The 121,476-nt window shown below is 42.6% G+C and overlaps 1 protein-coding gene across 1 annotated transcript; it reads left to right on the forward strand.

The window, feature by feature from the left end:
* Positions 1 to 21,271: 21,271 nt before the first annotated feature.
* On the forward strand, positions 21,272 to 97,166 carry LOC114211454 (purine nucleoside phosphorylase-like). The gene is made up of 6 exons (XM_088017518.1): positions 21,272 to 21,304; positions 26,621 to 26,780; positions 32,771 to 32,963; positions 33,067 to 33,187; positions 33,368 to 33,679; positions 96,209 to 97,166. The coding sequence occupies exons 1-6, from the start codon at positions 21,272 to 21,274 to the stop codon at positions 97,091 to 97,093; spliced, it is 1,704 nt and encodes a 567-aa protein (XP_087873644.1). The 3' UTR covers positions 97,094 to 97,166.
* The last annotated feature ends 24,310 nt before the right edge of the window (positions 97,167 to 121,476 follow it).

Consider the following 121,476-nt stretch of genomic DNA (forward strand, 5'->3'; position numbering starts at 1 on the left):
GCTCTGGGCATGTGTGGCAGAGACACTTGATACAGCCTTGTTGACTCGGGAGGCCATGGGCCTCGGGAGCTCTGTCGCGGGAGCAGGGGTGGGGTGGTGGCTGGATGCAGGAACAGGGAGCAAGGAGAGGGAGCTGCATGGGAGAGAAGGCAGTTCTGGGTGACCAGAGGGAGAAAGTCTGGAGGTGGTGGAGCTGGGGTGTGCAAACAGAGGCTAGTAGTGAAAAGGGGAATTTAAGAACGGAACAGAGGCTGGATCAAGAGGGCTTCAGTTAGGGAGTTTGGGTTTTATCCTGTGCACTGTTGAGTTTGATCCAACACTGAGAGAGGTGGTCAGATTTGTAAGTTAGGACCCATCAGACTCATTCATCATTCATTCATTCATCCATCACTCTACTGGTCTCCTCATTCATCATTCATTCATTCATTCTATCACTCTACTTGTCCCCTTCATTCATCGTTCATTCACTCATTCCATCACTCGACTGGTCTCCCTCATTCATCATTCATTCATTCATTGACTCGTTCAACATATATTGAGCACCTACGATATGCCAGCAAGGATGCTAGGCATGGAGGGGAGGGTGAGATTAGAGCTTGGGGCTTCATTCACAGGCAGTGGCAGAATTTAGGAGAGAAGCCAGTGGCCCGGAGTAAATGATGGAAGTGGGGATGGAGCAGTTTCAGGGGTAGGGACCTCAGGGCTCCCTGGCAGCTAAGATGAGCAGTGTGGGAGGGAGAGCAGGTGGGTTAATCGTGAGCATCGGCAAGATTTCACCACCTGACGGGCACGCTTCTGACTCCTGTAAATGTATTAACTTCTTTAATTCTCACAATAACCGTAAGGGTGAGGCTCTATTATTGTCCTCAGTTCCTGAGTAAGGAAACTGCAGCACAGAGAGGGGATGACTTGCCCAAAGTCACGTAACTGGCAAGGGGCAAGGCCAGGATCTAAGTACAGGCAGGACTTGGATTTCCTGGTGTGGAAACAGCCTGAGTAGGAAGGCAGGGGTAGTGGTGGACAGGTCAGGTAGAAAGGAGCAGAATCACATATGTGTTTCATCAAGTTGGACAGCTTTAGAGAAGTTAGAGGCGAAGGGAGGTATTGTAGAAGCTTCGGGACTGGGAACGAAGCCGTGGAGGCCACTCCCCCAAGCCTCAATTTCCAGCAGTTTCAGGAGAGCACACTTAGCCTCTGAAAACAGAAATGTCCCGCCTGCTCAGAGGGCCCAGAATTTCTCTGGACCCAGGGCTACTTAGAGCAGAAGCACCCTTTTCTTTGTTGGGTTGGAACAGTCCTGAGAAATGTTTGTTTGGGGCTGATTACTGTTGCATCCTTTCCTTCCTTGTCTTCATGTTGTGATCAACTCCACGGTGGTTCGCAACCTGGGAGCCCCCCAGGGTGACATTCTAAATTGGCCCCCATTTGCAGAGGGCAAGGAGAGAGACAGAGCACTCCAGGTTGGTGGGTGGCAGTTCTAATCAACAAGGAACTCGCATACAGTGCTTGTCTTGTAGGTACCTACAAGAGATGATCTTTGCACCCATCCGCCAGAGTCTGAAAAGTTTATGTAGAGGCTTTAAATGGGTCCAGTCACGTATTCAGTCCAGATGTTCCCAACGACACTTACTCTCTCAAGGCTGCATCCTTGAGATGGCTTCTAGTGTGGGAACGGTGGACAGGAGGGACGTTCCCAGGCCGGTAGGAAAGGTTGAGGAACCTCCAGTTGCCCAGGGCCAGCTCTGGGGTCAGCGGGCAGTCACATCCTCTTGATGACCTCCTCAAACTCTCCAGAAAACCTTCTTTAATGTGGCCTTCTACCAACATTCCAGGGTCTTTGGGTCAAGATGACAAGGCAATTGTATGCGTGTTCTTGAAATGTGATATGCATGCATATATTCAGGACTAGTTACATAATCGGGGGGGGAAAACCCAGTGCAAAATTAAAATGAGGTGTGCCTTGCTCAAGAGTTATTAAGAATTTCAAGATAGCAACAGCAGAGCATTAGACCAAACATGGGACCCTTCTGAGCCTAGAGCCCTGTGTGACCACACGTTTTCCACACCCCTGGAGCTGGCCCTGCATGGACCACTCACCCAATTGCATTATAAATTTCTTTAGGCTGAGGATTGTGTTTTCTGTCCAAAAAGGACTTTAGAGTACCAAAAAAACTCATCAGATTTGGGTAAAAGAATATAGGAAAAAGGAATCCTTACGTTACTATGCCAACCCCTGCAGTGGGTGTGGTTTATAGATGAGTAAACAAGGGCTCAGTGATTTGTCTAGGGTTAATTACTGTAATGATGGACCCCGTCTAGATGGGCATGTACATATTTCTGCTCCAAATCCCATACATTTTGCACTAGACCCCCCAGTAGAGGGTTGATTCATATGAAGGGGACCAAAGCCAGCTTCCCTGAAACTAAATGGTTTCAAGACCTCATCAGACCATTAAGACTCCTGAAAGGCTCAGAAGGGTGGGGTACTTGGGGCCTGATTTCATTCTTGCTGAAGTCCCACCTGATCTTAACTGGGCAGCTACCAGGGCTCACAGAAAGCAGAAAAACTGAAGTTAGAGATGCACCAGGGAGCTGTGCGGGCCCGTGGCTCGGGGAGAGGGTGAGTTGACAAGCATTAACTGGATAGTGCGTGCCTGACCCTGTGCTGTGGTGGGCTGGGGATAGAGAGATGTCAGGGACAGAGCAAGAGGCAAGAATAAGGTAAGGATCTCCTTGCACGTTTTATTTGTTAGTCCAGCAAGTTGCAAGTTTCATTTTTAAATCACGCTTCTGAAATGTCCTCTGCATAAAAACAGCCCTTAGTATACTGGCTTTGTGTGGACTTTTACTTAGTGAAGCTGTGGTTCCTGATGTTTTTGCTCCTTTCGAATGGTAAAAATACTTTGAAATCTCCCACATCAAAGTAGTTTTTCTTTGAGTTATCTGTTCATCAAAAAACCGTGTAATGACAAAAAGCCATACTTGAAAATGTGTTTTATTCTTCACAACATTGATAACATTTGACAAATAATTGCACCTCAGGTATGTGTGAGATACATTATCAGTGGAGTCCAGGGCCTGAGCTAGATGCACACAAGGATTTACTCACCAAACATCCCCACCCCCACACATGCACGTGCATAAATGCACACACACACTCACACGCGCGCACGCGCACGCACGCACAGGTGAGAAGCGCACTGAGCGGGTGGAAAAGACCCAGAACACGGAGCCTTGGCTTGAGCTGCGGTTCGCAGATGTCATCAGACGAGGAGTCTGTTCCAAGGGGTGTATGTTTGGAGAGTCTCAAGTGGCTGTTTGCAAACGCAGTCTGGCTTGGTCCCTCCTGGGGCCTTCTGGGCAAACGGCGGAGAGATGAGCTGTCTGATTTGCGGGGAGGAAGCTAGGTGCAGCTACCTGGAGAGAGACCCAAACAAAGGGCTCCAGAATGAGGGAGAGGCCAGAGGGCAAATCTCCTGGCAGCTCCTGGGTGGAACCTGTGATTACACCTTTTTTATTCTAACCACTGGGTGGAAACAGCGGCTTTGTCTAGTGCTGTTTCTCTTCCCAAGCAGGCTTTCTTGTGATGAGCGTGGCAATTAGAGTTGAGCCGGGCATAAATAGGTACCCAGATGCCCCGTGGTCCTGGGAGTCAGCATCCACAGGATGAGTCGGAGGGAGGGTGGCTCTGGCCCCCAGGACCCCAGCAGGGGGCCTCCCCGTCGGCCCCTCTCCCCAGGGTGCAGCCTTACCGGCCGGGAGTTTGACTATTTATAGCCAGGCTCTGATATCTCAGATGATTACCTTTCAGATCTCAAGTGCGAGGTCTGCTTTATGGAAATAGCACGTACAAACTAATTGCAGTTTCGTGGTACATCTATTTTTTTTTTCTCATTTTCTCTTCTCTTGGCACCTCTCCCCCCTCCCCCCCACCCCACCCACAGTCCCAGCACCACCACTACACCATCTTTTGCAAAGACCAGAAGCAGCACAGTGTTACTGGGAAGCCCAGCAGCTCTGCGGAAGTACCACCTTCGCCATTAACCCCTGGGAAAGGTGGTTCTCTTGAGGGTGCCTGAAGGCAACAGACTAGAGTTAATTCCTGAAAGCTTACTGGTGCTTTCTTAGCTTCTGGCTCAACAGCCATCATAATCCCAACAGAGCATGGTACCTTAGCATCTCCACCTCCAACGGCACGTGCAAGATCAACTAGTCCAACCTTCTCACCTGGGTGTCTCCCGTAAGAAAGTCCGTATGTCCATCTTTTGCTTGACCACTTCTGAAAGATGAGCTTGCCCCTTTCCAAAGCTACCTCTCCATATTAAGATGACTATCATTATTAGAAAGTTCTCATTTTGAACTATAATTTTTTTCTTTTTTCTCTTGGGAAAAAGGTGAGAACAAGTTTTATCCCTTTTCCAGATAATATCCCGTTCCCTCCTCAAAGCCAGTGAAGCTACTGTCAAGTCTAACCTGTCTCCCAGCCTCTGCCATCCCCCCTCATCCCTAGCTCGGGCCACCTCATCCTCACCTCTGGACTCAGTTCTGCTCTGGGGTACGAGGACTAATCTTGGCCTGGAGCAGGAGGGATTTAAGTCACTCTAGCCCAACTGTGTGGCATTAAAAATCAGTTTTCTCTTAATGCTAATCTGGATAATGTGGTTCTTTTGCTGTGTCTTTTGTTTCTGAGTAAATGAGCTTTGACTTATTTTTGTGCTATTAACAGCTGTTATTTTGCGAGTGTTCGCCATGTGCCGGATACTGTGCTAAGCATGGTATCCTTTAATTCTACCAGCAGCGCTCCAAGGTTGAGATTCTTGCCCCCGGTGTACAGATGAGGAAACTGAAGCCTAGGGAAGTACGGTGACTTTCTCAAGGTCACGGATGTCATCAGGGAGAGCTGAGATGCCACGGGAGCAAGCTTCACTTTCCTGCCGAGGGCTAGCTTCTCTGAGGCAATGACGGCTATCTTCTCTGAGGCAATGCCGGCTATCTTAGCCTTTCTTGGTGTCCTCAGTTTCGGTGCCCGTTGAAGCCCTGTGTCCCTCTTGGCACCTCTAGGTAGAGGGCGCATCCCTGTGGGTCTCCAGTGCTCAGACTGGAGGCCTACCTGAATCCCAGCCCAGGTGTGGTCCAGGTAGCCTGGCCATCTGCTGAGAGACTTCCCTGACGCCCCCTGCCTGTCTGCTTGCTTAGTTCTAGACAAGTTGCATGCTTGGACATTTTCTTACCATTTTCTCTCCCCAGCCTCATTGTGGTATTTGGTATTTGCAAATTTTCTCTTTTCACAGTTTGAATAGTGAGGCTTGGTGAGAAAGTTCTCTCCTGCCCCCCTCCCCCTTTTTTAAAACTCTTGGTGGTCCCAAAAAGTAACCTTAAGGAATCTTACTTGGCCTGTGGGAGGGACCCTGGAATCATATTGAGAAAGCCTCATCTCATCTCATACCTTAGGAGACGGCTCTAGGTGCATCTAGTCCCACACCTTTTTGGCAGCTGGGAAAGACGTGTGTTACTTGGACTCCTATTCCAAAGGGGAAGGAGGTAGAGATATATTCTAGAGAGGAAACATCTCTTGAGAGTTCCCTGAAGGAGATCACATTTTCAAATTCCTTCAGCACCCAGAGATCTGATCTGTCAGGTCTGGAGACTGTGGTTCACAGATGAGGAGCTTGCCAAAGTCGGTGGTTCTCCCCAGTTGAAGGTTTTGTTCAGGAAGCCACAGCCCAGAGGCGGGAGCATTCTCTTACAAGGACACAACGAATATTCAACTCTTCATGAAGGAAAAGGGAAGAGCCACATAGCACCTCACTCAGTAATTGCCTTGCTGACCCCAATCTGAGCTTGTTCTTATTCTTCATTTTGATTCTACTGTGTAGAAAAAAATGAAGATTTCTTTCTAAGATCAACTGTTTTAAGGGACAAATAAAAAGTGACAACCCAAATATACTAAAGAAAGAGCATCAAAAACCCGAACAAAAACCCCTCAAACCAGCTTCTGGGCTCATCCTGTATATCCAGGCCATAGTGAATGGCCAGTTAATTGTCCCTATTAATGTTGCCTTCTTGAGCCTCTTAGTATCCCCAGACCCTGGGATTTTGCTGGAGCAGATAACATAGCTTCCTGAGTAAAGGTTATAAAGGGGAAAAACCATAGATCTCTAGAACAGATCAGGTGGGTTTGGAGCACAGGGAGTGGGGATGGTCAGAAATCTTCCCTGACGTCTGATGAGTTTCCTTTGGTTGTATACTTGGGTTCACATAGGAGGTCCATCTCAACAACCAGCCTGAGGACTCCTAGAGATTGCAGACTGCAGTCAGGTGGATTGCATGGATAGCCTTTTGGATACCCCTGAAATTGACCTCTTGTATAGGAGCTGTAAAGAGGAATGGAAATGTGTGTCTTAAATGGGCCAACTAAGGCACCATTATGGAAGGTGCTATTCACATCATCATATTTTGGTTAGTAAATCTGGGTTGTCACTTTTTCTTAGTTCCCTGAAGTGTGTGGGCTTAGAAATAAATTCTTCCGGCACAGTGAATCAAAACAAAGTTTGGAACAGGCCCAGACTAGAGTCAGGTCAACTACGGAGTAGGTTGCAAGGTAGTCAATCCAGAGTAATTGGCAAGGGGCAGCCAGCCACTGTCTCTGGCCTTAGCTCAGCCTATTACAGAAGGGAGAACCGTCGGTTGGCAGGGAGGTGCAGAACCTTCTGATCTTCCCTGAGATATGCCGATCTACAGGGAAGAACCTCTGGACCAAGAGGCCCAGGTTGGCCATGGCCTCCCTGTGAACACATCACCCCTGGAATCCAGTGGTTTGGCATCTGCAGAAGGTTCCTCATACTCTGGGGTTTTTTTTTTCCTTCCTTTTTTCATGACCCACTTTACTTTCCAGTATAAATGTTGAGTACATCAATCTCAACTTTAGATAAGAACACATTTATTTATTTAAACTTGGTTAAAGATATAAAACCAGAAGAACTAAAACCCAGGCCATTGTGTCATACTATATTTGGAGATATAGACAGACATATCAAGTTTACAATTAGGAAGCAGATCCAAATTGAAAAAGCTGTCAAGCTCAGTGATTTCATCAGTGACCACACATGGGCTACTCTCTTTTAAGAAAAGAGGCCAGGCTTTTTTCAGGGACTCTAGGGAGCGTAGAACCAGGCTGGGCTGGTCAGTGGTAGAGTTCTGGCCTCCTGGCCTGGGATTGGTTCAAAGTGTGGGCTGGTGACCCACACCAGGCCAATTAGTGATCTTCCTTAGGATATTTTGAAAGAAGTTGGGAGGGAGATTTTTTTCCTTTTTTCTCACATTGCGAAGATGGAATTCAGAGCTGCTTGTGGCTATGTTTCCTTTGAAAAGAAAAATTCTGTAATGAAGACTACAGAGGGAAATGGGCCGAGTTGGACGATTGGGGGCGGGGGGGAGCAACGCCAGAGCAGCAGTGAAAATCAGACAGAGCCCTGGTGGCATCCGAGACCTTGAGTCCTACTGTCCTGAGGTCAGTTCCACTCTTGCCAAAACTAGTTTGATGATCAAGCTAATGAATTCCCTTTTAGTCCTGAGTCTCTCTCTTCTAACTGATCTTTTTTTTTTTTAAGATTTTTTTATTTTTAATTTCTACCCCAACGTGGGGCTCAAACTCATGACCCCGAGATCAAGAGTCACATGCTCAACTGACTGAACCAGACAGGCGCCCCTCTTCTAATTGACCTTGAAATCTTGGCATCCCCAAGGTTCATTCCTGAACCATTTTCTCATCTTTATCTATACTCATCCCTTGGTGATCTCATCAGGTCCCATGGCTTTAAATACCATTTATGCCGGCAGTGTCCTTTGTAGCTTTAGCCCTGACCTCTACACCCATATGTCTGGCTGCCTATTCAACAATGCCTCATGTTTGCCTGGTAGTCATCTTGACCGGACATACCCAACACAACCCCCTCCCCTTCCCGCATCCCTCCCCCAGGCTCCCCATCTCCTTAATGGTGCTACCAATTGCTTTTTTCAATGGTTTAAGTCTGAAAACTAAGCATCACCCTTGACCCCTCCCTATCTTGCACCTCTAACATCTAATCTACCACCAAATCCCACTGGTCCTACTTCTAAAATAAATTTCCTGCCTGTCTACTTCTTTCCAGCTCTTCTTTTCCCACAGCCTGGTCTATGACCAAAGCCTCCTAACTGGTTTCCTTGGTTTTACTCTTGACCACTTACAACATATTCTCCATCTCCACACAGCACACAGAGCACTCTTTTTAGAATTTAAATAACTTCGTTGTGTGCTTAATTTCCTTCAGTTACTTCCACAATAATTAATAAAATCCAAACTCCTTATCATGGTCCACAAGATTTATGATCTGGCCCTGTTCATCTCTCCAACTCATCTTCTTAATTAAGTCTTCTTTTCTTGAAACTGTCAGATTTGTTCTCTGCCTCAGGGCCCTTGCATTTGCTCATCTCTGCACAGACTGTTTGCACGACTGGTTCCTTTTCATCATCTGAATGCCTCAGAGAAGCCTTCTCTATCCCCCAAATAGGAGTTATCTCTGAGTCCTCTGTAACGTTGTAGACACTATGTTATTTAAGTTTCTTATCACAATCTGGTATTCTCTCCTAACTCATTCTTTGTACTTTGTCTCTCTACTGTAGAACATAAGCATCATAAAACCTGGGATCTTGTCATTTCACTACTACAACCTCAGCACTTAAAACGGTTCCTAGTAAATGGAAGAACGAGATAGATGTTTGTTGAGTGAATGAATAAAAGCTATTTTGGTGGGTTTCTTTCCCTTACAAGGAAAGGAGATTCTGAGAGATACAAAATATTTCCTCATAATTTCACACAAAAATCAATGATATGTTTGATAGTTATGCTAGTAGGTTATAAAGCTGTCATCAAACGCTATAACACGAGCAGCAACAATGATACTATTCATTGAGCATTTACTATATAGCAGACATGGAATTTTACATTAGTCTAATTTAATGCTCACAGAAGCCCTGTAAGACAGGTCTCCTAATCCTTTTTTTTTTTTCTCCCCCTCGTGTTGGAAATTGAGACCCAGAGAGATTATATGACTGGTCCAAGATTACATGTGCAGTAGTTGGTGGGTCTCGAACTTGAACTTGGGAGTTCTGATTCCAATGTCAATATTTACTTATGACATCATGCTACCTCTCTAAAGTAAATATAACAAAAAAGCATGGACGATCAATATTTAACAAAGTCAACTCCTTACTTTTCACCAGGTATGAGGTTTTTAGATATCTTGCTAGATAGAAAGTTCACTGCTGAAAAGGATAGGATAAAATATGGAACAAAAAACACTTCATGGGGGAACTAAGAAAATTAGTTTAACAAGCAGCCTGAATAATCAAAGAATGTCGTAAGTCCAAAGTTCATCATTTGTCTCACGTTTTAATGTAATGTAGCTTTAGAAGAGAGAAAATGGTATCTACCCAGCATCTCATAGTGACGCTGGGATGTTGTGAAAGCTATTTTAAAAGGATTTTGAGTAAGAAAAATGGTATCATGCACACACGAGGTTTAACTGTTTCGATGTTGCCTAAGACCTTAGTCCTAGGGACAAATGTCTGCTCATCCAAGGAGCTTGCCTTTTTTTTTGGTAAAGATACTATATACCAAGAGTTTCGCTTGTTTTTCTTTGGAAATGAGAAAGATGAAGGAGGAGGAGGGGACAGGGAACAGGGAAAAACAGAGGGAGAGGAAGGAAGAAAGAAAGAAGGAGAGGAAGGGAGAGGAATAGAAGAGGGAGAGAGGAAAAAAAGAGGGGCTATCAACCTTGTCTGCCATGTGGTGGACTCTGGGCTTGTCACTGCAGGTCCCTCTGTCCTCTTAGTGTTTATAGATACTCCCTCTGGTCGCTGAATCCTGGGCTCCCGCTCTGGGACTCCTCAGGCTTTCTTCGCATCTTCTGGTTGCTGTTTCCCTGGGTGCAGCCCCTCTGATCCCCCATCTGCCTCGGAGGTCTGGGAGAATGATTGTAAGCAGCGCACAGAATACACCGGCTAATTTCCTTCCCACCCAGGGAGACCCATCATCGGGCTGCTGCTCCGTCCTGATTTGGAATGTCAGTGTTGTGTCCTTGGCTCTCTTTCCCCTCAAGGTGTCCATTAGCTTATAATGGTCACACTTCATCACCGTCTCATTTATCCATAGCCTGCCTCCTCAGGACCACTCTCTCCTCTGATATATTTGATGAAACTCTTATTCTCCTGAACTCTTCTCCAAACTATAACTCAGCCAGGATTTTTGCCAGCCTTAGCTTCTCCCAGCAGTCTTAACTGATGCAGCCAATTTTTTTTTTTTTTTGCCCTATTCCCTCTCATCTTCTCCATTTCTAGGACAGATGTTTCCTTCTTTTCTTATTAATTATCACAAATACCCAAATAAAACCTAAAGATAGTCTAACTTATTTTCTCTTCTCAATCAATAGGAATTAAAGCACCACTATCTGTTCCTTCCTGTTACTAAGAAAATCCCTGGGTAGAAAAATAAAAATAAAAACACTGAAATTACCCATTTATTTAATTACAAGGCACTTGCTTTCATAAGCCACATTTTCACTGCTGAGAAGATTCTGATTTGGCAACAAAAGGCAAAAGCTATTTCTAGTGTGAGCGGCAAGGAGTCAACGACAGCAGCGTGATAGTGTGAAGAAAGCATGTGGGGCGGCTTTAATGGCTTTCTACCTTTGAGGGAGGGGCAACCGGGAGGTGGGGAACACAGGCAGGGGAAGGCACAGATGTAGAGAGATGGATAGAGTAAAGGCAGGGAGATCAAGGGACGGGACAGAATGTTAGAAAGGGATAGAGCAACACAAAGAAACTTATAGACAGAGGCAGGGGCAGAATGGAGGGCCAAGAAAGAGACACAGGAAGTAAATGAGACACAGTGGCGAAGGGTAGAAAAAAATCAGAGACCTAGAGAGAAAGAGAGAAAGGGAGAGAGAGAGAGAGAGATGAAGGTGACCGGGCAAGGTCATTAGAAGTTGGCCACATTTTCCTGGGGACACCGGCTGTAATTCAGGTCACTGTCACGGGACGGTGATGTCAATTTCAGGGTTTATCTGTTGCCATTTATAATTAAGAGTCTCAGTAATACGTACACAGGATTCAAGTAGGACTTGATATTTTGCTATTGAAATGAGTTTTCATTAAAATAGGGATGTGTATTGGGCCAGCATTTTCTTGTAGAGATAAATACGAGTATTATAAGTGGAAGCAAAACTTAAAGAAATTGAATGATCTAGGCGCAATCGAGATGTGAGAGCCGGTTTCACTTTAGTTTTGGTTTTTCCCCCATTTTACTCTGGTTTCTGCACAGATACTTGGGCCCAATGTTGGCTTTTTCAGACACCAAGGAGCAGATCTAGGACTTGGCTTGGAAGCTGCTACTTTGAGCTGTCTACTTTGGACACTAGCTGCTCAAGGCGGCGGGCCTCAGAACTTCACACAAAACTCGATTGCTTTAGTCTGAAAATCTTTAATCATGCTGTTATAATATAAGCATTATCCACACCAAGGTTCGTGGACTCGATCTAATAAAGTTGCCAGAATGCAATGTCCTCGCTGTCTTATGGCTCACTGGAAGGAAAGTCTCATAGAATTCATTTAGCTCTAGAATGGCAGATGGATTTGATCTCCAGAGCAAACTGTGGTTTAGCTGCCACAGAAGCTCTGCCGAGAAGGGGTGTGTTGGGAATGAGCAAGCACATGCTCAGAGGGAAAGGAACGCTGAGCCTGACTAGCTCTGTGTGCCACAAAGACAGGAGGACGGAATGATGGCAACGTGCATGCCGTGAACTAACTGGGGCCCCAAGGCCTGGCAGGAACCAGCTTCCTAACCCTTTACTTAGGTATCACCTTGAGAAATGTGAGCCTATACTCTTCTTCTGGAGGCCCAGAAGGAGAGGAAACAGAAGAACTTGCAGAACTAGCTCAAAGTCACCAGGCACGCCATCTCCTGGTTTCCAAGGAGTTCTTGCGTCATGGTTCTGATTTCGTGCCAGTTTCTCTTGAGTGGCAGTTACAGAGAGGAAAGGAGGAGGGACAATAAGGTTTCATTCATTTCCATTAACATTAATATGGTGTCTACCATACGCCCGGCACTTGGGATACAGTGATTAATATGACATTATACAGTTCTCGTGGAACTCACATCCTAGAGAGGGTGGGCAGGAGATCAGTCAAATTAAGAATTATTTTATGTGGTATGAGTCATGCAATAGTGAATGCCAGTCTCCTACATGAAACCTTTCTGTGACCTATTGCTTCCTGCCTAAAGGTCAAATTTCTTACTCTAGCACACAGATATCCCTGTTAACGTAGATTCTACTTACCTCTCAACGTTCTCTGACTTGAAGTCTGTGCTTTATCGGCACGGAGCTATTTTTTGATTTCTCAAGCAAATCGTATTCCAGTTGCCTCTAGACTCTCACTGTGCTATTTACCCCGTCTAGAAAACTCTTGCGTCCTCTCCCACCCCACCGAATGCCTGCCTGCTCTGCTCACAAACTCTTAGGTAGCCTTCCTCCAGAAAAATCTCTGATCTCATTTGTCTTGGTTATGTACTCTTTTATACATTCTCATATCACATGCCACCTTGCTCCTCTGAGCTCGTACCATCCTATTACCGTAATTGGCTTGTTACTTGTCTGTTTCTGCCTGTAGCCTCTTTGCCCTCTGAGGACAGAGACCAGGGATACTTGTTCATCTTTGTAGCCCCAGCAAGTAGCACAAGGCATGGCACAAATTAGGCTCGGAAGGGATCTGTGTTAGATGAAGAAATAAACAGAAATTGTCTACAGGTGGGTGGTTCACCATGTCTTCAATTTACCGTGGTCGGATATTGGACCCAGACAGGGGTCATGCGAGATTTGTTTGAATCTCAGAGGAAAGAGATGACCGCTTCTTCATCTCAGTAGCTTCTAAATTTCCCTAAGGATATCATTCTAGGTCATTCCCTGATATTTGTTTTCAGTTTCTAGCCTAGGAGGTGTTAGCTAATATTCATAAAATTTTACACCTCCCATGGATATTTGAAAGTAAAACTTGGTTTGGGAAGGTAAAAAGTCTTCAAAGACTGGATAAATGAAGAGCACTAATAATTAATATGTGCACAGAGCTTTGGGATATTCAAAAGCTTCCAAATTATTTTCATTTGCTTCCTACAATAACCAGAGCCCCAGAAAGCTTAGTGACCCACCCAAGGTACAAAGACAGAAAGAACAGAGCCGGGAATCAAAGATGGGTAGATCTTTTAAATCCAAATCCTATGCCATTTCTTCCAAAACACCACGACTCCCTCTAGATGATGGAGGAATTCTAGGCACTGAACAGAAGTATGGGAGAGCTGTTTGGGGATTGGAGGGTCTGCCCGGTACCATCCAAATCACACCATGGAAGTGACCACGATGAAGCCATTCCCGGGGAGAAAACATGACACTGACCCCTCTTGAAAACCCGTCAGCAAAATCTGGTATGAGTTTGGCGCTGAGCAGGTCGCATGGGTGCTGGGACTCCTATCTTAGGTGAGTGTAAGACATGCACAGGTACATGGTGGCCAGAGAGAGAGCAATTCACATCCCGGGGTGCCATGCTAACTGGAAGGGAGTGGTTTCATTCAGGAGTTTCATTGGATGCCCATTGATGGTGGGTATGAACTCATGTCCTCGTAGCATGGGGTCCCTTCAGAATATGAACGATTAATGCAGTTATTTCGGTGCCAAAGATAAGATAAGGCTAAGATAGTCAGCGGGGTCTGAAGTGGTGGGGAGAGATGGATAAAGAGCGAATCCCAAGGTAGAAGCCCCACACCAGGTATTTTTTGAATCTAAGAGACCAGGTCCAGCGAATTAAGGGGAATTATAAAGGACGCATGCAAGGACCAAATGAAGTTGTACAGGCAGGACTCAGTTGTGCTAGGATTCTTTGGGGGAGTTTAAACTTCCTAACCCCAAATGAATGGGATATTCTGGGAGTGGAGCCTCAGAGGGCTGACTGGGAAGCCAGCTGAGGGAAGCTGATACAGAAGAAAGGTAGCCCTCTCTACCGATGAAAGCATCCCATCTGTACATTTTGTGGTCTTTGCTGGTGCTCTCCGGCCCCTAGATCTAGCCTAAGACCCTCTACGTCCCACTTTCATCCATTTGCAAGCCAAGAAGGCTCTCTCCCCCTTCCTTCAGCTCCCGGGGACTGGCATCACGCAGGAACTTGCAATTCTCTCTGTCACTCAGCCTTTTCCCACCTCGGGGAGAAAACTGCCATTGATTACAGACCTACCAAATTAAAGCTTCGGGAGACTTAAGTGAGCAATTATTATCAGCTACAAAATGCTGGAAATTGTTTATTAGGCATCATCTCGTTGTTTACTCTGACAGCTTCCTGTTGAGCTTTCTCTCAACTACTCTGTGAAGCAGGAGGACGGTTCCAAAGCAGACTGATTGGTTTCCTGAGTTTGCAGAGTTCCGAGCTGAGACAGAGTTCTTCCTCCTCGGGATGCAGGAGTCAATTCCCTTGCCTCCAGGCGGACTTTAATTACATCAGTGTGAATTAAGAAAGGAAGAGACTGAGAAGAATAGAAGATAGGTATCCCCTAGGGCGCCTGGGTGGCTCAGTTGGTTAAGCGACTGCCTTCGGCTCAGGTCATGATCCTGGAGTCCCGGGATCGAGTCCCGCATCGGGCTCCCTCCTCGGCAGGGAGTCTGCTTCTCCCTCTGACCCTCTTCCCTCTCGTGCTCTCTATCTCTCATTCTCTCTCTCTCAAATAAATAAATAAAATCTTAAAAAAAAAAAAGAAGATGGGCGCCTGGGTGGCTCAGTTGGTTAAGCGACTGCCTTCAGCTCAGGTCATGATCCTGGAGTCCCGGGATCGAGTCCCGCATCGGGCTCCCTCCTCGGCAGGGAGTCTGCTTCTCCCTCTGACCCTCTTCCCTCTCGTGCTCTCTATCTCTCATTCTCTCGCTCTCAAATAAATAAATAAAAATCTTTTAAAAAAAAAAAGAAGATAGGTATCCCCTAATTTAAAATTGCCCCACGGATGGGACTTCCTAAATACCCCTGTGTCATGGTGCGGACGTTTGGAGGTCAAGTCTGTCCCCACAGTCGTGACTCTACACAGACCAGACTGCATCCATAGCGTGACCTTTTCTGTGGTTCCTGCAGCCACACTTGTGTCACTGGATTCCTGCTTATTTTTCTTTTCTTTTTTTTTTTACCTTTTTTTTAATTTTTAATTTTTTATTGTTATGTTAATCACCATATATTACATAATTTGTTTTGGTGTACTGTTCCATGATTCATTGTTTGTTCACCTGCTTATTTTTCAAGCCTGGTTCTCCAGGTTGGATTCTGTGAGTCTCTGTTCACTTTCCAATGAAGAAAAGATGGCCTAGTTGTTTTCTATCGCTTCTTGAGCAGTATGGCAGGTGCACATTCGCCCTCAGTGTCCTGACTGCTTGTGAAATGCCACAAGAGCCTCTGGAAGTAGAGGTCCCCTAATTCAGCTCAGGTGGGCCACGGAATTGTCTCCAGAGGCCACACTAAGCTGACTCTTGGAGGATATTATTGCAAGGGGAGAGGTGTTCTGTGGAGAAGCAGCAACAACACAGAGGCCAAGAAAATGAGAGAGAATACGGGATGGTCAAGCAATTCAAAAGGTTTTTGGTACTCCTTGCATAGGCTCCATGTAGCTAGAAATAAGGCTGGAAAAATGGGCGGGAAGTGTGGACTTTGTTCTAAAGATGATGGAGAGCCGATGGGAGAGACCAAGCAGGATGTGCTAAATGAGGCTTAGGCTGTCGCTGACAGGAGTGTGGAGGGGGCGACAGAAGGAGTGGAAGCAGGAGGTAGGCAGGTACCTCAGAGCAAGCAATCCTGGCAGGAAATGAGTCTAACTGTAGGAAGATAGCCCTTCTCAAGCAAAGTGGGATTCAGGCAAGGTAAGGGCCTGGGAGGACCTGGCTCTGACTGAAGTCGACAGAGAAGCCAGCTGGGGGTAAATTGGAATGGTGATAGAAATTAGCATAGGTGCCCTGCGGAGAAATTTGGGGGCCTGTGAAAGTGAATTGTGTGAAAGTCTGGACTGCACAAAATGCCCCCAAAATAACCTCCTGCCCTCTCACTGATTCCGTGTTCACGTGGATATAAATCCTTTAGCTTAATGTTCAAGATTTCCCCATTGCCACCCTCATGTCCATCTCAATTTTGGCTCCTCCCCACGCTCACTTCCCAACCCCCTCCCCGCCCCCACGCAGACTCATCCTCCTTTTTACCTTCAACAAGCAACCTGCGATTTATCCCTGCAATCTACCACCCCAGATCCCCTCCGTTCTGCTGTTCCTATAGCTACCCACCGCAGAAGCCCAGGGAAGCCACGGGCCTTCCAGGCAGCCTTCCCCTATGGCTCCTGCCTCCTCCTGTCCCCCTTGCTGGATTTTCTGTCATGCCTATAGTCAGATCCACAAAATAAACACTTTACTAAATATGCTGCCTTATTGTTTCTTATCCAAGAAAACAATAAAATTGTAGCTCGAGGGCAAGGCCTTTGTGTTAAACGTCTTTTGCTCCGCCTATAAAATTTAGCACAGGAGAGAAAACAAATGGTAGAGACCAAAACAAAACACAGCAAAAAAATATATCATTATATTTATAATGCAATTATTAGGACTCTACCCAGGGTGCCAGAACTGAAGGCAAATTGGAACAATCAGGTATCATCAAAACAGTCATATGAGGAGAAGTTGGACCTGGAGACGTTTGGCAAAATTTTAAGAGAAACATGTGAGACGTGGTATTTAGAGAGCTGTCAGGTTTGTTCTGTCTTATGAAGGGGGGGCAACCAGGGCAAGGGGTAAAAATTAGAGAGAGAGGCTCTTCAGCTCAACATAAGGAGGTGCTTTCTCAAGGTCAGAGCTGTCAAAGACAGAGCTGGATGTCCCAAGAGGTCCTGAGCTCCTCTCCCCTGGAGACATCCAAGTGGCAGCTCGGGACCAATACTGAGCCATGTCAGTGTGGGATGGGGGTTAAGGGCATGGGCTTTGTTTCCTAAACTATGCCATGATGACGACAGTGTTTTTCCTCACAAAATTGTCAGGATTAAATGAGGTAACATATGGAAAGTGTTTAGCCAAGTCCATTAATGTTAGCTCTTATTATTTTGAAATAATTAATATAATAAGGAAATTTGCAAATCAGAGAGGCATCAAATTAGACATCTTTGAAGTTTCTCCCAAGCCCAGATGTCTATGACTGTAAGATAATGAGTATTAGCTAGTGAAGCTGGATTTATAGAAATGGTGTATCTTCAGCAGAGGGCTGGTGTCACGTGACTTCCACTTCCTGAGTAAATTACCAGTCTCCTTTTGGGCCCAGAGTCGTAGTAAAACAAGAATCACTGGAAATACACCGGATCTAAGAAGAGGCGATTTGTAGCTAGTTGCAGAGAGTCGTGGAAATCTGGATACAGGCAAGCAATCAGAAATCAGTTTACCAAATCAAACACCTAATATCAAGAAAAGACAGGGAGTCAGCATCCAGACTGGTAAAACACAGAGTTATCTAGAAATAACAAGTTCACGGGAGGCCAGATGTAAAAACCAGGCAGATGAATCCGGTGGAGTCAGCAATGATCTTTCTGATAAAAACTTCACTATGGCAGAAGTTGCTTCGCCCAGGGCCCAGTGACAGTCCTGGGGCAACAGAGCTGTAGATACCCCTCTTTGAATCTAGGAAGGGCACTCCCATAAGGATGGGACGACCCTAAAGGAGGGGGACTCAGGAGACTCTAAAAAGGCCATCATCTGCCAATGCTATTCGTACATATGGAGCTGCCGATCCAGTATGTGAGCCCCTCACCTGCCCTTTTCCATCCCCGGCCACTAGCACCACTCTTTCAGGGGCAGCCCATCCACTGTTTCTGTCCTGGTCTCAGCCCTACTCTCTCCCCACCTCACCCATGCTTTCATCCGTACTAGCTTTGGTGATGCCCTGACTCCGCCTGGGAGCTGACCTTGACTCGGTCTCCTATTTTTGTTGCCCCGCTTCCATAGCAGCCCTGACATCTTGGAGGAGCATGACGCAAGGGCACTGCCCAAATTATAACTACCAGTCGGGGGGGGGGAGTTGGAGAGCTCTGTGCCCGTCGTGTGACTAGGGAAGAGTGGCCCCCACTGGGAAGTCAGGAGAGAACATGGAGGAGAGCCCCCTTCCCACCATTCTCCTGGCATCCCCTAGCTCCTCAAGCAGCTTCTCTGCCGGGCTCCTATTTCGGCCAGCAGAAGAGCTGGGACAAGGCACAGGCTGGACCTTCCTCTCTCCCGGCTGCAAACAGCTGTTTGGAGGGGTACACAAGAACACACGGGAACCTGTACTAGCTCAGTGAAATGGGAGCCCTGTTAATAGCCCAAGGTTTATTTCCCACGTCTCTCACTTTTTTTTTTTTTTTTTATGTGAAATCCTTCTGTTGTCAACGGTGGTGAGGGTTAGCCCATTTGACTGAAGCGGTAATTTGACAAGATGTCTCTTCACTGTCATTCAAATGGTGGAATAGAGCTCTTAGCATATGCACGCTTGCTCTCTCTGCCACCTCCATCTCCTCTTTGTGAAACTTTGCCTTCCCCTTGGAGATACGCCTCCTTAAAGATCAAGAAGAAAAAAACCCCAAATCATCCTGAGGGTCAAGAGGGCACGTGTTTCAATCTGCAATGAGTCCACGAGCTCTGAAGATTCAAGATGAGCTTCGATGCCAGGCTCTTCAGGGACAGGGAGGGGCATGAAATCAAGACAGAGAGCAGCTTGGGTTCCTCTGGCAGAAGCTCCTGCCTAGCTCCATAAATCAACCCCAGTGAGTTAATTCCTCATCGAGAATGATGAATGAAAGGCTCCAAGACCTGGCACCGGGCTGGGCTTGGGGAGGGACCAAGACCGCAAAAATGTCGGCTTCACTTGTCTCAAGGTTGGGGGCACGGAGTCAGAACTACTGAAGACTCCTGCATGCGTTTCTGGCCCTGACCAGTCCAGACACTCTGGGAAATGGGAGACCATCTGCATTTTGTACTGAGACAGCAGAATGATGAAGAGTACAGATTTAAAAACCAGGGACACCTGGAATTATAGCCTGTCACCTCGGGCAAGGCATATGAGTCCTCCATCTAGAAAATGGGGATCATCCTGGAGTTCTCAGTAAACAGTAGCTCTTACGATGAGTATACCAGGCATCTTCCCACTGCACCTCGGGTCCCTACAGGGGCAACTGGAATTGGAGGTTTATGAGCAACCTGTACCGACCAGCCAAGGAAATAGAAGACGGAAATGGGATGTGTCTAGTGACACTTACTTGGAATTGTAATCCCTCCTGGGTCTCTTCCCCCTTCCTGCTTGGCTCAGTCCTGTTGAGCTCCATACTCCTGAGCCATTGTAAGCACACAACTCCACATGTGTGGGAGCTTGAGAACCTGTGCCCCTATCTGCCTCTGAGAGATCCTTGCGTTCATTGCTGGAATTGACTGCAATTTTTTTCTGTATACATTCCCAGCAAACATTTGAGTTCAGCTGACTGCCAGGCATCACTCCGGGCAGAGGTATACAAAGATAAATGAGACAAGACCCCTGCCATTGGAAGGACCTACCCAGAATATAGGAGGGAAACAGACAAGTAAAGGAAGAGCAAGGAAGCCATGTGAGGTGTGCCATGATGGAGGTCAGCAGAGTGAGCTTACCACGGGAGAAAGGAGAGGGCCACCAACGGTCGGCCACAGAGGCTGCCCTCAAGAAGCCTGAGCATCATGCCTGGCTGAAGCCCCCACCGTCGTTATGAAACCCTCACCCTCCAAATAATTCTCGTTTCCCATTCCACTGCCCTACAGTACTGCCTCACTCAGCATTTAAATATATTTTATACCTTTTAGGCTTATTTTTTTTTCTCCTGAACCAGAATTAAATGAGGATTAAACCAAACAAGATGATGTTTGCAAAGTACCTGGCACATGGTCGGTGTGCAGCAAATGCTGGTTTCCTTTTACGCCTTCCATCCTGGAGGGAATGTATCTCACGGATTTGGTCGTACCCGGTGAAAGTATCATTTTGGGTGATTGGTTGAATATTAGTTTGGGGTAATCTTTGGTAATTTGGTAAATGGTTGACTATTAGTAATTTCATATGGTTCGAGGTAACAGTTTTTCCGGTGACCCAAAGCTCCTTGGTGGATTAATTGATTTAACTTAGAAACAAACGTGTCTTGCTGGCAATGCCTGAGGGAAGATGGGCACCTTGTTCTGTATATCCAGCACGTTTTGAACACCCAACTACATGCTAGGCGCACACAAGGACATAGGGGTGTAGAGATAGAAGGTCCTTGTTCTCAAGGAGCTGACAATCCAAGGAAGAGACAGGCAAGAAAAGTTATCATTCAATATGAGGGTTAATGGAGCCAAAATCCCACGAGTGTGCTATGGAAATGCAAGAAGGGCAATGAGGAGCTCAGTCTGAGGAGGGTCAGAAGAACCTCACAGAAGGGGTGACTTTGGACCTAAGCTCAAAAGGCTGCAGAGGCATGTTTTACAAAGCTGGGCATTCCAGGCCAAGGGAACCCCAAAGATAAGTGAGAGCAACACACAGCAGGTAAAAGAGGCCAAGGTACCGCTGTCTCCAAAACAAAATATGAAATCAGAAAAGCAAGTACCCTCTTAAAGATCTTTACAAAGAAACCAGTGCTTCTAACTGGGGAGATCCTGGTGATCCTGCTGGCTAGGAAGATGAACAGGATTTTCTCCGGGGGTCCCTGTTCTGGCTGCTGAGCTGGGCCCTCGGCGCACGCCCTCTGTCCAGCAGTGGCTCAGGCGACCAGCTCCCCAGGAGTCTCGGGTTCCACGCTGCGCCTCTGACCATGGTCCAGCCTGTCAGGAACTGGAATTTCTCAGCCTTCTCCAGGGCTGGCTCCACCCCCGTCCACCCTGCCATTAACTGCAAGCAGTATAAGCTCTGCTGCACCAGGAAAGAACTTGTTTCTTTGTCCTTCTTTTCATGGCCACATTGCAAGCCCATGCTGGCGGCACGTTATTGATGCTTCCAAGGGTGGGGGCAGCCGGGGGCCGACCTCGTTGTCCCGGACATGTGTGCTGGATAAACTGCTCCATACCGTACTGGCTTCTGTCCTCCCCACATCTCCCCTCCTGCCTCCAAGGTGGCTGGGCCCTCATTCTGAATGTCTTGGGGCCAGAGGTTGCAGAACCTCTAGGGGATGACTGGAAAGGCACTGAGTCGGGGTTGGGGGGTAAGTTTGGGGGGAGGGGGTTGTGTAGAAAGTGGGAGGGGCCATGTCCCAGGCAGAGAGGTCCAGAACCTGGATGAGGAGCAGAGTCCCAAGGGGAAGACCTGAGAAGGGAGGAAGGAAGGCAGGTCTCTTTGTAAGCTGCTGACTCTTGGAATGTTTTATAAAGAATAGAATAAATACATATATAAAAAATAGCATCTGCATTTCCCTAATTACACTTATTTTGTCAAAGAATTTTCTGGAAGAGCTTAGGCAGTCCTGATGCTGCTCCCCTTCCCCACCCCCCATCCCAGATTAATGTTTCAGCAGGGTGTCTGTGTTCTCAGTAAATATACCGGGATCAATTGTTTGCTATAGCCCCTGCTCAAATCCGCTTTAGCCAGTAATATTTTAAAGTTGATTGGATCTTAAAATTGTAAGAGGTCCCTGGTGTCATGACTTTGCTGGCATTATCAGCTCAGCCATTGTCTTACCAAGCAACCTCTTACCCAAGCATAGTGCTCCCCCACCCCCATCCCCGTGCCCGGTGACTGCAGGGGGCTGTACCAGGGGCCCACTGGGGGAAGCTCACCTAAGAAGCAAGTGATGGTGAGGAATGAGGATGCCTCCCCTAGCCCACCCTGATGACCTTGGGAGTGTGGGAATGTCTCCTTGCAGCACGAAGGGAGGCTCTGGGCTTTTTTCCCCCCACTCTCTCCCGTCTTTTTCTTTCTTTCTTTCTTTTTTTTATATGCCCGTTGACAGTGTCATCTCTCAACTTGATAAACTTGTCAGAGGGAGCTCCGGGAAAGTGTGACATGGAGGTTGGAGTGATTGCTGAGTACGCAGGGAGAAGGGGTTGGGGAGTTGTGCGAGGCACTGGGACATTAGCCTGGGGCCAGGCAGCTGTTCTGGGGTGTTCCGGCTCAAGGCAGTGCACACTGGCCCCATGGTGCATCTTAGCAGACCAAGCCCCCGAAAGAGGGCAAGGAACCAGAACGTGACAGGAACTAAGGGAGATGAGGATGGACAGTGCAAGGAGTGTGCAGGGCTGCATGCGTGGGCACCTGTGTAGGACACTGTGTGTAATACATGTGGGGCATACGTGAGACAGGTCATGTGACATTGTATGGGGCTGGCTGGGCGCGAAGGTGGGATAGAGGGTGAAGGGCAAAGGGCATTAGGGTTCTCTTGATAAAGCAAACTGGAAACTATGACTTGGATGTTTTTTCTGAACCCTTCTACCATTTACTCCCAAAAGATCTTTTCAGAGACCCACCTATAGATCATAATCATCTCTCATCATGGAAGTTTACACTCAAAATGTTTCTTTGGGCACAGAGGGTAAGGAAGCTAGTGATTTCTGTCGCTCTGAGCATGGCACAATGCTTTGTGTCACTCACTGGCATTCTATTGCTATTAAATCAAACAAACGTTGAATCAGTGAATTAAAGAAACTAAGAACCTCACTTGTGGGGTTTAGAGAAAAATCCCCATTATACGAGTAATGGGGGGGAGAGGGTAGAAAGATCCGAATCTGAATTCCAGCTCTGTCCAAATTGCCTCTCCTTTCCAATCCTTAATGTCCTCGTCTGTATAATGGGAGCTCTGAAAATCCATTACATAGGACACCATCCAATATTCTAACTTTTAGATAAAAATCCAAACGTCATCACGGAGATTAATGCAACAGTACAAATGAAAGACATTTGTAAATTGCAAAGCACTGAGCAAATTCGGGAAGATTGTCCGATCTCCTCCATTGGGAGAGACCCCCCCCCTTGTTGTGGGCTCCTCCAGCACCCTGTACTTACCCTCTGGTTGCACTTAACAACCACCCCACCTCCATTTTTCTCTCTGGAGGGAAGGATCTGGCAATCTGCCAAAGGAACAGGTGTCTTCTTCTTCCTGCAGTATTTAATAGTATAATACACTTCTGCCCCAGTGCCTCTCAGTGATTAGAACACAGCTCAGGTGCTGCCTTGAAGAGTTGAGGCCAAGAAAGTCACCTCGCCTGGGAAGTGCAATAATTGCTCTATGGTGCCCTGCCTAGAGTGTGATATTTATATTATAAGATAGGATTTAGGTCTAAAACTAAGGAAAGTTGTCAGAGGTCAGGATTATTGATACAAGTGTGAATGACAACACTGACAGCTAATGTGAAGCCAGTTGTGTCCAGGTTTCTAAACCAAGAGGGAGGTAAAACTAATAAATTAGGTGAGGGGCGCCTGGGGGGCTCAGTCATTGGGTGTCTGCCTTCGGCTCAGATCACGATCCTGGGGTCCTGGAATCAAGCCCCGCATTGGGCTCCCTGCTCAGCAGGAAGCCTGCTTCTCCCTCTCCCACTCGCCCTGCTTGTGTTCCCTCTCTCGCTGTGTCTCTCTCTGTGCAATACATAAATATAAAAAAATCTTAAAAATAAAGAAATAAATTAGGTCATAAAAGGAAGGAATCATCAGCTCAGCTCACTGACTCACCTTTTTGGCCTTCACATAAAGAGAATTGCATTTTGGAAGCACAGTGTAACTAAATACCAAACACACAGGAATGAAATTGCTATTGTAATTAAAACATACAAATATTGAATCCTTATGTTGTAGACCTGAAATGAATATAATGTTATATATCAATTATACCTCAATTTTAAAAAAGAGAAAAAAAACTCATCGATGAACTCTACTTAATCAAATAATAGGGTAAAAAATGAATCCCCTATTATGCAGAGATTACCCATGTTCAAGTAATTATAACACCACAGCGTTTGGGTGGTCAGGAAATAGCAGCTGGAATGCAGAGGTTTGGGTTGTTCCCAGTTCTGCATCCACCTCTGGGTTGATGGTGACCTCTGGGCCTCAGTTTCCTCAACTGCAAAATGAGGGGGTTGGACCAGAGGGCTTCTAAGGTCCCATCCAGGTTTGACATTCTGAGGTCCAATATTGGGTCTAATTACATAGGTCTTTGTGGATGCAGAAGGCCCTTCAGGATCCTGCATGCCTGTGGTCGCCATTTTGAACATCAATGGCCTTTGTCTGGGAGAGTGTCCGCTGATGGAGAGGCCTGATTAATAGAACAGGAGCTAACAGGGATCCCTGTTGCCACTTTCTTCTTTTCTGAAGCACCTCTCTCCTTGGGGAGCGAAATAAGACCTCTCAGTTTTGATTTTTCTTTTTCTTTTCTGCCCCCTCCCCCCCTTTTTTTTCCTTCTGGTTTTATCCATACCTCCAGTAGAGATTTTGGTTCATTTACTTTCACTGCAGGCTTCAATCCTCCCCACGCTCAAAACAATATCCTCTACCCTGATGCATAAAAAATAATTTTTTTTTTTTTTAAGAAAGCTTCAGATTGGCTCTGCCTCCTTAAGCTTTTGGAAACTTTTACTGTAAGGGTCTGCAAAACGTCAATTTGGGGCCTGCACTCTTTGGTTGTGTCTCTTTGCCTCAGAGGAATCTTCTGGGTTTTTTACCCCCCATTTCAAAGCCCTTGGGTCCACACAAATGCTCTCAGAGAGAGAGAGAGAGCTTTTTTTCCCCCCTTAGCAAAAATTCAGGTTTGTCACCAGGAAAGAAGAGGTTTTTCTGTGGAAATCTTCCTCATGCTGGTTATAAAGCCGCTCACATCTCAGTGTGAACTCTGCTAACTCGCCAGCCCGTTGTCTTTGTGAGTGAGAAGTGAAATCCACACAAAGGTATAAAGAGCTGATCCATATAAAGATTGCTCTCTGGATTTCCATTGGGCAGCAGCTTTCTGATGACTGCATCTTTGCTGTAGACAGCTGTGCAATTGAGGCAACAGCAGGACTCCAGATGTGCTGGGACTTGCTAGGCAACAGACTTAGAAGTTTGGCCAAATCAGCCCCAGATAATCACCAGAGAAGGGGGGGGAAAGGCAGGGCTGGTCCAGAATTTCTGTGTAATTCAGGGGCTGGGGCATTAACCCAGTTGACAGGGAGGGAACAAGATGGAATGGTTTCCTTCCCATAGAATGCAGGAGGTCTTTTCTTTGCCTGTAAGAAACTTGTAGGAGAATAGAGCTGTGGGGGTCTATGCAGACAGGGCATGAACAGTGGTTAGAAGCCTGGGCTCATGAGTCCAGCGGACCTCCATCTGAATCTGGGTCCTGCCTCTGATTAGCTATGTGACCCTGGGGCTACTTGATATGATTGATGCTTACAAAGCAACTAGAACATGCTTGACACATTTCATCATAGCAGCCCCTTTGTTTACAAGGGGACATTTAACAACCACAAGACGCCTCAACTACATGAAGATGGAACAGCTTGGGGGTGGTAAAGAACGCAAAAATCCAATCCTCCTAACTTTCTCTTTAGTGTTCTTTCCCCTATCCCGGTGACCCCAAATTTACTGAGTTTAACAATCACCTGGTTGAGTAACTCTTGAATGCAGTCTAGAATCTGAATATTAATTAAATGTCCCAGGTGAGTCTTAAGGCAGGAAAAAAATAAATTCGAGAAAGACCCTCCGTGTACCATGGTACCTAAAATGGAATTTCTCAGAGAAAGGCTCGTATTCCTTATTTGTCTCTTCTATATACACAGAAAAAATGAACTATTGATCTTGAGAAGTAAAAGGACCCCGGAAAGAGTAATGTAAACAGTTCTTGGTGATGTCTCTGCATAAACAAAGTAACAAACATTTCACAGAATCTCAGGAGAGGAAATCGGTGTGCCTTTTATGTGAAATTAACGGCAACTCTTGAGAAGGCTCATTGTGGTTCTCTCTTGGGCACATTTTAGTTGAGATCAGTCTGCTTTGGAGTGACCTGGCTTTTCCTTGGACTTTGCTAGAAATCAGGGAGCTATTTGGGTCTTGTACAATTCAGGTACCGAAAGGGAAACACAGGAAAAAGGGCCCCTCAGGTGGGAACGGCAGAGGGAGCAGATGGCAAAAAAGTGTTCTTGGGGTCTCTTGAACATTAACACCCTGGAAACTTTGTTTTAACTTGGGTTTTTATGGTTACTTTGGGCAACCACAAAGGATAGCAGAACTGTGGCCGCAGCTATGCTGGGAGAGGAGAAGCACGTGTCCTAAAGCATTTTAGGTACAAAGGCAGGTGGCTTCAGATCGACTGCAGGTTATGAAATGGAAAAGCCCATTGTCGTTTTGGTCTTTGCAGGGAGCCAGGAGTAAATAATACTTCTCATATAGCTTTAGCCCCGTGCTATCTTAATTGCAATCTCTGGTGAGATTTGGAGTTATGCGTTTTTAACAAGCAAACCATAAAATAAGGTTTAATCTCCCCAGAGCCCTGGAGTTAATTTATCTGTCCACAGGCTAAGATCTTTTTAAAGGTTAAGAATGCTCGGGTTTTCTTTCTCAGTCTCTGGATTGGCTGGAACGCCTGCAGGTGTCCCCTACAGCTGGAGGCTGGAATCTGACTTTCAACAGCGCTAAAGACCCAGCCCTCAGGAAGCCGTGCAATAAGATTCGGGTGTTGGGTCCTAGTATTCACAAACTGGCCCTCATCCTCATAGAGAGGAGTTAGTATTCATCAGGACTGCGTCTGTGGCAGAAAGTACATTTGACTTAGCCTCAGAAGACCAGGGATTGAATCTTTGCTCTGTAATTAGGGGCTGCGGGATTGGGGGGAAATTACTTAACCTCTGAGCATCAGTTTCCTCATCTGTAAAATGGGTATGATAATATCTACCCTGAAGTCTTCATAGGTGTTCTGTGAATGTTAAATGGCATGTAGATGCCTTTAAAAAAAGAGTTAAGTGCTAAATAGATGTTAAGCTAAATTTCTTAACGAGCTTTTCATCCAGGTGGGATTTGTTGCTTTTGTCAAAAAAAAAAAAAAAAAAAAAGAATTTTCCCATGAAGCCATGCTATGGAAGGAGGCTCCCAGGTATTCAGAGCACATCTCAAACCCAATCCTGGCTCCCAGCAGGCCAGCACAGATTTATTGCCAAAATATAGAAAGCACAGATTATCACATAGCTCTTGGACCTAACTGCCTAACCACAGAATTACTATACATATATAATCTCTGCGGCTCAGCTCAGCAGGCCCACTTGCCTTGGTCAGAACACCTTTCCTGTCCTTGTCAACCTTAGGGGGATGCAATGACCAATCCAGATCCCCCAGCTAGGGAGTCTCCTCTCATCCATCTCAAAGCTGTGCCCCAGGGGAGTAAGAAGGGAGGCTGTCTACGCTCCGGATAGAGGTGGAGAAGGAAGAGCTCTGGAGAATGGGTTGCTGGTGGCCCATTATTTGCAGATTCCCCTGGGGCCCCCCATCACTCGACTTCCTAGCCCCACTGACTGGCATCTCCACCTTCAGGTCCTGTTGCAACCTGCCCACCTGTCCCTCCTCCCAACACCCTATGCCCTCCCCACCGTCACACTTGCTATCCCATTGTAACGAGTCACCTTCTTGCATCACCTCTCATTTTTATATCCTCCCAAATCCTTTCACTGCTACCTATGACATCTCAATCACAAGGCCACATCTTTTAGGAAGACTTTTTGGATTGATCATATGCTTCTCTTGCTCTTATCACCCTTTTCCTACAAATTCCCTTGGTGGCATTGGTATATTTGGTTGGGTTATTATATACCCACCTGATGAAAGTCAGCATGGCTGGGGACAGGGATGTGATGGTGCTTGACCCAGGGGCCTTGGGAAAAGCCATTCTGGCACCTGTGCCCTGCCCTGTTGGAGCTTTGCTGAGATGATCCACAGGGCAGCTCTGGACAAGCCAGAGGCCAGGTACAGAGGTAGGAAAGCTTGTGCCACAGCTCTGGATTTCTCCGAAGCCACACACTGAAGGCTTTAAGTGTTCTTCACTTTTTTTTGACGGCAAAGCCATGGGGTGGGAATAAAGGCTTAGGGTGTATGTGCCAAAAAGGAGGAGAACTGTTCCTTCAAAAAGTCATTCTAACCTCACCACTCCAACCCTTATAAGTCCTCCCTCCTCCCCAGGACCCAAAAGAGAAAGGCCACGTTCCTCTGCCTGCGACACAAGGCCCCACACAACTTCTGCTGCCTCTCTGCAGTGCCCACCCCCCACCCCCAACACCACCTTCCCAGTTAAAGTACCCCAAACACACTGGTCCACCAGCACTGGCCTCTGAGGAGTGTGTTGCCTTTCTGTCTGGAACATTCCTTTTGCCATCATTCTACCTGCCCAGATGTAAGGCAAGCAGCTGAAGTCGTACGTCCCCGAGGCTTTTACCAGATCTCCCCAAGCTGGAATCAAGTCGGCCTTCCTGACGCCCCCCGAGCCCGTCCTTTGTTCACTTCCTGCTGGGTGGGGAGCTCCAGCTTCCTTCCTACCGTCCCGCCTGAGGCCTGCCATCCGGGTGTGGCCATGCCCGCGTGTGGGTTGAGTTAAAGTTACTGAGTGAAGCCACAGGACATCAGGAAAATCCCCGCTACCTTCCCAGCTCCACTGCAACCCCCTACCGTTCCTGCCCCTCTCCGTCCCCTCCCGTAGGGGCGCCTGAATTGCACAGGCAGGGCGGACTCTGCGACCACACGGGTGGCCGGCTGGGCGGGAAGCTGAGGCAGAGGACGGGCGGCGGCTGGGGAGGGCCAGTGATCCTTCTCTAGCTCCCTCCGGGTCCTCTTGCCTTTGCCTCTGTCTGTGGCTTTGGGAGACACCTTGAGACAGCTGGAGAAACAGCAATAACCCAATTAAAGCGTCTGACACTCTGGGCTGGTAGCATCTTGGCGGGAAGGAGGTGGACGCACAGGGGCTGTTTCTGGTTCCATCTGTGATATGTGTTTTACTGGCTGTCGATACCTACAGGGAAAACACTAGCAGTAAGATTCGCAGGTAAGAAACAATGGCCTCGGCTTCCTCCCCTGGGTGTTTTCATGAGAAATTGGTTTCTGGGGTGGGGGGGGGGGAGGGGGTTGGGACAAGCCTCCTTCTTTTCCTTTCCTCACCTCCAGGGCCTTCAGAGGAGCTTGAAAAAAGAAGACTTGGAGGGCGTGGGAGGGAGAGTAAACCAGAGGAGGCAGCAGGGTTTGAAAAGTCCAAAATGTCCTCCTGGCCCAACGAGCTGCCCATCGCGAGCAACTGATTCCTGATTCTGTCTGTCTGCTGCTACCCAGGCTCTACTTTCTCGCTCTCCTCTCTGCTTTCCTTCTGCGGCCGGTGGTCCTGGTTCTATCTCTGGGAGTCTGGGTCCAAACAGAGCACAGGAATTGCGCCCCCAGCTATCAGAACGGAAGCACTCATAATCCAACCACTACGCCTTTCATTGAGGATATCAGAGCTCCTTGCAAAGCAATGACTGATGGCTGAGTGATGTGCCAGGAGTCGCTGTCCCCATCGTCCTGAGCGAAGGGGCTCCCGGCCCCCTCCCGGTCCAATCTCCGTCTCGCTCCCTCACCTCCCGGCCCTGCCACCCGCTCCAACCCTCCCCAGACACACCCTGGTTGCCGCCACCAGCCCCTCGTGCTGCCTGAAGCCCAGGCTCCAGCCGGCTCCCCTACATCCAGGCCGGCTGGATGGTGTGAGAGCTGGAAAAAGTTAAACGCTCTTCCCTTCATTATCAGAAAGAGTTTTATTCTGACTGAAGTGAACAATATGAAGAGACACTACAGAGCTTTGGCGGAGGATGAAAAGTTTCTTCTAGCCACAGAGCTGCACTTCAAAGTGTCCTGTGAAAAGGTTCCACTTTAATTAGGGGGAGGAAATTGCCATGTAACTTAATTAATATCAAAAACATTTTTTTCTTAAATACAAGAAAGAAAGATGGCTCCGCAGAGAGGGAGAAAGGAACTGACAGCGAATCTGGACAGGCCTGTTCATGGACCGCATAACGAATAACTTTGTTTTTAATTACTCCACAGACGCCCTAGGATCAGTTAAGAACTCTGAAGCCCCAGCGGGTTCTCTCCCACTCTGCAGGTTCTCCCCCTTCATCTCCCACGCCCTGGCCTGTGTGCAAAATGAGTGAGGACCCGAACTAGTTATGTGGAGAATTCAGAAGAGAAACGCAGAAATCCTGTTTTCTTTCGATTATCCAAAAAGGATGTGCAGAGTGGTTTTGGTAGAGCTGGGTCATCTCGCTCCTTCATCTGCTACCTAGAGCCGCTGTGGGCATCCCCCCTGCTCCAGGGCTCCCTGTCCCTGTCATCACGCCCCACCTTCCTTCCAACCAACTGCTCCGGGAAGACTCCTGGGCCTTTGCCTGGGTTCTCCTCTCTTTTCACAAATGACGCATCTAATCCAGTCTACCTCCTAATTACCTCTCTATCTGTCCTCTTCTCTATGGCTACCATAGGCAGGACCCCCTCCCGTGTCGCCCAAATGATTTACAAGGGATTACAGTGTTTTCTCTTTTGCCCACTGGAGGCCATCCTCCAGCCAGCAACCAGAGTGATCTTCTGTAAGACATAACATCTTGCCATCTCTCTGCTCAAAACCCTTTGTTGGCTTCCCGTGCTCCTCAATGAAGGTTCCTTAACACGGACCCCCAAGGCCCTGTGTGATTTTGCCCTTGTTCTTCACCCTAGCCAGAGCCTCAGTGTCTTAGACATGGTGTTCCTTCTGTTAGAACATTCTTCCCCACCCCCTCCACCTACTGGATGTTGGCCTGATACATTCCTATACATCTTTTGAGTCCTGACTTAAACGTTATTTACTCTGGGAAGAATTTTGAGGGACCCACCCCCCACATCTAGATTAAATCCCCATGTTGCATACTTACATAGACTACTACACTTCTTTGTAATACACATCAAAATTGTAATCAATTAATTGTTTGGGCAAACAGTGACTTGAGATTTATCTTTCCCCTGCACTATAGGCTGGGTAGAGCTACACACCAAGCCAGCCTTGTCACAGCTGTTTGCTGGGTAGACATTGTTCTCTTCTCCATCAGGTATTCAATTTCATAACAAACTAATAAAGTACATTATTTTATTAAGTCCATTTTATAGAAGTAGAATCTGAAGCCCAGAGGTTAGTTAGATATTACCTAAAGTCACACGGGTAGTAACTAGATGATAGGTAGTCTGGCTCCTGAGTCCTGCTCTTCATCACTGTGCTATGCTCGCATAGGAGGAGCACGATATTCATTTGGGGAACGCAGGAAGGGAGGGAAGGAGAGGGGGAAGGAGGAAGGAAGGAGGGGGAAAATTGGCCTAGGAAACGTTGGAGAAGTGACCAGATGGTACCAGGCATAACCCTATGCACCCAGCCCTCAGCCCATGGAGGTACTCACTTCTATCCAGCACAATATGTCTTTAACATTCCCAGGAAAGTCCAGCCTCCTGATTTTTCCTAGAAATGCCTCGTTATAGATAGAGCATAATCTGAGGATGTGTCCTGACAAAGTTAAGATATGGTTAGTCCCAGCAATTTCTCTCTCCCCATTCTTTGCCCCCATCCCAACTTCTGGCCCACCCCACTCCCTTCAACGTGAGGAGATACACTCCACGTATGCGGCGCGTGGGCCACACTTACGAAACCATGCACCAGGGCATTCTGGGTCACATGGTAAACTCCCACAGCCCTGCGGGATAGTTTCGTTTTTGGACAAAAACATAGAGATAACTCAATACCTGCCAGACACCAAGCAAATTCCCAACTCAAGGAAGTTTACAGTTTTAACATTAGATCTCACGATTTCCTTTCAATGGGGCCATTTCTTCATGAAAGTGGGTTTTCTGTGGTTGCTGTGATAAGAGGCAAGTTGTACACAAAAATCTGACGTGGAACAGAAAGCGAAGATGGCAGTGCCCGAGGTTTGAGAAGTTGTGCAGTGCCCAACAGGTGCCACATCCCGTTAGTAGGTAATTAGCATTATTTAAGTATGAAATACAAGTGTTTTTCCTTTAAGTTTATACTTTTTCAAATAGCTATGAAAGTGTTAAGACATAACACTTTTAAAGCTGTTTGACGCTAAATACCTTGAAGATGGAACCCCTGTTCTTTTAGCCCACGGGCACCATGAAAAAACACTGGGACTAAGATGCTGGGATACAAGCAAGTATGGGGATCTCTGGGGGTCCAGGGAATTCAAGTGGATATTGACCTACAAATATGGCGGAGGGAGAATAGACCACGCCCCTTAAATAGGAGCACTTCCGGTAGGGCACAGTTGTCCTGTGGGGTGATGTCATCTTGACACTAGGGTGGAGCTCTCCTATAGGGAAGAAGGCAGATCTGCAGCCGAGCCCCACCTGGCTCCCAGCACCTAGGCTTCTCCATTGGCAGACAGAGCCCATCGCAGCCCGCCCCGAGGCTTGAAGGACAGGTTTATAATTGACAGTATCTCCGCTGCCCTCGGAGAGCACTGCCTCCAGCCAGAGGTCTCTCCACAACAGCAAAGAAAAGCCTCTTAACTTCCTACGCTTCACGCAAGGCCGTCTGTTATCAGCCGCAGATGGGAGCCTCGGTCGCCTCCCACTCCGGAGTGCTCGGTGGAAGCAGGCTTGGCAGGTGGACAAAACGGACAAGATGACAAGCGCTGTTAAACAGTAACACGCAGGTTGTTACACGCATGCTTAGGACCTTCCTTCTCTGGGGCTCCCCGGGCCGCGTACGTGGCCAGCAGTGACAACGGAGCCCCCGCGCGCGCCTCCCCGATTCCCGCGGGGACCCTGCGGCCGGCCTGTCCTCCCGAGGCCTCTGCCCGACGGGGGCAACCGGCTGGAGGCACTGCGAGGCCCCCCCAGACAGGGAGAGAAGGATCCACGGGAAGGCAGGTCTCATTTCCTCTCAGCTGCGTGTGTCCGCTCTCTCATTCCCGTATGGGTGACAACCGGAGCCAGACACTAGCCACCTTTCTCCTCCCGTTTTCTCAGGAGCCCTGACACCCTACCCCGGAGGTTCCCAGCCTCGTCAAGTCTCTCCGTGGTCTTCCATGGTGCCCCGCGCACCTCCCAGGATCAAAGGAGGGCGAGCTGGAGTCAGGTGCAGGTGCAGGTGCAGGTGCCCGGCCCAAGGGCGCACAGCCCTGCGGGCAGTCGATGACTTCAGGTTTCTTCTTCATACAGAAGGTGGCGTCCCCGTAGCCTCCTCTAGCACCATTCCCCCCTTCTGTGGTCCAGGAGGGCTCAGAGAAAGCTGTTCAGACCCCCCTTTTCTCCTCGTCCCATCTTGAAGGCCCTGGGTCTCGCAGAGGGAGCCAAACCCTGGCCAGCCTCTCAGGCTGCACCGCCTGGGAGCTTCAAGCCTGGATCTGCTTCTCGCCTGGGAGGTGCCGACCTGGAGCGAAGGCGGGACCTGGAGGGAGGGGGTGGCAGCTGCAGGCGGCTTCCCGGTGAGGGGGCTCCAGGGTCCTGCATTGAGGAGGTGTGCGGCTTGGCAGGCCCTCCCCCGCCCAGAACGGACCTACTACCTGGAGAATGCCTCTACCTCATTTCATCAGAGCCCGAGATGTCTGTCTCCAGCTGCCGTATCGTCATCCCCCCAGCTGTAGGACTTACTATAATTTCATACAGTTTTGTAGACAGATATTGAAAAGGCATCTGGAAGAATTGATAGCATATCAAGGCAAAGATTTCATAAAAGTCATTTTTTTAAATGTCCAGCCATAGGTACCAGCGTGCACTCCGCACAGACACCCATTCAAGGTCCCCAAAGGCCTTTTTTCCTGATCTTAGAGCGCCCCCTTTGGAAATGATGCTCCTACTGCAACCGGCCAGGCAGGCTTCTTTCCACACAGTTGAGCTCTGGGATGCCAACCGGGAGAAGGCAGGGATGAGAGAGGACCAGGGACAGGAGCAGGCCTCCAGGGAGCACCGTGTGTGCACCCCCTCATGCCGCACACTCCACAGGTGTGATCCCATTAAACGCTCACACACAAAATAGGTGTGACTGATGAAGACATAGAGAGTCCAAAAGACACACAAGGAGTGACTGCCGGCCTATAGTGGATGCTTCCTCTCAGATAACCAAACCCATGCTCTTTCGTTCCATAAAACCCTGAGTAGCATCTTCCCTGCTCATAGCTCTCCTCAAAGGCTTCTTCAAATTCTCCACTGAAGTCGCAATGAGAAGAAACAACTGTGTTGAAGGATCCGGACACAAGAAGTTTCAGGGAGCTTTGGCAGCAAGTGGAGAGCACACTTGAAGGAACAGTAGTCAAGGGCAGGTTTTATAAATGTTCCTCTTCCCTATGTTTTCATCTCCTTTTGCTTCCTCCCTGTTCTCAGTGATTGTGAATAGGTGGCAGCTGCCGAGGCAAGAAAAGAGCCCTAGACATAGAATCAGAAACCGGCTCTGGCGTAACGGGGCTTGGGCACAGTGGGGTTTGGTCAGTAAGGAGAGAAACTGCTAGGCTTCAGGTTCTGATTGGCCTCCAGAAGGAAGTGGCAAGCTGTAGGAGCATCATCTCGTGATCATAGGAAGAGCAACAGGGAGCTAGACCAAAGTGCGGGGAGAAACCCCAAATCCCGGGATGAGGAGCCAAGTCAGGAGCCAGGGTGTGGCCCAGCATTGGAGATAGGGATACAAGAAGAGACAAAAAGGGGGGAAAGTTCTTCAGAAGGATCCTTGAATGAGAGTCAAGGGCAAATGGCAGGGATGGGGGTGGGGAGTTAGCGGGATCTTACCTGGAGATATCTTAAAGACATGTCTGTTTGAGTGGGTCAGGGGACGCAGAGACCCAGAGGAAGGGTATGCCGGACGTGAACTGACCCTGAACCCAGAGCTTTCTTTTGGAGTCTCTTTTGAAGGAATCTGGAATGAAAACAGAGTAAGTCGTGCACTGAGGAATCTCTTTGGCAAAAATGTGCTTCTTCATGGGATGGCACTTGAGTAGAAGCCGAGCTCCTCTATGACTTCTTGGCAAGGGGCGAATGTCAGGGTTAGTGAGCCTGAGATCACCTTACTCATCCCTCTGCCTCAGTGTCCCCATAGCCTTCCAATCCTTTCAACCACACCAGAATTGATTCTGCTTTGAATACTTAAGAGGGCTTAAAAGAGCTCCCCGTGCATATCCTCCCCAAATAGCCCCCTGGAAAGTCAGGAGAAGAGGGAGAAAGACGAGCTCTGATTCCATAATTCCATGGTGAGCAGAGACAGAAGATTATGCTGAGGTGGTCTACAGGGGGTGAGCCTGGAGACCCACCTCTGCTCCTGTGAGTGGCAAACCCCTCTTTCTACCTGGTGACTGTCTTCATGAGCAAACATGTCGGTGGGAGTAGGGCAGAGAAGGCAGGTCTGTTTTCATAGAGGCAAAGAGTAGGGGTACTTTTTCAGAAGGCTCTTGCTGGTGAGCCAGACACGGTAGGAGTCAGTAGCCTTTCCCACCCTGCTGGACCCCACAAGCTAAGATGGCCTGAGCACTGTTCTAATAAGGCTGATGTCACTATTTGAGCCCCATGTGGGAAAATCAACTCTTCAAGGAAGAAAACATCATTCCAAATCTCTAGACACTCAGAACCTTACCTGTCAAATACAAGACAATACTATTTAAAGGATATTGTTGAAAACATTGGCTATCACCCAGGTGTGTTAAATGAAACTTCACAGGTGAAGTTCCTTTCAGAATTTAGGACGAGAACATGTCTTAAGCCCCTAAGAAGTGAGGATAGTAGGAAGGTGCACGTCCTCATTTTAGATGATGAGAGCTATGGTGATATACCTTGTTTCTTTTTTTGCCTTAGCCACCGGGAAGCTCCAATCAGATTTGGAGTTAATTGTTAGTTAATCCTGTGGATTAATAGGCATCCCAACTCCCTTCCTCAATCTGGGTTTCCTCTTTTGATTTCTAGCTCATTTTCTGATCATAGATATCCTTTGTTTAAGCTGTTCAAACCATCTTTGGAAAGAGGTAGACGTTTCTATGAGACTACTTAATGCACACTGATGGCCTCAGCTGGATCAGCCACGCAAGGGGTACATTTTTTTGGCAGGAACCCACATTACATCAACGCTGCGTTCTGAGATAAAGGACGGTCTTCTGCGTTCCTTCCCTGCCTCTTCCCCTGCCACCACCCTCACAAGGACAGTGTCGAGGGCATTCTTTAATCTCCTCTCTTTTAATTGGTGAGAGAAAGTGGTGCCACTCATCAGTGCTCTAAGTTGGAGGGATTTAATTAGATCTAATGACCAGATAAATGGAGAATTCTGAGTAAGGACCTTTGGGGACTGAGTGGTGTGAAGAGGATTATGTTGTTATATTTCCCTGCATCCGTCGCCGTGGCTGAGGCCACGATGGAAAGAGAAGCAGGACACTAACAAGAGTCAGATGCAGATGCTGTTGCAGGAGGGGGGGCAGAAGAGAGGGTAGAGGGTCATGGGCTTTGGCCCAGAAGGCAGGCAGAGCAAAGGGTGACGTGGGATTGAGCACTCACAAGGATGTTTGGTTCTACCACCCAAGTAATTCTCACTCTTAAGTGATCCTGCCTACAATTTGACCTGTTTCCCAGGCATTCTGTCTCCCTGCGACCCTGGCGTCTTTCTCGCCTTTGAGGGAAGCCAGAAACCTGGCCCTAGGATAGGTAGAGCCGTTCAACTTGTCAGGCTTCCCATGAACTGGTGCTAAAACGACCTGTCCCCTTTTGACAAGTTGGCTTTATCTAGTGTGAGCAGGATCATTGTGAATATCCTTGTGCTGTCACTTAGGGCCTGGAGTGTCAGAGATTTCTCCCCTCAAAGATCATCTGTCAGAGTTAGTGGGGTATTCTAGTCCCAAGAGCCCTGAGGGAGAAATTCTGGGGGCTGAGGGGGCAGGCGTTGGTGGAGGGTGGTGCGGGGAGATAGGGAAGGAAGTCAGTCTGCAAATACTCCAGGTCTGACTCACTCCCAAATGGGGGTGGAGGAATTCTTCCCTGGAGAAGGGTCCTTTGGAGCCAGGAGGCTTGAGAGGGGGGCACATAACTTTTACTGAGCATCCACTATATGGCCAGGATTTGACCAGATACATCTATAATAGCTCTTCATTCTTATAATATCAGAGTCTGGCGCATAATAGGTCCTCAATAGGCATAAAGAAAACAGATGAGTAATTGAATTATCCTGAGAGGTATCACAGTCCTTATTAGACAGAAGAGAAAACCAAAGTCCAGGGAAATGAACAATTCACTGAAGTTCACACACCAGCGGAGCTAGAGTTTAAACCTAGGTCTTTCTGGTGCCCAAGATCACTCTCTTTCCAATTGGGCATGAGTGCAAGACAGCCCTCTGTAGGTCCCCTCCAAATGAGAGCCTGCTCAAACTAGACGTGTGCAGTTGGATCTTGTTGGACCTCAGTCTGCTCACATAGAAAATGACCTCACTAGAACATTGTTCCCTTGTTCCCCGCCCCCCCGCCAAGCAACCCCCATCCTCCCCCCCATCCCCCGCCGGAGATCTCATAAAGTTGATTCGTATGAAGATGCAGCCACCTCTCCTCTAAATCTAAAGCCCTGCACTTGGTGATAAACAGCATTAATGTGATGTTAACTCTATTTATATGACTGTCCCAGGAGATGGATTTACATATACGCTAAATGTATTTCCCCAGTACCTAAGAGTAATGCTTTATTTTACTGCTTCTGGATACCTGGTAGCAACTCAGGCCATTAAAGAAGCATCCCCCGGGGCACCTGGGTGGCTCAGTGGTTAAGCGTCTGCCTTCGGCTCAGGTCATGATCCCAGGGTCCTAGGATCGAGCCCCACATCGGGCTCCCTGCTCGGCGGGAAGCCTGTTTCTCCCTCTCCCACTCCCTCTGCTTGTGTTCCTGCTCTCGCTCGCTCTCTCTCTGTCAAATAAATAAATAAAATCTTTAAAAAAAAAAAAAGAAGAAGAAGAAGAAGAAGAAGAAGAAGCATCCCCTGTCCCCATACACACCTAGAAACACAGTAGCAGCAGGAGATAGATGGGCAGGACCCTGGCAGGAAGATCCAACTTTACAGGTATAAATGGCAAACAACCTTTTGTTCCAACTCTCTGTAAGGTTCTTAGAGATGCTAAGAGGGACCTGTCAGGGTCATATTTTCCCTTTACCTCTCAGAGTTATTCAGATGAAAGTAGAGTTTAGAGCCTAAATTACTTGAATCATTGTCTAAATCCTCTGTTTTAGCTTGGCCACAAGAAGATCTTTGGTAGGTTTGAATCTGAAAGTGTGCTAGTCAGTGAGCCCCATGCTTTAGCCCAAGTGGATCCTGAAGTACATCAATCACCCTTCCCTGGCTTATGTTCTAGGACCTGGGCTGAGGGCTTCAGATAAATTATCCCATTGAGTTCTCATAACAACACTGTGAGTTTTCACTATTATTATGCCCATTTTACAGATGAGAAAATTGAGACTTGGGATATTAATAGCTCATCCACAGCTACTCAATTGGCTAATAATTAGCAGAAGAGTGTAAACCTAAGTCTATCTGAATCTTAACTTTGCAAGACCACAGACTTCAGTGAGATGTGTGTTTTTGAGGATACTGGACGGCTAGGGTGAGGGAAATCAGTTTGTTCTCTATAGTTAAGAGTCTGTGTTATGGTTTGCCTCTCTCTCTCTCTTCCCCCACCCTTTGCTCATTTGTTTTGTTTCTTAAATTCCACCCAACTAACACATTAGCTCTTTGAAGTTCTACTTAGAAATCACCACAGTGCCAGGCACATGGCCATGGTCAGTAGATACTTATAATTTGGCTCACTAATTTCTTTGAGATCTAATGGAAAGTATTGGCTATGTGTTTAACCCTAGGAAGAATTATACCTGCCAATTTTTGAAAATATTTCTTCTCCACAATCCCATAGGGAGGAATTTGGCCCCTGAAATGGTGGCTGGTGATTTCAGAGTTCCAGGACAACCCATTTCCTTGGAGCGTCCTCATCTATTATTACACTGTTAGTAATTCTGTATCATGGAAATATATACATTGCATTGATTCCTGTTCATACTTTCCATTCTCATATTTTCCATCTCTGTCATTATGATGATGAATAATAGTGCTTTCATTTACATCAACTCATTCAATTCTCTCCCCAGTCCATTTAGGGCTGGAAGTATCAGTGGAATTGATAATTCAGCGAAAAAAGAAAGTAGAGCTCCAAGACTTTGACCTGACTCAAGACCACACATCAGAACATAGATCCAGGTGTTCTTATTCAAAGGCCTTTGCTCCCTCCATCACTTTAAGTTCATTCTGATCTGGATGCCCCTTCTCTGGCCTTGCACTGTTTCCATCCACCCGTACATGTAATGGCAGTGTAATCATTCATTTACAAGTTGGTCTCCCCCATTAGACTGTCAGCTTACTGAATGTATAGACCAGGTGTTATTCAATTTTGTGTTTCCAGTGAATGGCATAGGATGTGTTGGTTGGATGACAAAATGAATGACTGAGAGAGGACTGTGACTTGTCCTGCCTGCCTCTTCCAGAACTTAGCCCCAGACACTACACAACTGGGTACTCTCCATGCTACATTGTACGTGACTGTAAAGAAATCTGCAACATTCCTTTCTCTTAAATCTCCTTACTGATCCCCCTCACCCTAGCAGTCCGGTATCCTCAAAAACACACATCTCACTGAAGTCTGTGGTCTTGCATAGTTAAGATTCAGACAGACTTAGATTCACACTCTTCTGCTAATTATTAGCCAGTTGAGTAGCTGTGGATGAGCTATTAATATCCCAAGTCTCAATTTTCTCATCTGTAAAATTGGCATAATAATAGTGAGAAAATTCACAGTATTGTTATGAGAACTCAATGGGATTGCTGGAGGGGAGGAAACAGGTGATGGATATTAAGGAGGGCACTTGTGATGAGCACTGGGTGTTGTATGTAAATGATGAATCACTAAATTCTACTCCTGAAACTAATATTACACTATATGTTAACCAACTGAAATATAACTAAAAACTTGAAACAATAAACAGATAAATATTTCATTCAGAAAAAAAGAAGAAAAAAAAAGAATAAGATATATTCAATAATAAGCTACCAAACTGCAACTAACTCCAGGCACAGTGGGAAAAGGAAAATTTTGCTGTATAAGCTCTGGCTGTGAGACATGCTTTCATGGGTGAGGGGAGAGCTGTACGGTGCCTAAAGAAAGGTGAAGATCTGGAAAAGCAGAAAGGAGAGTAACAGAAGATGAGAAGAAGAATGAAGGGGGAAGAAGAGATGGGGAGAGAAACTGGAGAAAAATCATGAAAGGGTGGGAAGGATGGAAGGAAGGAAGGAGGGAGGGAGGGAAAGAAGGGAGGGAGGAAGGAAGGAAAGGAAGGGGAGGAGTGAAGGAGAGGAAAGCCCCAACAGGAGAATCAGCACATTGGCAGAGAGGCCGGCATGGATGTGAAGGTCATGGCTAGACAGCCACTGAAGCCGACTCTGTGAGGTGGAAGACTCTGGGTGAAGCCAAATTACATTCTGAGCTAAGGAGTCTGGATGTGCTGCTTCTGCAGGTGGACTCTTTTTTTTTTATTTTTTATTGTTATGTGAATCACCATACATTACATCATTAGTTTTTGATGTAGTGTTCCATGATTCATTGTTTGTGCATAACACCCAGTGCTCCATGCAGAATGTGCCCTCTTTAATACCCATCACCAGGCTAACCCATCCCACAACCCTCCTCCCCTCTAGAACCCTCACTTTGTTTTTCAGAGTCCATCATCTCTCATGGTTCGTCTCCCCCTCTGACTTACTCCCCTTCATTCTTCCCCTCCTGCTATCTTCTTCTTTTTCTTTTTTCTTAACATATGTTGCATTATTTGTTTCAGAGGTACAGATCTGTGATTCAACAGTCTTGCACAATTCACAGCGCTCACCATAGCACATACCCTTCCCAATGTCTATCACCCAGCCACCCCATCCCTCCCACCCCCCACCACTCCAGCAACACTTAATTTGTTTCCTGAGATTAAGAATTCCTCATATCAGTGAGGTCATATGATACATGTCTTTCTCTGATTGACTTATTTCACTCAGCATAACACCCTCCAGTTCCATCTGCGACGTTGCAAATGGCAAGATCTCATTCCTTTTGATGGCTGCATAATATTCCATTGTGTATAGATACCACATCTTCTTTATACATTCATCTGTCGATGGACATCTTGGCTCTTTCCACAGTCTGGCTATTGTGGACATTGCTGCTATAAACATTGGGGTGCATGTACCCCTTCGGATCCCTACATTTGTATCTTTGTGGTAAATACCCAGTAGTGCAATTGCTGGATCGTATGGTAGCTCTATTTTCAACTGTTTGAGGAACCTCCATACTGTTTTCCAGAGGGGTTGCACCAGCTTGCATTCCCACCAACAGTGTAGGAGGGTTCCCCTTTCTCCACTTCCCTGCCAACATCTGTCGTTTCCTGACTTCTTAATTTTAGCCATTCTGACTGGTCTGACGTGGTATCTCATCGAGGTTTTGATTTGGATTTCGCTGAGGCCGAGCAATGTTGAGCACTTTTTCATGTGTCTGTTGGCCATTTGGATGTCTTCTTTGGAAAAATGTCTGTTCATGTCTTCTGCCCATTTCTTGATTGGATTATTTGTTCTTTGGGTGTTGAGTTGGATAAGTTCTTTATAGATTTTGGATACCAGCCCTTTATCTGATATGTCATTTGCAAATATTTTCTCCCATTCTCTTGGTTGTCTTTTGGTTTTGTGGACTGTTTCTTTTGCTGTGCAAAAGCTTTTTATCTTGATGAAATCCCAATAGTTCATTTTTGCCCTGGCTTCCCTTGCCTTTGGCGATGTTTCTAGGAAGAAGCTGCTGTGGCTGAGGTCGAAGAGGCTGCTGCCTGTGTTCTCCTTTAGGATTTTGATGGACTCCTGTCTCACGTTTAGGTCTTTCAACGATTTGGAGTCTATTTTTGTGTGGGGTGTAAGGAAATGGTCCAGTTTCATTCTTCTGCATGTGGCTGTCCAATTTTCCCAACACCATTTGTTGAAGAGACTGTCTTTTTGCCATTGGACATTCTTTCCTGCTTTGTCGAAGATGAGTTGACCATAGAGTTGAGGGTCCATTTCTGGGCTCTCGATTCTGTTCCATTGATCTATGTGTCTGTTTTTGTGCCAGTACCATACTGTCTTGATGATGACAGCTTTGTAATAGAACTGGAAGTCCGGAATTGTGATGCCGCCAGCTTTGCTTTTCTTTTTCAACATTCCTCTGGCTATTCGGGGTCTTTTCTGGTTCCAAACAAATTTTAGGACGATTTGTTCCATTTCTTTGAAAAAAGTGGGTGGTATTTTGATGGGGATTGCATTGAATGTGTAGATTACTCTAGGTAGCATTGACATCTTCAGAGTTTGTTCTTCCAATCCATGAGCATGGCACGTTTTTCCATTTCTTTGTGTCTTCTTCAATTTCTTTCATGAGTATTTTATAGTTTTCTGAGTACAGATCCTTTGCCTCTTTGGTTAAATTTATTCCTAGGTATCTTATGGTTTTGGGTGCAATTGTAAATGGGATCAACTCCTTGATTCGTCTCTCTTCTGTCTTGTTGTTGGTGTATAGGAATGCCACGGATTTCTGTGCATTGATTCTATCTCCTGCTACTTTACTGAATTCTTGTATGAGTTCTAGCAGTTTTGGGGTGGAGTCTTTTGGGTTTTCCACATACAGTATCATATCATCTGCACACAGTGAGAGTTTGACTTCCTCTTTGCCGATTTGGATGCCTTTGATTTCTTTTTGTTGTCTGATTGCTGTGGCTAGGACTTCTAATACTACGTTGAATAGCAGTGGTGAGAGTGGACATCCCTGCCGCGTTCCTGACCTTAGGGGAAAAACTCTCAGCTTTTCCCCATTGAGAATGATATTCGCTGTAGGTTTTTCATAGATGGCTTTTATGCTATTGAGGTATGTACCCTCTATCCCTATACTCTGAAGAGTTTTGATCAAGAAAGGATGCTGTACTTTGTCAAATGCTTTTTCTGCATCTATTGAGAGGATCATATGATTCTTGTTCTTTCTTTTGTTAATGTATTGCATCACGTTGATTGATTTGCGGATGTTGAACCAGCCTTGCAGCCCAGGGATAAATCCCACTTGGTCGTGGTGAATAATCCGTTTAATGTACTGTTGGATCCTATTGGCTAATATTTTGGTGAGAATTTTTGCATCCATGTTCATCAAGGATATTGGTCTGTAATTCTTTTTGATGGGGTCTTTGTCTGGTTTTGGGATCAAGGTAATGGTGGCCTCGTAAAATGAGTTTGGAAGTTTTCCTTCCATTTCTATTTTTTGGAACAGTTTCAGGAGAATAGGTATTAATTCTTCTTTAAATGTCTGATAGAATTCCCCTGGGAAGCCATCTGGCCCTGGGCTTTTGTTTCTTGGGAGATTTTTGATGACTGCTTCAATTTCCTTAGTGGTTATAGGTCTGTTCAGGTTTTCTATTTCTTCCTGGTTCCGTTTTGGTAGTTGATACATCTCTAGGAATGCACCCATTTCTTCCAGGTTATCTAATTTGCTGGCATGCAGTTGCTCATAATATGCTCTTATAATTGTTTGTATTTCTTTGGTGTTGGTTGTGATCTCTCCTCTGTCATTCATGATTTTGTTGATTTGGGTCATTTCGCTTTTCTTTTTGATAAGTCTGGCCAGGGGTTTATCAATCTTGTTAATTCTTTCAAAGAACCAGCTCCTAGTTTTGTTGATCTGTTCTACTGTTCTTTTGGTTTCTAGTTCATTGATTTCTGCTCTGATCTTTATTGTTTCTCTTCTCCTGCTGGGTTTAGGCTTTATTTGCTGTTCTTTCTCTAGCTCCTTTAGGTGTAGGGTTAGGTTGTGTATTTGAGACCTTTCTTGTTTCTTGAGAAAGGCTTGTATTGCTATATACTTTCCTCTCAGGACTGCCTTTGCTGTATCCCAAAGATTTTGGACAGTTGTGTTTTCATTTTCATTGTTTTCCATGAACTTTTTTAATTCTTCTTTAATTTCCTGGTTGACCCATTCATTCTTTAGTAGGATGCTCTTTAGCTTCCATGTATTTGAGTTCTTTCCAACTTTCCTCTTGTGATTGAGTTCTAGTTTCAAAGCATTGTGGTCTGAAAATATGCAGGGAATGATCCTAATCTTTTGGTATCGGTTGAGACCTGATTTGTGACCTAGGATGGGATCAGTTCTGGAGAATGTTCCATGGGCACTGGAGAAGAATGTGTAGTCCGTTGCTTTGGGATGGAATGTTCTGAATATGTCTGTGAAGTCCATTTGGTCCAGGGTGTCATTTAAAGTCTTTATTTCCTTGTTGATCTTTTGCTTAGATGATCTGTGCATTTCAGTTAGGGGGGTGTTAAAGTCCCCCCACTATTATTGTATTGTTGTCAATGTGTTTCTTCGCTTTTGTTATTAATTGCCTTATATAATTGGCTGCTCCCCTGTTAGGGGCATAGATATTTACAATTGTTAGATCTTCCTGTTGGATAGGCCCTTTAAGTAGGATATAGTGTCCTTCCTCAACTCTTATTACAGTCTTTGCTTTAAAATCTAATTTGTCTGATATAAGGATTGCCACCCCAGCTTTCTTTTGGTGTCCATTAGCATGGTAAATAGTTTTCTACCCCCTCACTTTCAATGTGAGGGTGTCAATGAGTCTCTTGCAGACAGCATATGGATGGGTCTTGTTTTTGAATCCAATCTGATAGCCTGTGTCTTTTGATTGGGGCATTGAGCCCATTTACATTCAGGGTAACTATAGAAAGGTATGAATTTAGTGTCATTGTATTGCCTGTAAGGTAACTGTGACTGTATATCGTCTGTGTTCCTTTCTGATCTATGCTGTTTTTAGGCTCTCTCTTTGCTTAGAGGACCCCTTTCAATATTTCTTGGAGGGCTGGTTTCGTGTTTGCAAATTCCTTTAGTTTTTGTTTGTCCTGGAAGCTTTTTATCTCTCCTTCTATTTTCCATGACAGCCTAGCTGGATATAGTATTCTTGGCTGCATATTTTTCTCGTTTAGTGCTCTGAAGATATCTTGCCAGTCCTTTCTGGCCTGCCAGGTCTCTGTGGATAGGTCTGTTGCCAATCTAATGTTTCTACCATTGTAGGTTACAGATGTCTTCTCCCGAGCTGCTTTCAGGATTTTCTCTTTGTCTCTGAGACTCATAAGTTTTACTATTAGATGTCGGGGTGTTGACCTATTATTATTGATTTTGAGAGGGGTTCTCTGTGCCTCCTGGATTTTGATGCCTGTTTCCTTCCTCACATTAGGGAAGTTCTCTGCTGTTATTTGCTCCAATATACCTTCTGCCCCTCTCTCTCTTTCTTCTTCTTCTGGGATCCCAATTATTCTAATGTTGTTTCGTCTTATTGTATCGCTTATCTCTCAAATTCTGCCCTCGTGATCCTGTAGTTGTTTCTCTCTCTTTTTCTCAGCCTCTTTATTTTCCATCATTTGGTCTTCTATGTCACTGATTCTCTCTTCTGCCTCATTTATCCTAGCAGTTAGTGCCCCCATTTTTGATTGCACCTCATCAATAGCCTTTTTGATTTCGACTTGGTTAGATTTTAGTTCTTTTATTTCTCCAGAAAGGGTTTCTCTAATCACTTCCATGCTTTTCTCAAGCCCAGCTAGTATCTTTAATGTCATGATTCTGAACTCTAGGTCTGACATCATACTAATGTCCGTATTTTTTTTAATTTTTTATTGTTATGTTAATCACCATATATTACATAATTTGTTTTGGTGTAGTGTTCCATGATTCATTGTTTGTGCATAACACCCAGTGCTCCATGCAGAATGTGCCCTCTTTAATACCCATCACCAGGCTAACCCATCCCCCTACCCTCCTCCCCTCTAGAAACCTCAGTTTGTTTTTCAGAGTCCATCATCTCTCCTGGTTCGTCTCACCCTCTGACTTACTCCCCTTCATTCTTCCTCTCCTGCTATCTTCTTCTTTTTCTTTTTTTTTCTAAAAATATGTTGCGTTATTTGTTTCAGAAGTACAGATCTGTGATTCAACAGTCTTACACAATTCACAGCGCTCACCGTAGCACATATCTTCCCCAATGTCTATCACCAAGTCACCCCATCCCTCCCACCCCCGACCACTCCAGCAACCCTCAGTTTGTTCCTGAGATTAAGAATTCCTCATATCAGTGAGGTCATATGATACATGTGTTTCTCTGATTGACTTATTTCACTCAGCATAACACCCTCCAGTTCCATCCACGTCGTTGCAAATGGCAAGATCTCATTCCTTTTGATGGCTGCATAATATTCCATTGTGTATATATACCACAGCTTCTTTATCTATTCATCTGTCGATGGACATCTTGGCTCTTTCCACAGTTTGGCTATTGTGGCTAATGTCCGTATTGAGTAGGTCCCTGGCAGTAGGTACTACCTCTTGTTCTTTTTGCTGAGGTGATTTTTTTCGTCTTGTCATTTTGTCCAGAGGAGAATAGATGAATGAGAGAACAAAATGCTAACAGGGTAACAACGTCCCCAGCAAATACACTCTATACAAATCAGAAAAGACCTGAAACCAGTGGAAAAGAAAGGGAAAGAAAGAAAAAAGAAAGAGAAAAAAAAAGATAAAAACAAAAACAGAACAATACAAAAAAAGCAGAATATGATCAAATATGATCAGGCTAGTGCATAGATCAGTGCCACACACTAGATTTTGGGCGTATTTTGGTCTGTTAGAAAAAAGTGCCTCCTAAAATTTTAAAGGAAGAAAGACATATGTACAAAATAAGGGTTGATACAATGAAAGAATGGAAGATGTCTGTAAAGATGAAAATTATAAAAGATTGTATAAAAGGAATTGATAAGATAAGAAGTTGTTTGAAAAAAGAAAGAAGATTAAAAAAAAAAAGAAAAAAGGGAGAGAATGTGATCAGGCAGGAGAGACCAGAACAAAGCCATACGCTAGTGATTTAGGATATATTTTGATATGTTAGAAGAAACTGTATCTCAAAATTTTAAAGAGAGAACAATTTATATATATATGCCAAAAATAAGGGTAACTACTATGAAGGGATAAAATATGACTCTAAAAATGAAAAATAAAAAAAATTTTTTTAAAAAAGGGATTGATAAGATGTTGTTTGAAAAAGGGAAAAAGAAAAATTAAAAAAAAACAGTTAAAAAAATTAACTTTGATGAACTAATGAATCATGGTAAAAAAAAAGCCATGAATTCTATATGCAGTATTCCCCTAGCACTGGAGTTCTCCCGTTCTCCTTGATCGGTAAACTTGGTCTTGGCTTGCTGGCTGTTCGTGCCGATCTTCTGGGGGAGGGGCCTGTTGCCGTGGTTCCCAAATGTCTTTGCCGGAGGCGGAATTGCCCCGCCCTTGTCGGTCCGGGCTAAGCAAGCTGCTCGGGTTTGATCTCAGGAGATTTTGTTCCCTGCAAGCTCTCAGCACAGCTTTGGAGGACCAGGGTGATAATGGTGGCCTCCCAATCTCCACCCGGAGGAGCCGAGAACTCAGGGCCCCGCTCCTCAGTGCGCCCCCAGAGAAAAGCAGTCACTCCCGTGTCCCCGGTCTCCGGCCGCACTCCGTGCTCACCCGGCCTGTGACCGAGCGTTTCTATGTCTGGCACCCGACCCCGTGTGGAGTCTCCAAACCCAGCAGATCCCTGTAGTGCGCTCCCTTGCCGCTCCTCCCGGGGGAGGAAGGGGTGTCTCCCCGGATCTGCTGCTTGTTGGGTCCCTGCTGGAGGAGCAGTGGCCCGACTGGGCCGTGGATCACAGTTTATGGCCACCCCGAGCTGAGAGCCCGCGCCTCGGCTCCGTCTCTGCAGCCGGCTTCCCCGCTCCGATCCCTGGGAGCTCTGTCGCCCTCAGGCACCCCCGGTCTTTCTGTGACCCCGAGGGTCCTGAGACCACACTGTCCCGTGAGGGTTCCACCCCCCGCTTAGCCACTGCAGCGACGTCCCTCCGCCGAGCCGGCTTCTAAAAGGTCCGATTTTGTGCTCCGCAGCTCTAGCACTTGCCAGAAGCGGCCGACGGAGGCCCCCTCCCCCGCCGTCTATCCTCCCGAATATCGCCTCGGATTCACTTCTCCGCACGTCCTACCTTCCAGAAAGTGGTCGCTTCTCTGTTCAGAGAGTTGTTGCTACTCTCCTCTTCGATCTCCTATTGAGTTCGTAGGTGTTCAGAATGGTTTGATCCCTATTCAGCTGAATTCCTGAGACCAGACGAAATCCAGGTCTCCTACTGCTCCGCCATCTTGCTCCGCCCTGCAGGTGGACTCTTTAGTTGGGTCATGACAGGGATTGTCATGATGGAAGAAGTTCTGCTTGGCCGTAGTTTGAAGGGCAGCTTGGGGAGAAGCAAGGAGGTGAAGTAGAAAGCCCGAATCAGAGAGTCTGCGATCTGTTCTGGGTTCACGAGGGCCCGCATGGACTAGAGCAAAGCAGAGTGGGCGGAGCTAAGAGAAAGAGATAGGACTTGGGATGTTAGAAAGAAGAAAGAGGAATGAAGAAGAAGGAAAAAAACAAAAATCAAAGAATCCTGCCAGGCTTCTACTTGGCTGGGAAACTGGAAGGAAAAGTGCCTCTGGTGGTGGGGCAGGAAGGGTGGGAATTAAGTATTTGGAAAGAGGAGGCATATGATGGCTTTGAGTGAAAATGTCTTGAGTTGGAGGCGCTGGGCCAGACACTCCGATGGGAAAATCATCTGAGTAGTTGGACAAAGGGGGCAGGGGCGGTCATGGCCGGATGTGCACATAGAAGAGATGAACTAGAGGTTGACGGTCAACAAGCTCTTGCTGGAAGCAGTTAGAGGGACAAAGGGAGAAGAGCTAAAGGAAGGTCCTCAGAGGACCTTCATATTTAGGAAGGCAGGATAAAAATGAAGCATTGAAGAAAGATTAAAAAGCCATCCCAGGGCATGGGAGCAGAACCCCTAAAAATCTGGCATACAAAGATCCGAGTAGGAGAGAGTGTCAAAAATGAGAGACTTGTCAACAGTGGCTCAGTGCAGAGATCAGGAATCACGTGGCAGAGGGACTAAAATCCCTGTTTGTCTTGCAAAAAGACAGTTCCATAGAATTAGGGAGCACATACAGGCTCATATGAAAACCAAGATTGGGGTGTCAGGCAGCTAAGACATCTGCAAAGGCCACAAGCTTGAAGGGTTTACCAGGAAAAAGGAAGAGTGGAATTTAGAGGGGTCATGGGTTCTACCATAGGGCTTTGGGAGACAGGGAGACTAAGAGATGGAAGAACCAGAGCTATCTTGTGGAAGCCCAAAGGCCGGGGGAGACAGAGGTCTAGAGTTCACACGAAGCAGCTATCTTTAAGAGCAAAGAAACATTTTCCTTTGAGGAAAAAAAGGGGAAAGAAAGAAAAAAAGAAAGAAAGAAAGAAAGAAAGAAAGAAAGAAAGAAAGAAAGAAAGAAAGAAAGAAAGAAAGAAAGAAAGGAAGGAAGGAAGGAAGGAAGGAAGGAAGGAAGGAAAGCAAAGGAAGGAAGGAAGGAAGGGAGGGAGGGAGGGAGGAAGGAGTGTGTCAGAGGTGCAGCTTTTCTGTGGTGAAAAGCAAGGGCAGGTGATGTTGGCAGAGATGACTTTAATCCCCCCGCACCCCGATCTGCAGTAGCCATGTAGCACGAGTGAGAAAGAAATCTTTGAGGGTTCAAGTTCCTGAGCTTTTCCGATTGTTCCTGCACCATAACCCAGCCCATCCTGATTGAGTGCAGGGAGAAAGCTGCCTCCTGAGATCAGGACGGCAGGAAGGAATTGGGATTTGAAGGAAAGAAATGGCAGGAAATTACAACTGTGGTAGTATCCAAGGGATTCAAAAAGATTCTTTTTCCCAGCATGTTTTTTCAAGGTTTTGAACTTACAGAAAGGTTCAGAGACTAGTATAATGACCACCCCTAGACCCTTCAGCAATCTCTCACCTTTTACCACATTGGCTTTATCTCTCTGAGTGGAATGTATATGGACACACACACACACCCTTCCTCCCTCCCTCCCTTCCTCCCTTCCTTCCTTTTTCTTTCTTTCTTTCTTTCTTTCTTTCTTTCTTTCTTTCTTTCTTTCTTTCTTTCTTTCTTTCCTTCCTTCCTTCCTTCCTTCCTTCCTTCCTCGCTCCCTCCCTTCCTCCCTTCCTTCCTTTTTCTTTCTTTCTTTCTTTCTCTTTCTTTCTTTCTTTCTTTCTTTCTTTCTTTCTTTCTTTCTTTCTTTCTTCTTTCTTTCTTTCTTTCTTTCTTTCTTTCTTTCTTTCTTTCTTTCTTTCTTTCTTTCTTTCTTTTCTTTCCTTCTTTCCTTCCTTCCTTCCTTCCTTCCTTCCTTCCTTCCTTCCTTCTTGTTTTTCTTTAAAAAAAGAAAAACATTTCGGGGCGCCTGGGTGGCTCAGTTGGTTGGGCGACTGCCTTCGGCTCAGGTCATGATCCTGGAGTCCCAGGATCGAGTCCCGCATCGGGCTCTCTGCTCGGCGGGGAGTCTGCTTCTCTCTCTGACCCTCCCCCATCTCATGTGCTCTCTCTCTCTCATTCTCACTCTCTCAAATAAATAAATAAATCTTTAAAAAAAAAAAAGAAAAACATTTGAAAGTAAGTTGCAGAGATCACACCAGCTCACTGAGCATTTCAGCATGCATCTTCTGGGAACAAGGACATTCTCCTGTAGAACTACAGGAAGTTAATACAGCACTCTTACCCAGCATGCATCTGTAGTCACCATTTTCTGATTGTTCTTAAACGTTCTTCATTGCCGTCCCCTCCCCTCCAGCTCCCCCATTTATGGTCCCCTCAAGGATCACACACGGTTTTTGGTACATATAAAGAGAGAAAAGCAGTAAGGTGGGCTAGGCAGAATTTGGACAGACTGACCCTTTAATGAGCCCGAGTTTTGCTGTGGGGAAATAGGAGTGATAGCGTGTGAGAAGATCTGCTTGCTTGGGGAACATAGACCTTTGTCTGAGATGATCTGTGAACGTGTCATGATAGTGGTGATGGTGATGATGAATATCAAGGTGACTAGTGCAGGGTATCAAAGGAAAATAACAGGTTTTAGAAACTAAAGGACCAAGAAAGAAAAGAAAAATTAGAAATATGATTTGGTGATGTAAAATTAATATTAGGCTCATTATACTCCACCAAAAATTGTTTAATTACCATGCATTACATAATAAATCATTAAATCTATGTGAAATTAATTTGTTGTAAGTTCTCTACACATATATGCTCAATTTACAAGTAGCATGGCCAGCTCCTCCCAACTTTAATTAATTAGAGTGAGCATTGGTGATGGAATATTTATTTATGGACCAGGGGCAATTAGAGGAATGGGCTATGCTCACTGCAGGGAATGCTAGAAGGGATTTAAGATATGAGAGACTGAGAAAGCTACACTCTCAGAGCTGGTGTTACCTTTGTGGTTATTTATTTCAATGGATCTCTTCATTTCACGGGGATCTCTGCCAGCTGTATCGGGAAGCTGCGTGCTCGTCTCAGTATTTCCAGCTGACTGGCAGAAATGCTAGATTTCCTCACGATAAGGCTACATGGGCTAGATAACATATCAGAGCTTTTACTTTTTGTTTTATTTTAGGCTGGAATTAACTCTTTACAGTAATGTTGCTCACTTTCTGCTCACCAGATGGTCAATAGAGTATATCTTTGATGGATAAAAATAAAAATAAAAAACAGCAAGGGTAACAAATTAATTTTCTTGAACCCATGGGTTTATTTGGTGGAATAGATTTTTAGAACAGGGGGAAAGGGCAGGGTACTGAGGGAACTAACAGCAGAAGTCCTTTCAGTGAAAAGGAGGAAAAACACTGTTTTTGCCCCAAACCCTCATTTTATAGATGACAAGGTTGCCCAAGTGACATACCCAGGCTTGTGCAGTTACTTAACAGAAGCAATTAACAGCAATCCTTCTAGCATATCAAAGGTTAGTTGAGGAATAAATTTGGTGAGCTAAAAGTGGGAGATCCCTGGTGATAGCAAGTCTCGAGCAGGGAAGGTTTTCCGAGGCTGTTGCTTGCAAGCCAAGGGAGGGCCACGGTGTCCTGATTTCAAGCAGCGGATGGACTGGAATGTTATATAGTGGGTACAACCCATAGACCTCAGTGACTGAGTGGATATCAGCTTGGGGGGCATGAGAAAGGTGGGGAAAGACAGGCAACATCCAAAACGACTTTCAGATTCTAAATAGCAGCTTTTGAACGGTGCCCTTTGTTCAGGGAGGGGGAGCAAGAGGGGAAGAGCATTGAAGGCAAATACTAGAATATGACCTCACAAGGCGGAGGAAGGCGGAGTCTGAGATTCGCATCTGGTCCTACAGGGTGCTCAGGCCTTTTCTGAAGCCAGGGCAGGGAGCATTCCGAGCCCATCAGCTAGCGGCGCACCTGCGGTGAGAGACCCCTGCACAAGGCAGACACCAGGGGTCAGTGCAGACCCAGCTTCTCCATGAGGGCGGCCAGGTCCCTTTCCTTTAGCATCTGTTCCTTACCAAGAGAATTTAAGAGAACTCTAAAAGGCAGATTCATTTACGATAGCAGCATTTACAAGCAGTTGTAATTATGGTGTATGGAAAACAACTATTCCCTCCTAAAATTGCTCTTTTAATTTTCTCTCATTTGTCCCATAGTGAATGTTAAGTAGGCCTCACCGCCTCACAACACTGCCTTGGCTGTGTGCGCCGAACCTCCTGAACTTCAGACTGCGAAGCATGCACCACACTCTAACCTGTGCACGCACACTCACGCTCACATTGCCCAGACCAGCTCTGGGACCAGCACTGGGAGAGGTGTGGGCAGACATTTTGCACCGGGGAAATTTTCATCTACCTCTTCATTCACATGTCAGTGCTTACACAGAAGGTCTTCCTTAACCTTAAAGGAGAGGGCCTTACCTTAGGTGTTACCAGTCCCAGCTTGGGACATGGGAAAGCTTAATTAAATAAGTTCTGGGTTAAATAAACAAGTGATTAAGTCAGAAGAGGACTGCCTAGACTCTAGGCAGGGACAAGGAAGAAGGCAAGGATAAAAGCCCCAATGAAGACATGTGGCATGAAGGAAAATCACAAGAAGGGCCTGACTGGATCTGAGGTTCTTCTGGGCAGGTGGTAGGACAGGCTGCTGAGCAGCCTGCATGAGACTGAATTGGGGGGTGCCCTGGACGTAACACAAAGTTAGGCTTGATGAGACCAACGATAGAGAATCATCGCAGATTCTTCTTGTAATTGTGCAAATGGCTGATTTCTCTCTCAGGCCATAGCTGAACATACTGCTCTCCTAAAAAAAGGCCACAGAACTGGGTGCTTTCCCATAATGTTGGTTTGCAAATAGCTCCATTTCCATATTTCCAGCCTCTATCAAGGAAAGCAGAGAGGCAGGTAGGCGTCAGGAGTGGGATTTATCTGCTTTCTGAGGACTTCTGTGACAGTATGTCAGGTTTGCCGAAATGCATCCCATTTCAAAAATGTCTGGGATCTTGGTGAGGATGTAAGGAGGCAGTGCGTAGTTGGGATCCTAATACAACTTTTCAGCGGGATTCTGGGGGAGCTGGGCGGGGATGAGAAACAAAACAAATCCTCACAATCAGGAGCAATGACATTTAATAAAGTGATTATGCAGTGACATTAAATAAGTTCTGGGGCCATCTTGGAGTGATTAATGTGGGTGGATGGAGGCCAAGATCTATTAGGGGAGGGATATGGAGGGCTGTTCTTTTGATTAAAAAGTGTGTGTTTAAGGGGGGCTGAAATTTCAGGGAAGCGTTGTCATTAACTGGTTGTCTCTGGCCCTGAAGTGGTCTTGCCTACCAAATAGCTCCCTCTTCTTACAGGGGCAAAGTAAAGGAGTAGTGAATGAGGGACAGAGGGAAGGTGCTGATGCCGAGTGGCCCCTCTTGGAATTGCTTTGTTGTTTGCAGACCCTTTGGATTCTCCTCTATCCACTGACATTCCCTCATCTTGGCTCAAATGCTAAAGAAGCTTCTGGATTTGTTCATTTTCCCTTTTACTGCCAGTTGATGGGGTAGTCCTGGGAATCACTGTAGCTTCGTACTTAAGTCCCTTCTGTGTAACCCCAGGCTAGTGAGAGTGGAGAAAAGTTGCCTGACTTTTCATCCTCCATTTAGTCTAAAAGCTTCATAAAAAATCAAGGTGGTAAAGGAAGATGGATGCAAGTTTTGTTAAGCATAGACTCCAGGACCTTGTTGAGAGTGGTGACCCTTAGAAGCAGTACTTATGTCCACAGAATTAGTGGGAAACTTACAATCTTCCATACTGATGATTCCCAGAATTTTGGATTTCATAGACCAGTAAATTTTGTCTTAAAAGGAAGACCAATTTTTTACATTGTCAAATAATGCAATAACTAAATTACCATCCATCACTAACAAAATTACATAAAGTATAAAAAGTAGGAAGAACATGATCAAAGTGACTAAAAGATATTAAACATAATGCAATTTGCTTTATGAAAAACTTACTCTTTATCATAATTTTTCTCATTTTGTAGCTTATTTTTTCTTTAAAATTTTTTATTGTTACGTTAATCACCATGCATTACATCATTAGTTTCTGATGTAGTGTTCCATGATTCATTGTTTGTGCATAACACCCAGTGCTCCACGCAGAACGTGCCCTCTTTAATACCCATCACCAGGCTAACCCATCCCCCCACCCCCCTCCCCTCTAGAACCCTCAGTTTGTTTTTCAGAGTCCATCGTCTCTCATGGTTCATCTCCCCCTCTGATTTACTCCCCTTCATTCTTCCCCTCCTGCTATCTTCTTCTTTTTTTTCTTAACATATATTGAATTATTTGTTTCAGAGGTACGGATCTGTGATTCAACAGTCTTGCACAATTCACAGCGCTCACCAGAGCACATACCCTCCCCAATATCTATCACCCAGCCACCCCATCCCTCCCACCCCCCTACCACTCCAGCAACATTCAGTTTGTTTCCTGAGATTAAGAATTCCTCATATCAGTGAGGTCATATGATACATGTCTTTCTCTGATTGACTTATTTCGCTCAGCATAACACCCTCCAGTTCCATCCACGTCGTAGCAAATGGCAAGATCTCATTCCTTTTGATGGCTGCATAATATTCCATTGTGTATATATACCACATCTTCTTTATCCATTCATCTGTCGATGGACATCTTGGCTCTTTCCACAGTTTGGCTGTTGTGGACATTGCTGCTATAAACACTGGGGTTCACACACCCCTTCAGATCCCTACATTTGTGTCTTTGGGGTAAATACCCAGTAGTGCAATTGCTGGATCGTATGGTTTGTAGCTTATTTTTTAACCAACCAAATACCCACGTAACTGGGAGCTTAGCTTCAATGCCATCTCTGGTACGCCCCCCCGCCAACGCTGACTTGGTATGGAGGGTAACAGCAGCTAACACTCAACAAGCAGCCCCTAAATATCAGTAAGACTGAAGGAATAACACAGTGGTTTATTTTATGCGGATTTGTGCATGTCTTAATTCATCTTCACAACATCCTTAGCGGTGAATACTATCCTTACCCCCATTTTACAGAGAAGAAACTGAGGTACAGAGACATCAGGTGATGTGCCCAGGGCCTTTACAGCAGGGGCTAGTGGAGCTGAAATTTGAAGCCAGGCAGTCTGGGCAAGGCTGAGGGACCCCTGTGTGTTATCTGGCTGAAATGGAAACAGGCTGTGTGGGTACAACCAGCCAATCCATTTGAACCCTACATTGGAAGTAGGAGGAGGAGTGTGTGTGAGTGCGTGTGTGTGTGTGTGTGTATGTGTGTGTAGAGGGTGTAGGATGCGGGCACATGTACATGCCCTTCTTTAGGTGATCAAAAGAAAAAACTTATGGGGCACCTGGGTGGCTCAGTCAGGTAAGCGTCTGCCTTCAGCTCAGGTCATGATCTCAGAGTCCTGGGATCAGTCCCTGCTCAGTAGGGAGTCCGCTTCTCCCTCACCCTCTGCCCCTAACCCCTGGCTCATGCTCTTTCTCTCAAATAAATAAATAAAATCTTAAAAAAAAAAAAAAGAAAAGTAGAAACTTACATATTCATAGCGATGGAAACATTATTTCATTTGATTCTTCAAGAACCCTTATGAGCATGATAGGGTCTATTTTATTATGTCCATTTTGAGATGGAAAAACCTGTAGGAAAATAGGACATTATTATAAATAACAATTCCAATAGCTAATATTTATTAGCACTCATATATATATCAATTTATTTAATCCTAGCAATGACCTTAGTAGTTTCATAGTATTATTACACTATTTAATGAATTACTGCTGTTGTACAGATTAAATTGGGACTCAAGAGAGGTGAGGTGGGGTTGCCCAACACCACAGAGTTAGTCAGTGGTGTAGGATTCCAATCAGAGGTGGGTATGAGGCCTGAGTCTTCCAGGGATGTCGGAAGAAAAAGAACACACAATTAAAAACACAAAGTGAGGTACGAGGGGAATACATTTCGAATGAGAAAATAAATCATAACACATTTAACACGTTAAAAATATATCAATGCCACGTTTAAAAAGCTTATATATGCCAAACATTACAAAGTTTAGAAAAATGACATTTTTACTAATTAACTGCCTGACACATCTCTCCCTTTCCTCATTTTTTCTTTCTTTCTTTCTTTCTTTCTTTCTTTCTTTCTTTCTTTCTTTTCTTTCTTTCTTTCTTTCTTTTCTTTCTTTCTTTTCTTTCTTTCTTTCTTTCTTTCTTTCTTTCTTTCTTTCTTTCTTTCTTTTCTTTCTTTCTTTCTTCTTCCTTCCTTCCTTCCTTCCTTCCTTCCTTCCTTCCTTCCTTTCTTTCTTTCTTTTCTTTCTTTCTTTCTTTCTTTCTTTCTTTTTCTTTCTTTCTTTCTTTATTCTTTCTTTCTTTCTTTTTCTTTCTTTCTTTCTTTCTTCTTTCTTTCTTTCTTTCTTTTTCTTTCTTTCTTTCTTTCTTTCTTTCTTTCTTTCTTTCTCTCTCTCTCTCTTTCTTTCTTTCTTTCTTTCTTTCTTTTTCTTTCTTTTCTTTCTTTTCTTTCTTTCCTTACTCTTTGCTGTGTATATGTGTGTGGCAGGGGGAGGTTAATTGTACCAGAGAGGGTTTATGCAAAGAACAACACATGTATGGGTTTGTTACAGGAATTTGACCTGACACCATTGTGGGAACTGATGAAACATTCCATAAGGTGCATCCTTCCATCTTCCGCTGGGGGTTATGGGCCCCTGGGGAGGGTAGATTTGGGGGGAAAAGGTACAGAACAAATACAGACCACGTTGAGCGGAAAACCCAGGAGGATGGACAGAAAACCAGGTCCGTTCTTGTTGAGTCTGACATAGCAGTGTGGGGATGCGGCAGAACGGAGGCCCTTCGTTTTGGAGTGAATCACACATACCAGCCCCAGGTATTCTGGAAGCTGATGGAAGGTCCAGGGAAGGAATAGCTGCAGTCAGCCTGCTGCCTGAGACCAGCGGGGTGACTCAGCAGGTCAGCAAACAATATGTATGCACCATGGATGGCCGCCACTTCCCTTCCACCTCCCGAGTCTTCCCGAAGCCTCTCCCTGTGGCCCATCAGGAGCAGAAATGCATAGGAGTCAACATCCTGAGAAGTGTATTTCAGCCTAGACAAGTTGACACATAACAAAGTGGCCTCATGTTTTCTGCTGATGTTGGTTAGATGTTCAATAAATGTCAAATGTGTCTAGTTGCTTGACCGTGTTAAGTCCTTTGTATCGACACTGATTATCTGTTTACGTGTTACATTGATTTTTGAGAGAAGGGCCTCCCCAGGTGTCTGACTGTATTTGTTACTTTGTTTTTCTATTTCCTCTTGCTGTATATTTCCAAATATTCCCAATGAAATATATGAAATACCCACTTAATCAGTGTTTGTTATTTTAGTGGTTGGTTAGTCTTGGATTGCCTCTATGTATAAAATTGGGGTAGAGAGAGCCCTCGGTCTTAACTCATTATTGAATATGTATATTTATAAATATAGAAAAATATGTAAATTTATAAAATATATATGCCTTTTATGTATATCTTTAAACAATATAAATACATATGTAATATATATACTTTTTTTTTTTTTTTTACTAAAACATATGCCCATGTGAATACACTGCCAGGGCCCCTCCCAGGCCTGGGAAAGCACCCATGCGAATGAAGGGCCTTGGCTTCAGTTTTCTCCTCTGATTCTAGCCCAGGTTTACCTCCAAAGCCCAACCTCTTGACCACCGTACTGCCTCTTCAGTGAGAGATTCAGAACCAGAATTCAGGTATGACTCACAAGTTTTTTTTTTTGTTGTTGTTTGGTTTTTGGGTTTTTTTGCTCTGTCTAAAGAATAACCATATATCCCAGGCCTCCGCTGTGATCCAAGTAGTACATCAGCATATCGTAGGAAGTTCACTCATATTTGTCCAAGAATGTGTCCTGCTTTTTGCTCGAGAAAAATATGAAACCTCCCAATCCCAGCATTAAAGGAGAAGCAGATAAACATTTGAAGGAAAGCTGAGACTGTGATTCTTGCTTTAAGTAGGAAATTGGACAGGACAGCCCCATATTACCTTCCAAAGAATCATTCTGCGGCCTTTTACCATCCCCAGCAGCAAGAATTTGGCCAGCATGAAATTTGTCCATCTATTTTCACTCACTTATAAATTCTGCAGAAATCAGTTTCCTTCAACAAGTTACCTATCATATACCTGGTTTAATAGTGAATAAAACAAACACGGTTAATGATAAATGCAAGTGTGCTTCTTATACTTTTCCATTGGATTAGGACATAGAGACAGAGCCCTCTGGGTATAGCTGCTGGGTAAGGATTGCACTCCTTCCATCAGTGCTGATGGTCAAGATAGAACATAGTAATAACAATAGTATCTCCCATTTTTAAAGTTATCACACACCTTGTTCTCTTGCTACAGGAATTGGTTTGCACACAGTATATCACTGAAGCCCCCCAGTAACCCTGGAGGGAGGTACTTAACCACTATGCTATCGTGGAGGCAATGCCCTCTTAATAAGCAGAAACACTATTCTGGGGTGGGTGAAATCTACCTAGGAAATGAGAGGTTAATGGATGGAGATGAACCTAAACTGTCTGCGAACAACTTGAACACAACCCAGAATCTGCTCACAAATATTTCCATTCCCCCATAGGCTTTCTCTTCACCTCTGTGTCAAGGAGGGGGAGAAGGGTTTTTAATAAGCAATGTCATTTAATGCTGAGGACAATCAAACAAAACTTCCCATGAACTTTTTACCACCATTGCTTGCAATTTTTAATCAGGAGAAACACCCCTCTATTCCTTCCCCAGTGAATCCTGGCCTCCATCCACCCACGTTAATTACTTCAAAATGGCCTGAGAACTTATTTAATGTCACTGCTTAATCACTGTATTAAATGTCACTGCTCCTGAATGTGAAGATTTGTTTGTATCTCATCTCTGACATCTTCCTCTAAGAATCCCAACTCTTTCTCAAAAGAACATGAGTTCCCCCCATGCACCCCCATTTGTCACTCCTTGCTGGAAAGCCAAATGGTAAAATCAGAACAACCATTCTTTCTGACCTATCTCTCCTTTGGTCTTATTGCCTGAAATCCTATCATAGAAAGTTATTGCTATAGACCAAGCATGACGCTCTCTAAATCCCTCTTTTCTATGGGCAGTAGCATTTTATCCTGTACATTTTCATTTTTAATGATTGTTCTCTGTTCTGCGAAAGGGGTATGAAAGTTCTGGAAACTTCAAATGAGAAGTTACTGATAAAGAACTAAGAAACAGAGAAAAAGAGATTCTGTCTCCAAAAGAAATGTTGCCCAAATAGTTTTTGGTCCATTGTCTAAAATGTGGTCACATGATGTGGTCACATGACTGGCATAAGAAATGTCTTGCCCAGCCTCAGTGGAGAAAGTCAGGAGTGTGAAGGGATGATGAGTTGCATAATTGGTACAAGGAAGAATCTGCTCTGGTGGTAGATGATGGTTTTCATTGTAGCTGATACCATCTTGGAGAGAAAAAGAAAACTAAACTCTATAGATTGTTTCTTATATATCATGAAGATAAATTCTCCAAAACAAATGCTTTTATTACAGGGATAGAAAATTGATTTCTAACATAACATAATAAAATAAAACAAAATATTTTAAAAAGGAAAAAAAGAAATTAAAAAAAAAGAAAATTGATTTCTGTGTGCATGTCCATGCCAAATAATTGGGCTTGCTACAGCACTGCGTTGAGGATGCTGAGACCCAGATGCATCTGGGAAGAGATCTGTGATGAGTTAACAAAGTCTATTGTGGAGAGAAGAAAGCAATGTCATGACTTCCTAGTACCTGCTAACTCTGCATTGGCATATCACTTAATCCACCCAATGCTTCCATAAGGATGGGAGAAATGCAGGTAGTAGACACTTACCAACGGCCCACCCTTTATTTCATTCAACTCTTGAAACTCTTTCCTCACAGGAAATTTGAAACTGATGTTGGCTGCACATATTTATTTATTTTGTTATTTATTTTTAAATTTATTTATGGTTTATTGCAGCATTATTAACAATAGCCAAGATATGGAAGCAACCCAAGTATCCATCAATAGATGAGTGGATAAAGATGGTGTGTGCGTGTGTGTGTGTGTGTGTGTGTGTGTGTGTGTGTGTGTGTGTGTTTGTATGTGTGTATGAATATTACTTAGTCATAAAAAAGAATGAGATCTTGCTATTTGTGACATGGATGGACCTAGAGGGTATTATGCTAAGTGAAATAAGTCAGAGGGAGAAAGACAAATATCATATGATTTCACTCATGTGGAATTTAAGAAATAAAACAAATGAACAAACAAAGGGAAAAAAAGAGACCAAAAAAACAGACTCTGCAATGCAGAGAACGAACAGATGGTTACCAGAAGGGAGGTGGGGTGGGGGGCGGGGGGAGGGGTTGGGTGAAACAGGCAAAAGGGTTTAAGAGCACACTTATCTTTTTTTTTAAACATATGTTGCATTATTTGTTTCAGAGGTACAGATCTGTGATTCAACAGTCTTGCACAATTCACAGCGCTCACCATCGCACATACACTCCCCAATGTCTTTCACCCAGACACCCCATCCCTCCCACACCCCCACCACTCCAGCAACCCTCAGTTTGTTTCCTGAGATTAAGAATTCCTCATATCAGTGAGGTCATATGATACATGTCTTTCTCTGACTGACTTATTTCACTCAGCATAATACTCTCCAGTTCTATCCACGTCATTGCAAATGGCAAGATTTCATTCCTTTTGATGGCCTGCATGATATTTCCATTGTGTATATATACCACATCTTCTTTATCCATTTCATCTGTTAATGGGACATCTTGAAGAGCACACTTATCTTGATGAGCATTGAGTAATGTATAGAATTCTTGAATTACTATACCATATACCTGAAACTAATATAATACTGTATGTTAATTATGCTTCAATTAAAAAAAATAGAAACCATTCCAAAATTCTGCTAATACCTTAAACAGAAAAAATAGATAAAGATTTCAAAACGTTTTATTTTTCTGTTGACATCCATTATATTAATAAGGGAGCTTTCTTTATGGGGAAAATTTCTTGAGAATTATGCTTAAGGACTTAATATGTGAAGAAATCACATTTTACACTCTAAGTATGGTACTCATCATGAAGCGGAAATCTTTTACTATAGAATATAAGCAGGGACTTTTTATTTTTTTTAACTAAGGACTTTACTTTTTTTCCTCATTTGGCCCACAGCCCTAATAGAGCATTATGACTTATTTCATCCCTACTTCACAGGGAACATGCTGCCCAGAGCCAGTCAGTACAGGGCTGAGACTAGTACCCAGTCTGTCTTACGCAACAATTTGGGCTCCTAACCCCTCTGTTCTATTGTCTCCTTCTGTGACCTTTGGAAAAGAAGTAGCATCTCATCCATTGGCTAGGAAGCATGGGGGAACACAAGAGGGTGGATATGAGAAGTCAAGAAGGGGCTGGCTGTCTCTAACACATAGGATGTGATGGAGCCTAGACAGGGACTTACCACACTTTCCATCCCCAACCACCTAAACTCATTCCTGGGTAGGGGGATGGAGGGCTGGAAACCAGGGAAGTGCTCTACGGAAGGATGCCTTATAACATTTTAAACTTGGGATTCAGGTAGGTAGTATTTTTCATTTCAATGAAGGTTGGGGTTTGAATCAAGAAATTAGTTCAATGGACAGCCAGCGTGGTTTAATTTCTTTCTAGAATTAGATGATGGATGGACGGATGCATGGATGGATAGATAGATGATGGATGGTTGGGTAGATAGAAGATGATGAATAGATAGATAGATAGATAGATAGATGATAGATAGAGATAAGCAAGAAATGCCTGCAAAGCTAGTATTACAGAACAGCATTTGGTTTTCTGGGCCATGGTCTAAGATACTGAATGTATCTCTCTTGGCAGAGAAAAGGGCATGCATCCAGTATATGCAGGCTACCTGGGTGCTTATTGATTTATCAAGCAGACTTTACACTAAAAATAGAGGCAGAGAAAGAAAATGCCCAGAAATGAAATCAGAGCAGTACCTATAACAAGAGAAGAAAAAAATAATAGTGAAAGGGATACCTGGTACTTCATAATGGAAATAATGGGAAGAAAAGCTGAAAATAACCCTGAAAAAAAAAATGTGTAGCCTTAGTACGTCCCAACCACAGCCCCTGGGTGGTAAACAAAGGTAGGCATCATATTTCTACAAGATCTTTCTCAGCAACATGACAAACATGCTATTCATTCTCCCACTCTAAGAAAACCCTCTTTGAATCCCTCCACCTCCACCTCCAATCCCATTTCTCGACTCTTCTCTATAGCAAAACCCCTTACAAGAGTCACCCATTGTCCTCACTTTTGGCTCTGATGCCACTCCGTCAGACTCTTACTTTTATCAGCTCGGGAAAACATCAATGACCTCCATGTTGCAAAACCTAATAGCCCATTCGCTGCTTACGTGAACTAACAGCAGAGCAGATGTCCAGCCATATACATAGCCATAGCCATTCTGGTTGTTAAAACATTAAAATAGTTCCACACTATTGATAAATAGCCACATTTTTGGTCCCTCTGAGAGCTCCTGCCAACCCTCACTACTGCTCCCTAGAACTCAGTCCTGACCCTCTCAGAATCCAGGACAGGGTAAATCCTAGGCAGTACAGGGGGCTCCAGGTCCCCGCTCCAGCACTAAGACCAGATACTATTATCATTGATCAATAGTGTATGGGCCAGCGATGCCCTCGAGTGGCCTTATTTCTTTGCATTGCTCTCCCCCTGCCTCACCAGCCCCGAGGGCAGTGGTCCGTGCACTGTAGGCAGCCCCAAGGATCTCTGAGTGACAATGTTCAAGAAGCTTCTTGGTAGCCACCAGGCTTCTGGAATGCCAGCCAGCCCATTATGGCTCTCATGAGCCAACTCTAGATCCTGGCTCTGCTATGCCCGGACGTTTGTAGAAAGTGTCCCTGCTGCCACTGTACTCCAATGAGAAAGATTCTGGCACAGCACTGCTGGTGCTCATCCTGGTGTCTTCACATGGAAACTTCGGACTGTAGCCTCCATAGGACGTTGCCTCAGAGAGGGTCTGGGAGAGGCAAGGAGAACAGGTGAGCAAGAAGGACTGGATAGAGCCCTAGGGGGAGACAGTGAGAGGTCAAGGATACCCAGAGTATGAGTCACTGTTGCATTTCTCTTCTGTTTAACTGGACAGGCTCCTTAAAACCCACCAAACACTCACCTGTCACAAGAATTAGCAGCAATAATTTTATTAATAGAAATGAGAGCAATCACTTAAAATATTTGCTCTGTATCTGGTACATATCAACTCATTTTAAGTACTTAATCATCATTATTATCCTCATTTTTTTTCTAGATAAGATAACGGGCACAGAGAGGTTATTTACAATGTAAATGGCAGAACTGAGATTCAAACTCAGTCAGCCTGGCCCGTGGCCAACGTTCTTAACTGCTAAAGTATTCTGCCTCTTGTTTGGCCCAAAGGATGGGATTCCACCCAATTACATGTGACATTCCAAAATGATGTCCTTGATTTAGTTGATAATAAAGACTTTTAATTCACAGAATCTCAGTAATGTAAAAGCTAAAACATTTGGGAGGGTAGAACATTTTTAATATAATTGCTTTCCAATAGAAGCTGAGAGAATTTGGCACTATGATCTATATTATTGATGTTACTTTGACAGTCTAAGTCACCAACGGCTAGTAATTTAGTGGGGAAGTTTTTGTGTGTTTGATGTAATCCTCTTTATCAAAGCATAGCTCACACACAGCATCATTTATTTAGCTAGTGACATTCTCCTCGCATAAAAGACCACGCTAACAATTTGCAAAAATTAACAAATGATTTGGAACTTATTACAATTTACTACTACGTCACACAATGGGATTAAATTTAACTTAGTTTTTTCAAAAGGTAAAGGAGGATTTCTTTTAGGTTATGATGTGTGTACTTTCACATTAATTTATTTCCATCATGCTGATAGTTAAATATTTTGAATGTCACCTTACCTTTCACTAGCGTTTGATACTCCCTCCTCCTTAAAACACGTTTTGAATTAACTTTCATACAAACACTCTTGCTTTCCTCCTAGTTCACCACAGAAACTTCACATTTTCCTTTGCTGGCTATTCCTCATCTCCCTGATCTCCAAACCTTAATGTGTCCATCCTAGACTCCAGTCCCGGGATCTCTTGTCTTCCTTGTCCACGTTTTCTCTCTTGGTCGTCTTATCCAGTACCAGTTATAGGTAGTGCTTATGGCTTTCAATACTGTCTGTAGACTAGACACTTGCAAACATGGGCCTCCAGTCTTACCTCTTTTCTAGACACCAGGCTACTATCTCCCATGGTTACTAGACAGCTCCACGTGAGCATCCAAAAGGCATCTGAAATCCACTCTGTCTAAAACTCAGCTCTTGATCTCCAAATGCCCATTGTCCCTCCTGCCTTGATAGGTGGCAGCTATATCCATCTAGTTGTTCCTGCCCCAAACCTCAGAGTCATTTTTGATCCCTTTCTTTTACATCCCACATCCCGTCTGCCAGCAGTTCTTTTAGGGTCTATTTTCAAGTTAGGTCCAGAACCTGACCGCCTTTCACCACCTGCTCCTAGGTTGCCCTGGGCAACACTGTCATCATTTTTACCTTGACTGTTGGCACTATCTCCTTAATGGTCTCCTGGTTCTACCCTCACTCTCCTACGCTCTATTATTGCTGTTTAGATGGTGATTCCTTTAAAATGTAAGGCATCTCATGTAGCTCTGCAATTCAGAATCCTCCAGCGACTTCCGTCTTCTTCAGAGTACAAGGCTAAGCCATCATAGTGACCCACAGTCCCCTTCATGATCTGACAGTATGTGTCTTCTCTGACTGGTCTTCTTCCTTTACTTGGCTTCAACCATGCTGGAAGCCTTTCAACTCCTTGCGCATGACAGACGCGCTCCCGTCTCAGGATCTTCACACCAGCTGTTCTATCTGCCCAGAAAGCTCTTCCCCTAGATACACCCTCATAGTCTTTCCCTTGCTGCCTTCATATCTTGTTTTCAGATGTCTGTTTTAGCTTCTAATCGCTGCTGTAACAAATGAGCATAAACACAGTGGCTTAAAACAAAGCATATTGCCTTACAGTTCTGGAGGTCAGACATTGTAAAATCAAGGTATTTGTAGGGCTGCATTTCTTGGGAGGCCATTTCTTTGCCTTTTCCAGATTCTAGTGGCATCTGCATTTCTTGGCTCTCAGCCCCTTCGAAGCCACCTGCATAGCATCTTCAAATCTCTCTTTCTCTGCTCTCTGCTTCCGTTGTCACATTGGCTGTTCTGACTCTGATCCTCCTCCCAACCCCTTGTAAAGACCGTTGGGATTACAGTGGGCTCACCCACACAAACCAGGATAATCTCCTCATCTCCAGATCTTTAACGTAATCACCTCTGCAAAGATCCCATCTTCACCGCTTCTGGGGATATGGATATGGACATCTTTGGGAACCACACCTCAACCTACCAAAGTGACTTTCTTAAGTAGGCCTTCTCCAACTAAAATACTCAGGCTCACAAATCTCATTTCTCCACCAGAAAGCCCTTGCTTCCTTTTCTGCTTAATTTTTCTTCATGGTGTTTACCAGCACCTGACACACTATATATCTAAAATTTGTTTGTCTAGCCCATTAGCATGGGGGTAGGGGGTTTTGTCTCCTCTATTCACTGCTACATCACCATACCTAGAAGCATACCTAGGACAAAATAGACACTCAATAAATGTGTATTGAGTTAAGAATAAGAGACATTTCATAAATAACAACATATGGTAGAATGAGAGTCACAGCTAGGATCTGTTACTAAAATGTATATGTGGAAGATATTACTAGTGTTAATTTTTCTTAATGGAGACCAGTCTTTTTAAAATTCCCTGAGCACGGGCACCTGGGTGGCTCAGTTGGTTAAGCGTCTGCCTTTGGCTCAGGTCATGACCTCGGGGTCCTTGGATTGAGCCCCACCTGGGGTTCCCTGCTCAGCGGGGAGTCTGCTTCTTTCTCTCCCTCTGCCTGCCACCCCCCCACCCCGCTTGTACGCTCTCTCTGTCAAATAAATAAATAAAATCTTTAAAAAATAATAAAAAATAAAATTCCCTGAGAGTTCAGTCATTCAAAAAAAGCTTAATTTAGCTTATTTTGTAAGACTGACTTGACCTGGGTCATTTCTTGCTTAGGCCTGTTTCCCAAGGTTGATATGAAGTAACCACTGACCAATTTAAGAAAATTCTAATATAACTAATCACTGGGAAGAACAAACAGTGTTTTCTTACTATATCAGCTGCTTTAGACAAATATACCCCTGAGCCTCATTCCATGCTTTGGTGTTAGTGCTCCCAGTGTGCAAGTTGTCTGTTTGGTGTGTGCACAATAAAATTTGACTCATTACTACTTTGGTGATTCATTAGGTTTACTTCTATTATTTATGGACTTTGGACACGTGTGTTTGCCAATATCTATCCATACTAGCTATATGGAAAGGGGCACTTTTAGCTTCTTTGCCGTGAGTTGGAGCCCCATGACTAATTCTGGTCATTGAAATGTGACCATAAGTGATGTATGTCATTCATATCTAGTCTGAGGCAATGAAAACCCACTTACTCTTCTCCAGTCCCCGTTCCCCAGCTGAGGCACCTAGGGAGCAGATTGTTTCAGATGGTATAACTATAGATAGCAGAACCTCTAAATCTAACAATTTAAGTTTCTTAGTGACTATGCAAAACAGAGCCTCCCCTTTATCCCCACCAACTAGAGTAGAACAAACAATGTGATCAAGAAATCAACTTTTGTTCTATTAGGACACTGAAACTTTGTTATTAGAACATAACCCGGTCCATTCTGATTAATACAGAACTTCTTCCCGAAGTTGAGTGTCCTTGTAAAAAAAAAAAAAAAAAAAAAAAAAAACCCAAATCTGTGGCATTGATTTCATAGTTAGATGGTTGGTAAGGGAAGCGATTCCCCAGGCTAGAAAGGCTGCGATCCATGTTTCACAGTGACTGAAAATTTAGTAAAGCTGTCACTCATGTAACTCGAGAAATAGATCATGGTTTGGATGAAGCCACGCTCTAGGGGAAACCATGTTAGAATGTTTGTTTGGTGTCGTGTGTGGCTAGGTATTATAAAAAAAGACATAGGCCCAGGAGAGAACTGCCCAATTTGAAAGCAGAAATGAAAGGAAATTGAGAGATTTAGGAATTGGGGCTCTGCAAGGTTAAGAAAACCCAACAGCTTCTAGACTTCAAATAGTAAAATATAAGAGTCAGAAAGCAATTTTAAGGTAGATGCCAATAAAATCTTCCAACAGATTATATTACCTAAGGGCAAGGATCAGATTAAAGGTATATTGCTCAGTAAATCTTTTCCAACTGTATAAAATTACTTGTGTCGAATAATAAGGGTAAAACTTTCCCACAGAAGTGGGAAAGAGAAAGAGAGTGGTAAGAGTGATAATGCATAGAAACATATCTGGTAGGAGAAATTTGTCCCAAAAAGAACTGCGGGATCTTACTCTTCTCTCTCCTTGAAGACTTTGGCCCTAAAGCCACCAGGTAGGCAGAGGGAGGTGAACCCGCACATTTGGGGCAGGGGTTGGAGCAACCACAGTGGCCAAGAGGAGGGCACTGGATTCTGGGCTGGACAAGGAGAGAATCCATCTGCACAGGACAGCTGCCTGGGTCTGAGCCTGAGTGGGGTGAGGAGGGTGTCTGCTTGAAGGGGCACTCACTGGTCAAATCTAGGACAATTTGATCATCAAACTAAATAAAGATGGTAATGGATTATTACAATCCATTAGATTAAATGGGAAACATGGGTATTCTAAATACACATTAATTAATGAATATGCTGAGAATTTGATGACAAATGGGAAAGATACATAGTTCCAAAGTATATTCCCACAACAGTTATTAGTTACAAATGGAAAAAGAATAACTTTACATTGGAGAAGCATGGCAGACATCATCTCATCCAAGTGATCAAAGTGAAAAAATGAAACTCTGTGTCACCCAATGGCAGGCAATGAAAACACAGCATCATCTCTGTGATATTCCTAACAAAATGTACAGCTTGAACCTGATAATAGGGAAACATGAAACAAATGCAAATCAAGGGACATAGTACAAAGTAATTGGTCTATAATCTTCAAAAGTATCACAGTAGCAGAAGTCAAAGAAAGACTGAGCAACTGGGCCACGGTGAGGGACATTAAGACATGACAATGAAAAGCAATTCATGATTCTGAACTGGATTCCTTTGCTATAAAGGACATTTTTTTAAGTATCAGGCAAAATTTTCATGTGTCTAGGATTAAATGATAGAAGCCTATCAATGTCGATTTCCTGATTTTGATGATTATATTTCAGTTCTATAACAGAATGTCCTTGTTAGTAGGAAAGTTACATGCTAGGGGACAATGTTACATCAGGTCAGCAAATTACTCTCGAACGGCTCAAGGAAAAGAAAGCTCTTTGTGTCATACTTGCAGCTTTTCTGCAAGTATGAGATTGTTTCAAAATAAAATAATACTAATAATAAATAAAAAAAGAATTGTGAATATGGGTGTGGTTTCTGGCACACGAAGATGACCAGAATCAAATAGAAGCTAATGTTCTATGGTTTTGAAAGATCATGAGAAACTGTTGGCTCCCAACCTTTTCTAGGTAGAACATAGGCTGTGAAATCTACACAGTCCTCAGGGAGGGTTTAGTTCCCAAAGTCAACATCAGTTGTGGCTCAAGGAGAAAATGGTAAAAGAAAGATCTCCCAAAGACTGGGGTCAAGGGAAAAAAAGGCAAGGAAGCTTCCAGGGTGGGGAGGCCTCATGATGCCTGTCAGTGAGATTAAAGAATTCCTCTGGACCAGAGATCACTTCCCCTCCCCGGATGTTGTAAATTGATCCCGTGCAGGGGCAATAACTTGCAATTTTCACTCAGAGTCTCCAGATGAAGAGGAGCCATGCCTGGATTTGAAGTAGAGACCTTAGGCTTTGAGCTCAGTATGATGAATGATTGGGACTTTCAAGCTGCTCCCTTGGGGGAAGGCTGTTGAATAAGAATGAACCGAATATTTCGTGGCTAGAAGAGAGCTATTTGGTAGCTATTATGAGTATTCATCAAAATCTAGTTCTCTTTTCTTTCCATGCGTGTAGAATACTGTAATTACTAGCCCAGATGACTTGTGACTATTTTAGACTAATGAAAGGTGAGCAGAACTGATATGTATCACTTCTGTACAGAGACAGTGAAGAGTCCAAATGCTGTTCTCCAATCTTGCCTGACTGTGCCGATTGAAGAAGTCATGTGCTCCAGACGTGGCCACCACAAGATGACAGGTTATCAGCCTGGGTCCTGAGTGTCATCGTGCAGTCAGGCACCTAATGGAATCAAGAAATAAAGTGAGTAAATAAAAGTTGTTTGTTTTTTATTAAACCACTAGGTTTGGAAGTTGTTTATTACTTTAGTATAATCTAGCCTATGTGGATACTTCATTCAAAGTGCCAACCTGAGTAGAGGGAAGGTAAAAGACATGAGCATCTGATTGGGGATACAAGAAAAGGGGTAAGATTTATATCTTTGTGGAATGCCACCACAAATTAACCAAAGAGACCAGGGTATGGATTTCTTGATGACATAACTATGCTAGCATAGCAACAAGACAGAAATTTGCTTTCTTTAGGCAGGGGGCCATAGAAAAGGAGAGGGCACCCTTTTGATCCTGGTCCTTTAAAGAGCTGGATTCTTAGCACCTGAAGTGGATCTCCTGTTAGTTCTTGGTTGTAGGAATTCTCTCTCCTCACTGACCTGGTCTTGGTGATAATCCTCAAATGCTCTATATGTCTGGATTTGGCATTACAGATTTCTTGTGATACACAACACCTAGTAGGTTTTCTAAGGTTTATTTTGGTTTCAGTTTACTTAATATTCTTGACAGAAATCCTGGCTCATCTGATGGAAATAAAGATACTACAATGATACCCATCACCATAGTGAGTTACTCTAGAAATACTTCCTAATGAGAGTCAACACCCCTCTACTGAAGATACAGCAAGGTTGCCAAAATCATACAAGATAGTTTGTAGCATAAGTTCACCAAATGTAGATTTTGGCCAAACTCCCCATGGTGAAGTGTTAAAACCAATATTCAGAGCCAAATCAAAGCTGAAAATAGCCATTATAGAAGGAAGTAAGGGGGTATAAGATATATTATTTATGCACATACAAAGTGTATATTTATAGGAAATTTATTTATATTGTTATACCCAAAATATTACCGTTATTATAAATTATTAGATAAATGTCTCACCAAACTTTTAGAAGTGAAATTTTAAAATTTTAAGCTTACCATGGGACTGTAGGGGTAGCATTTGCTTATCATGGTCAGCTGTTGGACAACTCCTAGTTGGCATGATGGCGAGATTAGGTAACTCATTAAAATTGGTAAAAGAACAAGAACTTGGGGGACACCTAAATTTTCTCTTATGTTTTCCTCTTGTCTTCGACTCAAGTATTATTATGGCTAGTTTTGGTATGTGATTTTAGAGTTTTCCCCTCTTGTGAAATTTGGAGGTCACAAAAGTGACATTCTTACTTCATTCTTACAAGATATAAAGAATTCCCCAAAGAAATTTTTCTTGAAAGAATCACAGCCTAAATGAAATTAGAAAACTAAAATTTATATATAGTTCTTAAAGCTTATTTTGTTTAATATACATCTCATCACTTTATAAGCATTGGAACTATGGCATAATCACATTTTTATTACTCTGCTTTGTATTATTTAAATTCTTATAAATATTTATTTGCTGAGAAAGAACAACTTCCTGAAGTTATCCCACTAAGATAGCTCCCTTAATTTTTGTATTAACTGCTAACCTATATCCTTATTTATCTATTTAAAGACTCAATTATTTTTGTACAAAAAAGAACTTTCATTATTGTTCAATTTTATAATTGCAATAATAAATATGCCTTCATACTTTTAATGGACTAAGAATGTTCATATGTAAAATTCATAAAAAGATTTTCACTCTAAGTTACATCTAGAATGCTCACTTACATTTATTTACTGATTAATTTTATTTATTTATTTGGGAGAGAGGGAGAAAGCATGAGTGGGGGGAAGGTGCAGAGGGAGAGGGAGAAGCAGTGCAGTCTCCCTGCTGAGCAGGGAACCCCATGTGGGGCTCAATCCCAGGACCCTGGGATCATGACCTGAGCTGAAGGCAGATGCTTAACCGATTGAGCCACCCAGGTATCCCTAGGATGCTCACTTATATTTAAAGGATCAATGATAATCTGAATAACATGATACGTTTCTGTTACTTATGTTGCTAAACTGGTTAGACATAGTAGCAAACCACAGAATGATGCTGTTATTGACCACAGACAAGATCAAAGTTGTCCGAAGTTATGTTTAAACATACAGCTAGACTATCCTGACATCCAAAGACTGAAACTGATGATGAAGCCAAGGCTGAATAGCAAATTTGTTGGCCAAATTGGATGAAGCCTAGCTGTGTTGCATCTCTAGTGTGTACAAACAATGCTTTGAAGACAAAGTCTCTGATATCTAGAATTTACCAGAAGATCAATGCCAAAGACCACGTTCAAGCCAGGCACGGTTTAATAGGGAAAGTGATCCTGCTCTCTAAGCAGATCAGCTCGTGTGTATGGGATTGAGCTGCTTTAGCAAGGCCCTGCAGAAGCAATGAGGAAAGCAACATCCACAGATGCAGAAGAGGGATGGGGAAACGGAATTGTTCCTAGTTTTACTAAAGAATATTTATGCTAACTAAATATAAAGCTCATCTACAATTATGACCAAAGAGCAGAATAAAAAGGAAAGGGAAATAGATGATGGGGCAAAGATCTGGACAAGATCTTAACTCTGCTGGTTATTCAAGTTGCACTGTAATCAAGACAGGTAATCCACCTGAGCCTGAGCTGTGCCCTCTGCAAAATGTAGGTAAATAGTATGTATATTATCAAATTGATAAAGTATAGGAAAGTTGAAAGTTTTGTAAATTCTAAAACTCTGCAAAAAATAAATAGGTTTTAAACCTCCATGTAAGCTCTTCATTTTTTTAAAAAAAGTCTTATCTACTCTTTTTATTTTAGGATTTATTTATTATTTGAGAAAGAGAGAGAGAAAGAGAGAGAAAGCGCATGCATGCAGGAGTGGGGGGCAGAAGGAAAGAATCTCAAGCAGATTCTCTGCTGCGCCCTGGGGCTGGAGGCGGAGCTAGAGGTGAGGCCCTACTCAGGGCTCCTTCTCATGGCCCTGACATATGACCCTGAGATCATACTATTTGACCCCAGTCAAAATTAAGAGTCATAAGCTCAACCAACTGAGCCACCCAGGTGCCCCAAATCTTATCTATTCTGATTACTCCCTTACCTCTCCAGTTTGCTGATACTATTTTGATCATGCTTCCATGTTAACATTTTAAAAAACAATATTAGTAAATACTACCATAATTCCCATTTTACAGATAAGCAACTGAGGCACAGAGCTAAGATTACACAGCTAGGAAGCATCACAACATGCATAACTTACCAGTAAATCTAAATCTGAGAACCTTCAAGGTTGAACTTCGGTGTTGGTCCATGATTACTTGAGCTAAGCAAATGTCAAGTGCAATAGCATAAAGCCTTGCCAGATAAATCCCTGAACTCAGTGTCGATTTGCAACATTAAAAAGATAAGGTTTGTTTAAATACTGAAGAAAGGAAGACTGCTGCCTATTTTTTATTTAAAGTGCTTGAATATTCATTGCAAAAACTAATGCCACTCCTGAGGCCAAGCAGATGACCCATTTGCATGCCTCAAAGAGTGCCAAAGCTCAGTCTTGAAACCCCCAAATAAACCAGTCACATTGGGGCGGGGCAGCACCACAGTGAACCGGCTGACCAGGGACAACAAAGGTGGCCTCTTGGAATTGGTCAGATCCACGTAAATATCAGAGATAGCCATCAGTCACCCTAGAGCTGTGCTTTGGACAATTGGGAGGATGGCTTTGTTCAAGAATTCACTCCATAATTGGTGTGGGAGGGGGCCATCCCAAACAAGGCAAACAGATCCTGAAGCTCTCTTCTGCTGTACGTGTGGGAGTGTAGGGAGCTAGAGAGGGTGGGGAGCATGGAGTGGGTAGGCCTAAAACTCTGTTCTTTGTTAGGACAGTATCAGGTGATTCTTCTGCACGCCAATGTTGACCTGGCAACTATTGATACAGAGGGAATGGGCACATTCGTTGGTAATTTAAGGTTCAAATCTCACTTAGACTGTTCCCAGAGTGACAGAGAGCACTCTGTCCTTTCCCTACAGCTCCACCACAACAGTTGAAGCAAATAGAAGTGAGAAAACATCCATGCCTGAGCTTTAGACAACTGGCCTAAAGAGGGGGAAGCCCCAAGCCTCGGCTCAGACATATTCCAACTGCTTGAGTTCTAAGGAAGAAACCAACAAGAACAATGACATCAAGGAAGCCAAGAAGCCAGAGCCAGAGGAATATGGTGGCAGGCTCTGGGGCTTCTCGTTCCTGCCCACAACGGTGGCTTACTTAGTGGCGAGACCCTGGTGGCTGAGTTGGCCTGGTTATGAGGTTTGGCACAGAAAGTCATTTGGCTCATTCAAATCATGTCCTCCAATCCAGTTTCCATTAGTAATAAAAAACAGTATGCAGGGATTTGCTCTCTACTCTACCATCCCTCTACCAGGATGGAGGGATCTAGGGAAGCCATCTGGTTAGGTGTGTCTGCCCTGCAGAACCAGACTTCCCCATGATCTAAACTGAGGGTCACTGAGAAGTAGGAAGTAGGAGTTGTCACTGCAGAAAGCACTTCCTCCAGTCCAACTTTTATATCAGTAAAAGACCAAACTTTTGATCTCCATCCTTCTGATGGTTTTGTTTCTTTCAATTGGTTTAGAATTCAAGAGGGGAGCATAGGAGTGTAATTTATTAGAGCCCCTCAAACCCAGACTTGTGTCTAGGATGCACCTGCTCAACAGATGAGAGTGATCATGAGTTAGTGATTGATTCCTTTCAGGTCTCTGTTTTCTCATCCATAAAACAGGGATAATCGTAGAAACTACCTCAAGGATTATTTGGCAGGGTGACAGCATAACCCAAGAAAAGAGTTTAGCTGGGCCATTGCACATTTTCAGTACCCGAGAAGTGTTGCCTATTATATTTATAATTTAATGTTTCAATTTTATTTTTTATTCTTTATTATTATAACTTTGATTTTTTGCTGCAGAAATGTATTGCTCTGTTTTGTTCTTTAAACATGTTCTTTTGGCACTGATATCAGCTAATGTCCCAAACTCATCTCCACCCAGTCCGTGTGGAGAGGGATTTGAGACATTAACTCGTGTTGGTGAAGATGGGTTGGGGCATTAACCAAGGTCAGTGGAGATGGGGTTGGGATATTACTGATATCATCAGAGATGAGTTTAGGGCATTAGCTGCCATCAGTGCTAAAAGAACTCGTTGAAAAGGAAAACACAGCACTAAAATTCTGGGGCAAAGATCGAAATTGGACTATTGTCAAGAACATAGAAAATAAAAGAAATCCAATTGTACAAAGGAAGAAACAAGTTTTACAATGTGTGCGCGTGTTCTAGGAGGCGGTGCAGGAGTCAGGTAAATCAATACCTTGCAAATTGCTAGCACTCAGAGGTTGGAGGGTTATCACTTGCAGAGAGAGAAGGGAATAAGCAGGTTTTAGAAGCGCGCTTTCCAGGAACACCACAGACAGGCACAGATGGTGCCCACCCAGGACTGCTTTGCTAAAGAGCAACTACAAGGAGACAGATAACTTGTAACAAAGGCCTCTAAGACAGGGTGCTATGGTTACTTTCCTGTTGTAGGCAATGCTCCCAATCGCTCCTACAAGTTGATGCTGGAGTTGTTGCATGATACTGGAGGAAAGCAGTTGGCCCATAAATGGCAACAGTTATGATGACCATGACCTATAGCAACACCTCATGTTTATTGATCCCTACTTGCCAAACTAAACCATGTGCATTCATTATATGGATACAATTTTAATTCCTCCAATTTTCTAACAGGAAACTATGGTCAGAGGAGCTAAGAGGGTTTGCCTACATTCACAGGGCTAGAAAGTTATAGATTTGGGCTACAAACCAGGCTTACCAGAGAGGAAGAAAAATTCTCATAAAATATAAGAAATTCTTCTGTAAAAATACAGTGATAGAAGCAAACCACTTATAAGAAGTGGCTTTTGAAAGATCCCAACAGCAGAGGCAAAAAAGAGAAACCTTTATATTCTTAGAAATATAGAATTGAGCTCTTTTGTAGATTGTTCTGAAAAAGTAAAACTAAACTATGCTTTCAGAAATGCCAAAAAAAAAACCAAAGTTCCCAAACACACAGAAGGAAGAGACGTGCAAAGGTTACTAATAACTCCCTGCTAGACTTCAGAGAAGTGACCACTGAAGCACACAGGGACGTGTGCTTATTTTTACCAGAATGTGTATCCAAGAGAAGGGGTGGAGAGCCTGCCAAGCTTACCAAGCCTCCGGGTGTACAAATAACATGTTCAGGAGATGATGTAATTGTGAAACTGAGTAAATTGGAGGTCATGTTAACTTTCATCACCTCTTATTAATAACCATAGATTTAAAGATGATTAGTGTATAGAAATGTGAGTTATTAGCCACACACCTGGTGTTGGCAAAAGTCATGAGCCATGAGCAGTGCCAGTACAATGAGCACTTTGAAAGAGATTAAAAAGAAAACTAAACATGGGCGCCTGGGTGGTTCAGTTGGTTAAGCATCTGACTCTATTTCGGCTCAGGTCACGATCTCAGGGTCATGAGATCAAGCCCCACGTCGGGACCCTGCACTGGGCATGGCATCTACTTGGGACTCTCTCTCCCCTCTGCCCCTCCTCTCTCTCTAATAAGTAAAATAAAAAGGAAAACTGAACAAATATATAAAGCACTATGCTCACATACTGTGGAGGAAACAAGATGAATTCTCTTTGCCCTAAAAGTTGATCAATCATTACACAAATAAGCAGTATTTGGAAGACATACCTACAGATACACAGAAGAGTCTGAAAGTCATGAGAATTTACTATGCCAAATTTGTATCAGATTAGAAGAGCTGTATAAAAGGATGGTTCTTTTTTAAATTTTTTATTGTTATGTTAATCACCATACATCACTTCATTAGTTTTTGATGTAGTGTTCCATGATTCATTGTTTGCGTATAACACCCAGTGCTCCATGCAGAACGTGCCCTCCTCAATACCCATCACCAGGCTAACCCATCCCCCCACCCCCCTCCCCTCTAGAACCCTCAGTTTGTTTTTCAGAGTCCATGGTCTCTCATGGCAAAAGGATGGGCTTTCAAACAAAATTCAAACGATCGAAATTGACCAAGATAAAGAAAACCCAGAAAGTCTAATATTCATAGGATAATTATTATAGGTAGCCAAAACTCTACCATGAACACAGGCCCAGAGGGGTTCCTTTTTTTAAGATAATTTCTGTTAAGATCTAAAATCCTAATTCTGGTGCTCTTTAAACTACTGCATAGCATACAAAACAAATAAAAACTAGACAATGGATTGAACATAAACTCCTGTCTCTACTTCCTGGCCCAAATCCTTAGATATAGCATAAAAGATATTGTTGAAAGGAATAAATTCATAAAGGTAGTATAAAACAAAAATATATACCAGGGATGTGAAGAATCCACAAAAGACGGAAGATACACATAAGATTAGATTAACCCAAGAAACTGTTGTTCAAAACATGTGAGAGGATGGTTAGAGAAGGCGGCAGTGACTCTGAAAGCACTTCAGGTGAAAGATGGAGAAGCAGAGAATCAGGAAGGAAGACACCTGTTAAGTCATTAAAGAAAGACATTTTGGTTGGCGCGCCTGGGTGGCTCCGTCTCAAGGTCCTGGGATTGAGCCTCATGTCGGGCTCCCTGCTCAGCAGGGAGTCTGCTCATGCTCAGGCTCTTGCTCTCTATCTCAAATAAATAAAATAAAATCTTTTTTAAAAAAGAAGAGGAAGGATATTTTGGATGTCCTGGTGAGTTGACCTCATAGGACAATGACTTTCTATGTCCACTTGTACCAGCCAACAGGACATTAACCGATGGGTTAAAACCATGAATCTGGGTACCTGGGCACCCAGGAGAGGAAGGGCAATGTACCAGGTGACTTGTAGCACCCAGAAACAGGAAACCTATGTCCCTCAAAATAGCTATTATCACCTGCGTAAAGTATATGCTATTTGTCCAGTACCCACAATCACTTGAGGCAAGATTGCTCCCCCCCCCCGCACCCCGCCAGAAAACAGCATCCACTGAAATCGAATAGGGAAACTCTTGTAGAGGATAAGTAGGCAGCAAAAAGCACCTAACATAGTGGAAATTCATTACAAACAAAAACAAAAACAAAAACAAAAAAACCCCACTGAACTCAACAACAGGTAGGACACTGAAGAAAACAGTTAGCAGAACACAGAACCATTCTTTTGTGTTTTAAAGTTTTATTTATTTATTTGAGAGAGAGAGTGGGGGGGGGGGACAGTGGGAGAGAGAGAAGCCTGAAGCTGATCACAGAGCAGGATGCAGGGCTCAACAGGGCTCAATACCTGGACATGGAGATCATGACCTGGGCCCTAATCAAGAGTCCACTGCTAATGGACTGAGCCACCCTGGCGCCCCTAAACAGAGCCATTCTTTAAGTCAAGGTAATATCCTCAGAAGGATAAGACAGAATATTACATCCATTAAATAAGAACAGGCTAAAAAATGAGGAACTAAGGAATTGTATGAGGAACTGTTGGAAAGAGCTAACTGATGACTGGCTCATACAACAAAGATTTATTTTTTCACAATTCCGGGGGCTAGAAATCCCAGATCAAAGTGTTGGCAGAGTTGGTTTCTTCTGAGGCATCTCTCCTTCGCTTGTAGATGGCTGTCTTCTCCCTGACTCTGCACATGACTTTTCCACTATACCTGCCTGTGTCCTGGTTTCCTCTCCCTATAAGGACACTGTTCTTTATTCCTGGAAATGGAGCCATTAGCATCTTTAAGTCTAATCAGATCAGAGAACCGATTCAGAAAGCTTATCCTTAAAGTTCTGTTTCTCTAGAACCACTCGTGGTCCCAAAGTCTGTGTTAGCCAGAGTTTTCCAGAGAAACAGAACCACCAGAAGGTATATATATATCCTGAGAGAGAGAGAGAGGGAGAGGAGGGGGAATGGGGTGGGATAGAGATAGATTGGTTTACTTTAAGAAATTGCCTCATGAGATTGTGGAGGCTTGGAACACCCAAACTCTGCAGGGTAGGCAGTGAGGCCGGAGACCCAGGAAAGAAGTGCAATGTCAGTTCAAAGACAGTCAGCTGGGAGAACTTTTGCTTCGGGGAAAGTCAGTCTTTATTTATTAAGACCGTCAACTAATTGGACGAGACCCCCACACATTATGGAGGGCAATCTGCTTTAATCAAAGTCTACTGATTTAAATGTTAATCTCATGTAAAAAAATTTTTTCACGGAAATATCTAGAATAGTATTTGACCAAATATCTGTGCACTGTGGCTTAGCCAAATTGACACATAAAATTAACCATCACAGGAACTAATAGTTTACCCAGTGTGCTTGACATATTAGGAGGACTCATTAATCTAATACAGAATATAGAAAAGAATTTGTGTATGTTCACAGACAATTAAGCAAACAACAAAAGATTATTGTCAACACCAACTAAAACTGTATAAGGAATGAAAACATAATCATAGTATCCCATGTGATTCATCTATGAGAAATATTGATCTGATCCTAGTGTGGTAGGCAAAGTGAGGTCTACCCCCTCCTCCAGATGTCCACACCCAAATCCCTGGAACCTGTGAATACACTGACTTACGTAGACTTGTGGTTGTGATTAAGTTAGGCATCCTAAGCTGGGAGATTATCCAGGTGAGCCCAATGTAATCACAAGATTCCTTATCAGAGAGAGAGGCCGGAGGGTTAGGGAACGAGAAGAGGATCTGGAAGTAAAGGGTTAGAGTCTGAGAGAGACAGGAAGATGTTACCTGGCCGGGTGAAAGACGGAGAGAAGAGACACCACAAGGCGTGCCGCTGGTCTCTAGAAACTGGAAAGCACGAGGTAACCAATTCTCCTCCAAAGTTTCCAGAAGGAACCAGCACCACTAGCACCTTGACTCCAGCCCGGCAAGGCTGACTTTTTACTTCTGACCTACAAAATGTAAGGTGATAAATTTGTATCCATTTAAGCTACTAGTTTGTGGGATGCTGTTACAGCAGTGATATGAAACAAATACACCTAGTACTCTAAAATCCCCAGTAATTAAAATTGTGATCTTTTGAGAGGAAGAGAAGGGAAAAGATGTGTGTGTATATAGGGGAGCAGAGTAGGATAAGAAATAAATGCTAATCTTCCTAAAAAGCTGATGAATAATGTCTAAAACGAAAATATCAAAAATAGCCAATAGAATTAAAAAAAACAACTTGAATAAGAAGTAAGGAGGTGGGTGCTCACTCTTATTCATTTTAAGTTTGTCATGAAATATGCCACTAATCTATGTACATATATTGATTAAAAACTAAAACTAAATCAAAAGGTTACCATCTTCATACTCTGACAGAATTATCAGAGTATATACATACTCCAATAGGGGAAAGAAATGAATTCAGAATAAAAGCTGGTCATAAGAAGCAAGGGCAAACAAAGGTGCTAAAGAAGCCTAAATGGAAAAGAGTGCATAATCTGAGTCCCAGATGATCTCAATATACAGATGACGGCAAAGAAAGCCGATAGAAATAAATTCTACTAAGCTTCTTGGTGTGTTTGTTTTGGTTTTGGTAAGCTATAGATCCTGATTAACTCTAGATATTAGTGGCTAAATAAAAATTAAAGGTGTATACTGGGGCGCGTGGGTGGCTCAGTCGGTTAAGCGTCTGCCTTCAGCTGGGGTCATGATCCTAGCGTCCTGGGATTGAGCCCAGAGTTGGGCTCCCCGCTTAGCGGGAAGCCTGCTTTTTCCCCTCTCCCTTTACCCTTCCCCTGCTCCTGCTCTCTCTCCCAAATAAATAAAATCATAAAAAAAATTCTATATACTAACATATTTAGGGTTACTACCAGAAAGAATAGCGTATATGTCTTTCCAATTACTAGAGAAGGTTCTGTTACCCTAAATTTGGCTGCCCACTGCTCAGAAGGCCAAGAAAGGCCAATACTCAAGAGAAAAGTTTTGACTGGAAAGGAACTTGAGCTTTATTCAGGAGACCAGCCACTTGGGAAGAAGGCAGACTCTGGTCCAAAAGCCATCTCCCAGGTTTCTGCCTGGCCCATGGGTTTTAAAAGGGGTTTAGGGTGGTTAGTCATCACTCCTGGTGCCAGCTACAGACATTATCCCCGTGCTCGGGGGTCCTACGAGGGGGTCCAGTTCCTATTTGTGGTGTGCTGGAGGACTCCTCTCTGCAGAGGAAGGCAAGGTCTACAGATCACAAAGAGGGTAAGTAAAGTCATTTGTGGGACCTGAAAAAGAAAAACGTTTTGCTAAAAAAATTGCTGGGCTAATCAGAAAGCCAAGGTGTCTTCAAATAGACTTGCTGGTCTCTGTGGCCTGGGGAGGTTCCGGTCCTTCTCTTCCTCAAGGCCAGTGGTCTGCTGCTATGATGGATCAAGGGACTTAGGTGAGCAAGTAAGGAGTGTGTTAACTTGAAGCCAGGTAACCCTTAAGACTGGTTGGAGTTCTATTTCTAGTATAGGTAAGTAAGCTTCTATGGGACTAATCCTTCTACGAATGACTATAAGATCGGAGGTGGAGGGAACTTTCGAAAGGAGCAAAGAGAAACTAAAACTAGGCCGATTTTGGAGAGGGGTTGACATTTGGAAAAAGAATGTACTAGGTGTATTTCCTGTTTTCACAGCTTTGAGCCTAAGGGAAATCCTAGTCTGCACTGTGCAGGGCATATAAAACTACAGCAAATCTTCATTGTTCTGACTTGAGCCAGAAAAGCTAGCCACAGGAAAGAAAGGAGAAAATCCTAGAAATGAGAGCTGGAGAGCCCCAGATGCTGTGTACAATCTTTAACCCAGTCCCTGGCATGTTCCCAGACCATCCATGTGCAGGGTAGATTCTAACCCGCTTAGGAAAGGATAAAGAACCGGACTGATACTTGAGCTGCTTCTCAAGGAACAAGGTTTGTAGTTTGAGTCCAACTAGGTCAATTGAATGCTGAAACAATAAAAACAAAAATATTCATCAGAAAAATATAAAAGCATACACAGTCTTCACATCAAGAGACTTGGTAGTATTTATAATACCTAGGATTCAATCCTGGATTTCTCAATTTATTAGAGAGAGAGAGAGACAGAAACACAAAACAGGAAAATGTGATGTTTTCAGGAGCAAGAACACTGTATGAACACCAACCCCAAGATGACTCTGATAGTGGAATTAGCAGATTTTTAAACTATTCCCAATGACCTAAAAATGTGCTTGCAATCCACAAAAACACAGGAAATGTCAGCAGAGAAATGAGCTAATTTTAAAATTGTAAGTTTTAGAAGTAAGATTTCTTTAAAAAGTCACTGGATGTACTCAACAGCAGGATGAAGATAAAACGAGTCTGAACTTAAAGATAAATTGATAGAAATTATTCAATTTTTTAAAAATTTTAAGATGAACCAATGCCTCAAGGACAATATAAGAATGTCTAACGTGTATGGAATTGGAATCTGTCAAAAGTTCAGAAATAGCCCACGGAAGGACAATGAATCACTGAAGTAGTAATCAGTAAAAGTTTATTGTGCGTAAGCCAACAAAAAGTCAGTTTGCAAACCCAGGGCACTCAAACCAAACATGGAATGAGGCTCAGGGATATATTGTTATAAAGCAGATTATATGGTAAGGAGATAATGACTGCTTATCTTTCACTGTGATTGGTTAGAATATTACAATTTTTTTTCACGGATTGAGAAATGGTCAGTGGTTACTCCCTATCAGCAATGGGGAATGGCTTGTTTTGCTGATGATTTCCAGAGGCATGAATAAGAAATGACCCAGGTCAAGTTTGTCTTGCAAAACAAGCTAAATTAAGCTTTGCTTGTATGACTAAATTGGTTTGGTCTGCTTGGGGAATTTTCAGGGCTGGTCTCCACTTGTTTCTGATTTTTTAACAGTTCCCATTCTTTTGGTCCTTCTGTTGCGTGCTCAGCATATGACCAACCAGGAGAGCATTATTCTCAATGACCACCACTGATGTAGTCAGGCTGAAAAAATCACATAGGCAATGTTTCCACCAGGTGATTCACTGGGCTGGAGGGCCATGTAGCCATGGACCTTAACATTAATGTGGTTATTGTTGATTTCATCCAGGTGCCTAATCTCAATGGATACCCTTTGGTCTGTGAGTGCCAGCCGACAGGCATTTAAAACCCTTGAGAGTATATATAGTACTAGATAAGTTAATATGAGGACTTTAGGAGAATAGCCAAGGATTGGAAAAATTGCCCAGAGTGGAGATCCCCAGGAATCAAGACTTAAAACAGCTCAATAATTCAAATGGGTTATTACCAGAATCGGGTCTTACCTTTCTAATACTGTCTACAATTGTACTGGATTATGTGTAGTTGGGTTTCAAATTTTTAAGTTATTTACAAAGACAAAACATGATGTATTAGCAAACACCTATTCTCATGAACATTCGGGATAGGCCGTGAGGATGTTTTGTTTCAGAAGGCAGTGTTGCAAGTGAGCTTCCACCTGAGTTAAGCTTCTCTATGACTTGAGCAATCAGGTAACATGATGAAGCATTTCTACAGGAACGAAAGAAAACAAGCGTTCATAGTTCCAGCAAATTATAAATTCAGTTTCTAAATTTAGAGCACATTCAGTTGAGAAGATTTCTAGATTTGAGTTGGAAGCACCTCCAAATGGTGGAATGAGCCTGGCAGTTTCAGTCTGATGGATTTTCCTGGATTGCAGTGTGATGGTCTTTGTCATCAAGTATCCTGTTGCTTTTTCTTGAGTGGCCCCATACAGCAACAAGTGTGGAGGTTGTCCATATGTGATCTGTATGGTGGTGGTGGTTTTTCTGAAATTTACAAGTAGGTGACACCTCGAAGACGATTAACAGAACTGGAATCGGATAATGGATACACCATATTTTTCTACTGAAACAACTTTTTAAGTCATTTTTATTAAATATGTTTATGGTGAAACTAATTTGATTGTAAAAGAAGACTTAGTCTTATTGAACTGCTTTTGATCATTTACATAATTGTGGTAAAACTAGTAATCTATGCATATTCTCAAGTAGGACACTTCAGTCAAAGCTTTGAATAATATCCATGGGGCTTTATTGGCTCCAAAACATCTAGCTTAGCTCTTTAAAATTGTTTGGTAATAAGGAATCTCAGAATATACCTTTAGAGTCTCTCTAGGCTAATAAACCAAGCTCCAGACTTGTCCAACTGTGTCCTATTACAAGGAGAACGGATTCTTATTATAAACTCACAGAAATATATACCTTGTCATGAAAAAAAGGGTATTAAGTTTCTGGGGGTGCCTGGGTGGTTTAGTCAGTTGAGCATCTGCCGTAGGCTCAGGTCATGGTCCTGGGATCAAGCCCCAAGTTGGGCTCCCTGCTTAGCAGGGAGTCTGCCTCTCCCTCTGCCCCTTCCCCTCACTAATGCTCACTCTCTCTCGAATAAAATCTTAAGTTTCTGAATTTTGGAGGGATCAGGTAAAGAGAAAAGCTAAATGTTTCCACTTTTGTTGCAAAAATATACTTCACCAAGGGGTGCCTGGGTGGCTCGGTCGTTGAGCATCTGCCTTCGGCTCGGGTCATGATCCCAGGGTCCAGGAATCGAGCCCCACATCAGGCTCCCTGCTCCGCGGGAAGCCTGCTTCTCCCTCTCCCACTCCCCCTGCTTGTGTTCCTGCTCTCGCTGTCTCTCTCTCTGTCAAATAAATAAAACCTTTACAATATATATATACTCCACCAAATTGCTGTAAATTATAGTTTAAAAGAGGAAAAAGGGGTTCCTAGCTGGCTCAGTCAGAAGAGCATACAACACTTGATCTCGGGGTCATGAGTTCGAACCTTACATTGGGTATAGAGATTACTTAAAACAAAACAATTTTTTAAAGTGTGAAAGAAAAGGGAGTCTTTGGAATCTGGAGAACAAAACACTAAAGAACCAGCAACATAATTGTCATCCTCTTCACTTCATTTAGTCCCCTGTAATTCTTGTTTTGCTTTATCTTGGGTTAGCAGCTTTATGAATCAGTTTTTCTTACAGTTTTAGAAATTCTTATCCAGTTTAGTGGTATGATCTTAAGTTATTGGAAACCTGTACTTGCTAGAGCTCTTCCCATGAATCCCCTTAGAGATGAAGCTCTTTTGCAGGAACACTTTTGCAAGAGTGTCAGAATAGAATAACCGCTTATGAGTGACAAGTCTTAAAAATAGCCATGATTAAAGATCTGGTGAGAGTTCACATATGTACAATGAAATGATGCAGTTGACACCTTTGATTATTTTTGTGATAAACAATATCTTAAGATAATAGCTACAATTATGACTGACAGTACTATACTAGGACATGTCAGATTTGGGGGAATTTCCTATAATTTCTGAATTACTTATTTTAAGGTCCTATATCTCCCAGAAATATCTGAAAGGTTAAATATTTTATTTCATGATTCCCATGCAACTTAATAGATCAAATAAGTCTAAATAAATGAACATTTCTTTTTTTTTTTTTACTTCAAAATTTGATTTGGAGAAGTTGTTATAAATGTCAAAATACTAAAAACATTTGATCAAATCAGATCATGGGTCACTGTGAAACAATTCATAGTTATCCATTCAAACAAAGTGGCAATTAAGATTTCAAAGGCAAATACAGAAGGTTGCATAATTTAAAAAAAACAAAAACAACTTCTTTTAATATATAAATAAAATAAAGCCTATTCAGATAAAATAAGCTAAGAGCACTTGTTGTCAATGGATACACACTTCAAGAAATAGTTGTGATTTAACAAGCCTCTCCCTCTGCCCCTTCTGGTGATTCTGATCCGTGTTACGTTTTGATAAACCACTGATGTAAAACAGGAATTTGGCACTTCCTACAAGGTGAACCTAAATCTTTGCCATTGCCTTTACGGTCTGGGATTGTATGATTTAATAACCTACAGCAGGGACTGTGGCCCACTGAGCTATACCTCAGTATTGTTCGTGTGGACGGGCAGTGCTACTACATGGTTCCAGGGTAAAAGTGAGTTTAGAGTATTCTAAACTGACATCTACCTGAAATCTAGCGCTATCATGGCATCCTGAGTACCACTAGCTTGGTTAGCATTAGGAGACAACAGTGTCAGAAGGCAATGTTACCTACAGGGTAAAATAAAGCCATGGAAGCCACAGGGATATTCCTTCAAATAGCTTTGCAGGCATTGCTTGATCAGCAGGCATAAAAGCAAAGCAGAGAGGAGTGCAAAAAAATACGGCCAATGGACTGATTCACAGGCATACAGGAAGCACCCTTTTGGGGATGATGAGAAATCACTAGGGCCTCTTTTTGGGGGGAGTGGGAGGAGGAAGTGTAATGAAGCATTATAAAGTTCTTGCTTGAGCTATCCAGAGGTTCGTGGTCACTCATGGCAGTAGGGTAAGCGGTCTTCATTTGGTGTGGCCAAGGAATAGTTGAGCTTCAAAGATCTGTGTGTGGCGAAGGACTGGTCAAGTGGTAGGAAAAGTGTGGTGGAAAAAGAATGCCAAAAGTAACCATTACTCTGGAAAGTTAGTGTTGACGCACCGTTGGCTATAACAGCGTTCATTACAGGGCAGAGGTGGGTGTAATGTGCTCAATGTTCATATGTTGATGCTCGATGGCCTCAGTCTGGTGGGATAAAGGAGAAAGAGCCTTCCACTCCACAGTTCACTCGGGTCAGGGAGGAGAATCTAATTGGAGTGTGGGCTTCCATTGGTTGCGAGGAGACAGTATGGTGTTATAGTTAGGAACTGGTTTAGGAATCCATACAGATATGCGTTTATCCTTCACATGACCTTGAGTGTTTTACTTCTCTTCGAACTGCAGGGAGATAATCCTAGTTTTCACCTATAGGATGTGATGATTGCTATCCTTCTCCCCAACCAGCTTGACATTTGATTTGTTTTTTTAAGAGGAAGTTTAGGAAGGTTCTTAGTTTCTAATTTTCCCCTCTATAGAAAACATTGTTGATAAATGCTGAGCTATAAAGAAATAACAGCTGGGGAGAATTTGGAATGTCAGTCAGAAGTTTCTGAGCACAAAAGATCTAGTGAAGAGTGTGAGCACCAAGGGGTGTCCTATTGCTTGTGATTTGGCATGAACTTCCCTATGATACATACCTATCATAAGACTCAGGCTATATATTTTACGTTTGGAGGAAAAACCTACATTATTTTCTATATTGATGTCTGTAATTTTGCTTGGATCATTTTTGTGACCCACCCCCTTCAAAGACTTTGTAAAGCTAGGAAGCGTTTGCTCACTCCCTATATTAGGTAAATGTGTTGTTTCATGAAAAGTCCTCTCCTTATAAAGATAACTCACATTTGGGGATACAGCTGGTGCATGCTCAGAGGAATTCATAACTGCACACAAATATAAATCCCATCCTGAGGATCTTTCCTTCTGAATGCCCCACAGAATTTTGCCATATGGTGTAACCTTGAGTTTTTCTCTCTCTCCTTGCCCAAATGTATCATTTATTACTGTTTTTTTGGTAGCACTTTTAAAATTCTATGCTTTCCACACTTGGGATTTCAAAATCAGTAATCCTTCGCTTCCTCTCTCCTGTCTTCCAAGCCTTCCTCTCCCTCCCTCCCTTCTTTCTTAACCTCTTTCTTTCCTTTTCTCCTTGCAAGTTTTTCAGTAAATTAAAAACCTTTTGATGTTCTTCCCTCTGTACGTAAGGAATCTCTTCCCCCTAACTGCCCTTAAGATCAATTATCATGTGGTTTCACTTATTTGTGGAACATGAGGAATAGCAGGGAGGACATTAGGAGAAGGAAGGGAAAAATGAAGGGGGGAATCGGAGGGAGAGAGGAACCATGGGAGACTATGGACTCTGAGAAACAGGGTTTTAGAGGGTTGGGGGGATGGGTTAGCCTGGTGATGGGTATTAAGGAGGGCACGTACTGCATGGAGCACTGGGTGTTATGCACAAACAATGGATCGTGGAACACTACATCAAAAACTAATGATGTAGTGTATGGTGACTAACATAGTAAAATTAAAAAAAAAAAAAACCTGTAAAGGTTAGGGAATAATGGATTGAACACCATGTATTCATTGCCCAGTTTAAAAAATAAAAATCTCCTTGTATACCATCTCCAGTCCAGCTACTCCTCTCTCCCACTACCAGAGGCATCCGCAAAATTTGATGTTCATCATTCCTGTGATGATAGAATTTGACCACATAGGTATGCAACCATATACATATAGGTACTGTCTTTTATTTTTTTAAAAGATTTTATTTATTTGATAGCCCAAGTAGGCAGAGTGGCAGGCAGAGGGAGAGGGAGAAGCAGGCTCTCCAATGAGCAAGGAGCCCGATGCGGGGCTCGATCCCGGGACCCTGGGATCATGACCTGAGCCGAAGGCAGATGCTTAACCACTGAGCCACCCAGGCGCCCCGTTATAGGTACTGTCTTAATCAGTTTTAAAACTTTATATACATAGTTTTATATGATTTCTATCCTGCAACTTCCTTTTGCTTGTTTTATTCTTTTTTTGGCTCAAAATTTTGTTTGAAACCCAGCTTTCAATTTGTTTGCCAAATAGATATTTTAAAAACCATAACACACTTCCCTATCAATTAGAAATCTCAAAAATCCTTTGTTAAATTGTATACCCTCTATATAAGGTACTGCATTGGTTTTCCCCTGCTGTTTTGCCTTGGACTGACAGAGATGTCCTTACCAGCTGAGAATAGGGTGTGGTCCAGCTACCTGCATCTCTGCTCATCTCTTTCATAGCATGTTGAGAGCTGTGCATCCTTCTGAGGATAGAACGTTAGGCAAGAAAGCAGGACAACAGCTCAAGGGCCTGGCTTGGAGTAAACCTCCAAGTTAGCTTTTGTCTTTATGCAGGCCATGGTTTCACTGTCTCTTTGGGAGAAACACTTCTATTCTCTAAAGGTTCCTTTCCCCACTGCCCAGAACGCTGACATCTAGAATTGATGTTGTCCCCTCTGAAAAAGGCTCTGGGTGTCTCTTCACAAGTTCCTGCAGTAGCACCCACATAAATAGTGTCAAATAGAACTCCCTAAACGGTACAGGAAAAATAGCTTAAATAGAAGCCTTGCTGGTAAATATGAGAATAAGAATTGGCCAAGGTATAAAGAAAAGATTAAAAGCAATCTTTTTCTTTCCACTTTCCTTCTAATCTATTTTTTGTTAATTCAAATATGGTTAACATACCACATTATATTTGTTTCAGGTGTAAAAAATAGCAAGTCAACATTTACATATATTACAAAACGATCACTACAGTGATGGATCGACAGTGTAAGTTAAGTCATTATCTGTGACCAGCATAGAAAGTTATTACAATATGATTGAACTATATTCCCTATACATCCTGTGACTTATAAGTGAAAGTATATATCTCTTAATCTTCTTCCACCTGTTTCACTCATCCTCCCGTCTCCCTTCCCTTTGTCAGTTCTCTGCATTTGAGTCTATTTTCATTTTTTTTTTAAGATTTCACATAAGAGGAATTGCACAATATTTGTCTTTCTGACTTCACTTAGCATAATGCCCTCTAAATCCATCCATATTGTTGCAAATGGGTAAGATTTATTTTTTTCTGGCTGAGTAATGTTTGACTATATATACCACATCTTACCATTTGTCGACGAAAACTTGGGTTGATTCCATATTTTGGCTATTGTAAATAATACTGCAATGAACATAGGGGTGCGTATTTCTTTTTAAATTACTGTTTTCATTTTCTTGGGGTAAATACCCAGAAGTAGAATTTATGGATTGTATGGTAGTTTTGTTTTTAATTTTTCGAGAAACCTCCATATTGTTTTCCATAGTGGCTATACCAGTGTATATTCCTGCCAAGAGTTCATGAGGGTTCCCTTCACTCCATAACTTCACCAAAACATTTCTTGTTTTGATACAAGCCATTCTGACAGGTGTGGTTTGGATTTGCACTTTGCTTGTTATTTTATTGCATTTTGCTGATCCCACGGTGGTTTTGATTTGCATTTTACTGATTATTAGTGCTGTTGAGCATCTTTTCATGTCTTCTTGGGAAAAATGTCTATTCAGGTCCTCTGCCCATTCTTTAATCAGCTTGTTTTTTTTGTTTTTGTTTTTTTTTTTTTTTTTGGTGTTCAGTTGTAGGATTTCTTTATATAGGTTATCTTTGAACAATGTGGGGGGCAGGGACCCCAACCCTCCACACAGTCAAATCTGCATATGACTTTTTGTTCCCTCCAAAACTTGACTAACAGCTTACTGTTTACTGTAAGCCTTACCAGTAACAGTCAGTTAACATATTTTGAATGTGTATTATATACTGTATTCCTACAATAAACTAGAGAAAAGGAAATGTTATTAAGAAAATCATAAGAAAAACACAGTACGGTATGCATTATAAAAATCCATGTATAAGTGGACTTGTGCAATTCAAACCCATGTTGTTCAAAGACCAACTGTATATTTTGGATACTAACCCCTTATTGGATATATCATTTGTAAATATCTTCTCCCTTTCAGTAGGTTGCCTTTTCATTTTGTTGATGGTTTCTTTCACTCTGCAAAATGTTTCTAGTTTGATGTAGTTTCAGTTGTTTTTTTTCCTTTTGTTGCCCTTGCCTGAGGGGACTAACCTGGAAAAAAAAACCTGCTAAGATGGATGTCAAAGAGCTTCCTGCCTATGTTTTCTTTTAAGCGTTTTATGGCTTCATGTCTTCTGCCCATTTCTTGACTGGATTATTTGGTTTTTGGGTGTTGAGTTTGATAGGTTCTTTACAGATCTTGGATACCAACCCTTTATCTGTTATGTCATTTGCAAATATCTTCTCCCATTCCATAGGTTGCCTTTTCATTTTGTTGACTGTTTCTTTTGCTGTGCAGAAGCTTTTTATCTTTTTTATTATTTTATGTTAATGGTCATACATTACATCATTAGTTTTTGATGTAGTGTTCCATGATTCATTCTTTGTGTATAATACCCAGGGCTCTGTGTAGAACATGCCCTCTTTAATACGCATCAGCAGGCTAACCCATCCTCCCACCCCCCTCCCCTCTAGAACACTCAGTTTGTTTTTCAGAGTCCATCGTCTCTCATGGTTCGTCTCCCCCTCCGAATTCCCCTCCTTCATTCTTCCCTTCCTGCTATCTTCTTTTTTTTTGTTTTTTTACATATAATGTATTATTTGTTTCAGAGGTACAGGTCTGTGATTCAACAGTCTTACACAATTCACAATGCTTACCATAGTACATACCCTCCCCAATGTCTATCACCAGCCACCCCATCCCTCCCACCCCCCACCGTTCCAGCAACCCTCTGTTTCCTGAGATTAAGAATTCCTCATATCAGTGAGGTCGTATGATACATGTCTTTCTCTGATTTATTTTGCTCAGCATAATACCCTCCACTTCTATCCACGTCATTGCAAATGGCAAGATCTCATTCCTTTTGATGGCTGCATAATATTCCACTGTGTAAATATACCACATCCTCTTTATCCATTCATCTGTCGATGGACATCTTGGCTCTTTCCACAGTTTGGCTATTGTGGACGTTGCTGCTATAAACATCGGGGTGCGCGTACTCCTTCAGATCCCTACATTTGTATTTTTGGGGTAAATACCCAGTAGTGCAATTGCTGGATCGTATGGTAGCTCTATTTTCAACTTTTTGAGGAACCTCCATACAGTTTTCCAGAGTGGCTGCACCAGCTTGCATTCCCACCAACAGTGTAGGAGGGTTCCCCTTTCTCCGCATCCCCGCCAACATCTGTCATTTCCTGACTTGTTAATTTTAGCCATTCTGACTGGTGTGAGGTGGTATCTCATCGAGGTTTTGATTTGGATTTCCCTGAGGCTGAGCGATGTTGAGCACTTCTTCATGTGTCTGTTGGCCATTTGGATGTCTTCTTTGGAAAAAGTCTGTTCATGTCTTCTGCCCATTTCTTGATTGGATTATTCTTTGGGTGTTGAGTTGGATAAGTTCGTTATAGATTTTGGATACTAGCCCTTTATCTGATATGTCATTTGCAAATATCTTCTCCCATTCTGTCGGTTGTCTTTTGGTTTTGTGGACTGTTTCTTTTGCCGTGCAAAAGCTTTTTATCTTGATGAAATCCCGATAGTTCATTTTTGCCCTTGCTTCCCTTGCCTTTGGTGATGTTTCTAGGAAGAAGTTGCTGTGGCTGAGGTCAAAGAGGTTGCTGCCTATGTTCTCCTTTAGGATTGTGATGGACTCCTGTCTCACATTCAGGTCTTTCATCCATTTTTGAGTATTTTTGTGTGTGGCGTAAGGAAATGGTCCAGTTTCAAAGAAATGGAACAAATAATTCTAAAATTTGTGTGGAACCAGAAAAGACCCCGAATAGCCAGAGGAATGTTGAAAAAGAAAAGCAAAGCTGGCGGCATCACAATTCCGGACTTCCAGCTCTATTACAAAGCTGTCATCATCAAGACAGTATGGTACTGGCACAAAAACAGACACATAGATCAATGGAACAGAATAGAGAGCCCAGAAATGGACCCCCAACTCTATGGTCAACTCATCTTCGACAAAGCAGGAAAGAACGTCCAATGGAAAAAAGACAGTCTCTTCAACAAATGGGAAAATTGGACAGTCACATGCAGAAGAATGAAACAGAAGCTTTTTATCTTGAAGTCCCAATAGTTCATTTTTGCTTTTGTTTCCCTTGCCTTTAGAGACATGTCTTGAAAGAAGTTGCTGCATCTGAGGTGAAGAGGTTACTGTCTGTGTTCTCTAGGATTCTGATGGATTCTTGTCTCACATTTAGGTCTTTCATCCATTTTGAGTTTATCTTTGTGTGTGCTATAAGAGAATGGTCGAGTTTCATTCTTCTGCATGTGGCTGTCCAATTTTCCCAGCACCATTTACTGAAGAGACTTTTTTTCCATTGGATATTCTTCCCAGCTTTGTCAAAGATTAGTTGACCATACAGTTGAGGGTCCATTTCTGGGTTCTCTATTCTGTTGATCTATGTGTCTGTTTTTGTGCCAGTACCATACTGTCTTGATGATCACAGCTTTGTATTACAGCTTGAAGTCAGGCATTGTGATGCCCCCAACTTTGGTTTTCTTTTTCGACATTCCCCAGGCTATCCTGGGTCTTTTCTGATTCCATACAAATTTCAGGATTGATTGTTCCAGCTCTGTGAAAATTGTTGATGGTACTTTGATAGGGATTGCATTGCATGTGTAGATTGCTCTAGGAAGTGTAGATATTTTCACAATGTTTATTCTTCCAATCCATAAGCAAGGAATGTTTATTCATCTTTCTTTGTGTCTTCCTCAATTTCTTAAGTGTCCTGTAGTTTCTAGAGTGCAGACCCTTTTACCTCTTTGGTTAGGTTTATTCCTAGGTATCTTATGGTTTTTGGTGCAATTGTAAATGGGATTGATTCCTTAATTTCTCTTTCTTCAGTCACTTCTCCAAAGAAGACCTACAAATAGCCAACAGACACAGGAAAAAGTGCTCAACATAACTTGCCATCAGGGAAATACAAATCAAAACCTCAATGAGTTACTGCCTTACACCATTTAGAATAGCTAAAATTAACAAGACAGGGAACAACAAATATTGGCGAGGATGTGGAGAAGGGGGAACCCTGTTATACTGCTGGTGGGAATGCAAGCTGGTACAGCCACTCTGGAAAACAGTATGGAGGTTCCTCAAGACGTTAAAAATAGAGCTCCCTATGACCCAGAAATTGCACTACTGGGCATTTATCCTAAAGATACACGTGTAGTGAAAAGAAGGGGCACCTGCACCCCAATGTTCATAGCAGCAATGTCCACAATGGCCAAACTGCGGAAGGAGCTGAGATGTCCTTCAACAGATAAATGAATAAAGATGTGGTTATACAATGGAATATTACTCAGCCACCAGAAAGGATGAATACCTACCATTGACATGGATAGAACTGAAGGGGATTATGCTAAGTGAAATCAGTCAAGCAGAGAAAGACATAATCGTTTGACAATTCTTATATTCCACATATGGTTTTGCTCATATGTAGAATACAATAGCACAGAGGATCATAGGGGAGGGGAGGGAAAACTGAATGGGAAGAAATTGGAGAGGGAGACAAACCATGAGAGACTCTTGACTCCAGGGAAACAAACTGAGGGTTGTAGAAAGGGAGGTGGGTGGGGGGATGGGGTAACTATGTGATGGGCATTAAGGAGGGCACATGATGTGATGAACACTGGGTGTTATACACAACTAATGAATCCTTGAACACTAAATCAAAAACAAATGAGGTACTATATGTTAGCTAATTAAATTAAAAGTTTTTTGGCTTCAGGTCTCACACTCAGGTCTTTAATCCATTTTGAGTTTATTTTATGTATGGTGTAAGACATGTGGTGGTCCAATTTTCTCAACATCACTTATTAAAGAGACTGTTTTATTTCCCCATCATATATTCTTGCCTCCTTGGCCGTAAATTAATTGACCATATAAGTTTGGGGTTATTTCTGGGCTCTCTATCCTGTTACGTTGACTTATATGTTTATTTTTGTGCCAGTACCATTCTGTGTTGATTACTACAGATTTGTAGTATAGTTTGAAATCTTGGAGTGTGATACCTCCAGTTTTAAGATTGGTTTGGCTACTTAGGGCCTCTTGTGGTTCCATACAAATTCTAGGATTATTTGGTCTTTTTCTGTTAAAACACACACACACACACACACACACACACACACACACACACAGGTTATTTGTCTTTTGATAGGGATTGCATTGAATCTGTATATTGCTGTGGGTAATGTGGACATTTTAATGATATTCTTGCAGTCTATGATCATGGCATATCCTTCCATTTATTTGTATCCTCTTCAATTTCTTTCATAAATGTCTTACAGTTTTCAGGGTACAGCTCTTTCACCTCTGTGGTTAAACTGATTTCCAGATATTCTTCTTGATGTAATTGTAAAGGGGATTGTTTTCTTAATTTCTCTTTCTGGTAGTTTGTTATGAATATATAGAAACAAATTTCTGTATAGTTTGTATCCTGGAAGTTTCCTGAGTTCATTTATTACTTCTAACAATTTTTTGGTGGAATCTTTAGGGTTTTCTAGATCTCGTCCTCTTTTTTAATGCTCTCTCAAGTCAAGCTTTTACTTCATGCTACTCACATTTCCAAGGTAAACTTATTTTATTCCCTCTATTTTATTTTTTGGTGTGCATTCTTCTTTCCACTTGTTTCCCGTTCTAATTCTACTCATGGGTAGTACAATACAGTAATTAAAGGCATGCGCTCTAGAGTCAGACCTGTGTTCCAATCCTGGTCCAGCCACTGACACTGAGGTGATTTTTGGCAGATTACTTAACCTCTCTCTATCCCAGTTTTCTCCTCTGTAAAATGGGATGATTTTAGTATCTTCCTCAGGGGTCAAAGGAAGTAAAAAAAAAAAATACCAATATTAAAAATCTGTTGCATGTGACTGATACCTAGTCCCCTCCTCAAAACTATTAAATATCATCATCTTTTACGTTGTATTTTTCATTCTCTTCTTACTCCTGTCATCCAATTTTCACTTGTTTTTATTCACCTCACCTCAACTCCCTTAAGTTCTTTTGTTGGGTACATTCAGGCTGTCTTTTTCTAACAGTGGGTATCTAGAAATGGAACTGAATCCAGACAAGAACAGCAACAGGAGAGTTAGAAACCCACCGATGTAGATAATGTAGAGACAGGGTGTGTGATCTGCGTAGAACATGAAGTTATGTTCCTTATCATCCCGTTGTGGTTCTGCTGTTAAATGATCATTTATTGTACTCTGAAGCATGGAGCAATGATGACGGATTTGGGAACTTTAAAGAAATCATGGATAAGCTAAACCAGATGATCTCCCATAAACGCTGCTGCCAGCTCCTACCTCCATGTACTCACCATGATCAACCTCAGAGGAGTCTTCTAAATGCCCTGCTGGAGCTGGGAGAATATTCCAGGGGAAGGAGGACATATGGCAGGTATTTTCTAATGGAAGGTATTTCAGGAAGGGTGACCAGCTTCAACAATGGGAGTACCTTGTCAAGCTCCCGTCACTCTGGGATGGCCTGGTCATTGTGTTTCTTTTGCTCATCCACCCCTGGGGGGAACAAAGGGGCTTCTGCTCTCTAGAGAGTAAGAAATCCTTTGCCAGATCCTCTCAAAATCCCAAGAGTGACATTGGTACAGAATGGTGAGCTTAACTGTGCCCAGACCTGGATGCATTAAAAAGAGAACTATGGGGGATCCCAGAGGCCAAGGGCGGCCTCCTTGAGAGGGCGGCGGCGGTGCCACGGAAAACCGATTTACCTATGATGATTATCAGAACACGAGTGAATGGCTTCTGTGCCACACCAAGCACCGACCTCAAGTGGCAGTCATCTGTGGTTCTGGGTTAGGAAATCTGGTTGATAAATTAACTGACAGCCAGAGCTTTGACTACAGCGAGATTCCAAACTTTCCCCGAAGTACAGTGCCTGGTCATGCTGGTCGACTGGTGTTTGGGTTCCTGAATGGCAAGGCCTGTGTGATGATGCAGGGCAGGTTCCACATGTATGAAGGCTACCCGATCTGGAAGGTGACATTCCCAGTGAGGGTTTTCTTCCTTATGGGCGTGGACACCCTAGTGGTCACCGATGCAGCTGGGGGACTCAACCCTGAGTTTGAGGTCGGAGATATCATGCTGATCCGTGATCACATCAACTTTCCTGGCTTCAGTGGTGTGAACCCTCTCATAGGGCCCAATGACGAAAGGTTTGGACTTCGTTTTCCTGCCATGTCCGATGCCTATGACCGGGATATGCGGCAGAACGCTCACAGGGCCTGGAAACAGATGGGGGAGCAGAGAGAGCTGAAGGAAGGCACCTATGTGATGTTGGCAGGCCCGTCTTTTGAGACTGTGGCTGAGTGTTGGCTGCTGCAGAGGCTGGGGGCGGATGCTGTTGGCATGAGCACGGTACCAGAAGTTATAGTTGCAAGGCACTGTGGACTTCGAGTCTTTGGCTTCTCCCTCATCACTAACAAAGTCATCTTGGATTATGAAGCCAAGGAGAAGGTCAATCATGAGGAAGTACTAGAGGCTGGGAGACAAGCAGCACAAAAATTGGAACAGTTTGTCTCTATTCTTATGACCAGTATTCCACCACCTGCCAAAGCCAGCTAACCAGCCCTGGAGTGGTCTGGCCTCTCCATAATGGGATCCAAGTAGCTACTACATACTTCGGCCCCTTGCTGGGGTCACGTGCCTCTGCGCTTCAGTAGTAGGAAAAGAGAGGAAGATCACTAACCTTCAGCTTTCCCATTTCTCCCACCAGACCCTTCTGCACTGGCTCTTCTGCTCAGTTATCTCAAAGCAGTTATCATCTCCTCCCCCAGCCCAAGAGCTAGAACCCAAGCCCTGCTGTGCCTATGCCTGGGTGTGACTTGGGCTGTTGAACTTGGCCCAGTAGCTACTGCTGTCCTTTTGATGTAATGCTTTCACGTTCCTGGGGACTCGGTTCTGCCTCCTCCAAAGCACTAGAGCCCACACGAGGGCTAGCCCAGTCCGTTACCCCTTGGAGTTTTGTATTACCCTATTTTGAGAATAAAAAGAAAGATGAACTAAAAAAAAAAAAAAACTATGGGAGCCATACCCGTAATATCAATTTTCTAGTAGCTGTATTTAAAAAGTAAAAGGACACAGATGAAATTAACTTTAATATTTAACCCAACATATTATCATTTCAACATATAAAATTATTGAGATAGCTTACATTTGGGGATTTTTTTTTTAAACTAAATCCTTCAAATCTGGTAGACATTTTATGCTTACAGCACCTTGCTTTAGGCCAGTCACATATCAAGTGCTTAATAGCCCTGTGTGGCTGGTAGCTACTGAATTGGACTTGGCAGCTTTCGATCAAGAAGACTTCTACTGCATGAATCCTGACATGTTCCCTGCCCCATGTGAAAGAACAGGAACGGCAAAGTGTCTTTTCTTAGTTTCAGAGAAAAACATTTGCTCTACAGATAAATAGGCTTTCATCAAGAGATGCAGAAGGATGAGACTAGGGCCAGGTCAGACTCCCTCAGGTAGGTCTTTTCCTAGCTGAGTTGCTCCACTATTAACATGGAGTTCAGCAGTCAGATCCATCAGCTCTGTGTCCTCCAGGTCAACTGAACTTGGGGAGTCTATTTACAGGGAACTACTCATTTTACTTGCACTATTCCAACCTCCTTTCCCTGAAAGGGCCTTTAAAAGGAGAACACCCAGAGAAGCAGCCTCCCTGGAAGACTAGTTAAAGGGTTTCAAGGAGGAGAGAGACTCAAATCCTGCTGAAAGGTTTAAAAAAAAAAAAAAAAAAACCTGAGCCTGGATTGTTGGGGAGGTCAGAGACCACCCCAGCCTGTGAGGCAGACAGAATCCACTCAGCTGTGTGTGAGCTAGACATGTATGTCCATGGACCTACGAGTCCCAGCACAAGAGACCTGAACTGGGTTTTAGGGAAGGAACAGCGGGAGAATGGGACTGAGCAACTCTTTGTAAGCGGTGGGTGTCACCATCACGGAGGGGAATTGGGACACGGTCTGTGGGGCTCTGATCACCAGCTGGAGAACCTTACATGTTCAGGAATGTAGAACATTTGAGGTTTTTGAGAAAGGAATGGACCTCTAAGAAGACCTGTACCTTGCCTAGGAGGAGGGGAAACGAGAGTGGACTCTGGCCACCCATGGCCTAATTCATCTTCAGCATCTTGGGCAGCCTCTTGATCTTGAAGTTTCCTCCTTCGCCTTGTGGGGGTCAGACAAGACACTGTCTGGCTTAACAGTGATCACAGCAGGGCTTCCTCACAGTTTGTCGTCTTTACTGCAGTGCAGCCTCCTGTATACTGATAAGTATAAAGCTTCTGGCAGGACCTGCATGGGGGCAGCGGGGATGGCATTAGAGAGCCAGGGCCCAACGCTGGGCATGGTGGATTCCTGCCTCAGACCCCACTTACCTTGAGAGGTTCCCAGCAGAGGAATGAGGCCAGGAAACTGCTTAAGAAAAGACACAAGACATTCTTGCCTTGAGTCCCCCACCACCACGGCCACCAGAAGCACAGGGCTGGTGGCAGTTGCTTCTGCAGACCTTCCACCAAGCCTGGGGAGGTGAAGAGTCTGTTACTCTTCTAACCTTTCCTTGTGTGTATGGGTCCAGTGGTCCGATAGTCACTGCTATCTCTGATTCCTAACAGAGACCTATAGTAACAAAATGGGCAACAGTCCACCCCGAGAACTGTGGAAAAGAACAAAGTCACAACCAGACAGCTCACCCACCCTCCATGGGTCCGTGGCACCCAGGCTTCTGCCACACTAAGCCACTGCTTCCGCTTACCCCCTGAACCAACACTGCGGTCTAATTTTTGGAAATTTTCAGTATTTCTCATCTGCTGTTAGTCTTCTTCCTTGTTCTAACTTGTTATTCATTCTTTAAAACTATTCTGTCATTTTTTGGGGGGCCAGAGAGGGAGGTCAAAGGAAGGATGAAATAGTAGTGGAGGAATACCATTTATCTCGCTAGCTGGCAGGAAAGCCCTGACTACAGGCAATCGGACATGAAATGTACAGTTGACCCTTGAACAACATGGGTTTGTACTGCATGGGTCCACTTATACATGGATTTTTTTTCCCCTATAAATACAGTAAAGTACCGTAAATCTATTTTCTCTTATGATTTTCTTAACTTTTCCTTTCTCTAGCTCACTTTATTATGAGAATACATTATATAATACACATGACATATGTGTTAACTGTTATTGCTAAGGCTTCCAGTCAACAGACTATTAAAGTGTTGGAATAAAAAGTTCTACATGGATTTTCAACTATGTGGGGGGAGGTTAGTGGCCCTAACCACTGCATTGTTCAAGAGTTTATCTAAAGTAACGAAAAGATGAACAGAATCCCTAAAAGGAACAATATAAGGAACAAGTTTCACCTTGGTGGAGAGAAGCTGGAAGTAATCCAGATTTCTGCTCTTTCCCAATGGCAATTTAGTGGATTCTAATGTCCGTGTGATCAATAAGCAGAAGTATTAACTTTAATCCATGTTATAACTCCCTGATGACCTAAAAGCCAGAAATGGCTCCCTCTTTGGAGGGACTGAGCAGGGTAAAGCACTTTCTATGTCATACCATTCAATTGTACTTGGGCTTGCTTTAACATATAAATTCTTATTTAAGAATTAAACTATTTGTGGCCTTCAGTTTTGTCAGAGATTCCTGAAACCTGAACATTCCAGCTACACTAATGATTATAGGTAACTATAATCACAGCAGTTTCATTGGAAATTCTACCAGATTTATACCCTTATTATGGATTTCAGCTGACCCAGAGAAAAGTAGCAATGATGGATGTGACCTCTTCCATTTCCCTGTACCACAGGAATTCTGGGCATTCTTTTCCACTTTTTATTTTGAACATTTTTTAAACATTTCTATAAGTGGGTAGAATGGAATAATATGAATCCTCAGATACTTATTATCTGGTTTTAACAATGAATAACATTTTAATATATTTCTCCATTTATTTTGTTTTGTGTTGGCTGAAGTATTTTAAAGTAAATGTCAGACAAATGACATTTTACCTCCAAATATATATGTATGCCTTTTTTAAAAAAATGGCATTTCTTACATAAGGACAATGTCCTTATTTCTAAGAAGATTTACGATAATGCCTTAAGTTCATCTAATACCCTATTCATATGCAAAATTCCCCAGTGGTCCCCAAAACCTCTTTTATCAAACCAGGGTCCAATAAATGATCACAAATTGCAGTAATTGGATATTCTACCTCTTTAAAAAGTTTTACTGAGGTATAATTGATATACTGGACCTATTTGATTTACACATTTTGAGTTCGGACGTATGCAAACACCCAAGAAACCATTGTCACAATCAAGGTAGTAAACCCGTCCATCACTTCAAAGTTTCCTTGTGCCCTTTGCTTTTATTTTGTTTAGTTTTTGTGTGTGTGTGTGGTGAGGACACTTAACTTGACCTACTGTCTACAATTCAGGTGCATGTATTGCTTGTTATAGACAAAAATGTTGTAGAGCAGATCTATGGAACTTCCTCATCTTGCATAACAAACTTTGTATCCATGTGCAACTCCCCATTTTTCCTTCCCCCAGCCCCTGGCAACCACCATGCTGTTTCTTACGTCTTAATCTAGGATAGTTACCTAAAACAACTCCCCCTTCTTTTTCCTTGACCTTGACTTGTTAAAAACAGGCAATTGTTCTGCAGAATATCCCATTTTCTGGATTTTTCTTGTTTTTATTTGAGTATAGTTGGCACACAGTGTTACATTAGTTTCAGGTGTACAACAGCGATTGAACAAGTTTATACATTATGCTGTGCTCACCACAAGTGGAGCTGCCATCTGTCCCCATAATGCTACTACAATATCAATGAATATGTTTCTTATGTTGTGCTTTTTATTCTTGTGATTTATTTATTCCATATCTGGAAACCCCACCCTCCCCTCTGGCAACCATCAGTTCTGTGTATTTATAGGCTAAGTCTGCTTTATGTTTGTTTATTCTTTCTATTTTTTTTTTAGATTCCACATATGAGTGAAATCATAAAGTATTTCTTTCTCAGTCTTATTTCACTTAGCTTAATATCCTCTAGATCAATCCATGTTGTTGCAAATGGCAAAATTTCATTCTTGTTTATGGCCAAGTAATAGTTTAGTGTGTGTGTGTGTGTGTGTACACACACACCCATCTTTTTTATTCATCCGTGGACACTTACATTGCTTCTATCTTGACTATTGTAAATAATACTGCAATAGACAAAAGGACATATAGCTTTTCAAAGTAGTGTTTTCATTTTCTTGGGGTAAATGCCTGGTAGTGAAATTATTGAATCATATGGTATTTCTACTATTAATTTTTGGAGAAATTTCTGTACTGTTTTTCACAGTTGTTGCACCAATTTATATTCCCACCAATAGTATATGAGGGCTCCTGTTCTTTCCCCACAGCCTCTGAGTTTTCTTACTGTTTCCTCATAGTGTTACTTAATTTGCTCCTTTATTCTTATAGGTTTCTTACAACCCAGGAATTAGGTCTGGAGATACTATTAGATTCTGGACAAAAATTCTTCACACTGTATCACATCAGAAGGCATATGGTGATGGATTGTCTCACTTTTAGCAATATGTAGGGGGTTTAGGTGGTGGCAGGCTGCAGTCCCAATTGTTTAGATGTACTTTCTCTTACCGCCAGGAAGTCATTTGTGGGGTGACATTTGGGCACCTCGTGAGTATCTTCAATTACTTTAGAATCTATTAATGACTATTACCTACATAAATGCGTTAGGAGTTTAAAACCTGGTGATTTTCTAATTCTACATTTATTAGCTGGAACAATTCTGTTAAGAATGTTCCTTCATCAGATCCTTTTATCTCTTTGGTTTCCGTGAAATACAATTTACACAGGAAAAGCAAGATGAATTATTTTGCCTTAATTATCAATTTTTAAAATAAGTCTATACTAGCTACCTCCAATGATGATAAATGAGATTTCCTCTCTATCCCTCTTTCTCTCCCCTCCCCATAATCTTAAAGAATTTTATATATTCAATGTATCTCAAACAATTGTAGTTCTTTTCAGTGTGCAGACTCCCATATTTGACCAGTGAGAGCCCCCTTGAGTTCCTTTTCAGAGAAGAAAAGCTCCACTTTTTTTTTTATAAAAAAGAATTAAGCATTACCTATGAAACTTTATTCATGGCTGCCAGAAGCCTGAAAAAAATAGAAGCGATGAACTCAGAATTATCTTCCAAGGTAAAAGAAAAGTATGTGATATTGAAGGTAGAGGACTAGGAAGAAACTGTAAGAAATGTCAGACATTGCAGGGTTGGGAAAGAGTTGGATAGAAGTAAATCAAAGAGCAAACACAAAAAACCTCAGGATGGTTTTTACAATGTACATGAAATTTTGATGCAGTTGTTTTTAGGCCACATTTTTACATTTACACCTAATCCAGATATCCTTTTAAGCAAAGGGAAGAGAAGAGACTCAGAGAGACCCACTTGGTTCTTCTGAAAGTGTTTAGGAATGTGCATCGCTGTCACCATACCCCTCCATCACCCACACCCCGACTAGAAGTCCTGCTTCTGAGAGTTACCTTGTCCTTTATTATCTTATTTTCATTTATTATGTTCAATTAGCCAGCATATAGTACATCATTAGTTTTTGATATAGTGTTCAACGATTCATTAGTTGTATATAACACCTAGTGCTCATCACCACAGGTACCCTCCTTAATACCCATCACCCTGTTACCCCCTCCCTTCTGTAACCCTGTTTGGTTCCCGGGAGTCCAGAATCTCTCATGGTTTATCTCCCTCGCTGAGTTCTTCCCATTCAGTTTTCCCTCCCTTCCCCTGTGGACCTCTGAGCTATTCCTTACCTTGTCCTTTAACTCCATTCCTGACTCCGGAGTCCTTAATTTTGAAAGGGCCTTCCATGTCTTCTGTAATGTTTATTAATTATATCAATAAGGATTTTTCTATTTTTAGGAGATAAAAATTTAAGGAATTCTGCTATATTCCCCAGAATACTGTCTACTGTTTTGTTAATGGAACAGAGCAATTCCCCTAAGACAAAGTGATTAAAAACAGGAGGTATTTGTACTCTCTTGACAACAGGGAACAGAGGGTTGCTGGAGGGGAGGTGCCTGGGGGGATGGGGTAAGTGGGTGATGGGCATCAAGGAGGGCACTAGATGTGATGAGCACTGGGTGTTGTATGCAACTGATGAATCACTGAATTCTACTCCCGAAGCTAATAATACACTGTATGTCAACTGGAATTAAAAAACAAAAACAGTAGCTATTTGTAGTATCGGTTGGCTTTTCTTTTACATAACGCAAGTGCCTGGCAAGCCTTGATTGCCTCACACCCACTTGGAGGGGGTTACCAAATAAATAAGCATATCACCAGCCACATGCCTAGTTAAAGAGGCAGGCCACCTCCCCCAACTGAGGCTCCTTTGTTTTAGAGATCTTAGCTGATTTCACCAGTTTTTTTTTTTTCTTCTCACACTTTAAATTCCTGCTCTTATGCTTAAAATTCATCAATAGAGTGAGCCTGCAAAATCCTAAGCCTCCACCCTCAACCCCAATAAAAGCAGAACCCTAGGTTCATAGGTACATTCTCCTCATAAGCTTGCTGTGTGGCGCCAGGTGTGTATAATTTTCAGGCTTTATATCAGTACAACCTTTACTTTTTTTCCCAAAGTTTCCTCATGGTTATTGCTCAAGGGTGTCTTGCATTCATAACCACAAGGGCCAGTCCAACCACAACATTGGTTATCAATAGGCTGACACTGGCACAACATAGTATTATGATGACAGTTATTACTCAAGTTACAGCTCAACTCAAAAGCAATAAAGTCAAGATTTAAGCCAGAATCTAAGTCTGGTTACTCAATTATAAAACCAAAGTTTAATTGTAGGATTGAACAGCAAATTTCTCATCATAAATTTAGTAATATTAGTGAATAAAGTAGTAAAATATTTGGATGAAGCACTGGGAATGAGATTAAGTTCAGGGGTGGGGTAAAAACTGGCAATGATTTGGGAGCATTCAGTTTTCATGTTAGCTAATATGCAGCAATAAAGGCTAAAAGTTGAATGCTACCCCATCCCACCACCTCCAAAAAGGATAAAATTGACCAAAAATAAATATTGGCATCGAAACTTACTATTTCATGACCATTATCTTGCATAGGTCCTACAAAAGATCTGCAACCTAAGAACTGAGCATGGTTACATAGATGGGGTAGGAGTGGACATGTCTGTGAAGCAGAGAACTGCTCAGTCAAGAGTGGGCCATAGGGACTTAGAATCTTTTGCTACTAAAATTCAGACTTGGTTTGATTTCACTGCAGTCTTTGTTCCTTTAATCTGATGAACGTGAGGGAACAAAAGAATAGAAATATTGGGCTACACTGAATTTGGTTTATTAAAATTAGGCATCTTGATGCATTAGAGTGGAACTATTCTTATGGTGGCATACTTCCTTTCCTTGAAATGATGATCTGAACAACAGGCTAAACAACCTAATGCATCACATCGTATATATCAGCAAGTGTTGGTTGTTAATGTTGACTTTGATGATAAAGATAGTAACAGCTTACATTGAGCACTTATATTATTCCAGAGTTATTTCACTAAGTACTTTAGATTAATCCTAGCAAGTAGATACTCTTAGTACCCATTTCACAGATGGTGCAACTGAGGTACAGAGAGGTTAATTTGTCCAAGGATGTGGTGCTAGTAAGGGACAAAGCTGGGATTCAAAACCAGGCTGCTCAGAGCTTAGTTTCTTAATCACTATTTCATTATGATTGTATTCTTTTATTGGCAAATACATTCATCATTCATTTTTTTAATTTTATGTTAATCACCATACATTACATCATTAGTTTTTGATGTAGTGTTCCATGATTCAGTGTTTGTGTGTAACACCCAGTGCTCCACTCAATATGTGCCCTCTTTAATAGCCATCAGCAGGCTAACCCATCCCCCCACCTCCCTCCCCTCTAGAACCCTCAGTTTGTTTTTCAGTGTCCATAGTCTCTCATGGTTCTTTCATCCAGTGGTTACATATTGAATGCTTCCTATATCCAACACAATTGTGCCGGGCATTGTAGATAGAAAAATAAGACTAGAACTCTTCCCTTCAAGTGGAATCTAGTGAACATTTTCTCCTTAGGTTTACTCAGGATAACCCACCCAAGCTTTTAAGTTTCTCCTGTTCTGAAGTCCCCAGCCAACTCTCTCAGACCTCAAAATTTCCTGGGGCCCAAACAATTCTCGTGACTCTTATCTCCACAACAGACCCAGAAGGAGGACCCACTAGACCCACATCCAGTCCTGGCAGAGAGAGCTATTTCGAAGATGGAGGAGGGAATAAGAAACCGCTACTGAGTTCCCAGGCCACTGGAGAGAAACAAGGGAAGGTATGCCCCAGGGTGTTTACTTGTACCTATTCTTACTCTTCCCAGATGCTTCCCACTGAGAGGCAGGTGGCCTTATTTCAAACTTGCAAATGAGAAAACAAGCTCATTGAAGTTAAGTGGTTTTCTGAAGGTCATCCAACTCGTTAAGTAGTGAAGATTACATTTGAATTTAAGAATGTTTAACCTAGGGGATGATACTCTTTCCGCTCCAGCAGAGGCCTCATGCCTTCAGGGTTGGCTGGAGTCCACTCAAGCGATCTGGTGAGATCTGATTACGTGCATCTGCTCCAACTCCATAGTCAGTGATCCCCCGTTTGTAGTTTGAAACCAGCCATGGAGGGGAGTACTTACACCACAGAAAGTGGCAGATGCTACAAATCAGGGCATTTTTTTGTCCAGGTTGCTTGTTGTTCAACACTAACCTGCACACCAGTGGGATCTATTAAATGGAGAATAAGCGTGTGACCTAGGTTAGAAATGACTTAGCTGGTCTGCATGATGGAGCCAGGCAGAGTTAGGTTAAGAGGAAGGCAGCCAGGAATAACCAGGTATGCCAGTCTAAAAGAACTCTGAACCAAAGGTCAGCAAATTTTTCTGTAAAGGGCCAGATGATAAATACTGTATGCTTTTTGGCCATATATTCTTCTTTGTTTTATTTTTACAAACCTTTAAAAAGGTAAAAACCATTCTTTCCTTGCAGGTAATATAAAAACAGGCTACAGACTGGGTTTGGCTGATAGCCATCAGTCTGCCAACCCCTGCTATAAACTAGCATCTGTTCTATAGAAATGCCAAACCTATTTGTTTCAATTATTCTTAGAGAAAGTGTTTTTTTGTGATCGGAAGGAGTACTGCCATCATCTGCTTAGAGTATGAAACACTGAAAACACCACCTGCCTACCCCCTAAAGACATTAGCCTCATACCAAACTGCCTTCTGAGTAGAGCAGATCTTTTTTAATCCCAGAGCTTTTATTTGGCTTAGTGGGATATGCAGCTTGGGGTCCGAGCTGACTTGCTTAGGATAACTGGGGCAGCTTTGAACTTTCTCTGCTTTACCACTACATAGACCTCTGCTTACCTTCTCAATTATATGCTCACTAAATAAAGTGCTATTCATAGCGAATAGTTAAAATGGTTATTTCTCTGCCTACATCCCACTTTGCAGAAAGTACATATTCTAGACCTGTGATCTAGATAAGTAAGACAGAGATGAATAAAGTATACAAGAAACATACCCACTTATATTCCACAGCATTTTTATTCCATCTACCATGCCTCCCTTCTTCCTGGGATAACTAATGTGTAGGAAATGGAGTGAACTTCCGTGAGTGCCAGACTCCCCGCCTCTTTTATATTTTCTTCATGAAGTGGAGCGGAAAAGGAGGCCTAGAGACCTACTTTCACTGGATCCAGAGTGGGGGAGGGGAGGGACAAGCTGCCTGTTGTCAGGCCCCACTGAGGCTGCTTTTCCTTGTCCAACCTGCTGACAAAGTTTCCGTGAGGATTGTGAATTACCTTTCTTGGGAGTTGCTTCTCTCTACTTCCCACAGGGTCCTGTGGTGAGAACGCAGGCAGGCAACAGGTTTAGATGAGCACTGAGGAGGGATAGACAGGGCAAATATACATACAGAATAAACTGTTTCACCTTGGGGAACGTGGTAAAAGAGGCTACCTTAGGGTATCATTCTAAAATTGATCCTGTTGCCAGATTGCCAGGCTGGATGTAGTAGAATTACACTGGAAGACTATTAAAAAAAAATACAGATTCCTGAGCGCTACTCAGGAGAAGTTTTATTTGGTTGGCCAGAACTTAGATCTGTCAATCCATGTCTTCTAAAGCCTTCACAGGTACCTGTGATGTCCAGGCTCCTGGGGGAAGCTGACCCTGAAAGTGCCCTCGTAGGAGAAGGCATTGGTTCTCTGAGTGTGGCCTGCAGTAGTTTCTAAGTGGTCAGGAGATGTTTGGGTAGTTCTCAAAGGAAACCACTTGAACATTTTATTGTATTTCGTAAGTGTGAAGTGAAATACATTCCTTCACACCCTCCTTGGGCTATTTTGAGGTAGGTTTCTATCACCTGTTTTTTGGGGCTTTTTGTTTTTTTTTGTAAAGTCTTATTGAATACAAAGGACTAAAGCCATGAAAGAATTTATATAATTGTTAGGCAAAATTGTGATTTTCCCAAAGCTTCTCTATATTATTAATAAAAATTGCTTTCTAAAAGATGGTCCATGAATCATAAGGTTGGTTTAGTCAGTTGAACTTTCTTTAAATTTTATTTTAATTCCGGTAGAGTTAATAGTGTTCTATTAGACTCGGGTATATAATACAGTGATTCAATAATTCCATATATTACTCAGTGCTCATCAGGACAAGTGTACTCTTAACCCCTTCCCCCTTTTTTTTTTTACCCCTCCCCCCCCCTCCCGTCTGGTAACCAGCAGTTTGTTCTCCGTATTTAAGAGTCTGGTTTTTTGTTTCCCCTTTTCTCTTTGTTCGCTTGTTTTCTTAAAGTCCACATATGAGTGAAATCATATGGTATTTGTCTTTCTCTGACTGACTTTGTTTAGCATAATACCCTCTATGTCCATCCATGTTGTTGCGAATGGCCTTATTCCTATTTATGGCTGCATAATATGTATGTATGTATCATGTCTTCATCTATTGATGGATACGGAAGTTGGCTATGGTAAATAGTACTACAATAAACATAGGGGTACGTATCTCTCTTTGAATTAGTGTTTTTGTATTCTTTGGGTAAATAGTGAAACAACTGGATCATATTGTAATTCTATTTTTAATTTTTTAAGGAAACTTCGTACTGTTTTCCACGCCTGCTGCGCCAGTTTGGGTTCCACCAACTGTGCACGAGGGTCCCTTTTTCTCCACAACCTTGCCCACACTTGTTATTTCTTGTTGTTTTGATTTTAGCCATTCTGAAAGGTATGAGGTAATATCTATTGTGGTTTCAATTTGCACTTCCCTGGTGATTACTGATGTTGAGCTTTTTTGTGTGTGTTCCATTGGCCATCTGTATGCATGTCATCTTTGGAGAAATGTCTGTTCATGTCTTCTCATTTTTAACTGATTATTTGTTTTTTTTAGTGTTATAAGTTCTTTATAGCTTATAGATATGTATATACATATACACATGCATATTCACACACACACACACACATACACTTTTATCCTTTTACTGGATATGTCATTTGCAAATATCTTCTCCCATTCAGTAAGTTGTCTTTTAGTTTTGTTGTTTCCTTTGCTGTGCAGAAGCTGTTTATTTTGATGTAGTCCCAATAGTTTTTTATTGCTTTGATTTCTCTTGCCTCAGGAGGCCTATTTAGAAATATGTTACTACAGCCCATGACAGAAATTACTGCCTGTGCTTTTTTCTGGAAAGGTCTCTTTAAGGTTTCAGGTCTCACACTTAGGCCTTTATTCCTTTTGAGTTTATTGTTGGATATGGTGTTAGAAAGTGGTCCAGTTACATTCTTTTGCATGTAGCTGTCCAGTTTTTCCAACACCATTTGTTGAAGAGACTTTCTCCCATTGCATATTTTTGTCTCCTTTATGGAAGGTTAATTGACCATTTAATTGTGGGTATATTTCCATTGATCTGTGTGTCTATTTTTGTGCCAGTACCATACTGTTTTGATTATTACAGCTTTGTAGTATATCTTGAAATCTAGGATTGTGATACCTCCAAATTTGTTCTTTCTCAAGATTGCTTTGGGTGTTGGGGGTCTTTTGTGGTTCCATACAAGTGTTAGGATTATTTGTTCTACTTCTGTGAAAAATGCTGTTGGTGTTTTGATGCATTAAATTGCATCAAATCTGTATTAAATTGCATTGTATTAAATCTGTAGATTGCTTTGGCTGGTATGAACATTTTAACAGCAATTGTTATCCCAATCCACGAGCATGGAATATCTTTCCATTTGTTTGTGTCATCTTTAATTTCTCTCATATATGTCTTATAGTTTTCAGAGTACAGGTTTTTCATCTCCTTGGTTAGGTTTACTCCTAGGTATTTCATTATTTTTGGTGCAATTGTAAATGGGACTGTTAATTTCTCTTTCTGCTACTTCATTAGTGTATAGAAAATGCAACAGATTTCTGTAGATTGATTTTTTTTTTTTTTTTGTATCCCGTGACCTTACTGAATTTATCAGTTCTAGTAGTTTTTTGGTGAAGTCTTTCGGGATCTCTATATATAGTATCATGTCATCTGCATATAGTGTAAGTTTTATTCTTCCTTATGAATTTGGATGCCCTTTATTTCTTTTTGTTGTCTGATTGCTGTGGCTAGGACTTTCAGTACTGTGTTGAATAGAAGTGGTGAGAGTGGACACCCTTGTTTCCGATCTTAGGGGAAAAGCTCTCAGTTTTCACCACTGAGGATGATGTTAGCTGTGGGTTTTTCATATATAGTCTTTATTATGTTGCGGCCTGTTCCCTCTAAACCAACTTTGCAGAGAGTTTTATCATGAGTGGATGTTGTACTTTGTCAAATGCTTTTTCTGCATCTATTGAAGTAATCATGCTTTTTAAAAAAATTTATTATGTTAATCGCCACACATTACATCATTAGTTTTTGATGTAGTGTTCCATGATTCATTGTTTGTGTATAACACCCAGTGACAATTCAATATGTGCCTGCTTTAATACCCATCACCAGGTTTACCCGCCCCCCACCCCCTCCCCTCTAGAACCCTGTTTGTTTCTCAGAGTCCATAGTCTCTCATGGTTCGTCTCCCCCTCCGATTTCCCCCCTTCATTTTTCCCTTTCTACTATCTTCTTTTTTTTTTTAACATATAATGAGCTAGAGAGTATTATGCTAAGTGAAATAAGTCAATCAGAGGAAGACATGTATCATATGATCTCACTGATATGAGGAATCCTTAATCTCAGGAATCATAAGCTTTTTATCCTTTCTCTTGTTCATGTGATGTATCACATTGATCAATTTGCAAATATTGAAGCACTCTTGCATCCCAGAAATAAATCCCACTTGATCATGATGAATGATTTTTTAATGTATTGTTGGGTTTGGTTTGCTACTATTTTGTTGAAGATTTTTGCACCTATGTTCATCAGATATTGGCCTGTAGTTTTCTCTCTCTCTCTCTCGTTGTTGTTGTTGTTTTTAAGCCTTTATCTGGTTTTGGTTTCAGAGTAATGCTGGCCTCATAGAACGAATTTGGAAGCTTTCCTTCCTCTTCTCTCTTTTGGAATAATTTGAGAAGAATAAGTGTTAACTCTTTATGTTTGGTAGAATTCACCTGTGAAGCCATCTGGTCCTGGACTTTTGTTTCTTGGGAATTTTTAAAATTACTAATTCAATTTCATTGCTCGTAATCAGTCTGTTCAAATTTTCTATTCCTTCGTGATTCAGTTTTGGGAGGTTCTATGTTTCTAGGAATTTATCCATTTCTTCTAGGTTGTTCAAATAGTTGGCATATAGTTTTTCATAATATTCTCTTGTAATCCTTTATATTTCTGTAGCGATGGTTATTTTTCTTCTGATTTTGAGTCCTTCTCTTCCTTCTCTTCCTTCTCTTCCTTCTCTTCCTTCTCTTCCTTCTCTTCCTTCTCTTCCTTCTCTTCCCTTTCTTTTCTTTCTTTTCTTTCTTTGAGTCTGGCTAAAGTTTTAACAATTTTGTTGATTTTTTTTCAAAGAACCAGTTCCTGGTTTCACTGATCTTATCTAATGTTGTTGTTGTTTTGTTTTTTAAGTTTCTATTTCCTTTGTTTCTGCTCTAATCTTTATTAGTCCCTTCTTTCTACTGGTATTTGGCTTAGTTTGATCTTCTTTTTCTACCTCCTTTAGGTGTAAGGTTAGGTTGTTTTAGTTTTTTGCTTCTTGACATAGGCCTGTATTGCTATAATCTTTCCTCTTAGAGCAGCTTTTGATGCAGCCCAAAGATTTTGGACCATTGTGTTTTCATTTTTATTAGTCTCCATGTGTTTTGTTTTGTTTTAATTTCCTCTCTTTGATTTCTTGGCTGACCTGTTCTTTGTTGAGTAGCATGTTATTTAACCTCCATGTGTTTGTGCTCTTTCCAGATTTTTTCTTGCAGTTGATTTCTAGTTTAATGGCCTTGTGGGCAGAAAAGATGCATGGTATAACTTCAATCTTTAATTTGTTGAATTTGTTTTGTGGCCTAATATGTGATCTATTCTGGAGAATGCTCCATGTGCACTTAAAAAGACTGTGGATTCTGCTGTTTTAGGATGGAATGTTCTGAATATATCTGTTAAATCCATCTGGTCCAATGTGTCACTTAAAGCCACATTTTCCTTGTTGGTTTTCTGTTTAGATGATCTATCCACTGATATAAGTGGGGTGTTAAATTCCCCGGCTATTATTGTATTACTATCAGTTACTTCCTTTATCTTTGTTATTCGCTGCTATATGTATGGCTATTCCCATGTTGGGTACCTAAATATTATAATTGTTATATCTTGTTGGATTATTCCCTTTATGATTATGTAGTGTCCTGCTTTGTCTCTTTTTTTCTTCAAATTTTTTTATTATGTTAATCACCATACATTACATCATGAGTTTTTGATGTAGTGTTCCACGATTCATTGTTTGTGCATAACACCCAGTGCTCCACGCAGAACGTGCCCTCTTTAATACCCGTCACCAGGCTAACCCATCCCCCCACCCCCCTCCCCTCTAGAACCCTCAGTTTGTTTTTCAGAGTCCATCGTCTCTCATGGTTCCTCTCTCAAAGTCTATTTTGTACAGTGTAAGTATTGCTGCCCTTCCGTTTTCATGATAAATGCTTTTCCATCCCTTCACTTTCAATCTGCATGTGTCTTTAGGTCTAAAATGAGTCTCTTGTAGGCAGCATATAGATGGATCTTGCTTTTTTATTCATTCTTTCACCCTATGTCTTTTGATTGGAGTATTCAGTCAATTTACATATCAAAATTATTGAAAGGTATGTACTTATTGCCATTTTGTTACTTTCTGGTGATTTTGTATTCTCTGTCCCTTTCTTCTCTCGATCTCTTCTCTCATAGTTCACCAGAACCTGGCACTTCATGCATGTCTTATGTGTACCCTGCTGTTGTGACTGAGCTGCATTTGCCTTTAGTACAGTCCTCTGTAATGGTTCTCTTTGCTTGTTTGCAGGGTTTTGTCCCTGTGTTGTTAGTGGGTCATTCTGAGGCCACCTTGGAGCTGAGTGGAGTCAGAGCATACATTGGCCAGAGCTGCAGAGACACTGAACCACAGGGTGCTCTCCCTGTGTCATCCCCTGAGAAACTTTCCCTGATGGGCAGGGCTTGTGGCCAGACAAGATGTGTGCCTCAAACCTACCGCTGGGGCTCCAGTCAGACAGGTATGTATGGTTATCTTCCCTTCTCCCTGGGGCAGGAGTCACTTTGGAGTAGTGCTGACCCCTATCAGGGCTGCTTACACACTGCCAGGTTTGTGGCTTTGCTTTGGAGGGACTCTTGCCAAGGGCATGTTGGAGGATGTGTCTGCAGGAGAACACGGGGTGGGTGACGTGGTGCCAGTAAGGTCTGTGCAGGTCCACTCCAGGAGGGGATTTGTAGCTGCCTGGGAAACCTGTCAAGGCTGGCTGGGTCAGAGGGGGTATTTCTGCAGAATCACACAGGGGTGGGGCAGGCTATTAGCAAGCTAGGTGGAGAGGGTTGGTACCATGCTTGCTCCCATGCGTGTCTGTGTATCCAGGCTGGGGGGTGAGAGAGACAAATAGCATTTACCAGCTCCTTTGTTCTTGGAGAAGTCTCCCAAAGACCCCTGCCTCTCTAGCACATGTGCCGAGATAATTAAATCTTCCAGTATACTCCAGACATTTTTCAAACTGCTACTTCTGTGCTGTATCTCAGCTGGGCTATTTGTTGTGCTGTCTTTTTCAGGGCAGGGACTCACTTCCCTATAGTCTCCCACTCTCCCAGAGCCAAGCCTGCTGATTTTTAATATTCCAGGTGTTAATTCCCAGATTGCCCCTCTGGTTTTCAAAGCCAAATATTATGGGAATTTGTCTTTCCAGTGTGAGTCCCTCACCCCGGGGTACCTGGCATGGGTCTGTTACTCTCTCCTCTCTGCACCTGGGGCATTCCTCCCTCCCATGGATAGTCCTGCTGGTCCATTTGTCTCCTGATGGTGTCTCCACCCTTCCCTACCCACTTTGAAGTAGCCACTTCTCTTTGATGAAGCCATTTCACTGTTTAGAGTCTGCTCTGCCAGTCTTCAGATCATTTCCCCTGATGTAGCTCTTACCTAGTTGTATCTATGGGGACTCGGTAAGCCCAGGATCCTAATATTCCACCATCTTACCTAGAAGTCCTTCTTGACTGATACTCAGTTAACAGTTTGGTCATTTTGAACATTATTTTTTACTTTATTACAGTGTTTTGTATGTGTTAAATTAACATTCTATTGGCCTCTATTTTTCTATGCTCACTACAGAAGAAAGGCTTAAGAGTAGATTATTGAAAGGAAAGGTAGAGATAAAATTAGTAACATAAATACTTCAACTCAAAGTAATTTTTAAACAAAGTGAAGGACTTCTTTTAAAATATCTATGAATATGGTGATTTTATGCAATTAAGTAAAAGTATAAAAAGGCAATGAAGCCATGAATCTCTCATAATTAAATTTTATGGCATCAGTAATCTATTTGTCCTTTGAGTACTATTTTTTATGAGATTTTGTCAAATATGCGGTAGAAGAAAAATATTTGATGTCTATATTTCCTTCACTTCTGGCAGTAGACTCTGGCCACAAGAGTGGGCATATGGTCTAGGCTTGATAATCTAGATCATTTGTCCCCTTGGCCACTGGCACTGGTTCCAACATGGACATGTAACTCAAACTGGGAGAACCAGAATCTTCTGGGTTTTATATATAGACACTAGGAGAGGGTTCTATTCCTCTGGGATTACAAGTCACAAGGACATGTAACCTTTTTCAGCTGTCACATGTAAAGATCCTACCTGAAAATTAAACCAACCCAGAAACACAGGGCCAAAAGGTGGCAAGGGGAGAGAGAGAACTAACATAGTACTTTCAGCACCTGGATGCAACATCCCTCGACCTTTCTGCCTTCTCTGCATTTTCCAGTTATATGAGTCAATACATTCCTTCCCATCCCTCATTAGGTAGTTTGAGGTGGATTTATATCACCTGTAAAAAAAAAAAAAAATTCTAACACAGAAGTCAAAGCCATCAAAGATTTTTATACTTGTCATACAAAGCACAGTCCCCCCTCTGCTAAGGCACTCTGCTTTTCTCTAGAGCAAGAACAAAATATTGCCTTCCAGCACAAATTTGATGAATTCTATCAATAAAGCCAAAGGAAATGCTAGAATTACCAAGCCATCTCTCAGCATTGCATACCTCATAGTGAGAAAATGTGTAAGTCAAACCACTCATAAGTTTATAAAGCCAAGCATGAGGTGTTTTTTTTTATTTTATTTTATTATGTTAGTCACCATACAGTGCATCATTAGTTTTTGATGTAGTGTTCCATGATTCATTGTTTTCATATAATACCCACTGCTCCATGCACTATGTGCCCTCCTTAATACCCATCACCGGGCTAGAGGGGAGGGGGGTGAGGGGATGGGCTAGCTCAATCATGAGTTAATGACAAACACGGTTAGTGCTAAATCAGAAGGAACTGTTGGTAAAATTCTTTCATCAAATGATACTGCTGTACAAATATTATGTCAATAACATAGTGTGAATTGAAAGGTGTGTACTAGAACACATTTTGCTTTGTAGTAGGTTGAAGTGATTGATAATGTAGAGTATGAGTTATTGGCATCTATGCACATTTATAAGATTGAAGCTCTTGATTTTTTGCTTCTGGTTTTTCACTGAAAATTCATACTTAAGACAAGTCTACAATAAAATGTATGTTATTTTGTGAACTACGGTATAGGATGAAAAGGAGCATTGGGATTTCTCCTACTGGAACAAGAGCTGTGCGTGCAGCATGACTTATACCTGAAGACAATTCACTTGCTGTTTTATCAACAGAACAGTTTTTAAACAATGTGCTTCCTAATGTTGATTCATTATGGAAGAAAATAAGGAATTCAAGTCATTATCAGTTACTGAACAACTGAGACTATTTCATTTCAGCAGGTTGGGCAAAGAAATGAAATGCTCTTGATTTCCACATTAAAGTTTGTTTGCTATGAAAGGAAAAGAACATACATCAGGAATTTGTGTGGTAAAAAAAATACATAACATGAAATTTACCATCTTAACCATTTTTAAATGTACAATTCAGTAGCATTAAGTATATTCACATTGGTGGGCAATAGATCTCTAGAATTTTCATCTTGCTACACTAAAACTATACCCACTACACCTTAATCCCCCTTCCCCTCAACATTTGATATTTGCCTTTCTACTTTGTTTTTATGATCGTGACTACTTTAGAAACTTCTATGAGTGGAATCATACAATATTTGTCTTTTATTGACTGGCTTATTTTGCTTAGTATAATGTCTTCCAACATTTATCCATGTTGTAGCACGTGACAGTCTCCTTTTTAAAGACTATATTGTATTCCATTGTATGTATACACCATGTTTTCTTTATCTGTTCATGTATTGGTGAACATTGTGTTGTTGCCATATCTTGACCATCATGAACAATGCTGCAGTGAACATAGGAGTGCATATTATCTCTTTGGAAACCTGATTTCAGTTCTTTCATATACCCAGAAGTAGAATTGTTGGGTTATATGGTAATTCTATTTTTACCTATTTGAGGAGCCCCCATATAGTTTTCCACAATAGTTGCCCCACTTTACATCTTGAGTTCCAACTTCTCCACATTCTCACCAATACTCGTTATTTCCTGTTCTTTTTTTTCCTGAGGATAGTGGTCATCTTGATGTGTAAGGTGATATCTCATTGTGTGTGTGTGTGTGTGTGTGTTTTAACTTTTATTGAAGTATAGTTGACATAAATATTAGTTTCAGGTGCATGAATAGTAGTTTGACAAGTCTACAAGCTGTGCCCACCACAAGTGTAGCTGCCATCTGTCACCATACCACGCTATCACAGTACCTTTGACTATATTCTCTCTGCTGTGCCTTTTATTCCCATAAATTACTCATTCCAAAACTGGAAGCCTGTATCTCCCACTACTTTTCACTCATTTTGCCCATCCCCCATCTCCCTCCTCTCAGACAACCATGTTCGTTCTCTGTACTTAGGGGTGTGATTCTGCTTTTTATTCTTTTTTTTGTTTTTTAGACTTCACATATAAGTGAAATCATGGTATTTGTCTTTGTCTGAATTATTTAGCATATTACTCTCTAGGCCCACCCATGTTGCTGCAAATGGCAAGATCTCATTCTTTTTTATGGCTGAGTAATATTCGTGTGTGTGTGTGTGTGTGTGTGTGTATCACATCTTCTTTATCCATTTATCAGCGCCTACATGTTGCTTCCATATCTTGGCTATTATAAAGCTGCAATAAACATAGGGGTACATATATCTTTTTGAAATACTGTTTTTATTTTCTTTGCGTAAATATGCAGAGTGGAATTACTGGATCATAGGGTATTTCTTTTTTTAATTTTATTTTTTGAGGAAATTCCATACTGCTTTCTACAGTGTCTGCATCAATTTACTTTCCCACCAACAGTGCACTGAGGTTTCTTTTTTTCTCCATATCCTCACCAACACTTACTATTTCTTTTTTTGATGATAGCCATTTTGACAGGTGTAAGGTGATAGCTCATTGTGGTGGTGATTTTCATTTGCCTGAAGATGAGTGATGCTGAGCATCTTTTCATGTGTATGTTGGCCATTTGTAGGTCTTTTTTGGAGAAATGTCTAAGTCCTTTGACCAATGTTTAATTAGGTATTTATTGTTATTGAGTTATAACATCTCCCTATGTATTCTAGATATTAACCCTTTATCAGATATATGATTTGCAATTATTTTCTCCCATTCTGTGGGTTGTCTTTTCATTCTGTTGATTCCTTTGACATGCAGAAGTTTTTAAATTTGGTGTAGTCCCATTTATTTTTTTTCTTTTGTTCTGTGCTTTTGGTGTCATATCAAAGAAATCATTGCCAAACCTAATGTTCTAAGATTTTTTTCCCTATGTTTTCTTCTAGGGTTTGAATAGTTTTAGGCATTTTATTTAGGCCTTAGTCTATTTTGAGTTAGCTTTTGTATTTGTTGTAAGGTTAGTGTCCAATCTAATTCTCTCGCATGTGAATATCCAGTTTTTCAGCACCATTTGTTGAAAAGACCATCCTTTCCATATTTGTAGGCTTGGCAACCTTGTTGAAAATCATTTTGCCATATATGCAAGGGGTTATTTTGGGGTCTTATATTCTGTTCCATTGGTCTATATATCTATTTTTTATGCTCATATCATATCACCATTTTACTGTTGCTTTGTAATATCATTTTGAAATCAGGCAATCTGAGTCCTCTAACTTTGTTCTTCTATTTCAAGTTTGTTATGGTTATTCAGGGTCCCTTGAGATTCCATATAAATTTTAGGATTTTTTTCTATTTCTGCAAAAAAAAAAAACCACTGGAACTTTGATAAGGATTGCATTTGTAGATTGCCTTGGGTAGTATGAACATTTTAACAATATTAAGTCTTCCAGTCCACAACTATGGGATGTCTTCCCATTTATTTGTATCTTCTTCAATTTCTTTTAACAATGTTTTATATTTTTCAGCGTACAAGTCTTTCACCTTCTTGGTTAAGTTTATTCCAAAGTATTTTATTCTTTTTGATGCTGTAGCAAATGAGATTTTTTTCTTAATTTCCTTTTCAAATTCGTCATTGTTAGGTATAGAAATGCAACTAATTTCCAGGTGTTGATTTTGTGTCCTGCAAATGTGCTAAATTTACTAGCTCTAACAATTCTGCTGTGGAATCCTTAGGGTTTTCTAAATATAAGATCATGTCATCTGCAAACAGATAATTTTAATTCTTTTCCAATTTGTATATCCCTTATTTCTTTTTCTCATTTAATTGCTCTTTCTAGAACTTCCAGTACTATGTTGAATTGTGCTACAAGCCCTTGTTTTGTTCCTGATCTTAGAAGAAAAGCTCTCAGTCTTTTTCTTATTGAATTTTGTTAGTTGTAGGCTTTTGATAATACAGCTTTTATTATTTTGAGGTAGTTTCCTTCTATTCCTAGTTTGTTGAATGTTTTTCTCATAAAAGGACATTGAATTTTGTCAATTTTTTTCCTGTATTAAGATGATGTGGCTTTCGACATTTTGTCAGTGTGGCATGTTACATTGATTTTAATATGCTGAACTATCCTTGTTTCTAGATATAAATCCCACTTGTCACAATGTACAATCACTTCAATGTGCTGATGAATTTACTTTGTTAGTATCCTGTTTAAGATCTTTGCATCAGTATTCATCAGGGGGGATATTGGTCTATAGTTTTCTTTTTGGGTCTTTGTCTGCTTTTTGTATTGAAGTAATGCTGGCCTCACAGAATGAGTTAGGAAGTGTTCCCTCCTCTTCTATTCTTTGTAAGAGTTTGGGAAGGACTGATGTTAATTATTCTTTAAATGTTTGTTAGAATTCTCCAGTGAAGCCATCTGGTCCTGGGATTTTCTTTGTTGGGAGGTTTTTGATTACTGCTTCAATCTCCTCCTTGTATTAAATGTAATTATGTTTTTTCAGATTGATTCTTTCTTCATGAGTCAGTCTAGGTAGGTTACATATTTCTAGGAATTCATTTCTTTTGGGTTGTCCAATTTGTTGACATATAATTGGTCATAAACTTTTGTAGCACTTTTGCTGCATCCCAGAAGTTTTGATATTGTTTTTATTTTCACTTGTCTCCACATATTTTCTAAATTTTATTTCTTCTTTGACCTATTGATTATGAGTGCATTCTTTAATTTCCATATATTTGAGAATTTTTCTGTTTTCCTCACGCTAATGATTTCTAGTTTCATTCCATTGTGCATACATGGGTTTTTGAAAGAGGCCTGATAATACCAGTAAAGAACCTTTTTTACCATTTCAAATGGCTTACTCAAGTCTTACATATTAGCGATATAGTCAGTGTCTGCAGTAACCTGAAACTATCAGTTTAAGGCCAAAACATTATAAAATATGTAGATACCAGGATTTTTTTTTTTAAAGACTGAGCTGGAAGTAAATGTCTTAAAAGTTAGGAGTTTGACACTTAACATTTGATGAATTCTTTTACTCACCATAAAATTAATAAAATATCACTGGTTTATTTTTAAAAAACACATCCAAATACTACAACAAAACTTAAAAAAAAAAATACTCTCCAGAGGCAATGCAAGCAAATATTGTGGTTTCAGTACAGTGCCACTAGGCACATGTGTCTATTGAACACTTGAAATGTGATTGCAACCAAGGAGCTAATTTTTAATTAAACAGTCACATGTGACTCGTGGCTATGATGTTGCACAGTGCAGGTCTAGAACAAGAGAAGTGATAGATTCTCATTATTTTATACTAATTGATCACATTTACGTTGGGGCATGTGAGATGGGGTGGAAGGCATGTTGTAGAGTGACATAGACAAACTTCAGTGTATTCAGAGAAGAGCCATGATAAGTAAAGTAGACACTTTGTTCTATTAGAACTAGGATGAAGGAATTTGAAGTGGCCTTGGTGGGGAAATGCTAACTCATGTAAGCAGGTAAGAGTACAACAGCTGGAAGAATGGATTTATTTTGAAAGTTTCCTTTAGGGGCTCCTGGCTGCCTCATTCAGTAGGGCATGTGACTCTTGATCTTGGGGTTGGGAGTCCAAGCCCCATGTTGGGTATAGAGATTACTTTAAAAAAAAAATCTTTAAAAAAAAAAAAAAGTTTCGTCCAAAAAGAATTAGAACTAGTGGGTAACTTGATACAAGAAAGAGCTTTCTAATGTGTGTTCCCTTGTTGAGAGGAGCCCAGTCCTAACCTGAACTTGGCCATGGCACTATTACTATACTACTAGTGTGTGTGTGTGTGTGTGTGTGTGTGTGTATAAATACACACACACTCACTATAATATATATAATCACTTCCTCTCACTATGAAACACATTCCAAACAAAGTAATCATCCTGGAGTCACAAGAGTTCCACTCTTGAGACCTTGAACATGTTAATGGGGAGAGTGCATACTTTCATGCTGAAAGGAATATTTAGAGACAAAGTTCATAAAGTCATTTCAGGTTCTCTGCGGGGGATCTCACCTCATACTTTTAGGGTCTACAAGAATCAGTGTTTCAGGATCTGTATCTTGATCTAATACTTAGTTTCTCTCAATGCACTTGTGCATTTTTGACTGTGATCTCTGACTCTTACAGGGATCCAAAGGACAACTGGTTACCAAATTCCAAATAATTGCCTTAAGACTTCTTTTATGAGTCCACCAAGTTTTCTCCTACAGATCACTTTTCCTCTAAACTTAAATTATTTAGGCTATTCAGGGCGCCTGAGTGGCTCAGTCGTTAAGTGTCTGCCTTTGGCTCAGGTCATGACCCCAGGGTCCTGGGATCAAACCCCGCATCGGGCTCCCTGCT

The sequence above is a fragment of the Eumetopias jubatus genome, unplaced genomic scaffold, assembly GCF_037043125.1.
Source record: "Eumetopias jubatus isolate StellerSeaLion01/CBP00866 unplaced genomic scaffold, mEumJub1_p1.0 scaffold_13, whole genome shotgun sequence".
Classification (NCBI taxonomy): Eukaryota; Metazoa; Chordata; class Mammalia; order Carnivora; family Otariidae; genus Eumetopias; species Eumetopias jubatus.

What these genes read in the sequence shown, in the direction of transcription:
- LOC114211454 (XM_088017518.1), top strand. Translation starts at nt 21,272, where the DNA reads ATGACTGGAAAGGCACTGAGTCGGGGTTGGGGG. An exon ending in CACTGAGTCGGGGTTGGGGG is followed by an intron (nt 21,305 to 26,620) that starts GTAAGTTTGGGG and finishes TTTCTTTCTCAG; the next exon opens with TCTCTGGATTGGCTGGAACG. An exon ending in GGAGTCAGGTGCAGGTGCAG is followed by an intron (nt 33,188 to 33,367) that starts GTGCAGGTGCCC and finishes CCCATCTTGAAG; the next exon opens with GCCCTGGGTCTCGCAGAGGG.